Here is a 144179-nt window from a genome sequence, read left to right on the forward strand (position 1 = left end):
TTAGACAGGACTGCCCCTGGGAGAGAGGAACACGGAGTTGTGTTTGGGGTGTATTGTTCACATAGAAAATAACTGCACAGAACCCCCTGTGGCAAGGTATCAGGCCTGTTGAGGGCATGCTTGTTGTTTGTCTTCCTAATGAAAATTAAGGCAAAGTGATAGGAATCATTCCCTTCCCTTCTCTCTGCAAATCCCAGTTGTCCAGGCACCACGGAGGTGCAGATCAGTGGATGCTAGCACCATTACATTGAGAACATTGGTGGCCACAGCCATCAGCAGACTCTGAATGCTCCTTGAAACCCTACCTCAGCTGAGGATGAGGCTAGCACTTAGGCATATTGCTGACTTAGCTGGAATCTTCAGAGGCTGCTGAGCTGGAGACAGCAGTGCCAGTAGCTCTCCAGTGGTGTGTAATGGAACCTTAACATGGTCGAGCTAAGGATGGGCTGGGAGAGGCAGGTCACTAGCAAAGCAACACAGCAACAAATGAACACAGCTTTTTTACGAACACGTGTTAGACCTCCCTTTCCTTTGGGAATCCTAGGCATACCTGGAGGCAGGAGTGGGTGGAGGTTAGAATTATCTGCAAGATGCTAGAGAACATTTGTAAACTGGTCATTTTTTTTTTTACCCAGTTACAATTTAGATTTAATCTGGAAGCTGATGAAATCTGAAAATATTTGGGTTGTTCTATTTATTTATAGTTTACCTTTTGTATAAGAGAGGTTTATATATGTTTATTAGCTGGGGGTTGAGTAGTTAGGAGGAAGAACTTGAATATAAGGAAATATAAGCAAGGAAGAAAATAAACCAATTTGTCAGGGTCCTGATCTCAAGATGAATTGGGGGTGATGGTAGAGAGATAGGGTCAAAAGCAGGGCACCTTCTCTTCTAAGTCAGGAGGGGAGGAGTTGAAGTAAAGGTAGATTTTAAAATATGCGCTGGACTTCCTCAGTACAGTCAGAGGCTGTGTCATCTCCTGAGAGATGAGTAAGTTAAGAATGGATGGGGCTTTTGAGAGCAATGAAGGCTTGACCATCCGCTGGGGGAATTGAGGTGGAGCTGACTAGACAACAGTGAAAGGATTGATGAATGGTGCCAAGGATCCCAGTGAAGTTGAAGGTGATGAATTAGAAGTGGCAAAGATTTCTCTGTCCCGCAAAGTCTCTAATTTGGAAGCCCTCCTTTGGGCTTCCAGGGCACTCTGCTCTTCCATCCTGATAATGCTCATCACACTATGCGGGAATTGATGAACTCCACCCCACCACCCCAGCCCATCAGACTTTACGCTCTGAGAAGGAAGAGAACCTCCCTCTTATTTTCTGTGTATTGCTCTGAGTCTAGCAATTTCTTCTACTGTTTCCAGTGCATGGTGGATGCTCAATAAATACTGGCTGAATAAGCATTAGCATTGTGGTCATTGTGAGATTCTTTCACTGCTCTCAGAAGCCTGGGTAGAGAAGCAAAGGAGGCAGATGGTGTAAATGATCCAAGGTGGTTAGAAGGTTTGCAAGGTGGATGTGGCATAGGGTGAAGGTGTCAAGGGTGCTGGCGAGAGTCTTGCTGACACAGTGCACCATGAGGGCTGGGCTGGGTAGGGTTTGAGAGGTGGCACACATCCAGATGAAGGAAAGGTTTGGGGTGAGGCCATGGGAGTGGAGTGCTTATGAGAAAAATTAGGGTTGAAGCAGGGCTGGGATATGACCTTGGCAGTCCAAATGTCTCCTGGTCTCTAAGCTCTACTTCTCAGTGAATTCCTCAAGATCCAGTGGGAACCTCCCATCATCAAGGGTAAGGAGGGGAAAAGCATTTAAACAACAAATAGATTCTAGTTGAAAATAGATTTGTGAGTGAGAGAAGAAAACAGATATTAGAACTTTACTTCTAAACCACAATATTGACATTAAATTTGTACAGATAATTTTTCTTCAGCATAGTTAAAATGATATTTGCATAATCATGTGGTTAAACTTTGCAACTGTCATAGCTTTTGGTCACTATTATTATCCTGGTTTTCAAAGCAGAGACCATACCCAAGTCATCTTTGTGGGCTCTGAACTGAGCACATGGGGGTACTGCCCAGTTGGCTGGCACAAACCTGGAAACAGTCTCCAAGTCTTGAGTTCTTTATTTTACTGGTAACTAAAACCTATTTCTACTGACATGTCAGTCAGTTAAATTTACATGTCTCTTTTACGGTCTTTTTTTGAGCTACCAAAGACTTCTGCTTTCCATTTTGCAGATATTCTATTTAGATAATACCAGGCAGGGAAACAAGAGAAGATTTGCACAGATTTGAAAACTCCATAAGTTTTCAAATAAGTGGGGAACACTCACAGGTTCAGGAAGACTGCATTAAGAACTATATTTTTTTTCTGGGATAATTGAACTTCACAGCACTCTAACAAATAGGTACTGAACATGTACTCTGTGAAAGACACGGAACAAATGGAAAATATATACTGTTTCTTTGCAGTCAGGTAGAGAAGGATTAGAATGACATAAGTGACTACAAAAGAAAGCAGAACTGTAGGGGAGACAGAAGGACAACTGCCTTGGGTAAGAAGAAAATCTTCAAGAGGTCAAGCATCAAGTCTTTTGTGAAAGTTCATAACCACAATCACCTCATGCCCACAAGATGCTCTGTGGATATTCTCTTGGACAAAAACTGTCATCACCAAGGATACCTTCAGAGACCCCGCTCTTAAATGCAAGGCCAGTAGGAGCCAAGGTCAAGTCCAAAGAGAGGTACCAGATGGGCAAGAACTAGTCTTTCTCTTAGAAACTGTGGTTTTAGATGTTTTTGTTGTTTTCAGTTTTTACAAATAAAAAAAAATAATATACATATGAAATCAGTACTCAAAATGTCATGGTTTAAACAATAAGCATTTATTTGGTACATAAATCCATGGGATGGACTCAGTGATCCTTCTGATCTACGCTGGCTTCTTCAGGCCTCTGGGGTCAGTTAGGTGTTTCTGCCTCTAAAAGGCGGCCAGTTAGTGGCCAGTGCAATAGGGACACTTGCTCTCATCATCTGAAACTCTAGTTCATGCTTGTTCCTATGTGGCATAAGCACAGCCCGAGGGCAAACTCTAATGCCCATGTGCTTTTTCACGTCTCTGCTTGTATCACATTGGATACTATTCCGTGAGCCAAACAAGTCACAGCGCCAATCTCAGACTTGGTGCAAGAGAGCACTGCTACAGTATGTGGAATCAGGGAAGGGGCAGACTTGTACCCATTTTTGTAATCTGACACTCCTTGCTGATTGATAAAGGAGACAGATAGTAGTTAGACAACAAATAGAAGGTCATCACAGTGGGTCATCACACATTCATAGTAGGTCATAGTAGGAAACTTCCTATTATTACTAGTGAATAAAGAAATATACATTAATATGGGCTTCTAGTCCTCATTTTGTAGAAGAGAAAACTAGAGGCTCAAAGTCTGGCTAAAATGATGGGTAGATGACTATGACTACCCAGCCTGCAGACCAAGCAAGATCCCCAGCTCCAAGTTCAGCAGTCAAAGGCAAGTCTCGATTCATACTCTGGCTCTGCCATGTCTTAGTAGTTTAACTTTGTATAACATTTCTATGACTCAATTTCACTTCTGTAAAATGAGATCAATAGGCTGGGTACAGTGGCTCACACTTTGGGAGGCCGAGGCAGCGGATCACAAGGTCAGGAGATCAAGACCATCCTGGCTAACATGGTGGAACCTCGTCTCTACTAAAAAAAAAAAAAATACAAAAAAAATACAAAAAATTAACTGGGCATGGTGGCCGGTGCCTGTAGTCCCTGAGGTGGAGCTTACAGTGAGCTGAGATTGCGCCACTGCACTCCAGCCTAGGTGACAGAGAGAGACTCCATCTCAAAAAAAAAAAAAAGAAGAGAGCAATAATACCTACCTCATAGATTATGAGGACTAAGTGAGATCATATGAAAACCTTCTTTGAAGGTCCTGGTACCTGTTCAGTTCATACCTCCTCTTTTTCTTTCTGATGCAATGTTGTGAAACCAGCTACAAAATAAAGCAAAATCACAAAAGCCCAGATGAAACAAACTAGCAAATAAATAGACAAAACTACAGGGACCAAGAAGAAACTGCAATTTTTGTGTTTAACTGGTGACTGTTCATTCTGTTGTTAATTTACCCAGCAATTACTGAGTGCCTCTTCTGGGCTTGACACTGTACTAGGCATTGGGAATGCAGTGGTAAACAGAAAGAGGCAGATTCCTACCCTCATGAAGCTTAGAATCTAATATCAAAAGCAGACAATAACCAAATGATCACATTAATTAGTGTTGTACAATGCCTTTGGTTAGTTTTAGTAGAAGAGCATATAATTGGAATATGTGATCCAGTTAAGGGTAGGAGGGGGCCAGGAAGGGTCTCCTTGATAATTGGATAAGTGAGTTGAGGTATGAAGGGGACAGTGATTATTTTGTCTAGACCACGGTGGTGTTATAAGAATAGGCCAAGCCATGTCATCTCTGTGGGGAATGACAAGGAGATTTTATTAACCCTTAAGGTAATGGGAAGTCATAGAAGGATATGAGCAAAGTTGGGATTTGGAAAGCTTTCTCTGGGATCAGGGTTAAAAACAGATTACAGCAGGGAAGAAGCGGATCCAGCTAAATTACCAGACTATTGGAAGATTATCGGAATTACAATTCACTGATTATTTACATTTAAAAAAATAAAGTAATGGTAGACCTGTCAATTCTACTTTGCGAAGCATACATCCTAAGGAAATATACCCCAAATACCTGTACATTGATCAGAAGTGGTCACTGACTAACATTAGACCACTAATAGTACATCTTAGAATGAAATTACTGACTAAATAGATTTTAGACAGCTAAGTTATTGCTAAAATCCATGTGTGTTGGTCCTTAGGAACCAACAGGGTCATATTTATTTTATCATTACCAATTTTAAAACCCCGTGTACCTAGCCAAGTTGTCCCCACCCTAGTGTCACATTGCAGGGAGAAATATTAAGTGGGCTGTGATGTTTCAATATGAAGAGATCCTGCACAGCTACAAAGTACAGCAGGAAAACGTAGATGATGTAAAGATGTTAAATGTTAAACAAGCTGAATACAAATTATTAGCAGCATACTGATTATTAGGAAAAACTCATAAGTAAAGTTCAGAAGAGAAACTGAAATATTTCCTCAGCCTTGGTTACTTGGTTTAAAAAGACTTAAGAGTAATACTCGAGTTTAACAGCAATGTTGGGAGTGGAGTCTACTTATTCATCACTGAAGGGGCTCAATCGCATTGCTTCCCAAAGACAGTTGAGAGACTTTGCTGCCCACACCGTGTAATTGTAGCTTGATCCACTAGTCACAGATTCTTAGAAATAAGTAAACACACAGATCTTCAATTGAGACTCTCAACTTCAGCGTCTTCCTGATAATAACTGTACATTCCAAGTTTTTGGTACTTTAGAGCACCTTTTTTTCTACAATTGTAAAGTGCCTGTGGGAAGTGATTGTACTTGAAATATCTCAGCTTAATAAAAAATGCAAGAAGTTAAAGGTATATCTGAGAAACATTCAGATATCTGCAAAGCAATTTTTAAAATATTAGTGAAATTGGTGACTAAAAATGAAATTTCAAGTTGCTGCTGAATCTCCAAGAATAAACCTAGACTGCATTGACATGTAATTGTTTTTCTATTTCAGAGTGACAACTATAGCTTCCATAAGAAAGTTTTGGAGGCTCCTAAAAATGACAGATAAACAAACTAACCTAATCTGCAAAATTAAACTATAGGAAAGAGTATGGACTTTGAAAAGATGGGTATGGTTCAAATTCCTTCCCTCAGTTGGGAAAATCCCATTACCCTTTGAAATAGCAGCTTCCTTGTAGGAAAAACAGGGATAAAAGTAACTATCTTTCAGTGTTGATAGGAAATTTAAATGAGGTATTGTATATGCAAGAAGCTGAAGAACACTCAATTAGAATATTAGAGCCCCTTCCTTATCTTTCAGACTTGGATGAGTTTCTTGGTGCATTTTTTTCCTCTTTCCCAGCTTGACGATTAAAGCAACACCTTTCCAAGTAACATTGGAAATTTGAACTCCTCATCAGAAAAATGTGTATAGACACCTCTGGAGTCGAGCTATCCCATTTAAACTTGGATTTTGGCTTCACTGTGGCTGCAGGTATTTGAGGATGCAATTAGCTGAACTAATCTCACTCAAACTCCTAAGTGGGACTTCTTACTTGGTTTTCATCTAGCCATTCTATTTATCCCAACAAGAATCTGTTGCTAGACCTCCAAAACACTGAATGCTGTCAGGAAAAAATGTTCAAGGCACCACAAAGATTATGGGGCATCTACTACGGAAAACCTAGATATTGTCTAGAGCATTGTTTGTGGTTATCTCTGTCTTTCATTGTCTTTGACTTATTTTTCAACTCTCCACATTGCAGAAAATGACTGATAATTCAAATGATTCTTTTCCCTAAAAATGCAAGTGAACAATGTTTGGTGGAATGCAATGGACTACTTTTGTAGGTATTTGTAAATTTATGTTAACATTTTGTATTACCAATGTATATATGTGATTCTCTGAATTCTCTTTTGAACTGATTGTAACATCTTACTGGATCTCATTAATTAATGCATTAAATAACGTCTTTGACCCATGTTCATTTTATGTGAGAGTCTTGATTTTATATTAAAAAATGATCATTTGAGAGTGGCTAATCCTGACAAGGGGGATTCTCTCAGCACAGTGCACCAGCTCTTCAGCTGATCCTGACAAGAGGGATTCTCCCAGGACAGCACACCAGCTCTGCTAAGTGACAGACTGCCTCCTCAAGCAAGTCCCTGATGCTGTGCCTCCTGACTGGGTGAGACCTCCCAACAGGGGTCAACAGACACCTCATACAGGAGAGCTCCAGCTGGCATCAAGCCAGTGCCCCTCTGGGGCAAAGCTTCCAGAGGAAGGAGCAGGCTGCAATCTTTGCTGTTCTGCAGCCTCCACTGGTCATACCCAGGTGAACAGGGTCTGGAGTGGACCTCCAGCAAACTGCAGCAGACCTTCAGAAGAGGGGCCTGACTCTTAGAAGAAAAACTGACAAACAGAAAGCAACAATAACATCAACAGAAAAGACCACCCCCCACAAAAATCCCATCCAAATGTCATCAGCCTCAAAGATCAAAGGTAGATAAATCCATGAAGATGAGCAAAAACCAACGCAAAAACGCTGAAAATTCCAAAAGCCAGAAAGCCTCTTCTCCTACAGATGATCACAACACTTCTCCAGCAAGGACGCAGAATAGGGCTGAAGCTGAGATGGATGAACTGATAGAAGTAGGCTTCAGAAAGTAGGTAATAAAAAATTTCGCTGAGCTAAAGGATTATGTTCTAACCCAATGCAAAGAAGGTAAGAACCAGGATAAAAGATTACAGGAGCTGTTAACTGGAATAACCAGTTTAGAGAATGACATGATGGAGCTGAAAAACACAGAACGAGAACTTTGTGATGCAAAGACAACTATCAATAGCTGAATTGACCAAGCAGAAGAGAGAATATCAGAGCTTGAAGACTATCTTCCTAAAATAAGGCAAACAGGCAAGATTAGAGAAAAAATAATGAAATGGAATGAACAAAACCTCTGGGAACTATGGGACTATGTGAAAAGACCAAACCTACGACTAATTGGAGTAGCTGAAAGAGGTGGGGAGAATGGAATCAAGTTGGAAAACACACTGCAGGATATCATCCAGGAGAACTGCCCCAATCTAGCAAGACAGGCCAATACTCAAATTCAGGAAATCCAGAGAACCCCAATAAGATACTCCATGAAAAGATCTACCCCAAGACACATAATCATCAGATTCTCCAAGGTCAAAATGAAGGAAAAAATGTTAAGGGCAGCCAGAGAAAAAGGCCAGGTCACCTACAAAGGGAAGCCCATCAAACTAACAGCTGACCTGTCAGCAGAAATCCTACAAGCCAGAAGACATTGGGGGCCAATATTCAACATTCTTTTTTTTTTTTTTTTTTGAGACTGAGTCTTACTCTGTTGCCCAGGATGGAGTGCAGTGGCACGATCTCAGCTCACTGCAAGCTCCGCCTCGCAGGTTCACGCCATTCTCCTGCCTCAGCCTCCTGAGTAGCTGGGAGTACAGGTGCCCGCCACCATACTTGGCTAATTTTTTTTTGTATTTTTAGTAGAGACGGCGTTTCACTGTGTTAGCCAGGATGGTCTTGATCTCTTGACCTTGTGATCTGCCTGCCTCAGCCTCCCAAAGTGCTGGTATGACAGGAGTGAGCCCCTGCGCCTGGCCTCAATATTCTTGAAAAAAAGAAATTCCAACCCAGAATTTCATATCTGGCCAAACTAAGCTTCATAAGCAAAGCAGAAATAAAATCTTTTCCAGACAAGCAAATGCTGAGGGATTTTGTCACCACCAGGCCTGCATTGCAAGAGCTCCTGAAAGAAGCACTAAACATGGATAAGAAAACCACTACAAAAACACATTGAACTACACAGACCAATAACACTATGAAGCAACTATATTAACAAGTATGCAAAATAAACCAGGCAGCATCATGATGACAGGATCAAATTCACACACAACATTAACCTTAAATGTAAATGGGCTAAATGCCCCAATTAAAAGACACAGAATGGCAAGCTGGATATAAAGACAAGACTCATCATGGTGCTATATTTCAAGAGGCGCATCTCATGTGCAAAGACGCACATAGACTCAAAATAAAGGGATGGAGGAAAATTTGCCAAGCAAATGGAAAGCAGAAAAAAGCTGGGGTTGCAATCCTAGTTTCTGACACAATAGACTTTAAACCAACAAAGGTCAGAAAAAGACAAAGAAGGGCGTTACATAATACTAAAGGGTTCAATTCATCAAGAAGAGCTAACTATCCTAAATATATATGTACCCAATACAGGAGTACCCAGATTCATAAAACAAGTTCTTAGAGACTGATGAAGAGACTTAGACCCCCACAAAATAATAGTGGAAGACTTTAATACCCCACTGTCAGTATTACACAGATCATCAAGACAGAAAATTAACAAAGATATTCAGGATTTGAACTCAGTTCTAGACCAAGTGGACCTGACAGATATCTACAGAACTCTTCACCCCAAAACAACATAATGTACATTTTTTCTCAGCACCACATGGCACTTACTCTAAAATTGATCACATAATTGGAAGTAAAGCACTCCTCAGCAAATGCAAAAGAACTGAAATAATAACAAACAGCCTCTCAGACCACAGTGCAATCAAATTAGAACTCAAGATTAAAAAACCCACCCAAAACCACACAATTACATGGAAATTGAACAGCCTGCTCCTGAATGACTCCTGGGTAAATAATAAAATTAAGGCAGAAATTAAGAAGTTCTTTGAAACCAATGAGAACAAAGAGACAATGTATCAGAATCTCTGGGATGCAGCTAAAGCAGTGTTAAAAGGGAAATTTATAGCACTAAATGCCCACATCAAAAATGTAGAAAGATCTTAAATCAACACACTAAGATCACAGCTAAAAGAACTAGAGAACGAAGAGGAAACAAATCCCAGAGCTAGCAGAAGACAAGAAATAACTAAGCTTAGAGCAGAACTGAAGGAGATAGAGACACACAAAAAAAACCTTCAAAAAAATCAACGAGTCCAGGAGTTGGTTTTTGAAAAAAATCAGTAAAATGGGCAGACCACTAGTGAGACTAATAACGAAGAAAAGAGAGAAGATTCAAATAAACACAATCAAAAATGATAAGGGGGATACCACCACTGATCCCACATAAATACAAACAACCATCAGATAATACTATAAACACATCTATGTGAACAAACTAGAAAATCTAGAAGAAATAGATGAATTCCTGGACACATACACTCTCCCAGGACTGAATCCCTATATAGACCAATAACAAGTTCTGAAATTGAGGCAGTAATAAATAACCTACCAACCAAAAAAAAAAAAGAGTCCAGGTCCAAATGGATTTACAGTTGAATTCTACCAGAGGTACAAAAAGGAACTGGTACCATTTCTTCTGAAACTATTCCAAACAATGGAAAAGGAAGGACTCCTCCCTAACTCTTTTTACAAAGCCAGAGTCATCCTGATAACAAAACCTGCCAGAGATACAACAACAACAAAAAAAACTTCAGGCCAATATCTCTGATGAATATCGATGCAAAAATCCTCAATAAAATACTGGCAAAGCAAATCCAGTAGCACATCAAAACACTTACCAACCACAATCAAGTTGGCTTCATCCCTGGGATGCAAGGCTGGTTCAACATACACAAATCAATAAACATAATTCATCACATAAACAGAACTAAAGACAAAAACCACGTGATTATCTCAATACACGGAGAAAAGTCTTTGATAAAATTTAACATCCCTTCATGTTAAAAACTCTCAGTAAACTAGATATTGAAGGAACGTATCTCAAAATAATAAGAGCCATTTATGACAAACCCACAGACAATATCATACTGAATTGACAAAACCTGAAAGCATTCCCCTTAAAAACTGCCACAAGACAAGGATTCCCTCTCTCACCACTCTTATTCAACATTGTGTTGGAAGTTCTGACCAGAGCAACTAGGCAAGAGAAAGAAATAAAGGGTATTCAAATAGAAAGAAAGGAAGTCAAAGTGTCTTTTTTGCAGATGGTGTGATCCTGTATCTAGAAAATCCCATCATTTCAGCCCAAAAGCTTCTTAAGCTGGTAATCAACTTTAGCAAAGTCTCAGGATACAAAATTAATGTGCAGAAATCACAAGTATTCCTATACACCAACAACAGACAAGCAGAAACCCAAATCATGAATGAACTCCCATTCACAATTGCCACAAAAAGAATAAAATATCTAGGAATACAGCTAACAAGGGAAGTGAAGGACCTCTTCAAGGAGAACTATAAAGCACTGCTCAAGGAAATCAAAGAGGGCACAAGCAGATGGAAAAACATTCCATGCTCATGGATAGGAAGAATTAATATCATGAAAATGGCCACAGTGCCCAAAGCAATTTATAGATTCAGTGCTATTGCCATTAAACTATCACTGACATTCTTCACAGGATCAGAAAAAAGCTGGCTGGGTGCGGTGGCTCATGTCTGTAATCCCAGCACTTTGGGAGGTCGAGATGTGTAGATCACGAGGTCAGGAGATCAAGACCATCCTGGCTAACATGGTGAAACCCTGTCTCTACTAAAAGTACAAAAAATTAGCCGGATGTGGTGGCGGGCGCCTGTAGTCCCAGCTACTCGGGAGGCTAAGGCAGGAGAATGGTGTGAACCCGGGAGGCAGAGCTTGCAGTGAGCTGAGATTACGCCACTATACTCCAGCCTGGGTGACAGAGCAAGACTCCATCTCAAAAAAGAAAAAAAAGAAAAACACTATTTTAAAATTTATATGGAACCAAAAAAGAGCTCACATAGCCAAGGCAATCCTAAGCAAAAAAAAAAAAAAAAAAAAAAAAAAAAAAAAAACAAAGCTGGAGGCATCACACTACCCAACTTCAAATTATACTACAAGGCCATAGTAACCAAAACAGCATGATACTTGTACAAAAACAGGAACATAGACAAATGGAACAGATAGAGAACTCAGAAACAAAACTGCACATCTACAACCATCTGATGTTTAACAAAAACAAGCAATGGGAATAGGATTCTCTACTTAATAAATGGTGCTGGGAGAGCTGGCTAGCCATATGCAGAAAACTGAAACTGGATCCCTTCCTTACACCTTATACAAAAATTAACTCAAGATGGATTAAAGACTTAAATGTAAAACCCAAAACTATAAAAACCCTAGAAGAAAATGTAGGCAATACCGTTCAGAACACAGGCATGGGCAAAGATTTTATGATGAAATTGCCGAAAGCAATTGCAGTGAAAACAAAAATTGACAAATGGGATCCAATTAAACTAAGGAGCTTCTGCACAGCAAATGAAACTATCCTCAGAGTGAACAGACAACCTACAGAGTAGGAGAATTTTTTTGCAATCTATTCATCTGACAAAGGGCTAATATCCGGAATCTATAAGGATCTTAAGCAAATTTACAAGAAAAAAACAACCCCATTAAAATGTAGGCAAAGGATATGAACAGACACTTCTCAAAAAAAAGACTTACATGCAGCCAACAAACATATGAAAAATAGTTCAACATCACTGATCATTAGAGAAATGAAAATTAAAACCACAATGAGATACCATCTCACACCAGTCAGAATGGCAATTATTAAAAGGTGAAGAAACACAAATGCTGGCAAAGTTGCAGAGAAATAAGAGTGCTTTTACACTGTTGATGGGAATGTAAATTAGTTCAACCATTGTGAAGGAGAGTGGGGCAATTCCTCAAAGATTTAGAATTAGAAATGCCATTTGATCCAGCAATCCCATTACTGGATATATACCCAAAGGAATATAAATCATTCTATTTTAAAGATACATGCATGCATAGGTTCATTGCAACACTATTCGCAATAGCAAAGACATGGAATCAACCTAAAGGCCCATCAGTGATAGACTGGATAAAGAAAATGCGGTACCTATACACCATGGAATACTATGCAGCCATAAAAAGGAACATGTCCTTTGCAGGGCCATAGATAAAACTGGAAACCGTCATTCTAGGAAACAGGACCTATAATAAACAATGAGTACAAAGATTTTAAAATGTGAATCACCTGGGGATCTTGTTAAAATGGAGGCTGAGATTCTACCTTTCTAACAGTGCCTAGGGTCATACTGATGTGGCTGGTCTTGAGCCCACGTTTTAATTTCATTTTAGATTTTAGGTTTTAGATAGTGTCTTAGTCCATTTGGGCTATGATTTAAAAAAAAATACCTTAGTCTGTTCAGGCTACTATAACAAAGTTATAAACAACAGAAACGTATGGCTCACACTTCCAGAGGCTGGGAAGTCCAAGAAAGGTGCAAGCGGATTCAGTGTTTGGTGAGGGCTCTGCTTTACAGCTGCTGCCTTTTTGCAGCATCCTCACATGGACATTCTCACATGGAGGAAGGTGCAAACAAGTTCTCTTGGGCTTCTTTTAAAAAAGCATGAATCTTCATCCAAGAGGGCTCCACCCTCATAACCTAATCACCTCCCAGATGCCCCACCCCTCCACACAACTGCACTGGGGATTAAGTTTTCACAAACGAATTGGGGGAGGACACAGACATTTAGACCACAGCAAATAGCATGGTCAATGAAGATCTCTCTGTGGCTCAGCCTCCTTTTCTGTAATTGGGGTCAATAATTGATCATACTACATAGGTGTTTGTACATTAAAGTACAGTATCTTGGACATAGTAATAATTCTATACCCTCTTTTATAACTCTATCACTTAATTTAATGTTTAAAAGACTTCCCTGCAGAATAGCCTGGCATCCTTCTAAGGAGTTAATAAAATGATAATAGAAGCAAGAAGGAGATAGGAAAGTTAAGGTGAATGACATCCACCCTCCATTGACAATATTATTTCCAGGAATGGTAATAACAAGTAGAAATCTTGTGAAATCTGGGAGGTCTCAGTGTATAAATGTGGAATTGGACTTCTGAATATACAGTATTTGGGTTTATTAAACCCCATAATAATTTTAGTAGCAATTACTTCTCTGAGTATAAAATTAATCTCAATTTATAAAATAAAGTAGAAATTTCATGTCTATCCTTTTATAGAAATTATTTTAGAGATATAGGGTAAACCCACAGGAACAGGAATATACAAATTGCATTAAATTATGTATATTTTATTTAAAAAGCCAATTATGCTGGAAAATGTTATTATTTTATAAACAGAGAGCTAGGATTATGTAGATTATATTCAGTTGGTTTTAGAAGCTAAGATATAGCTTATTTTAAACAGATGCTGTATTTCAGAAATGCATTTCAGAAATCTGTTTTTTCAATATATATAAAGCTGAGAAACTTCACCCACCCCCCTTTTTTAGGAAAATCCTCTGATGAACTTTACATTAAGATATTTCACAGTAAAAGAAAAAAAAAAAAAAAACAGTTTCATATTATGCTCTTTGGAGAGTTTGGTTTTTCTCTTTTGTATTGTGTGGTCTTATGTTAGAGTAATCCGGCATAGCACTGTAATCTAGACACAGATCATTGTTATTAGTGTCAATGATAATTATATCATACATTTTGATGGCATCACAGTCTTCAGAGGGCTTTTCCATACATTACTTCAGTTAATGTGCTCCACAACCCAAGAGGCAGGCAGAACAGGTATAATTTTTTTCTTTTTTTTTTTTTTTTTACAAAGGAAGACAAGTGAGATTTGCTGAAAATCGCACGGTTGAGAAATGGAGAAACACAAATCAGAACCCAAGGCTTCGGAATTCTGACTCATTACTCTGCACCCAGACCATCTAACGTTGCACTGAGACTCTGACAAGGAAGGCGATGATCTGTGATGACCCTGCTGAATATATTAAGCAGAAATGAGAAGATGTAGGACAACAACCTGGGGCAAAATGTAGATAAGGAAAGGAAACCTGTCCTAATTGGGTTGTCTTTCGTTTAAGTACCTGAGCAACGGATGGAAGCAGAGACTCAGAATGGTAACCCTCTTGATCAAGTTTTTCAGGATGATGATTCAGGATGATGGTTTGGAAGCATTCTTTTTGAAAACTAGTTGGTAGTTGATGCAGAATGAAATACTGTTCAACTGAGAAAGAGATGAAGAAGTATCCAGTGGCTAATGCCCAAACTGATGGCCCTACCCCACCCCAGTTCTATCACCACCTCATGCCCTGCAGATTGCTGGGGTTTCTTGTGGAAATCCAACTCCTCTTTAAAACTTCCTCCATTTCCTCACCCTCCACCTCTACTCTTAGCACTTGAGAGCATACATTTCATCTTTGCTCCTCTTCCTTCCCCAGATGATCCAAATAGAAAATACATCAGCACATGGGAAAGAGCAACGTTGATCATCTTCACGGAAAGGCTGAGGACCCTGCACCTGCCACACATTAGCCAGGGTGAGCAAGCAGTGAGAGAGAAAATACTTTTTTCAAAAAGCCAACTGATAAGGAATGTTACTAAGTTACCATGTAATTTTCTGTAGCTTTCTGGCTGTGTGTCGCAAGGCTGTTAAGGCCTGGCCATGTAGGATTATCCCTGTTACTTCCAAATTTCAGTTTTGTTTCTGCATTTAATTATCCACAAAGTTTCAGGAAGATCCACATAACTCAAGATCAACTACATTCACTTATTTTCATGTTTTCTGGGATCTGGCTGGTGTATTGGCTGGATCATCTGAAAAGCAGATACCAAGATGGAGTTGAAAATAGAAGAGATTTTAGGGGCATAATTCTTGTGAAAGATAAAGGGGAGAAAAAGCAAGAGAAAGCAAGGAGAGCCTTACGCCCAGATCTGACACCTGTAAAAAGATAGAGGGAGGAAAGAAAGATTGGCCAGAAAGGGCCTCAGACTGTGGGACAACCACAAGAAGATTGCTCCTAGAGTCACCTTGCATTGGTTCAATGGTGAGCACTTATGCCAGTTCTATGCTCAGTCATTGGTTAGGGGATGTCCAGGTAGCACATAGTCCCAGCTTGAATACAGAGTCAGATTCTGAAGCTACTCATAGCCAGAAATTGACAGCAGTTTCTCTCTTGAAGGTAGAGCTGACTTGCACACTTCCACAGCTGGGCAAAGGAAAGAAGATGGTCACAGCAAGCTAAGTCCCTACCTGTGTATGTGAAAGGCTTCATCTAGTCAGTGGATTTATGCCATATGACCAGAGCATAGATACAGATTTATCCATGCATCCTTGCATCTGTGGACCCATGTATGCATGCATGTATCCATCCATCCATCCATCCATCCACTCATTTCTTGCTTTAGATGATGGCAGCAATCTGTGGAAGCTTCTATCAGAAGAAGAACCTCTCCTTGGTGCTGCCTCAGAAATCAAATCTAGATTTTGCCTCTTCTGCTAGTAAGGCTGTAAGTTCTGAATGTCAACTAGCTTATATCTCCACCCAACCTGCCTCCAGCTCTCCTTGTGACCATAAGTCAATGTATTATCCATCTGAGACCAAGCCCTTAACCACACCTTAATTGCTGCCAGTCTGATATACCAATTATTTGAATCCCGCTGGTACTTTGTTCCACTGGATGGATCGTAATTCATGTTATAGTCGCTTTGATTCAGTGTTCCAGGCACAAACAATGCACACCAAGCAAGTGATGAAGTTTACAGCAATGTCCTTGGGTTCAGGGTCAACGAGAGCAACTGACAAGCAGCAGAGGTGGCGAGCTGACTTGGCTGTGTGCCTTCCAGTTCTTAAGTCATTGAAGCTGTTCACCTTCAACGTGACCCTGGCTTTTGGTAATAATATTTCATAGCAGCCTCTATCCAACTAATGTGGCAACACGCCATGCAATTTTGAGCCCAGAGAAATCATGGGCCTTTTGAGAGCACATTATTTTGGAGGATGAAGTCGGTGGAAATGTGTAGGGCTTGGCAGGTAATAAAAAGAGGCTGATTTTTTAAACAAATAATTCTACCAATTAGAATATAATTCTCTTTGAAATCAGCTATCTCTAAGGTCCTTTCATTTCTTTCATCCCATTACTTACTCTATCAAAGAACACAAGTTTCACCATAATAGAAACCAATTCCCCCCCGCTTTTTCCCCCTAGAACAATGTTTATGTTTTGGCAGGCTTTCTCTTGTGTGGCTTAAAGTATCACATGTGTTCGCAGGCATTCTATCAAGTAGTTTAAAGAGCATAAAACTTGCAGTAATATTTTTGGGAGTAAATTTTATTGTTATGGCTTTAAAACACGATCAAATAAAAATAAGAATTCCATTAGTAGTCGAATATTGTAATAATAGAGTTGAGAATAAATTTTACTGTTATAGGAACTATAAAACAGCAATAATAAAACACTATTATTGTGAATAAATTGTGTTGAGATGACTAACTAGAAAGCTATAAAACACAACGATAAGAAATAATCTAATCACCAGGAAAGATGTGATAATAATTCACCCTTGTTAGTGAGGAGCCCATGGTTCCACTTCATTGGCCCTGAGTTCCCTGGGTTACTGCTTGCATTCCATAAGGTCACAGAAAGCTAATCTTTGGCCAGTGGGGTTGGCAGGAGACCACATATTACAGTGAAATTGGACATGGGGATTGAGGAAAATCCAATTATCAGTGACAGTTAAGAAAATCCTGTGTAGTAATACCAAATGTCTTCACAACACATTTTAAAAATTATTTGCAGGTTTTTACTCACAATTTGTATGTATTATTTGACTGCATTTTTATGTGTTTTTAAACTTTTATTTATATTCTTTTGTTTCAGAATAACTGTATGGAACTACATATTGGTGGGTGGGGGGAAGCCTACAAAAGTCCTTACAAAAAGTCCCTACAAAAGGGACTACCCATACGTCCCTCTGCCATGAATCCATCTCAGTCCATTCCAATTAGCAAGAGTATGGAAGGAAGACACCCTTAACTTCCAGGTCCCCCTCTCTTTCTGTGGAACTGACAGTGCCATTAGAATCCTTGCCCCAAAATTAGTACTGGCAAGGTGCCTGCCAGTCCCCTCACTTGGGTGAGGAAGAGAGTGACATGGGTGTTGCATTTTACCCCTCATTCTGAACAGCAAAATTCAAATTCAGGATTTTTGAATTAACTATATACCAAGGGAAGGATGCAAAATGCTAACAATGCAGTTTTCTTTAAGGTGCCATTATCGTAGGCAAGCTATGCTGAGTTTTCTGTACTCACCGCCTCCACTTTCTCACTTCCCTTTCCTTCTTTAACCAGCTCCAGGCAGGCGTTTGTCCCCACCACATATCTCACCACATATCTACTGAAATTGCTCTTTTCAAGATCTCTGGGAGCCTCTATCCTGCTGGTTGATTGGTTAGTTCTTCGTCCTCGTTTGACCAGTGGGTAACTCCCAGTTTTTTGTTTTTAATGCTCTCCTCACTTGGCTTCTGGGACAAAATAGTCACCCATTTCTTAACTACCTCACTGGCTGTTCTTCACAATTCCCTCGCTGGATTCTTCTCTTCTACCAAGTCCTCTAAATGTTAGATCAGCCCAGGGCTCAGTCTTTGTCTTTCTCTGTCTATACCCACGCCCCAGATGAACTCCTCTGCCCCACTGTCTTTAAACACCATCGTGATATTGTGATATAATAGGAAATACATATTTTGTCTTTGTCCCTGGTTCCTGACACAGAGCTCCTAAAACTCTTGGAATTTCCTCAGTGATAAGATCAATAAAGGTGAAACTGCCATTTTTGTTATTCATGACGTCCCTTTTGACTATGTCTAAGTTTAAGTGAACAGGTAACTTTTAGAAAGTTTCTAAGTTTCTGGTTGCCAGGAGAATCAGCCATGTGATTAGAAAGTTGGAACTTTCAGTAATCCCTTCCTATCTCTGGGGAAGAAAGAGGGACTGTAGTTGTATTTAATCACCAATGACCAATGATATGATCAACCATGCCCATGTAATGAAGTCTTCATAAAAACACAAGGGAACAGAGTTTGGAGAGCCTCTGGGTTGCTAAACACATGGAGGGACTGGGTGGATGGCATGCCTGGAGAGAGCATGGAAGCCCTCTATTTTTTTAACTGCATTCTCTTTACTTGAAATTGTAACATTTGTTTGTGTACTTGTTTATTTTTCTCTCAACTCTACTGTGAGTTCCATAAAAGAAGGGACTCTGCCTTGTTCACCTTTGTATCCTAGGTATCTAGCGTAGTGTCTTGTAACAGTGGTGCTCATGAGATTTTTGTAGAATGAATGCATGAATACAGGGCAAAAGATTTAAACTGGGTCCCTAAATGCCAGGGACTCCATTTAAATACTCTACCTGCTCTGCACTAAAGTTTGCCTTGCTCAATTAGACTATTAGCAGAGGTCTTAACGTGAGTCTTTACTTTTACTGGTCAATGAGACTCAAGCATAAGTTGGCTATGTCTGAAAACATGGTGGAGTACCTGACAGAGTCCTTCATGTAAGAGGGGCATGGGGATAAAATCCACTTGGGAAAGGATTGACACTGTTTTCACTGCTCAGATTTGGAAAGATTTGGGTTTGTTTAAGAAGCTGGGCGGAGCTTGCAGTGAGCTGAGATCCGGCCACTGCACTCCAGCCTGGGCGGCAGAGCCAGACTCCGTCTCAAAAAAAAAAAAAAAAGAAGCTGGTGATGTGGTTCATCAGAAAAAGAGAAGGCATTTGACCCCAATCAAAGCCTTAGATTGAAAGAGGAAGAGGAAATTCTGAATAATGACCATGTCCATTATGACCAGAGCAGAGTATTCTTTCTGGTCTCATGAAGAGGCTCATGATTCAGAAAGACTAGCCTACTATTCCCATCCAACCTGTGTGAGGGGACGAGCAGGAATGACTGCTCTTGAGTATGAGTGATGGGGATTCCTAGAAATACTCCGAGGTGACTTTACATAGGGAGGAAATTTATTTCAGGATCTGGTGAAGTTGAGAGCTCACATAAATTTGGTTTTAGAGAAGAAATGAAATATCAAATGGTACAGCATTTCCCCCATTGGAAAAGGTGGTTTGAGGACATGATAGAGTTAATAAAGCAATTGCCCGAGTCTCTTTCTGCTGAGACATCCACTAAATGACTTATCTCATCTTGATTGTGGGAGCCACAGTCTTGATGCATTCATTCTCAAGGACACTTGATCCTCTGCCAGAGAGGCCCAGAATTTTCTAACTTACTCTGTGGCAGAATGAAGCCTCTGCTTGAAACCCTTTATCTTTTGGGGATGCTGGTTCCTGGAGGGCTGGGATATGATAGGTGAGTGTAAAGTGGGAAGAGGGACTGATTATTATGATTTAGATTGTCTAAATTGAATGCTTTTTTATTAAGACCAAGGCAGCTGGCTTCTCCTTCCTTGCTACTCATGTATACCGCCACGAGACGAGAATAAAAAAGACCACTGAAATTTATCACTGAATAATAATAGTCCTCTAATAATCCTTGAATAAATGAATAAATATCTAACAAACATTTCCTAACACAATGCATGACATATACCAATAGACATGTCATGTTTTGTGATTGGAAAAAGAAAATTGTAATGCAAATTCTATATCCCTCATTTTCATAGTATCTCAACTGGTAAATCACATTATCCTAATTATTAAGAAAAATGTTAAAATGACCAAATAATTTCATCTAGAGATAAGTACTATTAATGTTTTCAGATAGCTAGCTAATTATGTATGCAGCACTATTTCTGAAATATTTCAGTTACATTGTATTACAGAAATTTTCCTATGGCATTAGCAATTTATTTAAAACATAGTTGAAATTGCTAATAATATTCTGTCATTTAGTCAATTCTTGCTCTGACATTTTTACAAATAATGCTGTGATGAGCAACCAGCTACACAATTTTTTGTGCTTTTTCAAATCTTTGATTATTCCTCTAAGAAGTGGAATTATTGGGTCAGTAGCTGAGGAAAATCTAAGAATCTTGCTATACATTGCCCAATTATCCTCTAGAAAGATTACATCAATCTACACTTCCAATAACAGTGTATGAAAGCACTTTTTAAGTGTTTGGCAAATTGACAAGTAAAAAATACACATTGTTGACTTCCTTTGAATTTTTTGATTTATAATAAGAGTAAATATTTTGTCTTGCTTATTACTAATTTTATCATTTTATAAATTGCCCATTAATGTCATTTGCCCATTTTTGTGGTCTCTCCCTATTCTTAATGAATCATAAGTTCTCTAAATACATTCTATTGAAATATGTGTCTGTGTGTGTGTGTATAGTTTCCACAGAAAGTGTGTTTTTCCCTTGTTCATACACAAATAATTATTTTGTTGATTTAGCATATCTCATGAAGTATATGTGGTTATAACTGGTATTTCCTCTTTTGCTTCACAGTTAAAGAAATCTTGCAATGAACTTGCTCTCACATAACATAGAAACTCATTCCAATTTTTGTCCAACAGTATTTGTGTGACCTCAGCTTGTTCCTTATCTTTATAGACAGTTCAATTTCAGATATGTACAGAGTCCAGGATCTCTGTAATATCAAAAACCTGTTCGAATATTTCTTTCTCATTTTTCCATTAGTTTACTTCGTTTCATATACATAGTGCATTTATTTTCCTTTCTGAAATTCCTCATCCATAAATTGGAAACGAAGACTCTTACATATTTTACAGGAAAATATGAAAAAAAAAATTAGGCTGCTTAAAAATATCAAGAGCCTTAAAACATAAATCTTTTGGCCTAGTGTTCCTGCCTCTGGACATCTATAGTGAGGAAATAAACTAAAGTCTGAAAGAGTTTTATGCAGCTCTGAGATGCAGCTTTATTTATAATATATATATTCTAATATTTGGAAACAATTGAAATGTCTATGTTAGGTTACATAAATGCTGATATGTAATATAGGACAATGGGATATTATTCATACAATAGAAAAATAAGTATAAAACTTTTTAATGGCATAGGAAAATATGTGTTTTATGCTAAAGAAAAGAGGCTGCATATAAATCTAATGGAGTACTTTAAAAAATAAAATAAAAATATGTACTAAAATGGTAATTGTTATCTTTGGTTGGTGATATTTTTCCCTTCCCTCAACTATTATTCATTTTGCAAACATTGTGCAATGAATGTGACATAAAACTTTTATTTAAAAAATTAGATTCCAAGCCCAGGTTAAATTATGGAAGTGATTAGGCTCAGGCAGTGGGACTCAGATAAGACAGTTTCCATTGGACAGTTCCTCATGACTGCACTTGACCGTGCTTGTCTTTATTGGCCGTTTTTATTTAAATTATTAGTTATTGATATAAAATAATGGTCCCTTTTATGTAACTCTTGCCAACTCAAAACATATGTTAGCTGCAATTTTTGATGGTCTTTATTCACCATGCACGGTAGTAGTCTAGAAAATTTAAAATTAATAAAAATTACAAGCTTTTAATATTTCTCTTGAACATTTAGGAAAGTAGTCTCCCATATATTATACATTGCATACATCCTGAAAAAGTGCAACTCTGTATAATCATGTGGGATTCAGCAATATCAATCAAATGGCTTGAAAATGTTCATCCTCTTTGATCTACTAATTCTTCTTTCTGGAATGTAGCTTAAGGAAACAATAGAAAATTAGAACAAAGATTTACACAAAAAGCTATTATCTCTAGAATTATTTACAATAGCATAAAACCAAAAAGGGACATAGCTTTAATATCCAGCATAGAAGAAAATATTTAAATAAATGATACTATGTAACATATGCTTACTGTCAAATAGTGTGCAACCATTAAAGAGGTTTCACTGGTTTGAGGAAATGTCTTTGGTAGAATACAGAATACAAAGAAATGAATACAAAATTATATATAGATATAGATATAATCTGTACGGCATTTAAGAAAAATAAATGCACAGATTAAAGTCTGGAAGGAAATATGCCAAAATATCAGTAGTTGTTACTCAACAAAATGTAATTATTGATAATTCTTCCTTCTCTTTTCTATTTTTCTCTTCTTTTTTCACCTCTCCATACTTTCTACATTTTCCATGTTAGGCATATGTTAATTTTGTAAGCAGAAAAATAAAGTCTGAAAATACAGAACTATCATGAAATATTTATGTAACTATTTCTTCACCAAGTATTTAAAATACAAAATTTGCCTCAATATTCATTAAGATTTTTTTGCCTCTTTATACATTCCAGTCAAAATGCTATCAGACCATCATCTTTGATCTGCAGACTTTATTAATAATGTACCCCAAAGGATCATTTTCTCTATTAAACATTTTATGAATTCCCGTTCAAAAAGAATACACAAAGTACAATAATCTTTTCATTTGATCGGTGAGATGAGACCGGTGATAATTTGGGAGATAGCCAACTTTTTCCCTCCTTTCTACATGTATTATGCATCACCCAAGAAATTGCCTAGAAACAGAGAATAGCCTTTTCTAAGTATACGGTTTAAGCATTCATTTGAACAAAGTATTCAAGTTTCTGAGGCTTAAGTATTGTGTTTTAGTTCCATATACAAGTGATAAGCATTTTTAATATCAGGGGCTTTCACTTAAATCCCAGACCATTCACTTTTTTTGCATATGAAATGGACCCAGTTGTTTAGTGCTGGGCTTAGGGAGTAACAGACTCACACAATTTGTAGACATTAGCCAAGAGTGAGGCAAATGCCTGAGGATGTTAGGTTATCTTTATTTAATTTATTCCCCTCAGTGCTATGGCATTGCCAGGGAATCCCAGCCCAACTGAAACAGGAATTCACCAGGTGCAAACCCCACTTTTTAGTGTACTCACTTTCCTAGACCACTGAGTAGATAACTGTGATAAGGGAAAACCCAAACATTTGCTAAACTATGTGAAGGAAGGAAGAGCAGCCATCATCCTTGTTCTCAACACCATTGCAGAACCATCGTCAATGATCTCATTTCCTGGCAGGATAGGTTGGGCCAAACAGCCAGTGTGAGGAATGAGAGACAGGGAGTGGGGGGTTGGGGGAAGTTAAAAGAATATCCTCTTCATTTGCTTCATTCCCTCTCCTCTTCCCATTCTGAGAAGGGATTAAAATGATTTTCTAGTGACTTTATAATACTTATTTTTACTATCTTTATAGTCCCAATCAGAGATAGACAATTTGGATGATTTTTTAGCCCCTAAAAGTGGACTAATTAATACTTCACCCTTATTTTCTAGGATGTAATAAAAGAATAGTTAAGCATATGTCACAAAGTCTTCAGGAAAAAAAAAAGCCTGGGATAGTAGTATATACCTTAAGAATTATTGTTACTATCAAATGAAGATAGATAGATAGATAGATAGATAGATAGATAGATAGATAGATAGATAGATAGATTATAAACAGATAGATGGACAGACATGATACAGATATCTATCGAGTTTTTAGAACAGTTTCTAGCATACACAATTGCTAGTAAAATATTGGTTGTTATTATTGGCTATGCTTGAGTTTGGAATTCTGCCTCTCCTGACCTTAATATACTTTGTGCACCATTTAATGGGTAGTTAATCAGACACTAGCTTATACCTTATGTCTTGTTATTTAATGGCTAAGTTATTTTGCTTTTGATGTGTTTATGTCATACTGTCTTAAGCAGGTTTTTAATTCTGCAAGAAAGAAATCTTCTTTTCAATTACTGCTACCTATTACTACTTTTGCATAGAGTAGTAAGAGTATATAGCCACTGGGTTGTTGAGTGAGTTAAATAAGATAATAATATAAAGTGCTTTGACCAGTGCCTAGCATATAGTGCTCAGTAAGGGTTAACTATTGTTAGTATAAAATATACATATTTGCTGATTAGTTTATAAAGACATGAAATGTGCTCCTGAAAATGTATGTTAAGAATGAATTTTTATGAATTTTAAATACAATAGAAAATACATGTATTTTCTTTACAAAATGATAATCTTTTGTAAAGCAAGCAGCCTCAACATATTACTTCCACTAGTATATATTTTTGTATTAAAATTTCTCACTCCAAAGCACCCTCGTTTATTAAAAAATCAAATGAATGGTAAATATTAGAAATACATTTGTGAATAACATGAAGAAGATAAGTGTTTCTCAACTATTACAATATAAATAACATTTATTTCTTTTAATCTTCTTTTAAAATTCATTTTTATTGTTTTAACCAATTATTTAGACAATCCTATCTCATGAAGACATTGAGAGTGTCTTTTCATTTGGACAAGCTAATAGGGCAAACTTCATTCAACAATGTAATAAAACATTTTTAATTTTGAGGACAAAGAGCTTCTGTTAAGTTCAAATTATTATTAATATTACTAACAATTAATAATAAATCTAACTCTAAGTTTAAAGTAGTGGAATTGTGTGGAGAAATTGATTTCCATTCAACTAGCTTAATGTGGTACATGATGCTAAGTGAACCAGAAAAAAAATAAAATTAGGACTTACATAGATATAACTGGAACTTGTGTTTTAATTAATTCTATCAAAATATTTTGTAGTTTGGCATTATTTGAGGATAATACTAGTTGGATGGCTAAATTATTCTTTGTACAATTTTTATTTTTAATATCATGAAGCAAAATAGGGCTGCTGCTTTGTTTTGAATTGTATTTTAACACTTACTAGGAATTGACTATGTGTCAGAAATTGTGCTCATTGTTAAACACAGATTATCTTATTTAATCCTCATAAAAATCCCTTGGGAAAGTACTATTATTATTCCCATTTTACAAATAAAGAAATGAAGACTTAGAGAAAGAGAAGATACAATACTATTTTGAGCATTTTTTGAATGCTCAAGAAAATATAGAATAGGTAAAAGTCATAGAAATGTTAGCTAATTAGATCTCTAACACACTTCATTGCAACTCAGTATCACTATACAAAAGTTTGTACCCCAGCAGCTCCACAAGTTCATGCTCCAATGCCATTAACATAGTAGTCATTCTGTACATATTTGCTGGGTAAATGAATTACCACTTAATATGCCCTGACAATAAAAATATAACCCCATTCCTTGCTTACATAAAGCATTTAAACTAGGAAACTAAGTAATTCAACAAATGTTTGTATGGCTTAGAGATAGAATATTAGCTGTATAACTTACTAGCTCTGTGACTCTTTGCAAATTACCTAATTTCTCTTGGTCTCATTTTCCTCATTTGTAACATACGGAGAAAAACAATTTACAGAGTTGTAGTGAGCATAAAATTATACACTGTGTATGAATGTTTCTCTTAGGTGTGAGCACAGTATCTGGTAAAGAGGCGGCACTGAGTAGCTCTATTAAGCAGTCTGTTAAAAAATAAAGCATAAATAGACATTAGGAATAAGCCCATATCTATTAAAAAATTGAATAGATAGTTAATTAGCCAGGCATGGTGGCACATGCCTGTAATTCCAGCTACTCGGGAGTCTGAGGCAGGAAGATCGCTTGAACCTGGGAGGCGGAGGTTGCAGTGAGCCGAGATCACACCATTGCACCCCAGCCTGGGCAACAAGAGCAAAACTCCGACTCAAAATAAATAAATATTTTAAAAATTAAAAAAAAATTTTTTTAAAGATAATTAATAATCTTGTAAAACAGAAAGCACCAGGCCAGGATAGGTTCACTGGTGAATTCTGCCAACATTTAAGGAAGAAATTATACCAATTCTCTGCAGTCTCTTCTAGAAATAGAAGCAGAGAGAATACTTTGTAACTCATTTTATGAGATCAGTATTATCTTAACACCAAAATCAAAGAATTAAAGGAAAAGAAAATTAAAGATCAATATCTCTCATAAACACAGATAGAAAAATCCTCAATAAAATATTGGCAAATCAAATTTGGCAATGTATAAAAAGAATTAGACACCATAACCAAGTGCAATTTGTCCCAGGTATGCAAGGCTGGTTTGACATTCAAAAAATCAATTAATACTATCTGTTCTACCCACAGGCTGAAGAAGAAACATAACATGATTATATAAATAGATGTAGAAAAAGCATTTGACAAAATCTAACACACATTTGTGATGAAAAAGGTGGTAGGGAACTTCCTCAACTTGATAAACAACATCTCCAAAAAATCTACAGTTAACATTATACTTAATGATGAGAAACTAGAAGCTTTCCTACTAAGGTAAAGGCAAGGATGTTCCCTCTCAGCACTCTTTTTCAACATTGTACTGAAAGTCCTAGCTAATGTAGTAAGACAAGAGAAGAAAATAAAAAGTATACAGATTGGGAAGAAAGAAATAATACTGTCTTTGTTTGAAGATGACATGATTGTCAATGCAGAAATCAGAAAGAATCAACAATACAAAAGTCTCCTGGAATAAGCAATTAGAGCAAAGTTGTAGGATACAAAGTTAATATTAGAAAGTCAATTGATTTCCTATGTAACATCAATGGACAAGTAAAATATCAAATTAAAAACAAGTTACCATTTACATTAGCATACCTCAAAATAAAATACTTAGATATAAATCTAACAAAATTTGTACAAGATCTGTATGAGGAAAACTAAAAAACTCTAATGAAAGAGATCAAAGAAGAACTAAACAAATGGAAAGTCCACGTTCATAGACAGGAAGACTGAATACTGTTAAGATGTCAGTTCTTCCCAACTTGATAGCAAGTTATTTAGTGGTTATTGACAAACTGATTATAAAGTTTTTATGGAAAAGTGAAAGACCCAAAATATTCAACTCAATATTGAAAGAGAAGAATAAAGTCAAAGGACTGACAGTACCCAACCTCAAGACTTAATATAAAGCCACAGTAATCAAGATAGGTGTTATTGGCAACAAAATTAACAAACGAATCAAAGGGAGAAAACAGAGATCCCATAAATAAACCTACATAAATATAGTCAAAAGATCTTTGACAAAGGAACAAAATAGTCTTTTCAGCAAATAGTGCTGGAACAGCTAGACGTCCAAATGCAAAATAAGTGAATATAGACATAGACATTGCACCTTCACAAATATTAACTCAAAATGTATAACAGACCTAAATAGAAAATGCAAAACTATAAAACTCTAGAAGATAACATAAGAGAAAACCTAGATGACTTTGGTTATGGTGATGAGTTTTTAGATACAATACGCATGGCACAACCCATGAAAGTAAGAATTGATAAGCTAGACTTCATTAAAATTGGAAACTTCTACTTTGCAAAAGACAATGTTAAGAAACAAGAAGACGTCGGCCGGGCGCGGTGGCTCACGCCTGTAATCCCAGCACTTTGGGAGGCCGAGGCGGGCGGATCACAAGGTCAGGAGATCGAGACCATGGTGAAACCCCGTCTCTACTAAAAAATAGAAAAAAATTAGCCGGGCGCAGTGGCGGGCGCCTGTAGTCCCAGCTACTCGGGAGGCTGAGGTAGGAGAATGGCGTGAACCCGGGAGGCGGAGCTTGCAGTGAGCCGAGATTGCGCCACTGTACTCCAGCCTGGGCGACAGAGCGAGACTCCGTCTCAAAAAAAAAAAAAAAAAAAAAAAAAAAAGAAACAAGAAGACAAGCCACAAACTGACAGAGTGTATTTGCAAAACACACATCCAATAAAGGACTGTTATCCAAAATATATAAAGAACACTTAAAACTCAGCAACAAGAAAAGGAACAACTTGATTAAAAAATCGGCAAAAGACTTGAACAGACATCTCACCAAAGAAAATATAGAGATAGCAAGTAAACACAAAAAAAGATATTCCACATCATATGTCACTAGGGAATCACAAATTAAAACAAGATAATAATATTTGTTAATAAAACAAGAAGATAATACTTTGCACCTATTAGAATGACCAAAATCCAAAACACTATAAAACAAATGACAACACTAAATGCTGACAAGGATGTGGAGCAACAGGAACTCTCATTCGTTGCTGGTGAGAATTCAAAACGGTACAGCCACTTTGCAAGACAGTTTGGCAATTTCTTACAAGACTAAACAAACTCTTACCATATGATCCAACTATTGCACTCTTTAGTATTTATCCAAATGAACTGAAAACATGTCAACACCAAAACCTGTACAGGGATGACTATAGCAGCCTTATTCATAATTGCCATATCTTAGAAGCAGCCAAGGTGTTCTTCAGTAGACGAGTAAGGATAAATAAACTGTGGTATATCCAAACAATGGAATATCACACAGTGCTAATAAAGAAATTAGCTTATTAAGCCATGACAAGACATGGAGGAAACCTAAATGCATATTATTTAGTGAAAGAAGTCAACCTGAAAAAGCTGCATACTGTATGAGTCCAACTATGTTACATTCTGAAAAGACAAAACTATGGAGAAGTAAACAGAGCAGTAGTTGCCAGGGGTTAGGGAAAGGGAGGGATAAATTGGAAGAATACAGAGGATTTCTAAGGCATTAAAACTATTTTGTGCCTGGCTCAGTGGCTCACACTTATAATTCCAGCACTTTGAGAGGCTGCAGCAGGAGGATTGCTTGAAGTCAGGAGTTTGAGACCAGCCTGAGAAACACAGTGAAACCTTGTCTCTACAAAAATTAAAAATTAGCAGAGTGTAGTGGCTTGCACCTGCAGTGCCAATTAATCGAGAGGCTGAGGTAGGAGGATATTCTGAGTCCAGAGCCCAAGGCTGCAGTGAGCTATAATCATGCCTTGCAGTCCAGCTTGGGTGACAAAGTGAGACCTTGTTTCAAAAACAAAACAAAACAATTTAGTATTATATTATAATGGTAAATATGTGTCACCAAACGTCTGTCAGAATCCATTCAATGTACAAAGAACGAGCCTTAATATAAACAATGGATGATGTTGGGTGATAATGATGTGTCAAAGTAAGTTCATTGATTCTGACCAATGTATCACTGTAGTGTGGGATGTCTATAGTGGGGAGGATTCTGCATGTGTGAGAATAGCGGGTAAATGGGAACTATCTGTATTTTCTGCTTAATTTTTATGTGAACCTAAAAGTGTGCTAAATAATAAAGTTTATTTTTAAAAAGATATACCATTGCAGAAAAAGATTACTTCTCACCATTATATGCAGTACAGTAGTTAATATTGCAGGGTCTTCAGTCAGACTGTCAGGGTTTAAATCCCTAATAACACTTTCCCTGTGATTCAGTTTCTTCATCTCTGAAACAGAGATAACAAGAGTACCTATCTCAGAGTTTTAGAGAGAAGTAAATGAGATTTAAATTGCTTAGAACAGTGCATGTCTTATAAGTTTCACTTCAATAAATCTTAGTTATTATTTCATACACAAATTTTATTTTTATCTACAATGTTCTGTTGAATCATCCTAGCCTCCCTGCAAGGTTGGAATAATTGTCCTCACTCTACAGATGAAGAAACTTCAGCTCAGAGTGGCTCAATGGCTGCCTAAGGTGTCACAATTAGTAAGTCACAGACCCAAAGACTCCAACACAGGCCTTTGTCCTCCAAATCCTGTGCACACTGATTCTACTACCTTTTTCATCAACCCACCAACCCTCAGGATATCCCAGTTTCATCACTGCTTTTCCTCTTACTTTCTTCCCTTTGCAGATCCTTAGCACAACACAGACAAGAGCTTGTGGACAAGCCAGTCAGTCCACGGAGCCTGGAGACGTATTCCTATAACATATACCACCCCATGGAAGAGGTAAGGAAGGACACATGGCAGGAGGTTGGTGGTTGTCACAACCCACTTTCGAACAGGCAAAGAATGGTTCACTATTAATATCCATGCATTAGAGAGGCTGAAAATGTGGTGTTAAGATCTGTCAATACATTGAGTTCAAGGGATTCCTGAACATCTCCCCACCCACCACCACCACTGAAGCTGTGAAAACTGGTGATATGAAATTTTAAAAAATTAATAACAAAAAGAAAATGGTCAAGAACATCCCAATGAGCCAGTTTTGCTGCTGTGAACATGAACCAGAATTAAATTTTATTTTTGTTTGTCAAGTTCTTAGCAAGTTTAAGCTGGCCAGCATTGCTGTTTACATGAGTGTGAGGTAGAGAAGCCTTCTGATTGAATCATATTTAGCTGAAAATGTGTTTTTTGTAGGATTTACAGGACACATGCAGTAGTTCTTAAGAGGGGAAAACTTTAAAAAATTTTTTATAATCTATGCATCTGACAAAGGGCTAATATCCAGAATCTACAAAGAACTTAAACAAATTTACAAGAAAAAAAATACCCATCAAAAAGTGGGCAAAGCATATAAACAGACACTCCTTAAAAGAAGACATTTATGCAGCCAACAGACATATGAAAAAATGCTCATCATCACTGGTCATTAGAGAAATGCAAATTAAAACCACGATGAGATACCATCTCATGCCAGTTAGAATGGCAATCATTAAAAAGTCAGGAAACAACAGATGCTGGAGAGGTTGTGGAAAAATACGAATGATTTTACACTGTTGGTGGGAGTGTAAATTAGTCCAACCATTGTGGAAGAGAGTGTGGCGATTCCTCAAGGATCTAGAACTAGAAATACCATTTGACCTGCAATCCCATTACTGGGCATATACCCAAAGGATTATAAATCATTCTATGATAAAGACACAGGCACACGTATGTTTATTGCGGCACTATTCACAACAGCAAAGACTTGGAACCAACCCAAATGTCCATCAATAATAGACTGGATTAAGAAAATGTGGCACCTATACACCATGGAATGCTACGCAGCCATAAAAAAGGACGAATTCATGTCCTTTGCAGGGACATGGATAAAGCTGGAAACCATCATTCTAAGCATACTATCACAAGGACAGAAAACTAAACACCACATGTTTTCACTCATAAGTGGGATTTGAATAGTGAGAACACAGGGACACAGAGAGGGGAACATCACACACCGGGGCCAATAGGGGGGTGGGAGTCTGGGGGAGGGATAGCATTAGGAGATATACCTAATATAAATGACGAGTTGATGGGTGAAGCAAACCAACATGGCACATGTATACCTATGTAACAAACCTGCATGTTGTGAACATGTATCCTAGAGCTTAATTTTTAAAAAAAGGGGATAGAACCAAAAAAATTATGTTGAATGTACCTTTTAAGTATAAATAGACAAGACCATGTAAATTATACCTTACAACCACACCCTCTGTAATCTCCATACAGTAAAACTGGAAAGGTCAAAATATTATTTAATGTTTTACAATGTATATGAAAATAAACTGAATCACAGCTTCTCTCCCCAAAAAAGAAATATTTGTATTGCTACTAAGATAAGTTTGGTGGTTTCCAAAATTGGATACAGTGAAAAATTAGCTTCTACTTATGTACATGTGTGTATGTATGTGACATTATACAAATCTTTTTTGAGGTATAAATTTCTAAATAGAGTTACTGGGTCACATTGCATGCCTACATTTTTATATAAATGCACAATTTGCCCTTCAAATGACCTTTACCAATTTATTCTCTCAGCATTTGGGAATATATTCATATTTTCCAAAATTTTTTTCAACAAGTACAAGAAAAGACTTACACTTTCTTATATAGTAGTCACCCCAAAGTACTGAAAGTTCTACAGTTTTGAAAAGGTCCAGTATGGCCCATGGACGCTTTATGACCTGGTATCAGAGATGTGTTCACACCTGGCTTGAGCACTTGCTGGCAGTGTGACTTTCACAAAGACACTAAACTTTTTAATCCTCAGCTTCCTCATCTGTGAAACAGAAATAGTAGTATCTATCTTGTAGCATTGTTGTGAGAGTAAATGAAATAAACAATACTACTATGTACTGAACAAGCAATAAATAAAAAATATTTGTTGCTGCTACTGGCTGCTATTTGTAGCTCTCTCAAGACTTAAGGCATCTGCATCTGACCTAGTCCCATCACAGATATAAACGCAACTACGCATGTGGTAAGCTGTTATTCTTTTCAGTGAATAGACTGAAATGAAAATACCCTCACTCGAGTAAGTATTATTACTGTTATAATAAATTTTATCTATACCTATCCCATGCTAAAACGAATGTCAATTGAGATATAACAGTTTTCAAATAGGATATTTGTTATCCCTCAATTAACTTTTTTTTTTTTTTTTGAGACGGAGTCTTGCTCTGTCGCCCAGGCTGGAGTGCAGTGGGCAATCTCAGCTCACTGCAACCTCCACCTCCTGGGTTCAAGCAGTTCTGTGCCTCAGTCTCCTGAGTAGCTGAGATTACAGGCACCAGCCACCATGCCCAGCTAATTTTTTTTTGTATTTTTAGTAGAGATAGGGTTTCACCATCTTTGCCAGGTTGGTCTTGAACTCCTGATCTCTTGATCCACCCACCTTGGCCTCCCAAAGTGCTGGGATTACAGGTGTGAGCCACCATGCCTGGCCAATTAACTATATATAATAACTGTATATTATTTATTATATTTACTATAACTCTTGGTTGTTGTCTGTCAGAGACATCAACTACATAGAAATTGATTGTAAGAGGTGTGAAATGCTGATGATTGTCTGAATATGTCTTATGTTTGTGAATTTTCTTATTGCATTCACTGTTACGGAACCCCAAGTTATGGACTTCCAGACCAAGGTGTAAGAACTCTTTCTAAGCACAACATAAGACTTGTAAGTAAATCAGCCACTATTCAGGTCTACTCAATTGAATCAAAACAACTAGCTTAGGACTTGATACAGAAACTTCTGTTAGCATGTGAGAACATGTGAGAAAGCCATACTCGGGTCTTCTCTAATCTTGGAACCATGGTGTATTAGTCTGTTCTCATGCTGCTATAAGGACATACCCAAGACTGGGTAATTTATAAAGGAAAGAGGTTTAATGGACTCATAGTTCCACATGGCTGGGGAGGCCTCACAATCATGGTGGAATGTGAAGGAGGAGCAAAGGTATGTCTTACGTGGGGGCAGCAGGCAAGAGAGTGTGTGCAAGGGAACTGCCCTTTATAAAAGCATCAGGTCTCCTGAGACTTATTCACTATCATGAGAACAGCTCAGGAAAGCTTGTCTCCCACCCCATGATCCAATCACCTCCCACCAGGTTCCTCCCATGACATATGGGGATTATGGAAACTACAATTCAAGATGAGTTTTGAGAGGGGACACAACCAAACCAATGTATTCCACCACTGGCCCTTCCCAAATCTCATGCTGTCACATTTCAAAACCAATCATGTCTTTTCAACAGTCCTGCAAAGTCTTAACTCATTTCAGCATTAACTCAAAAGTCCACAGTCCAAAGTCTCATCTGAGACGAGGCAAGCCCCTTCCACCTATGAGCCTTTAAAATCAAAAGCAAGTCAGTTACTTCCTAGATACAATGGGGGTACAGGCATTGGGTAAATACAACCATTCCAAATGGAAAAAAAAATTGGCCAAAACAAAGGGGCCACAGGCCCCAAGCAAGTCTGAAATCCAATAGAGCAGTAATTAAATCTTAAAGCTCCAAAATAATCTCCCTTGACTCCATGTCTCACATCCAGGTCACGCTGATGCAAGAGGTGGGCTCCTACAACCTTGGACTGTTCTGTCCCTGTGCCTTTGCAAGGTACAGCCCCACTCCTGGCTGCTTTCATGGGCTGGCATTGAGTGTCTGCAGTTTTTACAGGTGCATGGTGCAAGCTGTCAGTGGATCTACCATTCTGGGGTCCAGAGGATGGTGACCCTCTTCTCACAGCTCTACTAGGCAGTGCCCCAGTGGGGACTCTGTGTGGGGTTCCAACCCCACATTTCCCTTCTGAACTGCCCTAGCAGTTCTTCATGAGGTTCTTCATGAGGGCTCTGCCCTTGCAGCACACTTCTGCCTGGACATCCAGGCATTTACATGCATCCTCTGAAATCTAGGTGGAGGTTCCCAAACCTCAGTTCTTGACTTCTGTACACCTGCAGGCTCAATACCATGTGGCAGCTGCCAAGGCTTTGGGCTTTCACCCTCTGAAGTCATGGCCTGAGCTGTACCTTGGCCCCTTTTAGCCATGGCTGAAGCAGCTAGGACACAGAGCACCAAGTTCCTATGCTGCACAGAACAGGGGGGCCCTGAATCTGGCCCATGATACCAATTCTTCCTCCTAGGCCTCCAGGCCTGTGATGGGAGGGGATGCTGTGAAGGTCTCTCACATGCCCTGGAGACATTTTCCCATTCTCTTGGTGATTAACAATTGGTCCTGATTACTTATGCAAATTTCTGCAGCAGGCTTGAATTTCTCCCCGGAAAATTAGTTTTTCTTTTCTATTGCATTGTCAGGCTGTAAATTTTCCAAACCTTTATGCTCTGTCACCTCTTGAATGCTTTACTCCCTAGAAATTTCTTCCTCCAGATACCCTAAATCATCTCTCTCAAGTTCAAAGTTCCACAGATCTCTAGGGCAGGGGCAAAATGCCTCCTGTCTCTTTGCTAAAGCATAACAAGAGTCACCTTTGCTTAAATTCTCAGCAAGTTCCTTATCTCCATCTGAGACCACCTCAGCCTGGACCTTATTGTCCATATCACTATCAGTATTTTGGTCAAAGCCATTCAACAAGTCTCTAGGAAGTTCCAAACTTTTCCACATTTTTCTTTCTTCTACTGGGCCCTCCAAACTGTTCCCAACCTCTGCCTTTCACCCAGTTCCAAAGTCGTGTCCACATTTTCAGGTATCCTTATAGAAGGACCCTACTCTACTAGTACTAATATACTGTATTAGTCCATTTTCACAATGCTGTGAAGACATACAAGAGACTGGGTAATTCATAAAGGAAAGAGATTTAATTGACTTACAGTTCAGCAGGGCTGGGGAGGCCTCAGGAAACTACAATCATGGTGGAAGGGGAAACAAACAAGTCCTTCTTCACATGGCAGCAGCAAGGAGAAGTGCAGAGCAAAGGGGGTTGGGGGTAGCACCTTCTAAATCCATCAGATCTTATGAGACTTATTGACTATCGTGAGAACAGCATGGGAAAAGCCCACACCCATGATTCAATTACCTCCCACAGGGTCCCTCCCATGACATGTGGGGATTACAGAATTCAAGATGAGATTTGGGTAGAGACACAGTCAAACCATATCGCATGGATATCAGCAAAAGATATCACTGGGATCCATAAAGATGGAAGAAAATCTCACAAAATAAGCCTGACCTGAAATTTCTGGCATGATTGTGTGCCACATGAAAGCTAAGGCTGGTGGTCAATTGAAGGATGTACTGTTACACAATGTTTCTGAAGTGTTACTGGTGGGTTATTCAAGCTGTTAATTCTTAATAACTTATTTGAAAGTGCAATGGTAGATCCTAAGACTTGGTGAGAGAACAGATTGTAAAAGAAAGGGAAACATGGGAGGTTTACTTTTCTGTTTCTTTTACCACACGGCTGTTGCAGTCTAGAGCAAAGATAACAGAGTTCAATGTGTCAGTGAAAGAAGCAGTTATCTTAATCAGAGGCATGCAAACAATCTTCCTGCTGATAGCCACAGTCCTCCCTTGCTGTTTCAGATCTATCAGTGGATGAGAGAGATCAGTGAGAAGTACAAGGAAGTGGTGACACAGCATTTCCTAGGAGTGACCTATGAGACCCACCCCATGTATTATTTGAAGGTGAGTGAGAAGTCTGAGAATTACCTTACCGGGAGAATTATCCAATCTGTGGATATGTGTTTACTATTCAGAGACTCTAATCAGAAGTGTGGAAAAGAGGCTATGCAGAATCACTTTGCTTTTTCCACCCCAAACTGGGCTGTTAAAGTTCAAAACTCGTAGATGTTCTTGCCTTAATCATCTGGGTGAAATCAAGTTCAGGAGTGAAGAGAATTTGGGAGAATTGAGTGGGACCATGGGGTTAGGGCTGAAAAACAGCAGGGCCCAGAAGTGGACAATGTCCACTGGTGCTTCAACCAGAGCCGTTCACTTCTCATGTGTATTTTAAGTTGTTATTTTGTTTATATTTTTAAATTTTAAAATTTTCTTTTAAAAAAAGAAACATGTTTGAAAACCACAGATAACCTTCATTTTTAGCTTCTTCCTTTTATGGTTAAGGGAACAAAGATCCAGAGAAGTGAGGTGACTTGTGAAAGGCCACACAGCCAGATGTCAGTATAGCCAGGGGTATAACCAGGTCTCCAGCGTCTCCTACCCCTTTTGCATGCAACATGACCAAAAGTATTTGGGACCAAAAAGCCATTTTTCCACAGGGCCAGGACCCCTGGGCTCCTGGTTCTAGACCAGTGATTTTTCAATTCGGGCTGGAAATTAAAATCACCTGGGAGCTGCCAATAATCCTTATGCCTAGACTCCACCTAAGTTAGTTAGAGATTTTGACCCAGTTGTTTCAGGATGGGACCGGGCGTACTTCGAACACTCTCTAGGTGATTCTAATGTGTAGCCAGAGTTGACAATCTCTGCACCAAACCAGTGGTTTTCAAAAGGCAGCACTTAAATCATCATCAGCAGCAGCAGCACCACCACCACCACCACCTGAGGGCTTGTTACAAATGCACACTCTCAGGTCCCTGCAAAGGTTTACTAAATCAGAAACTCAGAGGTTGGAGCCCAACAATCTGTTTTAACAAGCCTTCCTCCAGGTGATTATGATACACACTCAAGTTTCAGAACCACAGTGCATTTTTACACTTGATCATAGCCAAAAGGCTGAGAAGCGATACCACAGTGCATTTCTAACAAGTTCCTAGGTGACGCTGATACCACTGGTCCAGGACCACTGTTTCAGAACCACTACTAAAGTAGTACGACATTAAGAACCGGCGTTACTTAGTTCACTGCTCTCTTACTACTTAGTGTAGGTGTGTTAATTTACAAAGCACAGCCCTAAATTTGAAAGTTAACTACAACTCTTAAAAAATTATTGGCTCTGAAATAGAATTTACCCACGGATTATGTGAGCAACTGGTTGATATGTTAAGCATGGAGCACCTGCCTACCTGATTTTCTATAGGCCATCCAAGTCTATGCTAAAGCAGCCAAACAGACATCTAAATATCCTCTGCCTGGGGCATATTATAAAGAATAGAACATGCACATAATAAAGAGTTGATAAAGATAAACATGTAGTTAGCATACATGTACTAATAAAAAGGCTAATTATAAGAGAACAATTATAAGAGAATTATAAGAGGGTGCAGTGGCTCACGCCTGTAATCCCAGCACTTTGGGAGGCCGAGGCGGGTGGATCACGAGGTCAGGAGATCAAGACCATCCTAGCTAACATGGTAAAACCTCATCTCTACTAAAAATACAAAAATTAGCTGGGCGTGGTAGCACGTGCCTGTAGTCCCAGCTACTTGGGAGGCTGAGGCAGGAGAATCGCTTGAACCCGGGAGGTGGAGGTCACAGTGAGCCGAGATCACACCACAGCACAATAGCCTGGGTGACAGAGCGAGACTCTGTCTCAAAAAAAAAAAAAAAAAATTAAGGTAAGAGGTGGATTAGGAATTGTCCTGACAATTTGGAAAATAGATGAGGCTAAAAGGAGAAAATTCCTTGAATATGATAGATCCAGTCATGTGTTTATTTAATTTTGTAAGTTTCTCATAGAGAGGAAGGGAGCCTTCATCACCCCAGCTCCCAGCGGTTTTCAACAAATAGCCATGGTCTAGGCTATTTACAAATCCAAAACAGACGTGACTGTTCTAAGCATGGGAGTGTTAACAGCCTCTTCACCAAAGGGAATCCACAGTTAGCAGATTAATTCCCACCCACCCACCCCTCTGAAAGAGGGGAATCTTCCTTAGAGTGAGGCTGCACTGATGTACGAGAATAGCAAATGGGGAGAAGGAAAGAAGATTGGGCTGGCAGGGAGTCAGGGAGTCTCTCAGGGGAAGGGGAATTTGTGTAATTGAATCCATTTCAAATTTCAAGAATTTTGAGTGGAGATTGGGATTCATTTTAAAGACCTATAATTCTTGAATATTACCTCTTGTGCACTTCACCACTCTAAGTGAACTCTAAGTGCAAAGGTTTTATAAAGTTTATCCATATTTAGCCTCTTAGCTTGTGGATTAGAGGTTATGCTTTTATCTATAGTTAGGGAATAATTTAAGGTATAGGCAAGATCATTTTGGGGGTGGGTACCATGGGGAGTCAGTGCATGGTCCTGAGAACAACCATCAGGGTAACTGGCAGGAGAACAAGAGTAGCAGAGGAAAGAATCATATTGATGGCTGTCTCATTAGCATCCTTGCCTCCCTCTTGAAACAACAGAGTGGATTTTAAAAAGGGACCTCTAGGGTAATTAAAAATCTCATAACTTTGCACAGTGGCTTACAATAATCAGCAATTGTTTGGTAATGGGGCATGGATGTCTTCTCCAGATCAGCCAACCATCTGGTAATACCAAAAAGATCATTTGGATGGACTGTGGAATTCACGCCAGAGAATGGATTGCTCCTGCTTTTTGCCAATGGTTTGTCAAAGAAGTAAGTATCTTTAGCTTCCTCATACTGGTAAATCACCCCCATAAAATACCTGTCACTTCTTGGCTACTTACAAACCATGCTTCTTTCACATGTCAGTGATGCAACTCTTTACTGTGCTAATCCTTCACCTCAAGTGAAATAAAATTAATGAGTAACTTCACTGAAAACTGAATATTCTGATCTCTTTCCAGTGCATCCAAAATAATTTTTATTGGAGAGTAAACATATCTAAATGTAGAAGAACAAATGTCTATGGAGTCAGAGATGAGTTTGAATCCTGTCTGTGCCTCTTTCTAATAGTATTTGGCAAATTTTCTAGGTTTTGTTTTTGTTTTTGTTTTTTTGAGATGGAGTTTTGCTCTTGTTGCCCAGGATGGAGTTTAATAGGCTATCTCAGCTCAATGCAACCTCTGCCTCCTGGGTTCAAGCGATTCTCCTGCCTTAGCCTCTTGAGTAGCTGGTATTACAGGCATGCACCACTATGTCCAGCTAATTTTGTGTTTTTAGTAGACATGGGGTTTCTCCATGTTGGTCAGGCTGGTCTGGAACCCCTGATCTCAGGCAATCCACCCGCCCTGGCCTCCCAAAGTGCTGAGATTACAGGTGTGAGCCACCATGCCCAGCCAATTTTCTAGTTTTTCATCTGTAAAAAGAGTATGAAATAACTGCTTCATGGGTCTGTAGTGTGGATTAAGAGATTAGCATACAGAAAATACCCAGCATAGTGAATTTTTGTGTATTACTTATAATCTTCCCTTGAGGGAATAAGAAACCTTTAAAAGTAATACAGAATACTTTCTTGATCAGTTTTCTCAGAAACCCAAACACAGAGAAACCCATCAAGAGTAGTTCTCAGAGTGTTGTCCCCAGATCAACAGTATCAATACCAACTGTAAACTTACTAGAAATGCAAAGTATTGGGCTCCATTTCAAACCTAGTGAATTAGAAACATGTGGAGACAGGGATGGTGGGAGGTGAATGGGGTAAGGGAGAGCAGAGGCCAGCAATCTGTGTCTTAACAGGTCCCTCAGTGATTCTGATGTGTGATAAAATTTGGGAACAACTACCATAATAAGACAACGGAGGAGGGCTTGGGGGCTGGAGGGTGGAGGTTTGATGTGCAGTCACCTCTTATAATTAAGTTGAAATTGGTAGGAAATTAAGAGAGAAAAGATCTCTTCTCAAAATAATTCTGAACATTTCTTTCTTAAATTTCCAGATTCTACAAAACTATAAAGACAACTCAAGGATACGCAAGCTCCTTAGGAACCTGGACTTCTATGTCCTTCCAGTTCTTAACATAGATGGTTATATCTACACTTGGACAACTGTGAGTACAGCATGTTTGGTCTTGGGATGCATTCATGAACTAAAGCTCAATTCAGGTTAATTTTTCAGTGTTAGCCATTCCAGCTCTAAAAATGTTTTATACCTATGTAAAGAAAGAAACCCCATTTGATAAAAATCAGCTTAACATCTTTAATCAAACCATCTACATTAAGTCTAGGCCTGAGGAAGCCTAAGGCCTTTTTAGAGTTGAAGTCCATTACAGGTTTTTTCTTTGTTTCTTCCTCTCCTCTTCCATCTTCTTAATGTTTGTGGATTGCCTGCCACCCAATTAGGATTATATTGATAAAAATTCATGTACCAACTTGCATCCATGTCAAATCAGTTCTAGAAGCATAAAGGGAATGAATAATGTATCAACACAAAACCAGCCTACATTTTTCAATGCAATCATTCACACAGAGGGCAAACATCACATAAAGGCTTTTTATGCAGCAGACGACTGTCTCTTTAAAATGTCCCTGAAGTCTATCACTCCTCAACTAAGAGCCCCTATTTCTAGAGAGTATTCATTGCCTCCTCTTTTCCATTGCTCCCCTAAGGACTTCAGGGGCCCCTTTCTCTGGAACAGCCTTTCTGGCCTGGTGTGTGAATCGAGTCCTCCCTCTGAGCTTGTCTGACGACACTTGTCTTTATTCCCATCTCCATTCATCAGTCTTCAGCTTCCAGAAATGTGCAGAGACCATCTCTGACACACCTGGAACAGCCTTTTTCCATCTGTCAAGCTATTTCCCTTTCATCCCGTATCACTTGGACGTAAAAAATGACTCCAAAGCAAACGTTCCCTGAGTAAGCAGATCACGTCCACAGGCACTGCTAATCTGCTCATGAGGAAAAGGCCAAACTACTTCCTCCAATTTAATTGTTTACATGTATGTATACTTTTGGTTGTACAGATGTTCCTATTATTGGGGGCTACTAGCCCATCTGTAAGACTAAAAATTACACACACACGCTGCCTAATGTTAAAGGGAAGTTCTTCCAGATAATCCCAGGAAACATTTTTCATGTTCAAGGACCACCTATCATCACCAACACTGTGATTTATGAAACCTTAGAACAGCAACATCCCTATGCTCCTCTGCTACAGGATCGTCTTTGGAGGAAATCCCGTTCACCCCATAATAATGGCACATGTTTTGGGACGGATCTCAATCGAAATTTCAATGCATCTTGGTGCAGTAAGTACCTGCTTAGTAGATGAATTATGAACAAATATAAAGCTGAGAAGTAAGAAAAGAGATGAATTACTAAATGTATAATTTTTGAAAATAAACATCTAATATGGTACAGCTTTCTGGGCTTCCTAATGAGTTTTATTCCCTCTAACAGGATAATATTATCTAGATAGTAAGAGCTATCAGCATTCCAGTACAGGACTCTCTTCAAGTGAGGCTGGCTAAACAAGAACAAAGTAGAGCTAGACCAGTGTGGATATATTTCAAATCCATCCCTTTGTTTTTAAATATATGAATTATCATAAAGAAAAGAAAAATCAGAGACTTATCCTTGCAGATTATTTCATAGCAGGGGGTGGGCAGTAAACAAACCAAACATTTTTCTCTCCTTATGGCATTTTCATGTTTCCAAATCTCAATATGCCCAGTGAATTGGAAGCAAATAAAGAAGGAGGAATGGCTGAGAACGTTGCCATTAACCAGATGGGAAGGGTTAAAATTGAGACTTGGCAGCTGTGTGGTCTTGAAAACATTGCTTCATCTCTCTGCTTTAGTTTTCTTTTATGTAAAATGTGGGTCACAGTAACCCTACCTTATCAGTAGGTTGTTGTGGGGATTAAATGGGATGCTACTTAGGAAGTGTTGGGTACAGTACCTGGCAGATAAGAGGTGCTCAACTGATCATTCTTATTATTATTAATGAGTATTACAGACCACTTATGTCCTTGCTAAATAGCTCTAATGAGACTCAAGCTAGTAAGACATGAAGGAGAGACTTAAATCAAAAAGACAACGTCAGAACCTTACCCAGGAACCCAAGAACTGCTTTCCAGGCATTTGTTTCAGGACCCACCACAGGTTTAAGTAAAAGTATACTAAAATGCCATTTCATTTTGTGGCCCCTTTCCTGGGTCATGGAAGCATGGAATTTGTTTCTAAATCCTAACGTTATCCCTTTCTGCCATTCTGAGTTCCTTCTAGAATGGTTATCCTTCAGTGACTATACCAGTTGACTAATCTAGCCAGGACTAACTCAACCAAGGGCAGGCGCTGATTCTACTCACAGATGCCCCGAGTATGGATGACTCCTTGCCATTGGTCATTTCCAAACTGAGATCATGCAGCCTTCTTTGTGGTTTCTTCCATATTCTAGGCATTGGCGCATCTAGAAACTGCCAAGATCAAACATTCTGTGGGACAGGGCCAGTGTCTGAACCAGAGACTAAAGCCGTTGCCAGCTTTGTAGAGAGCAAGAAGGACGATATTTTGTGCTTCCTGACCATTCACTCTTATGGGCAGTTAATTCTCACACCTTATGGCTACACCAAAAATAAATCAAGTAACCACCCAGAAATGGTGAGTCCACAGCACCAAGACCTCCATAAAAACCTCAGCAAGACCTCTGCCTTCCTTTTTCTGATTTCCATTTCCAAGATTTTGGCTCCAGTTGCCCTTTTGTTCTCTCTGCTTATCCCTATATTCTTTTTCCTGCTTTTGCACCTTGCCAGGCGCCTGCTGGGAAGGCTTTGGGTTAAATGCTGCTTTACCTACGTTAATTAACTACCTGTTTCATAAAGTGTCAAGTTGGGAGACATCTTAGGTATTCATCTATAATATAAATGAGATGATTATGTTAATAATCTGCAGGAATGCACTTTCATTTCTGTAAATTCTCTTGAAGCTCCGTTCAGCAATTACAGCTTTTGAACCATGCTTTCAAGAACTTGCCAGCTGTTAGTGGAATATGGCATATCTAAAATAACATGGCTAAATAATATCTGCTCTCTTCTCTGCTAAACACAATGCTCTATTTTCTTCTAAACTCTTCCTTCAGTATTTGCTTAGGATTATTTGTAAGGGGAAGTGCCAGCAAAATGCAAGCTGGAGCAGGGAAACTGTTTTTGGTCTTATCCGGGTCCTTCTCTGAAGCTGTGTTTACCCAAGCACTGTTGGGCAGAATTACTGAGAAGGACTGGGCTCTTTGCCCTTTTGTGAACCAGAGGACAACAGACACAACTCAAAGAGAGGGTAAATTTAGAATTGCAAATTGCAATATTTGCTTTCCTTTTATTTTTTTTTCATTTTTAATTGTAGTAAAATAAACATAAAATTTACTATCTTAACCATTTTTAAAGTATAGAGTTTGGTAGTGTTAAGTATATTCACATTGTTATGCAGCCAATCACCAGAACTTCTTCATCCTGCATAATTGAAACTATGCCCATTAAACAACTTTCCATTTCTTCCTATAGGAGTCCCTGGCAACCATCACTCTACTGTCTGTTTCCATGAATCTGACTACTCTATAGATACCTCATATAATAGAATTGTGCAGTATTTGTCTTTTTATGACTGGCTTTCACTAAGCATATTATCCCAAGTTTCCCCATGTTGTAGGGTGTATCCTAATTTTCTTCCTTTGTAAAGCCAAATAACATTCCACTGTGTGGATACACTCCATTTTGTTCATCCTATCCACTTATCTGCCAATGGACACACTTGGGTTGCTTCCACCTTTTGGCTAGTGTGAACAATGCTGCTCTGAATATGCGTGTGTGAATCTCAATTAAGACTCTGCTTTCGGCCGGGCGCGGTGGCTCAAGCCTGTAATCCCAGCACTTTGGGAGGCCGAGATGGGCGGATCACCAGGTCAGGAGATCGAGACCATCCTGGCTAACACGGTGAAACCCCGTCTCTACTAAAAAAAATACAAAAAACTAGCCAGACGAGGTGGCAGGCGCCTGTAGTCCCAGCTACTCGGGAGGCTGAGGCAGGAGAATGGTGTGAACCCAGGAGGCCGAGCTTGCAGGGAGCCGAGATCTGGCCACTGCACTCCGGCCTGGGCGACAGAGCCAGATTCCACCTCAAAAAAAAAAAAAAAAAAAAAGACTCTGCTTTCAATTTTTGTGGATTCATATCCAACATGTAATTGCTGGATCACATGGCAATGCTATTTTTAATTTTGGGGGGAACCACCATACTGTTTTTTATAGAGGCTGCTCCATTTGATATTCCCACCAACAGTACATAAGGGTTTCTCCACATTCTTGCCAACACTTGTTATTTTCTGTTTATCATTTTATTTTTTTAAAAAACATGCTCCTCTTTATATGCAAATGCTGAGAAGGAGTGGGGCTAAGCTTGCTCTGTTCTTAATATCGCAGAGGCCTGATGACCTCTTGGTTAGGTTACACCTCTTGCACATCTCCCTCTGGAGCACAACCCAGAAGACACAAGGCCTGAACACTAAAAGAAAAACTACTATAGACCTATGTTGGAGGGAGCCCTTCTCCCAACAGTCAAAAATATCCAACAATACTCAAGTACCTTTCTTGCAATTATTCTTTCTTTTCTTGGTCCAGGAACACTTGTACTGTATCATCATTTTGTAACACGTGGAAATAACTAACATCTGCCTAGATCTTTACAATTTACGAGAGATTTATAGCCATTATCTCCTTTGACCCTCATGATAATATATTACATTCACTTTGGAGTATAGAAATTGAAACTCTGAGTTAACTTTATCTTCAGAACTCTATAAATAGAAAGTGGTGGGGCCCAGGCTGGAACTCATGTCTTTAGACTCCAGAGGACACATTCATCATCCCACTACCTCACACTGCCTCTCTCTGCTCAGAAAGTGTGTGCAACTTCTAGGAGTCTATCAGCTAGATTCCCAGTCAACTATGCACTATTTCCTTCTCATTTGTGAGAAATGGAAGTTCTATTTCTTCAATAAAGAAGTATACAGAAGCAGATATTTCAGTCAAGAAGCCCAGAATGCTCCCTTTTTCCCAGTTTTGGGGATATTAGTTGTAGATTCCTACTTTCTGCTTAAAGGGATCTGTGACAAACACAAATGAATCTCCAAAGACAGGTAATTAGAGATGTTTGATGGAAAGGGGTCTTCCACCAACAGAAAAAGGAGGCTAGTATATTCCAGTATTTTTCTTGGGTACTTCATTCTCTAATTGGTTCAGGAAAACAGATACTATGTGACCATTTTTCAAAGTTTGTATTCAAAGGTTAGAGGGTCTTGTACTGCTGATTGGCTGTCTGGTTAGAGCCCTGTACTGGGGCCAGAGGCTAAAAGGAGCAAGACAGCAGGAGGGACCTAAGGCAATGGCACCACCACTGCTGGACAGTAACTCTGAGAAGGGAATAACTAGCAACTTCATAGCACTATATACAGAAAACAGTAAAAAATTGAGAAAGATGGCTTCAATTCTGTGTCTTACAGTCTCAGGTGCTGAAGAGTTCACATAAACAGTCATCTCCAAGCCTTTTCAATAAAAAGACTGTGAATATTTTACTACCACGTGTCTACCTTATTGAAGCTACTTAGCAGTGTTTTTAGGTTCTTGGGGGCAAGCTTTGATAGAGTGCACAAAGACACAGAATCAAGCCAACTGCTCCAAGGAGATTTCCATTTCTAGCACTATTTACAAGCAACAGAGACTAGTAATTAATCTTTATTATTTACAAAACCAAAAGTTTATAGAAATCATGGTAAATATTATACTACGTGATAGACAGCTTGGCAATCACTATGTAGGAGAAACATAACTATATATAGACTCTTTCTAAACTGCTCTGGAAATTAGAAGAGCTATAAGAATTCTAATGTTTTACATGCTTACATTCTTTCCATTTGAATTCTCTTCGTATCAGCCTCTGTACTCCATCCCAAGCTCTGTTGCCGCCACCCCCACCAGGCCAGGGCTTTATTCAACCATTCTGTGGGCCTGCCTCCGAATATATGCTTACAGGAAATTCTCTGGGCCCAGAGAAGGAGTTGTTAAGCAGGCCAGAGGTTTTTAGAAATGTATATTATGTACTATTGGCAAATGAGTTTTTATTATTTTTATTAGGAAGTACCTGTAAGCTGAGGAAAAAAGGGCAGCAAAGAAATTGTCTCTATCATAGCCTTGCAATGTAGTGTCAGAAGGAGAGAGAAGTACAATCAGGAGTTCCACCTCCAGAGACGGAAGTTGAATTCAGAAGTCTAGGGGATTTCCATTTTATCTTCTCAGAAAGGCCCAAATAGCTAAGCTGAGGATCACAACTGAATGCCTCTCATATCTATCTCTTACTCCTCTCCGCTTCTCCATAGTAATTCCTCATGGAATTATTAAAATAGAACTCAAAAGTTCTTTTATCAACAAAGAAGGGTAAACTGGAAAGACTATTTCCTACCCCACAGCCAGGATTTGAGGAAAGGGAATGATGTCGGATAAAATAAATGATGGCTGGCAATGAGAAAAAAAAATTTGTTGTCGAGGGTGAGCTGCAGGAAAGAGAAAAAAAAAGCAAGAAACCATTTGGTTGGCAAGTATAGTCTGGGTCTGATGCATATATCTCAAATGAAAGGTAAGGCCTCACATGGACCAGTTAGTATGGTGTTCCATTAAAACACACACACATACACACACACATACACACACACACACACAAAAAAAACACATGGGAATTAAAAATAATTAAAAGCAATTCGTATCTCTGCTAGAGACTCTTAAAGAACTTCAGAAGGGAATGTGGTTGGTAAATCACAATGCTTTTCCCAGGCCCCTTCTCTCAACTTCATTACATACAGCAGCTACCCTGAATCCTGCCCACCCCTCACTCTCATTTCCTTACCAGAATTTCTCTCTCCAGCAGACCGTTCTTGGACCTCCTCCCAGTGTAAATGATTAAACCAGCTTTTTTAGCCTCTCCTACCCATTATCTCAATTCTGGATAACACAAACCCAGGAACTGAGGCAGACTCAGAATCCCTTTTTAGGAAGTGAGGGAGAAGGTGAATGGCCAAAATGGCATTCTTAGTGAGTGGAGAGAGAGCAAGTGACTTGCAAGTATGTCTGACAGAGTGTTTTTTCTCTGATCTTAGTCATACACAGAAAGCCTCAAGTGCCTAAGAACACTGCCCACAACCGTCCAGTATGATCCCCCCAACATCCTTATTGCCTTTTTGCCAACAGAAATGTTGTTCCTTTTGAATTTCGCTGGGCCAGTTTCCTCTCTAGACAAGCACTACTCTGCAACATCTCAGGATTCAGCTGGACAATACAGAGCTGGGAGAAAGAGAATCTAAAATGAGACCTGTCCCTAGTCAGGTATCCAGGGAGCTGGTGCACCTGGAGTGCAGTCAGTCAGCCCTGAGGGGTAAAGCTATGGTGGATCACAGTACAGGCAGGGAGGGAGACTGTCACGGGAAGCAGTGGGATATTCCATCTGACGGGTAGAACACATATGTCTAGGCTGGGGAATACCTAGAGGGTCTGTCGGCAAACCTAGAAGAGATGCATCAGAAGGTCAGTAAGCCCAGCCAGTAGACTTGGGCCTCACTAACGTGACTCTGATCTCAGGAAAGGGGCTGCAGAGGTGAAGTGGTGGTAGGTGTGGGGACAGGTATGACTTCCAGCTCTGAAATGCTATGAGAGATAAACACTATAAGGAAAACAAAGAGGGGAGTCAGAGAGAGATATGAAGAAAGGGCTATGGGGGTTCAAAGTGGGAAGAGATAGAATCCAGTTGTAGGGATCAGTAAGGCCTCTTGGAGAAGTTGGCATTTGAAAAAGTCCTTTGAGGCTGGGCAGAATTTCAATAGCAGAGATAAGAGGTAGGGATTCCATGTGGAGGAAACATCCTGAGGAAAGATAGAGGCTGAGGAATATGGGGCAAGGCTGAGGAATGGTAGGAAAACGAGTTTTTGACTATCATCTGGAGGGATGACAAAATGTGGTGTTGGGAAGGTGGGGTAGAGTCATATTGAAGAGGATCTCAAAAACTAGGCTGAGAAGTTTGTACTTAATTCAGTGAGCAACCAGGAGCTCTTGAAGACTTTTCCACAGGATCATGATCATAGCTGTATGCTACAAAATTTCATCTAGAAGCCAGGTGGGAGAACTTGAAAGAAGGATTGGTGAGAGGAATGGAAATTTATTAGAAGATGCCACAGACAGCCAGGCGCGATGGCTCACGCCTGTAATCCCAGCACTTTGGGAGGCCGAGGCTGGTGGATCATGAGGTCAGGAGTTCAAGACTAGCCTGGACAAGATGGTAAAACCCTGTCTCTACTAAAAAACCACAAAAATTAGCTGGGTGCGGTGGCAGGCACTTGTAATCCCGGCTACTTGGGAGGCTGAGGCAGGAGAATCGCTTGAACCCGGGTGGAAGAGGTTGCAGTGAGCCAAGATTGTGCCACTGTACTCCAGCCTGGGCGACAGAATGAGACTCCGTCTCAAAAAAAAAAAAAAAAAAAAAGATGCCACAGACCATTTCAGAGGTAGAGTCTGACATAGAATGATGACACTGGAAATGCAACTTGGCAACTGTTTTAGAGATGGAATATCAGAGATGTCTGCAGAATTCTACATGTGTGTTTGGTAGAGCATGCAAGCCCAGAAATATGAAAGTCAGAGCAGCCTTATTAGCGGGATAGATGGTGAAAACGGATTTGAGCGTGTTGAATCTGAGGTACCAGCAGGCTACCTAGATGTAGACGTCCAATGGGAAGTTGGAAAGGTGGCCTAAAACTCTGGAGATGAATCTGGACAAAACACCAAACGCTTGGATTGTTGGATTTATTTTAAACACCAGATATCTGTCTCTGCATTTCCCACCTACAGATTCAAGTTGGACAGAAGGCAGCAAATGCATTGAAAGCAAAGTATGGAACCAATTATAGAGTTGGATCGAGTGCAGATATTTTATGTAAGTATCTTTTTTTGCCTCTTCAATAGTATCTAAGGCACAAAAGAAGTCAGTGGACTTTGGGTGGCGAGATAGGCGGGAGAGGAACAGAAGAGTTCCTGGGATCAACAGGGAGTTGTACAAATCAAAATGACCAAGGATAAAAGGGAGTCTGTACAAATCCAGAATTATACTCCCTAGGGATAAGGTATGAACTAAAAGAAAAAGAATTAATGCGCTGGCTCAGACCAGAACTTCCCCTGGCTTCAGTTAAAAAGAGCTGGCAAGCTAGAAGGCACAGGAGTTAACAGGAAGGACATTGTCCACTGACCTTTGGTCAGTCAATTCAGTTCCCAGAGGACCCATCAAGCTAAGAAAGCCCTGGAGAAAAATATCTAAAGACAAGAATTTAGTTGAAAGGAGAGTGCGCTGTTTCTCCCAACCCCAACCTCCACCTTCTCCACCCTCCATAAGCCCCCCTCTAAATACTTGTATAATATTTTTCTTGTGGGTCATTTTGTTTCTGTTCCTTTCTTTATATGACTCAGTTCACTCTTGCCAGGCAATATTAGGTTGCCAAGTCAGTGACTCAGCTGAGAAACTTTAGCCAAACCTCCCCATGTGCCAGACACAATGTCAGGTATGATGGGGGACAGAGACACTAAATAAGATGTGGTTCCCGCCCTGCAGAGGCTTACAACCAAGGAGAAAGAGAAGACAGCTATTCCTGAGACTCTGATCTAAAACAGCTTCTTTATTTTGCTAAGTGAACCTTTAGTTCCTGAAATGGCTATAGAAATCTGTTCTTTCAAAGTACGACTTCTACCTCTGCCTTCATGTTTTCACCTGTAGATGCTTCATCAGGGTCTTCAAGAGACTGGGCCCGAGACATTGGGATTCCCTTCTCATATACATTTGAGCTGAGGGACAGTGGAACATACGGGTTTGTTCTGCCAGAAGCTCAGATCCAGCCCACTTGTGAGGAGACCATGGAGGCTGTGCTGTCGGTCCTGGATGATGTATATGCGAAACATTGGGACTCGGACAGTGCTGGAAGGGTGACATCTGCCACTGTGCTGCTGGGTCTGCTGGTGTCCTGCATGTCTCTTCTCTAAGTGCATCCTGCCCAGGCCTGCTCAACCCCAGTGGCTTGGGTATGGCTGGAGGAACAGTGTGCTGTGGTTGTAGAGAAACCAAATCATTTAACTAAAAATACTTCCTATTTCAATAAGGAAAAATCGTGTCTGCGTTTTAATATTTGTTTTTCTGTGAGTTGAGCTTTATTCCTTTATACGAGGAATTAGTTAGGTATTAGTTAGGAATTAGGTATTAGTTAGTACAATAATGCTACAAACCAAACCTCTCTAAAACCAAGTGGTGCAAATCTACAGGTCATGATGCAGTGATCTTGGTTGTGCTCGCTTAGGCATCCGTGGTCAGTTTCAGGGCAGCTGGTAGATCTCGGATGAACTCACTCTGGGGGTTGGCTACTGTAGGCTAGTAGAGGATAGCCTCAGCTGCAATGAGGAATGGGGTCTCTGCTCCCTGTATCTTCTCCTCCAGCACATTGGTACCATGCACTCATGGCCATGGTGAAGGAGCAAAAGCAGCAGGAGAGCAAGTCTCAATGTGCAGGCACTTTTCAAACCTCTGCTTGCATCCTATTTGCTAACATCCCATTTGCCAGAGGAAGTCACATGGCTGAGCTCTGCATCAAGGGGTGGAACAGAGCAGAAGGTGGTGAGTGAAGAATTGGGGCCATCCGTGAAATGACTCTATCTGGTGTTTATATCGTACCCTTGACCTTCACTGGCTTAGCTTCAGAGTCGGTAGCTCAGCTACAATTCGAGGCAACGCAACTAGATGGCTATTATCCTATTTAGCTTTAAATGCAGAGAAACCTGTGAGTTCCAGTGGAACCCCACTGCTCTTGAAATCTAATTAAAAGTCACATGATGAGATTCTGATAGGGCCATTTGTGTTCTACTAATTTTTGTGATTTATGATCTTAACATTCACTAAGGAAAATGAAGTAGGAATAGGTCTTCAACCCTGGTGTCTGGGAATTTTTTCTTATCTGTATTCTTCAAAAATTTTGCTTCTGCTTTTGAACCAGGTTCTTGCTTTCTTAATTTTGTGTTAATGAGTTAGTAGCAGCATTCAGAGGATAAGTAATACAATCTCTCTTGATGACTGTTGTTGGTTTTATTTACTTATTTATTCATTAAAAACATTTAAGGATCTACTAGGTGCATTTTGATAGGTTCTGGGATTACAATGGTGAACAAGATAGACGTGGGCCCTGTCTATTTGAAATTTATATTCCAGTGGGTGAGATCAGGAGTAGCAGCCATAAATAATTGGAATGGACATGCTATTTCATACCAGGTGAATCCCAGCTCTAGGGGAATACAATAAGCAAGAACACAAATAAATAAACTAAATATTGCAGTTTGTGACACATACTATGAAAGAAATGAAAAGTCAATAGAGAGGAGAGGAAGGCCCACATTGTGCGTGTACAGATATCTAGGCATTTAATTGTGCTATCTCATCTATTAAATTGTAAGTGCTGTTAAAGTAGCAGCCATGACTGTCATTTCCTATGTATCTCTATGTGACACCTTGAAATGGTGCTAAGCAGTTGTCAGGCTTCGAATAAATGCAGTTGTGACCAGCTGACAGGGCATCCTTGGGTGTTCAGTCACCCATTGCCAAATGTCCTTGTTGGTCACAGTCACAATACACTTCTTGGTTGTAACCCTTTTATTGCCTTTCTTTGTAGTCTTTATTTCTTCATGTTTTGCTAGTGTGTGGCTGATAAGGGTCAGAAAGGAAAATGTCAGAGGCAATAGGGTTTAATGAATCAGAGAACAGCTATTTACATAAAAATGCCAACTCCACAATTGTGGCATTGTCAGGAGGAAATGGTTTGGTTTCATCAATGGTCAGCCTAGAAAGGAAGAAAACCAGTGTGACCACCCAATGCTATATTCAAGAAGAAAGCAGGGGATCTGTGCTTACAGACACTGGTTATCAGTGTTCATCTAGCCTGGGTTTTAGTCTCCAAGGCTATTTTAAAAATAACTCAAACCTCTGAATACTATGGGAGCTCTGATCTACAAAGTTTAATTTATGTCTAGAGATGGAGCTCATGGGCAAATAAAGTCAGAAGAGAATAGAGAGAAACTCAGTTAATCGATCAGCTTGCCTGAAACTTCCCACATGGATTTTTCCAGATTCCAGGATGCGATCATAGTTTCCTTGAGGGGACTTCACCTGTCTCTGGGGGAATAAGGTACTGGGAAACATGACACATTTTTTACTGCTTCTGGAAGTTTTTTATTTCCTGTGGAAGGATCCTAAGAACAGGGATAGAAAGATGGTGAATGACCACACTGATCTTTCTAAGAAGGTTTTCAACTTCGTGGTGGAAAATGATATTTGTCTGGGAAAACTTCACAGCTGATGCTACTAATGCAATCTTGAGAGTATCCTGGTTGTAGTTTGGTTGGGTCTGGGATTTAATTTTATCATGCTTTAAAGCTAAGAAGTTAGCTTGTTAATACTTCATGTATGTTAGTAGAAGACTTGAAACTCCCAGTCAGAGTCAAAGGACACTATTTCCCAAAGCACATGAAGCAGCATGAGCATCAGCATATTTACAGGGATTCCTCCTTCTCCCAAGCTCCAAGAGGATGATGCAAAGAGCCCAGATGCCACGTGCACATGCAGCGAGTTGTGCAACCGAGAGAAACACTAAGCTTTGGAATTCACTGCTTTTACAGCAAGCAGTAAGAAGCTTGATCTTATCCCAGAAGAAGACATGTCCCCATCACTCAAGGTTGCTTGCTTACTGCAAATAAAACTGAGAAATGGCCCAGGTAAAAGTGGTCAGGGCCTTGCATCCTTGGCCTAGCCAGGAAGATGTGCAGGAGAAAAAGAGGCTCTAAAGGACTGTCTCCCACTAAGTTTTATGTGTCAGGTTGAATCCTATGAAATTGCTGCTTTTGTGGGTCAACAAAGTTCAAGTATTGGTGATTTTTACATGGTTCAATTTAAGTTTATCTCAGTACTAATCAAAGTACTTTTATAATGCCTCCTCTTTTATTTTTAGGAAGTTTGACTATTCTGCCTTTTCCGTTACTATTTCTGTCTTTCCACCAAACTCTATCAGTGCTTTTTCCATAACTATTCCTACAAAGGATCTAGATCTTCTTGACTTACAGGTGAATTTAGAGTTTAAAATGATGCAAAATAATAAATGCAGATGATATACAAGCTTCTAGCTCTAGGGTTTTTTTTTTTACAGCACTATCAAAGTGAGTTATATTTTTATTTTCACTATGTATGACAAAGCTCCTATTTCTCTTCCTTATGCAGTTTATCAGTCTCCTGATGTTATTAAAAATATATTCTTTATATCACCCCAGTATTATTCATATCTTATATATGTAATTTGAATCTGGTATAAATTTATTATGGCACTAAGAGAAGCCCACTGCTCAAGAACATAAAATTGCAGTACTAAATACAGAGTTTTTTAAACATCTAAAATTAATAATTATTTATTTTATGATGTGCAACAATTGAAATATTTTATGTGTATTATCTTGTGTGAAGATGTTACCAGAAAGGGGTCCCAATCCAGAATCCAAGAGAGGGTTCCTGGATCTCATGCAAGAAAGAATTTAGGGCAAGTCCACTGAGTAAAGTGAAAGTCAGTTTAAAGAATTTAGGGCAAGTCCACTGAGTAAAGTGAAAGCCAGTTTATCAAGAAGGTGAAGGAACAAAAGAATGGCTACTCTATAGACAGAGCAGCCCCAAAGGCTGCTGGTTGCCCATTTTTACGGTTATTTCTTGATGACATGCTGAACACGGGGTGGATTATTCGTGCCTCCCCTTTTTAGACCATATAGGGTAACTTCCTGATGTTGCTATGGCATTTGTAAACTGTCATGGCGCTGGTGGGAGGATAGCAGTGAGGACAACCAGTGGTCACTCTCATCACTATCTTGGTTTTGGTGGATTTTGGCCGGCTTCTTTACTGCAACCTGTTTTATCAGCAAGGTCTTTATGACCTGTATCTTGTGCCAACCTCCTATCTCATCCTGTGACTTAGAATGCCTTAACGGTCTGGGAATGCAGCCCAGTAGATCTCAGCCTTATTTGACTCAGACCCTATTCAAGATGGAGTTGCTCTGGTTCACATGCCTCTGACAATACTCATAAGAATCTTGAGTTAGATATTTTTATTTATTTGATGAAGAAACTGAGACAGACAGGTTTAGAAATACGCCCAGTCATGGGCACACGTTTGCTTGTTTGTTTGTTTGTTTGTTTGCTTGTTTGTTTTTAGAGACAGGATCTCACTCTATTGCCCCAGGCCAGAGTGCAGTAGCACAATCATAGCCCGTTGCAGCCTCAAACTCTTGGGCTCAAGTGATCCTTCATCCTCAGCCTCCTGAGTAGCTGTGACTATAGGTGCACACCACCACATGTGGCTAATTTTTTATTTTTTTGTAGAGACAGCTATGTTGCCCAGGCTGGTCTTGAACTCCTGGCCTGAAGCAATCCTACCTCAGCCTCCCAAAGTGCTGGGATTATAAGTATGAGCCACCGTACCCGGCTAGCAACACTGTTCTTAATGATTGATTAGTTGTATTGGAATAGGAATTTTCCAGTTTTAGGATGTCTGAAGTGCTCTCTAAGGGATACTGCCAGTGCTTTGCCAAAACTCCTTCAGGTAACTTCTCCTGAATCCCTCTCCATCTATGACATGTTTTTACCTCCAATGGCTCATACTTGCATGACTTTTTCCAGTGGCTACCCTCGAGCTACTGCATGTACTTTGCCTACAGCTACAGAGAGTTAGAAGTGTGTGACAGTGACACCTGTTAAAAGAAAACCCTTAGTCAAATTAAAGTCAACAGATTTTAAGTGAGCAAGGAATGATTCACGAATCAGGCAGACTCCTGAGCTAGAGCAGGCTCAGAGAGACTCTGGCACAGTCACATAATGGAAGAAGATTTATAGACAGAAAAAGGAAAGTGACATATAGAAAACCCAAAGTGAGGTACAGAAACAGTCAGATTGGTTACAGCATGGCATTTGCCTTATTTGAACACAGTTTGAACAGTTGGCCCCCTTTGATTGGCCAAAACTCTGTGATTGGCACAAGAATAGGTTACAGTCTGTTCATACCTCCATTTAGGTTCTAGTTCACTATGTACAGAGAAACCTTTAGGATGAACTTAAAATATGTAAGAAGGCAGCTTTAGGCTAAACTTGATTGAATACATCTACCACCAGAAACCCCCAGCCTCTGCTTGGAGGGTAACAGATGAGTCCAGGGGTATGAAAGCCCAGTTCTCCTGCAGTGGGAAGTGTAACTTGTTCCAGAGATACTGTGGGATAAGGTTAAAGTTACCCTCCAAAGAACTTGCCTTGAGGTTGCAACCTTGCTTGGCTTCCTCCCTTTCTTTGTCTTGCTTCCTCACTCCCTTACTAGTTTCTCTTGGGAGTACCTCCTTAATAAATCACTTATGCATGACTCCTCACATCTGGACCTGCCTGTAGGGAACCCAATGTAATTGTCAGTGTTTTGGAATTATTACCAAAACATCATAAGTTTTTAATTTCCTAAAATAACCTTTAATACAAGTATTACTATTACTCAATATTCAGAATATGCCTGGAGATTACAAATGTTGTATGAAGAGAAATATTTCTATTTTGAATATTTTCTCATTCTAGAACATGAAGACTCTTATTCCAGAAAAGACTTTTATTTCAGGATAACATGCATTTTTAGTTGAACCTCTTATTGAAGGCACAAAAAAAAAAAAAAAAAGATTAGTCTTTATGGACTTGTAAATTTTAAAGTATTTGGTGTTACGATAAGACTTTATGAGAAAATAATAGACACTTATTATAGTTTTCCACTCTACTGTAATCAAGACTGCGTAGTCTTTTCTCAGCTACTCTGAAAAAGGACTTTTATTTCTGTCTCAGGATTTATTCATTTAAAATAATTAAAAAATAAAGCTCCAAAGAACTTTAATGGTGAGTGTATTAACTCTTATCCTGCCAACATGTTCCTTTCCTACAGAGCTCTTATTATGTTTTTGCTGAGGATTTTAAAAAAAGAAAAACATTTTTGAAAGTCAGCTCCAAAATGATGCTTCCAATAAAAGATGAACAGTGTCCTTTTTATTTACATAGATGGTGCAAAAGCAACCACAGAGACACAAAGGAGGCAAAGAGTAACGTGTCTTCACACTATGAGTTTGAACCCACAAAAACCCAGTTGACTAGAGGATCTTGAGAAGGTGAAGTGTAAAGTCAGGTTAGGATCAGGTGGTTGAAGAGCCTGAATGCCAGACCAGTGTGTAAATATTCTCCCTCTAGGCTGTGGGGAGTACTAGCAGAGGTAGTAAAGGAGTAAAGAAGTAGAGGGAGTAAAAAGTAAAGATTACTCTGGAAGGATGATCTAAGGTGAAATTATTAGAGGCAAGAAGTCAGGAAAAACAGTTCGGAAAATATTATACTGGGCATGTAACCACCCAGTGGGTTCATTTTGCCCCCTGCCTAGATAGAGCTCATTTACCAAGACAGGGAAATTGCAATAGAGAAAGAGCTTAATATACGTAGAGCTGGCTAAACGGGAAATAGGAGTTTTATTATTACTCAAATCAGCCTCCCTGAAAATTTGGAGGCTAGAGTTTTTCAAAGACAGTTTGGGAGGAGGCTAGGACAGGGGGAATGCTGATTGGTTGGGCATGCAATCAAAGGGGTATGGAAAATGGCCCTCATTGTGCTGAGTCTGCTTCTGGGTGGGGGCCAGAGAAGAGTCACTAGTCCAGGTGAGGCATCATCACAAATGCAAAAGCTGGAAAAGACATCTCAAAGGGCCAATCTTAAGTTTTACAATAGAGATGATATTTACGGAAGTAATTGGGGAAGTTGAAAACCTTACAATCTTCAAAATAAACGCTGGTCTTACCATAAATCAGGCCCCTCATCCTCCTAACATGGTGGCTGTCCATTAGTTTTACAAAGGTGGTTTAGTTTGGGGAAGGGCTATTATCATTTAAACTATAAACTAAATTTTTCCCAAAGTTAGCTTGACCTATGCCCAGGAATGACCAAGGACATTTTGGAAGTTAAAGGCAAGATGGAGTTGGTTAGATGAGATCCCTTTCACTGTCATAATTTTCTCACTATTATGATTTTTGCAAAGGTGGTTTCATACACACATGAATTGAATAACAACTAAGTTGAGTTGGTGGCCACAGAAATTTCCATTATTTCCCCACAAAGGGACAGAAATCAGAGAGGTTATTCAGAAGGATTCAAGTATTATAAGATCATGAGAACTTGTCTTCAATCATCTTTGTTTCATCCCTGCCTGAGAAAGTATAATAATGCTGAAAATTGACTGATAGACCTACGGAATCCAGAAGGGAAGCAGAATGGAAAAATGAGGAGCCATGTGGTTTCAGATAGGAAATAGGGAATGCAGAATTGTCACGCTGAGGTTTCAGTTGAAATTCAGGATTAGTTTTCAATCTTACAGTCAGGTGTTGAGTCACATGCAACCTTCATTTCAATCTCATATTTCAAACTTCATTCAATATGGAAACTTGAAAAAGTCTTTAAAAAATTAAAAACTGTAATCTCCATCAGTTTCCTCTTACACATACGCTAATTCACCCTATGACATTTACTTTATAATTAGGTTTGCAAGTCTGTCACTTCAAAGGTTGACTATTTTCTCAAAGGCTGTTGCTTCAAAGATGTGTTGTGCAGGAGAATTCTTATTTCAAATAAAAATTTACCTTGAAGCATAAAATATAAGTCAGATAAAAACAGAACTGCTCTGTCTGATTTGGGAAGGCTGGGTAATGGGTCTAAAGATACTCCCCGTCGCCCAATTTCCCTGCAGACCTGAAGCACTTACTACTCAAACTGTGGTCCGTGGACCAATAGCATTAGTTTTAGATGAAAGCTTGTTCAAAATTCAAATGTTTCGACATCAGAGCTTGCGTTTAACAAAATCCCCAGGTAATTTGATGCTCTTGAAAATTTAGTTAGCACAACTTTAGAGTACAGACATCACCTGGACAGCTTGTTAAAACAGATTCTTGTCCACATCAATAGATCACTGGTAGAGCATGAGAGTCTGCATGTTTAACAAGCTCCCAGATGATGCTGATATTGCTGGTCCTCAGACTACTGCACATCAAGTGGCAAGAAGCTAGAGTAGTGATTCTCCAATGTTAGTGGGCATCAAAATCATCTGGAAGACTTGTTAAAACCTGAGCTGGTGGGTCCCATCTCCCCATGAGAATTTCTTATTCAGCAGTGGGACGGAAGGAGGGAATGTGGAGAATCTGCATATCTAACAAGTTCCCAGGCGCTGTTGATGCTGTTTCTCTGGGGAATGCACTAGAGCATTTGGCTCATAATTAGGAAAAGTTGCCACTAGGTAAGCAGAGGTATCTTGATTTAGTTTTTGAGTAAAAAGAAGTAAATACAAAATAAAGACAAAAGTCTCTGCCCTTAAGGATCTTTCAGTCTAGTTCAAAATACAGAAAAGTAAACAAACACCTCACAAAATAAGTACTCAAATGAAGACCACGTGCAGGCAACTAACTGCGAAGAGCCATTAACTCAGCCTCTGTGGGATGGGCGTGGGAGGGGGCTAGGGAAGAGTTCATTCGTTTTCTTAGAATGTGAAAGTAACTTGGAAGTAGTCTGATGGCTTAAATGATCCGCACTCTGTACAAGACAGTCTTTAATTTGAGATCCTGATAATAGCCATGGATATACCAGGTAATTATGCATTTGTAATTAAAACTAATCTCAACATCTTTTATGAGGCAGGATGGGGTAGTTGGGGAGGAGTGTTGAGAATCAGGGATTTGCAGCGGAAGCAATGGAGAAGGGGCTAAACCTGAACACGCCCTCCCTCAGAGTGAGGAAGAAGAGGCTGGAATTAAATCATAGTCAAGAAGTAACCTGGTTGTCTCTGGCTCTTTACTTCTCAGAAAGTCAACCATCTGATGTTAGCTTCTGTTCCCAAATTTATTGGTTCATCTAACTAAAAGATCTGAAGGGAGTGAAAGAATAAAAGGACCCAGGGATTCCAAAGATGTTATCAGAATTTCATGAGTTTCCATATTTTAATTTTGCATCAGACCTTTTTCTGTTGGTTTTATTAAAGCAGGCTCTTTCCATGTGGGAGCAAAATGCAACCCCTGCCCTTGTTGTCCTCCCACCCATTCCCTGCAGCTCTAGTCCTGGATCCTATGCTCTCCACAACCCTGGAAAAAAAGTGTTTCTCTTAATAGCGGTTCCAATACAATTCCCAAAGAGGGACTGAATGGGCCTCCATGAGTCAAGAAGTTGGAATATGCTGTTGTCCCAGCCAAGGTCACATGGTCACTCATAGACCAGCTTCCCAAACTACATAGATTGAGATAGGAAATAAAATCAGGCCGCTTATGTTGGAAGAAGAGTGAGTAGACACTGGTCAGTTAAAAAGCAACAACTGGCCGGGTGTGGGTGGCTCGCACCTGTAATGCCAACACTTTAGGAGGCTGAGGTTGGTGGATCACCTGAGGTCAGGAGTTCGAGACCAGACTGGCTAACATGGTGAAATCCCGTTTCTACTAAAAATACAAAAAATTAGCCGGGCGTGGTGGCACGCACCTGTAATCCCAGCTACTCAGGAGACTGAGGCAGGAGAATCGCTTGAACCGGGGAGGCAGAGGTTGCAGTGAGCTGAGATTGCACCATTGCACTCCAGCCTGGGCAACGAGAGCAAAAATCCATCTCAAGAAAAAAAAAAAAAGCGACAGCTGCCCCCATCCCAGAAAAAGCACAGGGCCTTTCTACAAGTCTCAGAGTTCACCCTAGCAGATTCTAAGTGTCATATTCTCAAAAAGAAGGTAAAACCATTTATTTCTCAGCTATGTGATGGACATACATTCAAAATTAGGTTCAGGATCCCCCAGAGCAAAGTCACAGTGCATTCTACTCACAGTGTCTACTTAATTGTAGCAGCCATGTCTCTGCCCTTACACAAAATCTTCAGGAATCTATTTTCCTGAACCATTCCCAGGATTCAGGTAAGTGAGAGACACTGTAGGGAAGTGTTAACAGCAAAAACTCTGAAGCCATATTGCCCAGGTAAAGCTCCGCCCACTCACTTCATGGCTGTGTACCTGGGGCAAGTCGCAGAACATGTTTGTGTCTCAACTGCCTCACTGATAAAATGCAGATAATAAGAGGACCTACCTTACACCGCTGTTGGGGAGATTAAGTGGGTTAATGTTTGTAAAGTGCTTTGAATGATTTTCCACGACAGAGTGACTTGTCTACCCTAGACCACCTACTCTAACCACAATGTTAGTGCTCCATAAATATTAGGAGTGAAGGCCGGGTGCGGTGGCTCATGCCTGTAATCCCAGCACTTTGGGAGGCCGAGGCGGGTGGATCACCTGAGGTCGGGAGTTCAAGACCAGCCTGACCAACATGGAGAAACCCAGTCTCTACTAAAAATACAAAAATTAGCCAGGCATGGTGTTGTGTGCCTGTAATCCCAGCTACTCGAGAGGCTGAGGCAGGAGAATCGCTTGAGCCCGGGTGGCGGAGGTTGTGGTGAGCTGAGATAGTGCCATTGCACTCCAGCCTGGGCAAAAAGAGCGAAACTCCGTCTCAAAAAAATAAATAAATAAAAATATTAGGAGTGAAGACTATTAATACTAATGATACTGTCAGAAAATGTGGTGTCTGATGCTCCTGCCACAAGGAAGGCTATGTTCCCAAATCACTTTCATTAGGGTTTCTGTCTAGGGGTAAAGACAGAGAACATGTCCAAACAGGTGCTGTGGCAGAACCCTGATTCAGCTTTGTTTTCCTGGAGCCTGGGCTGAAGCAAGGTGTTATCTGAGCTTTTCAGATGTGTGTCTCTGAAGGTCCAGGATTTTCAAACGATGAACATTTAAATCTAGTTTCAGTGTGAGACCAGGGAACAGAAGAGAAGTGGAAATATCCTTGGCCATTTCTTGTAGGTGCCCAACCCAGGGATCTGCTTATTGCAAATATTCCTGTGGCCCCTCCTTTCTCCCCATATTAACCAGGATGCCCAAAACTTGAACCCAGGCTTGCAGAGAAAGCTGGCTACAAGAGGCATTTTTAATTAAGAGCTGTTAAGATCACCTTGGCAGTGGTGATGGGGTTTCACAGACATCATTAAATGATAGAAAAAAATGTATATACATTTTTCTGGAAGAAGCATACAGACATTTTCACGTTTTAAAAATATTTTTCAACGAATCTCTAAACCCCCTTTCAAAAGATAAGAACTGCTGACTCAGAGGGATACTAGTTGAATTTAAGCAATTCAGGTAATTAATTGAAATCAATCAATTTGGTTAACGAGAATATGTTCTTATTTGCCTGATAATCATATTTTTGTTATTTTAAAGGAAAGCTGTTGATAGAGAAATCTGTTATCCCATTCTTTTTCATGATGATGAGGCTGACATGTCCCCAAATGTATTTTTGCTTTTCTAGTCAAAACCTGACAGCTAGCCTCCTCTAGTCAGCAGGGTGTGCCTCGAAGACACAACACAGTTGTGTGTGCTGGCCTTCATTTGCTGTGAGTCTAAATGGAAGCCTATAGGTGCTTTTCTGTGTCTTTGGTGTTTTCTCAAAATATCTCATTACATGTCTCTACATGCTGGTAAGGTGGAATCTCAAACAATCACCACATAGCAATAGGGCCAAATAACTCAGGGTTTCCTCCACTCCAACACTCTGCCTGTGCATGTGACTTCTGCTCCAAGTCCTTGGTCCAGTCCTTAACCCATTTATGCCTGAGGTTGCAATTTTTTGAATTTTTGCGATCAGACCTTGGCAATGACCTTGAGCAGTGGGATATAAATAACTTCCACATGCTTAGCGTTCCAATAATGGAACACTAGGCATAATGGTGTAAATAATGCTGGCAGTTCTTCCAGAGATCCCGAGGGCAGGATCCTACTGGTGCCAGGCACTCATTTATAGTAAGCAGCATCTGTTACCAGCCTCAGGAGCAGAAGGTGAGAGTAATGATCACAGATCTCTGCACCAGTGACTTCCCCAACCTAGTTACTTGTTTTTAATTAAGATTACAATGCAGCCGGGCGCGGTGGCTCACGCCTGTAATCCCAGCTCTTTGGGAGGCTGAGGCGGGCAGATCACTTGAGGTCAGGAATTGGAGACCAGCCTGGCCAACACGGTGAAACCCCGTCTCTACCAAAAATATAAAAAATTAGCCAGGTGTGGTGGTGCACTCCTGTAATCTCAGCTACTTGGGAGGCTGAAGCAGTAGAATCACTTGAACCCAGGAGGTGGAGGTTGCAATGAGCCGAGATCAAGCCACTGGACTCCACTCTGGGCGACAGAGTGAGACTCTGTCTCAAAAAAAAAAAAAAAAAAAAAAGACAATGCAACACCTTTTCATTTCCTTCAGGAATTAGTACATTCCAATTTGAAGGGGCAGGAGAAGATGGCTAGGTGTGCCCACATCTTGGGTTCTAAAGACAGAAGGCCATGAACAAGTGCTTGTTTTCTGGTTGGTGGCATTGGAGGAAGGATATAGCAGGCGCCGCACACTGAGGGTTTCCAGGAGGTGGCAGTGCGCCCTAAGGCTGAATCTTGGCTGTGCCTGCCTTGTGTATCAACCAAAGAATATTGTAATTGAGACATAACATTATAATGCATTCCAGACCACACAGCTACTCGAGTGTCACCTCAAAATGCTTCTTACTAGTTTCAAAGTCACTGTAACCAGGGTAGGGAGCTGGAAGTGAGGTAGAGGGTGGGGAGAAATGGGAGGGAGCTCTTGGAGACAAATCCAGCAGCGACACTTAGCATTGCTGTGAGTGGAGTTTCAATACCATCAGACCAGGAGATACCCTGATGCATATTTACAACTGCTCCCAGGTTCACCTCTGAAGACCAATAAAAGAAACTGAAAGACTCGTATTCTCTGCATTTTAATTCCCAGGTTTACAAGAAATATTTCATTATTCTAATTCACAGGGAAATAAAGCATCTTCCCTTTGGAAATGAAAGGTCTCCTTGTTCAGGGTGAAGAGCAAAGCACATCAGTCTCTCCCCTGAGAGGTAAGGCTGGCCCCAGATACCAGGCAGTGAGGGGAATGGCCACGTGTGGATGATGGTGGTGGGAGGAGGGAGGAGAAAAAACACTGGCTGTTGACCAGATCGTGCATGTGAAACACACATAAGAGATGTATTCACACGGAGTCCACCACAGGCGGGGCAGATTGACTCTGTAATTCCCAATACCTGACAAGGACATCTCGGGACAGACTAAGTGATGGAGGAACAAGAGGGAGGCTACGCAGGTGTCTTTCCCCTGCAACAGGCTGTTGGCTGGGGTGCTGGTTTACGCAGGCACATTGACAGAAATGAAAGAGCTCGATAAGATCAGAGCAAGGAGTGCTACAACGACTCCTTAGTATTGTCACATCATTTACTAGACACGTTTCTCGCTTGGGAGCCTGACTTTGTGTTTACACAGTTCTTATTTGTAGTTTTTTGTTTATGGCTCCTTGGACTTAGCCAGAGACCTCCATATGGATGAGAGGAGAGTAAAGTCAGCCAGGTGGATTGCTTGGGAAATCTGTGCAAACAAAAATGATGCTTAAAGAAAAAAAAGCCCAGCCTTTAAATGCCTTTGAACTCATCCAGAGTCTGTATGTGGTTTCCCTTTAATTTAGAAAACGAGTTGCTTTCTGCTTTCCTCAACACTCTTCCACTGTAACTTTGTTCTATAGTCTCCGCGAATTCTTTCTTCTGCAAAACTCTCTTTACTCAACTCTCTTACCTAATTATAAGAGTGATCCATGTTAAGAATATACAGAAGTAGTGTTTCTATGCCTTGCTGATAGCACTCAAAATATGCCTGTCTTTCCCATGGCCAAGTGATGTTTTTAAAGCTAGAAAACAAAGCAGACAAACAAACAAAACATTTACACACTAAAAAATTGGTTTTCAGCGCTGGGGTGATGTTCTTCCTATGGCCCTCTGCCAAGAGGCCAGGCCTTCCTAGCAGCGACCAGACTGCTTTCTGGACAAGGGAGAAGTGCCTATTTTGCAGAGAATGGGAAACCATTCACCAAGTGCAGAACTGGGTTATTCAATGGGGTGGTGGCAGCTCAAGAAAGCTCATCAATAATCATCAAGTGAGGGGGGCAGAGAGGGGGAGGCTGGAGAACTACTGAAGCAGGTGGGCTTTCAGCATGGGGACTCAGCAGAAGGCAGGAGTGGAATGTAGACTCCTCTGGGCAGTGCAAGACACAGAACGTTCAGATTCCCACAGAAGAGTAATGTGCAAGAGGTGAGATGCAGTACATTCCCTAGAGGCAATGAAATCATCAAGAAAACCTATAAACATTATGGTGAGGCAGCAAGGTCCTATAAACAAAATAAGTAGACATTGGATAGATCACAGAGAAAATGCATGTTAACTCTTTGCAACCTGTACAGTAACAGGAATCCCAAACAGAATACACAGCTAGAACTCTAAGACATGCAACAGTCCTAATGAGATACCAACTACCCACTCTAGTGAGAGGAATGCATGGTCTACCCTCAGCTCATTATGATATTTATGATTCCTGTATTCAATTGTTTTCCAAAGATAGCATTTTGTTTGAGTCCCAATCTAAGAAATCAAGCATTTGCCTGATGCTCAAATATCTAAATCCAGTATTTCCTACATTCTGGCAGGAATGTTATATCATTAGCCATATTTAAACTCAGAAATACCAGCCAGGAAGATTGTAGAGGTGGTACTAGGATGATACAAATTATTCATGGAAAATGGTGTCATTGTTGTGCAGAAAGGGCATGGCTAAAAAGCACCTCATTCAAAGTCAGTAAGTGCAGGAGTGCAGGAGATAATATTCCTATTCTTCATCACAGAGAGAAGTATACAGTGAGATTTACAAGAGAAACCCGTATCACACAGCTCCAGAACGTGCAGCAAGCCTGCAGCTTTTAAATATTTAGAAACATTTAAGAAAAATGTCATTTAAGAAATATTAAGAAAGAGTTAAATTTCACAGGCCAGTGCAGGAAGATTGGTGGGAAAGAGATTGAGACATCTTTTACATGATCATATTACTGACCTAGGTTTCTTTGTGGTTCCTGTTGGTGGTAACATTTGCATTGAGTCAGCTGCCAGATCTGCAAAACGCATTTTCTTCTGTTGTTTTTTAAGCTTAAAAGCATAAGACTAGGAGCAATATCTAAAATCATTTGTTCCAAACTTTAATATTTTAGCATGGAACTCTTTGCAAAAACCAAGAAAGCAAAAACGTACCTTGATAAAACTTTATACCCTTAGGGTTATTTGGTTGCAGGCAAGAGAAAGTAATGAACTAACTAAAGCATAAGGAAATTCACTTGAAAGATACTAATGCTTGCACATGATTGAAGAAAGGATGTAAACATGGGGCTTTGAATATACAGGTAATTCTCTTTGTGATGAAGAGGAAGAACATTGTCTCACACACTTACTGACTTTGAACAAGGTGCTTTTTAGGGTTGCGCCCTTTCTGCGCAACAGCGACACCATTTTCCATGACTAATTTGTATCATCCTAGCACCATCTCCTCCATCTTCATGGCTGATATTTATGAGTTTAAATATGGCTAATGATATAACATTCCTGCCAGATAGTCAATAGGAACTATCTGGATTCAGATATTTGAGCATCAGGCAAATGCTTGATTCCTTAGATTGGGGTTCAAACATAAAGCCAAATTTTGAAAACTAATTTAATACTGAACAACCAAAGTGGCAATGAAAGAACTTTCACGTTTTCTTTTGCCCTTGTAGTTGCTGATGTGAGGGTCAAAATCTAAGGGGAGAGAGTCTGATTAAGCTGGGGTCACATGTTAACAGTACCTAGGCAGTGAGAGCTTCTCATAGAAACCAAAAGCCTGTGTGGTTTGCAGTCAGGACATCTTGAGGCTTTATACAATATGAAGGGTGTAAATTCTTCACGTGGAAATTTGGGAGCTGTTAGAAGACTGGGTGCTGAGAAATCAAAATTCATCAAACACACACACACACACAAACATACACCCACACACCAAATAAAACAGATGAACAAAGTTGAGGAGAGGAAAGAAAAGGAGCCTGGAGCCCCACCCCTTACCCGTTATAAAAGTGTCTGGGACATTCCACGACACAGAATGGAAACCACTAACGTGACTCATCTTCTGAAGATTTGGTATCATGAGATCTAATTTATTATTCCCCACATTTTCAGGGCATGCATTCCACACTATCTTTCCACCAATATTTCCTTCAAACATTCTTAATGATCATAGTTATAATTTAAATATCAACTCAATATTGACTGCTATCAAAATTTGATTGTGGAAATCACTAGTGTAGTCTCAAATCCATATGACTTTCTACTTCTGGTCTCATATGATTGTACTTCTTCAGCTTCTTTGAAGTTAGGTGTGACCAGGTGTTGTCCAAAGAAATGTGAGTGGAAGGGTTGTGCATCACTTCCATGCAAAGTGTTAAGAGACAGTGCATAGTTTGTGATGCTTTCTGTCTGCAGCTGCTGTGATCAGGTAAGCACACGGCAAGATAAAGCCTGTGTCAGCCAGGCTCCCTGACTATGATGGGAAGCCTTCCCTGCCGATCCCTGCAGGAGGTATTGGGTTAAGCCACTGAGATTTAGGGATTGTTTACTTCTGCAGTTTAGCAGATCCTTACTATCTATTTTCTTTTACTCTGACCTCATAGAAGAAGAATATCTTGTTTGTTCTTCCAAAAAAATACTTAGAATTATGAGTATGCTGTACCCATACAGAGATCATGGACTTTACTGGGCAGAATCTGAAGCTCGGTAAGCTGGTAAAATTAGCATACCAGTCCTTACTATTTGTCTTCTCCAACCTCCTTCTGATATGGTTTGGCTGTGGGTCCCCACCCAAATCTCATCTTGAATTGTAGCTCCCATAATTTCCACATGTGGTGGGAGGGACCTGGTGGGAGGTAATTTAATCATGGAGGTGGGTCTTTCCTGTGCTGTTCTCATGACAGTGAATAAGTCTCATGAATGTGATGGTTGTATAAAGGGCAGTTCCCCCTGCACGCACTCTCTTTCCTGTCACCATGTAAGATGTGACTTTGCCCCTCCTCACCTTCTACCACAATTGTGAGGCCTCCCCAACCACATAGAACTGTGAGTCATTAAACCTCTTTCCTTTATAAATTACCCAGTCTTGGGTATGTCTTTATTAGCAGCATGAGAACAGACTAATACACCTTCTAAGGCAGGAATTCACTTGGCTATATCCCTACTTTGAAACTACACAGACATGGGTTTGAATTCAGGCTGTGCCACTTACAAGTAATAAGATATTAAGCAAGTGATGTAACCCCTCTAGACCTCAGGTCCCTCATTTGTAAAATAGGAGCAGTATTTTTTTCTACCTTGACAGATCATTGTAAGGATTTGAGATAGTGTATATAAAGCACGTATCATGGAAACTGGCATATAGCAAGCTAGTATGATGGTTGTTAACCTTCTGTCTCTTCTTGGACACTTCGAAAGGCAGCATAGACTCCTCACTTGGTAACAAACCAGTTTCATCACACAGAACATCTCTAATTGCAGCAAACTCTTTCTTATTCAGCATAAATCTGCCTTAGCTTCTGTCTATTAGGCATTTGGTGTGCTTCTTTTACCTTCTTGAACAACACGGACCAGTCTTAGTCTTTCCTCCACATGACAATCTATCATATATCTGAACACAGCTATCCTGTTCCTTCTAGAGGTCTTCTCTCCTCTCAGAAAAACATTCTCAGTTTCAGGTGTCATAAAATTGAATTTCTAGACAACTCATCTAACCTGGGGACTGTGTTTTAAAATCTCTCCGTAGTACCTAGTAATTAGTAGGTGCTAGTAGAAGCACCTACTAGTAATTAGTAGGTGCTAAATAAATATGCATTCCTCTACTCCTGCGTTCAGATTTCTGAGGCCTTTAATATGGACCCTAGGGCTGAACACACCTTTGATCTAACAAGCACAGAGCACAGAAGGAGCCACCTTCTCCCATAGTCCCTGCTCACTACTCTGATCTGATATGGATACTGTACTTGTAAATGCAGCCCAAGATGGCGAATCTTTTATTTAAAGCCAAGTCATGCCACAACCAGCTCGTGGTCAACTAAAATTCTTAGATTTTAAAAAACTAATCATTGTCAAGTCAAGGCTCTTCCATGCTGTTATTGCCAAGTCAATTGTTAACCTAATTAAAGAGTCTTTATCCCATTATATATGATATTATTGTTTTGGGCACTAGGAAAGTCTACCAAACTTTCAGCGTCCTTTTTCTGTCACCTAACATATTAGCTATTTCTCCCAGTTTAAAGTGTCCCCTGAATCTAGTCAGCATGCTGCCCTCATCATTAATAACTGTTTTGACTAGGGCAAAGATAGAAATCACTTTCAGGGTGGTAGAATTCATAAAGTGACATTCCCTTGGGGCATGTTACTTTCACTAGCATAGTAGGCATCCGTAATGTTATCTGCCAATGGCCTTTCTTGGAGAACCATCTCTTCTCTTTCATGTGGCCACAAAAGTAGGCTTCTGGGATGTGTTTGTACAATGCTATATCTGCCCCAAACCTTTGCTCCTGGTTGCTGTGCCAAACTCCTGTTTACCTCAGTGAGGAAGGCACCAGCTTCAAGAGGCCAAAGAAGAGACCTAGAACCAGCAAACAAGACATAGGGTTTTATTAGAGGCTTACATATAGAGAGTCCAGTGGCAGTGGTTGAGCTGTACAGGATATCTGCCTTACCTATAGCCCAGTAGTGCCAGATAAGATACCCATATGGCCCGGTGGGTAACTCCTTGCAAACAGCGTGCAGTTTATACAGCATTTTCACTTAACACCCTCCCCTAAATGACCTCCACCTGGTAACCTTGATTTAACCCAAAACTCAGGACCTCAGTCTCCATAGAGCTTGTGTCCCAGGGGATGGGTCTGGGGCTCAGATGTTTCTCATAGACAAGGAATGATCTCCATGTTGCCCAGTCTCAAGTTCCCTAGCTTGGAGCACACCTTCAGATGCATCTACCATCCAGGGTCGTTCTAGGGGTGTGCTTAAGTCACTGCCCTCAGGTACGTTTACCCTACACTGGCTAAGACTGATTGGTCCAGGGCTAACTTGACACAGGACCAAGAAACATTCCTTCTACTGGAACCAAAAATTGGGACAATGGAGTCCAGTCCAATCTCCCAAGTGGAAGAGAGGGAAATATTCAGAGCTTTATCATGACTGTGCTTTCCTCCACCAGGCCTGGTGGGCAGTGAAGAAAACAGTGAAGCAGGTGCAGAGGTGACAGAGAGGAGGAGAATGTGGGTGGCCTTCTACTGCGGCTGACCTACAGCCCATAGGTCCTCTGTGGCAACCCAATTCTTTTTTATTTTTATTTTATTTTTTTTTTTAGACAGAGTCTTACTCTGTTGTCCAGGCTGGAGTGCAGGGCCATGATTTTGGCTCACTATAACCTCCACCTCCTGGGTTCAAGCGATTTTTGTGCCTCAGCCTCCCAAGTAACTGGGATTACAGGCGTGCACCACCACACCCAGCTAACTTTTGTATCTTTAGTAGAGACGGGGTTTTACTATGTTGGCCAGGCTGGTCTTGAACTCCCAACCTCAAGTGATCCACCTGCCTCGGCCTCCCAAAGTGCTGGGATTGTAGGTATGAGCCACTATGCCCAGTCTGCACCCTTATGCTTTGAAACACATCATCTTTTTGCATTCAGCCACTTCAGAGGGCTGTCTGTTACTGGGAAACCACAGAGTCCTAATTAATTGAAGCATCTTCTGATTCTTATAACCCATTACTCATCAAACCCACCTTGAACCAAGGTTCTGACTTCTATTCCATTTATTTGTTAGCTTATGTTTTGGTTTTCCTTTCTCTATACCAAGTAGTCCCTGTTTAAAGCCAGATTCTCTAGAACCAGAGCCTGTGGTAGAGATTCAGGTGATCTGATTTATGGAGGGGTGCTCTTCAGGAAATGACTGTATGGGAGTGAGAGGACCAAAAGGAAGGGAAAGGGTTGAGCCAGGAGGTGGTTTCAGGTGAAGTCTAGACTTGGCTTGAGGCCTAGGAGGATCAGAAGACAAATACACCACACAGATCGGCCCCAGCTCAGGGAGAAGGGGCTGGATTTTTGTGCCTTGTCTGTCAGCAACTGACTGGGGGACAGGGAGGGAGGTGGCCAAGGCACTGCCGTCAGTTACTAGCAACTCCCCAGCAGCCCTCTAGCGGCTGGGGAAGGGCCCTGCAGCCTCCTGAAAGGGATGAGGGTGGGGTGCCCGTCAAGCCTACCACAGCTTTCTTCATTCTAACTATTCCATCATCTTCCTTCTTCCAGCATGCCACTTCAGGGACAGGTCCTCTCAGACTGCTCAGGACAAAAAGCACCTGATGAATCCCAGTGGTCCTTTTTTACCTTTTGTTGTTTTATATATATATATATATATTTATTTTATTCTGTAAAATATGTTGTCATTAGTATCAAGAGTAGAAGCCGTTATATGAAGCCCATTAGGGCAGGGGTGGGTGGTGCTGCCCATCATGGTTCTGCATATTGTAGAGGATACCTGGGATTTTATTGCCTATGTCCATTTCCCCCCCTTTCATGATGACAGCACCCCGGATTTCCTTCGGGAAAAAGCCCCACTCCCAATAGAAGTGATCTGACTTTGTTCCAGGGGTGAGTTCCGATTGACGCAAGCTGATCTGCAAACTCCATCTACCCCTTCCCAGGCCTCGCAATTGCCTTTGAGATGAGAACATAATCTGATTTGAACCAACAAAACGCAAGGAGACTTTGAAGCTCCAGAGGGAAAATGCTTCCTAGCTCTTGGTAAGGACTAAGGAAAGATGCTTTCTCATCTTCTGATCAGCATGGGGAAAGGATGTGATGTTTGGAGACATACAGCCATTTCTGGAACCTCAGCCTGGGACCAACCTGAAGAAAAGATCTGACACCCAAAGTCTCTCAAATCCATGGTGCCCCTGAGAATATGGTGAGTCTCTGCCTCAAACCATACCTGAAGCCAAATACCTTGAAGCCATCAGTATGTGAACCAACAAATTCCATTATTTGCTCAAGCTAGTTTCAAATGGGTTTTTGTTTTTTGAAACATAAACTATCCTAAGTGATAGACTGCAGCGAGTGGGAGGAGGAATAGATTACAGTCGGGGAATGTCACCACCCACTTGTTTTTGGCAAACTTTCATGTGTAAACTCTCCTCTTAAGTCTCATAATTTGTTCAGATTTAAAAGCCGGAACAGACGATTCAGCATCCCCGATAACCCTTCATAAAGCATCCTGGCCTGAATGCTGAGTGCCTAGCCTTCCACTGCAGGCATCTGATTTTAGGATCTGGTTTCTGGTATACTAAGCCATTGAAATAACATCAGCTTCATTTGGAAGACCTCCAATTGTTAGCAGAGCTGTGCAGAAACATCTCCTGAAATGAGAAGAAAATGACCTCTCCCGTGGGGGTCTCTTTGAAAGTTTATTAATAAAACATTTGATTGAAACTGTGCATTAATGTCCTTCTGCAACTACTTTGGAAATTATAAAAGTGCTCCAGAAAGCTTAGGAGTTACATGTATCATTTCATACTGTGCCCTGTGCTGTCCTAGAACTGATTCCAGGCCTGGGCTGGGTACAAGAGTCCATGGAGGGCTGCCCAGGGGGGACACAGCAAGTCATGATCTGGTCCATTTCTCTTCATCTTTCTTCCTCTCCGCAGCCCTTCTGGAGCTCTCTCCTTTGAGGGCTGTGGAATTTGCCTCATGCCTGGAGGCTGTAGTGCCCCTAGATGATTTTTAAAAATAATAATCCCAGTTATTATCATAGTTAGATATCTCTTTGTTTCTTTTCTCCATTTACGGTGCCTAATGCCATCTTTGACCAGATGGAGAATGCAATTAAAATAAATATAATGTAATATAAAAATAAAACAGAACATATTGCTTTTGCAGGGCAATCTGGGCCCAAGATTTTCTGCAGTGGAAATTACTGGCTAAATAAACCTATCTTCTCATTGACACAAAGCTGCGAAGAGAGATTGGTTACAACAACAAGAGAAAGAAATGTGATTATTTCCCAAATTGAAGCAAAAGAAGTTTTGTCCAAATGGAAAATTATTGAAGCAGAAAGTTGGAGTTTTTAAAAAATTTCATTTTACATGAACACCATCAGCAAATTCAATAACATCACAGTGCAGGTGTTACAGGGGATGACAAGATGAGTAGGAGAGTCATCTTCCAGAAGAAGATTCTAGCTTAATTGGGGAGAATACATGTACATGGAGGGAAAAACAGAAAAACACCGTGGGTGAACTTAAATAAAGAGATTGTTGTAGCTCTGTTCTGGCCAAGGCCCTGCTTCCTTGTATGGCTGCATAAGAAACTCATCCTTCCCAACAAGATATTTCTAATACAGATTGGCTGAATAATAACCTTGACCACTAAATCATCATAGACCCTATCTCATTAAAGAGATCTCTGATACAAGTAACAGACTCCAAAGCGTGAAAGTGAGAATTTGTTGGAAGGACCCATGCGTATCACACAGAACTCAATAACCCTTCATCTCTAGGAAAGAAGAAATCAGAGCCTGGAGAATCAGTAGGGACCAAGGGAGCTATTGCAAATATTTCTGTGGCACTAGTGCTCCTTGCCTCTACTTCCCTCCATGTGCCTACTTTATTTTTCTCTCTTTTCATACATTTTGCACATGGAGAGACATCTCTATCACAGCCCTAGCATCACACTGCTTCCTGGCATCAAGACCCCCAAGTAACTGATGACCATACTAGATCCAAACTCCTGACAGAGAATCTAATTGGCCCAGATTGGGGCAGGTGTCCATCTCTGCTCCAATCAGCTATGACCAGTAAAGTAACTGTTGGTCAGTACAGAAATAGCTACAAGAGTCCACCCATTTGGGTGAACAGTTCCCAGAAAAGGGGCTGGGAACACATACCAAAAGGTCTTCTACTACAAATTAGGTTCCAATTCATTATATTCATGCTTGGCAATGTATTAAATTATTTCACTTATGATCATTTCTGTGGTTGCAAGCCATAAGAGATATCCTTATTCTTAGGTAGAATTTATGTTTGATCTCTATGTCCCATATCTAAAACTTAAGAGCATGGCTGATATAAGTGTTTCCCAAAGTCTATATCCTTAGAATAAAGGCCTATCTACAATCTTCATTCTTTTCAACTGTTCTCTTTAGAACCATACACATACTAACTTAGCGTATCAAAATTAGTATAGGCAAAATTTTACCCAAAGGATTTCTAATTCTAGATAAACAGAGAGGTTGGGAAAGATTAAAGAGCTATATTCTGTCTATTGTATGCCAATAGGAATATCTGAAAAATCAAAAAAAGAGGCAAACAAATAATTGTTCCAGAGAGAAGTCTGATCAGAAGGCATACTACAGTCATGGTTAGGTATTTCTGTTGATATCTTGATTATGCTTAACCAATTACAGATCTTTTATTTCTGTTACTCTTCAATATTTTGATTATCAATGCAGAGAACAAATCGTAACATTTCTTGAACATTTGCTACATGCAAATCATTTTATTTAGTGTAAGGATAACACTTAATTCTTATATTAGTCCCATGAGGCAGATATTTATGTTATTATTTTGCAGATGAGAAAATGAAAGCCCATTGAAGTTGAGTGGCTGGTCATAGTCACACAGCTAGTGAGCCTGTAATTGTCCATGGGTAAAATAACCCAGCTCTATCCACCACTCAAAATTTGCCTCCCCACACTGATGTCTCCCTTAAATGTGTGTATATATATAACATATATGATATATTATTGCATATCCGCAGAAAGAATAAGAAAATGCACAGAAGTTCTAGGTCTTACCTCTGAAATCAGTAACTCTACAACCTTAGGAAAATCAGTTCACCTTTGCAAACCCATTTTCTTCACTTCACTACACATAAAAGAGTTTCCAGTGGCAGGTGCCATGTCAAAGTACTGAAACGAAATGTTATACAGACCAGACAGTGGGTCTTCCTCAGGATCCCCACAATGTTAATTCCTCTGCTTCCTATCACTAATCATCGGATTAGTACGAGAGGTAACCAATAAAATAAAATAGCATCCTCTGTTTCCCTTGACTTCCAGTTCCTAAAGACAGCTTGGAGATGTCTATGAAAGTTTGGGTGGTAATAGAAGGGAAAAAGTTAGCTCTATTTTTAATAACTTGGTATTTTGGCTCGTGATTGAATCATCGCTGTTCTCCCACTGCCGGTTCCTCCTTTCTGTATGCATTGCTCTTCCCTTCCTCTGCAGCCAGAAGGTGGAGTGGGGTCATATTCTGAGCAGACCTTAAGTTCTTCCCAGCCAAATCACCCTAGTGCTATGCACAGAGCACTATATTGGAGAGTTGCAAGACCTGGGCTGGACTGGAAGTCTCGACTCTGCCATCACCAACTTAGTAGCTGGGGAATCAGATCCTATCTTTGGCCTTCAGTCTCCCTATCTGTAAAATGAGAGAGCTAGAGAAAAACATCTTCCTAGGCCCCTTCCAGCTTTAATGTTTTATCACCTTGTGTGAGAAGAGACAACATTCATCAAAGTTTACCTGGTCTCTGCAGCCAGTCCTTTCCAGGGCTTTTTGGCCCTGAGAACACTTGCGGGGTTTTCTTTCAAGCCCTAGTTCTTCCTGCTTTCTGAGCCTAACAGATGTGAGGTCAATACACAGAGAAGAGCACAGCGGATGATATTCACTTCCCATGTCATTTACACATTTCATTGTGACATTTTGTGGTTCATTCTGCATGTTTTGCTGATGTCTACTCTAAAAAGGCATGTACTTTAAGTGGTTCCTTTTCATAGAGAATACTTGAGTGAGCAGGGCCTCCAGGCTGCACAGCGCCAGGTATAAAAGACACCTGTGGATTGTGCAACCTGAGGACCTACTACAGTGGTGGGGGGCTGGGGAGGAAGAAGTGGTGCAGTCTGTAGCAGACTTTGGCACTGCTGCTCAGGACTGTTATACTCAGAGTGTCAGAGGGGATAACCTGGTTAGCACTTGGTTCAGGTATTTTTAATTCAGATATTTGAAATTCCAGCTTCACTACTTATTTGCCATTTGATCTCAGGCAAGATATTTAACTCTCTGCACTTCCCTTTCTGATCTGTAAAAAGAGAATAACATTCATTCCTACTTCACAGGATTGTTGTTGAAGATAGAAAAAATCTTTCATATAAAATGCTTAGCAGAGTGCCTAGTAATAAAACATGTTAATTAATACCATTATCCCTTCAAACACACATGCACACGTACAGAATAAATTTTTTAAAAGCAAAGTTTTGATTATAAGGCACCAAGACCAATTTCCCTATTGCAAAAGCAATAAGAAAAAACACATTTTTCATTTCTTTGAGTTTTCAAGTAAAACCATGGGTATACAATTCAGAGCTAGGCCAAACTGAATTTCCAGGAAAGCAATACCTGAGAAAGTTTTAAAGAAGAGCAAGATTTGTTGGCTGAAAGGCATAAACACATCTCAACCTCAGAACCAGAATGGGAGCAGACAGCATGGCTGGCCTCTGACCACTTATTAATGAACTGCCACCTGCATGAAGGCCAGGGTACACTGGTCAAATTTAACTCCATTCCATATCTCTACTCCATGTTCCTTTATTTCATTTCCTTACTGAGATATTACATCTCCAGAAGGAGTTTAGGAAAACTGAGTGCTTTCATGCAATAAACTTATCATGGGGAATGTGGCAGTGATGGAATATATCATTTTGGACATTGTGAGCATTCTTCCAGCTATGGTTTGAATGTTTGTCTCCTCTAAGACTCATGTTGAAATCTGATCCCCAGTGTTGGAGGTGGGGTCTAATGGGAGGTGTTTGAATCATGGGGGTGAATTCCTCATGCATATTTTTCCTTTGAGAGTTGGTTGTTAAAAAAAGAACTGGACACCTCTCTGTCTCTCTCTGTCTCTCTCTTGCTTCCTCTCCTATGATGTGATTTCTGCACACATAGGCTCCCCTCACCTTCTGCCATGAGTGGAAGTAGCCTGAAGTCCTCACCAGATACAAATGCCAGTACTATGTTTCTTCTACAGTCTGCAGAACTGTGAGCCAAATAAACCTCTTTCTTTATAAATTACCCAGCCTCAAGTTTTCCTTTATGGCAACACAAAATGGACTAAGACACCATCTATCTGTAAAATTTTCTGCCCACATGCTGAGGTCACACATACAAATAGCTATAGGGATCAGACAGGCAACATAATTGACTAAAATGAACTGGCATGGGACTGTGGGCAGACCAGAAAATACACACCCTGTCTAAAGAAGGGAACTGCTACACTGCTTCAGACTACTATTTCCATGCTCATTGAGTGCCACCTTATCTTTCCATCTTACAAAAAAAGTTAAAACTCTGAATTTTTATGTGAAACTTCTCAAACTTTTAATTGATGGCAACTTGTGCAAAAAATTTAAAATACTGTTGGGGTCTGTCTTGTCCACACAGTCTTAGTGACATTGGAACACCCAACAATAATCAGAGCTCAGAATCTTCAGATGACTGAGAGGGATGAGGGTGGCAGTGAGACAGACTTCAGTTCCTAATGCATTGTTTTTATCAAACCCATTGTGGTTTGTTATAATATCTTAAAGGTACAAATGATTTTCATACTTCTGCTTCCAATCATTAGGGAATAACTAGTAATAACTTGTTCCTTCCCACCATAAACAAGTATAAATACAGTCAAAATATATGAGGCATCTGTTTTCAAGCATTGAACAACAGGTAGTGAAAGATTATGATTTTTGAGAGAAGGGAAACAAACAAGGTTTCCGTAGCTTTTTACTGGGGAAGCACTTTCCTTCCACAATGTAGAAAACTGGGACCCAAGTGGAGCGGCAATCTTGCTAAGCTAAAAAGGCAGAAAATAAGATTTCAGGCTGCAGAAGTAACTGGAATTTGCAGGGCAGGGTACCAGAAAAGAGAGACCTCCAAAAGCAGATGTCTCAGAAGTCTGTGTGAGGATTAACTATAGGTCCGTGACTGAAGAATGTACTGAGATTTTTTCAAGGCAAGACCCAACAAGGTCTAGTAGAGAACAGCTGCTGTGGGGCTGAGAGCTGAATGGAGAAATAGGAAGTTGTGCAGTACTGAGAAACACTGGAGTCCTGACACACCCAGAATGAAGAGAAACTAATGAAAGTTATGGCCCCCCAAAAAAAGAGAACGTAATGAAAGTAATGCCATTGAAAGTAATGGCAAAAACCACAATTACTTTTGCACCAACCTAATAGAAAAAGAACCACAACACAAGATTAAGGTCAAAACCACCACAGAATTGCCCGAAAAATAATTAAATCTAACAACATCTATAGTTATTTAACCGCTTCCCAGAACAAAACTAAACATTCTTTAAAAGAAGATGAAACAATTTAGGTTCCTACAACATATCATCCACAAGGTCCATTATACAACACAAAATTAATAGATATTGGAAGAGGCAGAAAAATATGACCCATAATAAAGAACAAAGGCAATAATATGCCTAGCCAAGACAGAAAAGAACATGAAAAAAGCTACTGTAAATGACTTCAAAGGCTTAAAGGAAAAGATTGTCACTGTAATTGAACAGATAGGAAATCTCAGCCCAGGAATGGAAACTATAAAGAAAAGAATACAATTCTGCAACTGAAAAGTACTATATCTAAAATGAAAAATTCACTGGATAGACTTAACAAGCACGTTGGAGACTACAGAAGAAACAGTGAATGAACACAAAGCTAGATCAAGAGAAATTGTCCAATCTGAAAAGGAGGAGAAAGATGAACACAGATTTATTAATTTGTAGTGCAATATTATGTGGTCTAACATATAATAACATATGTGTAAGTGGAGATCCAAAAAAGAAGAGAGAGAACTGGGCAGAAAAAAATAAATGAAGATATACAAGAATAATTTTTGACAAAAGTTTACTCAATTTGGAGAAAAATATCAATATAGATATCTAAGAAACTTGACAAACTCAAGAATAATGGTAAATTTTATGTGTAAACTTAACAGGGCTAAGGGATGCTCAGATAGCTGGTAAAACATTATTTCTGGGTGTGTTTGTGAGAATGTTTTGGAAGAGATTACATTTGAATCAATTAACTGAGTAAAGAAGATCATTGTTACCAATGAGGATAGACATCATCCAATTCATTGAGGGCCTTAATAGAACAAAAAAGGTGGAAGAAAGGAGGATTTGTTTTCTTTTTCAGCTGAAACATTCATTTGCTCCTGCCCTTGGACATCACCACTCCTGGATATCGCATCTCTGGGCTTGGACTGGGACTTACATCACCTGGCCCTCTGGTTCTTAGGTCTCAGATTTTGACTGAATTACACCACCAGCCTTCCTGGTTCTCTAGCTTGCAGATGGCAGATCATAAGACTTCTGAGCCTCTATAGTTACGTGAGCCAATTTTCATAATAAATATGTCTATACATCTATGTCTATCTATCTATATCCATCTATCTCTCTCTCTACATCTATATCTGTCTCTTGTTCGTTCTGTTTCTCTGTAGAACTCTGACTAATATATCAAGCAGAACTTTTTTTTAAAAATCACATAGATATATCATAGCAAACTACTGAAACCATATATATTAAAAAAAAATTTAAAGGAACCAGAAGAAAAAAGAAGACATCTTAAATCCAAGGGAATAATAAAGTGGAATAAAATAGCTGATTTATCCCTGGAAACAATTGAGGTAAAAAGACAATGTAATGACACCTTTAAAGTGCTAGAAAACAGTAAGAACAACCTCCACTAGAAGTCTATATGCAGGGAAAACGTTCTTTAAAAATTAGGGTGAAATAAAACCTTTTCAGGTAGATGAAGGTTGACAGAACTCCAGCATGTGGGTGCTACAAGAAATACTAAAGGTAGCTTTTCAATTTGAATAAAGTAATATCAGTTAGAAATCTGGATCTATAGGAAGAAAGGAAGGGAATCTAAAATGGTAAATATAGGATTAAATGTAAAATACGTATTTTTTCTCTATTTATTTTGCTGAGTAACAATTCACTTTTTAAAAGAAAAACAATAAAATTGTATTTTTTATTAGTTAGGCACATTATCTATACACACACAGATGGCAACAATATACGGCAATAAAAGATAGTAATTAAATAAAATTTTATTATTGTAACATTCATACATTTTATGTGAACTGGTAGAAAATCAACTCTAAGTGCATTATGATAAGTGAAAAATGCATGTTTTAATAACCAGAAAAGTGGTTCTCAAAGCTTGGCTCACAGATCAAGTGTCAGCATCACCTGAGAACTTGTTCAAAATGAAAATTATTGGCCTCTACTTAGACTTACCGAATTAGGAGCTATGGGTAAGGGTCCATCAATTTTTGTTTTTAATAAGCTTCCCAGATGGTTAGGGAAACACTAGACCTTAGAGTCACAAAAAAGCAAACAGAAAAATGTATAAAAGACATCTTTCTAAGGCAATAGAGAGTAATAAAGATGTCTATAGGAGTAAGTACTTCTCAGCTCATTTTATGATGCCAACATATCCCTGACACAAAAACCTGTCAAAGAACATTAATTACAAGTACAGAGAATTGTAGACTAATATCTCTAATGAATATAGTTACAAAACTTCTTAATAAAATGTGAGCAAATTAAATTCTGTGGAACCTAAAACGAATAATACATCATGGCCAAGTAAGGTTTAGTGCAGGTATATAAGGGAGGTTTAATATTTTTAAGAATCAATCAACATAATTCACCACATTAACAGGAAAACAGAGAATAACTATATGCTCATCTTAATAGAAGCAGTAAAATATTTGACAGAATTGAACACACATTCATGATAAAAGCTTTCAGTAAACTAAAAATGTAAGTGAAAAGTTTTTCAACCTGATAAATGGCATCTACAAAAGGGCTAAAGCTACTATCATACTCAAAGGTGAATCGCTGGACTTTTTCTCTAATATTGGAAGCAAAGCAAATTCTCACCACTTCTATTCAAATTGAACTAGAAATGTTAAGGCAAGAAAAGAAATAAAGGGCACAGCGACTAGAAAGAAAGAAAAGCAAAACTACGTATATTCACATATTCACATGATGATGTATAATATTCTAGGTATATTTTAATATACTAGCAACAATTAAAACTTTTTTAAATAAATATTTTAAATTGCATTTTAAAATGTAATAATAAATCTAATTAAAGATCTGCAAGACTTCTACCTATAAGAAAATTAATAAAACCTATTGAAAATGAAGAAATACGCCATGTTCATGGATTGGAAAAACCTCTATTGTTAAGATGTCAATTCTCCCCAAACAGATTTAAAGATCCTACACAATATCAATCAAAATCTCAATGGGGGAGTTTTCTTTTTTTAATTATTTGAAAAATTTTTAAAAACTTAAAATAACCAAAACAGTTTTGGAAAAGTTGAAGTAGCCGTACTGTTTTCAAAAGTCACTACGAAGGTGTAATAATCAACAGTATGGAATTAGTATCAGGATAGACAAATAGGTCACTAGAGCAGAGCAGAATTTAGAAATAGACACATATAAAATCAACTGATTTTCAACAAAGGCACCAAGGCAATTCAATAGGGAAAGAAAATCTTTTCAGCAAATGGTGCCGGCTATTTATAGGGAAGAAAAATAAACTGTGACCCTTACCTCTCACCCTCCGCAAAATTAAGTTAAAATGGCCTCTAGACCCAAACAAAGGGGCTTAAATTACATAGTTTTCTAGAAGGAAACAGAACAGAAACACTGAATCCAGGCATTGGCAAAAATTTAGACAAGACTCAAAAGCACTGATCATGAAAGAAAATAATTGTATGGTAGCCAACAAAATTCAAATTTTTCTTCTCAAAAAACAATTAAGTAAGTGAAAAGGCGAGTCTGCGAAAATATAATCATATTAATTGTACCTGAAAAATTATCGCCTATAATTTATAAACAACAACAACAAAATTTCTATAAATTCACAAATTAAAGACAACCAAATTTAAAAATAGGTGAAAAACATGAACAGATAATTCACAAAAGCAGATATATAAATAGCCAATATGCATGTGAAAAAGTGCTCAAAATTATTAGTCATTAGGGAAAGGCATAAGGAAATTTCCAGTATAATGGAAATGTTCTATGTCTTGATTGGAGTATTATTTACCTTGGTGTATATTTTCACAAAACTCACTGAAATTTATAGTTAAGATTTATATCTGTGTGTATATTTTACCTCAATTTAAAGGAGTATACACAGTTTGTATTTTTTTTTCTAGGTGATTTGTTGCTATTATTCTATTTGTACTTGATAGTAGATTTCATTCTAAATGGTTCATTTTTGTTTTGTCATTCATTCACTCATCCCTTCTAGGTTTTACAGAAAACAACCTGTCATCAATTTGAATATGAATAGGGAAGCATGGGAGGGTGGAATTCAATGGCCAGTTCAGTTTAGTTTATTGTAGCACTAACATGGCAGAGAAATGACCAGGATATCAACCACGGAGTTGACATTGATAATGAAGAAGAGGGAACGTGTGAGAAAGTTTGGTGGTACATACAATAGGACTGATTAACCACGGTGGGCAGAGTAGGCCAGTACAGTAGAGGGAGAAAAGTAGAAGTACTTCTAGGTTCCTGTCTTGAGTGAGTAAAGATGAATGTCAGTGCCCATTAAATAAGAAGAAAAAAAAAAAAACAGGCAATAAGTTAGAACAGGAAATGAGTAATGGGCTGATAAAAGACGATGAGTTCAGTTGTGCACAGATTGAGTTTAAGTACCTAAGGGAACCCCAAAAGGAGAGGTCAAATAGGCAGCTGGTCATAATATCCAGATCCACTAAATCCTTATTAGGTTGTTACAAAAGTAATTGTAGTTTTTGCCATTAAAAGTAATACTTCCTGCTTTGCCGTAGAAACTTGGGTTGGTCCCTGCATATCCTTTTTCAGTTTCATCTATAAAAATGAATTTAATCCTTCTGACTCTTTTCACCAAAATATTCCAAGGTCAAAGACAAATTTTTGATTTGGTTTGCATTTTGAAAATAATTATCTCCAAAGTTTAGATCAGGCTCTATTATGAGTTATCATGGTAGGAGTAAAAAGCATCTGAGTTTTGGAATCAGGCTGACCTCAATTCCAATCCTTGTTCTGCCATTTAGAAGCCAGTTGATCTTGGATAAGTTAATTTATGCATCTTGGCCTCAATTTCTTCTTCAGCAAAAGGGGATTAGGAATTCTATCTTGCAGGAGTGTTCTGAGATACTGTGTGGGAAAGAACCTAGCATACAATAAATGCTTAATACATATCCATGTATTTGTAGCCTTCCTTTCAGAGGATGAAGGGTTAATGTTTTACAAGCAAAACAGTATTGGGTAAAATTGTAAAGTATGAAAAAATGCTAGACCATTTTCCTCCCCATGCCTCTTCAAAGTCCAAGACTTTCTTTCCTCTTTTCATCATCAAAAATCAGCTCTCAGGAGAGGATGTGACATCAGTCCTTTGCCTCTCTTTGTTAAGTTTACATCATCCTCTCCTTCATGTGCCTGGGGGGACTTCACATTCCGGGCCTTCTATGCAACAACAGAAAGAATGGCTTTGTTTCTGGTTAAAGGCTCAGTGTGCTGGTTAGAAGGAGGCTGTGCCTGGCAGGGTCCCTTCCTGGAACTTCTGAAATCCTCCTGATGAAAGTAGCTAATACCCTCTCTCCTGTGCCTCCAAGTTAGTAGCTTAAAGCAAAGGAAAACATGATTTCACCATATCTAGTATGTACTTGTCTCCAATTAGCCATCTGAAACCTCTCTCTCTACCCTCCCCATTATCTACCCACTTCCCTGGCTGTGTGGTTTTATTTTGGATTTCAATTATTTTGTTATTAGTAGTAGTAATTCTCCATAAGAGACAAATAGGGGGAAGGGGAGTATTTGTCTATTATTTATTGCTGTTTAGGCTAAATGTCTGCAGGTTAATTACATAGAAAAGTGTTCCCCCCGGGAATGTAGCAGGTCCCTGATGGTCCAATAAGGTAATAAAACCATGGTGAAACTGAAAGTATTATTGCATGCTGCTTCACTCTCATCAGCAAAGACTTCCAAATACAAATGTAGTCAATTATTGGGTGATTCAGAACAGGAATTTCTGGAATTTAATTATCAAAGTGGTCTGTGTGGGCACTGCAGTCACTGATGGGCAAATGACTGGGAGCTGTCCAAGGGCCAGTGGCCTGATGTCTTGACTAAGCACATTCACCCAGAAAGGGATGGTTGAACAAAGTTTGCTCTGGCTTTATCAAATAAAGTGTCTACCACTACAACAACCTCTCTTCAGTGTGTGTGTGTGTGTGTGTGTGTGTGTGTCCGTGTACCACCTTATTTTCTTTGTTCCTTCAGCCTCCCTCCATTAATTTGCTAAGTCCTCCTAAGGATCTTAAATTCCTCCAAACAATAGGACAGATATCTTCAGCATCTGAGCAACAATGAAATCAATAAAGACTTTGGAGGGGAACAAGAAGAATGGTGTGTGGTAATGGCAATTATTCACTGAAAGCAATCTAACCCATTTTTAATTTAATTTGGAGTGCCATTATTTCAGGATTCCAAATGCTAAGGTCATTTTAATCATGCAGATCTCATGTCTTATTGAGTTGTGGCAGAGAATTACTCTTTTTTGTGACCCTGAGTTAGCAAGCACATGCTGGGCAAACAGCCAAGGTGCAATACGCTCAATAATAATAATAATCTATACTTAAAGTTAGAGTGATGGTTATTAGCCATTGGATATTCTGATAGGAGGAGTGTCACCTCTTCAGACCCTCTAGCTGTTTGACTTAGCACTTTCTTTAGTGAATGAAAAGCATCATCAAATAAATTATCTTTCTTTCACGGGAGGAAAGAAGGCATAACACACATACTACAGAGAAAAGCTGTAAAGTAACAATTTTTTTATATATAAAAGAGAAGTAGGCATAGGGGAAGGGGTTTGGAGGGAAAAAGGAAAATAATCTGACCTTGGAAAGAAGGGGGAAACAACCTCTTTCCTGGGGGGTTGTCTTAGAGTGCAGGAGGAACCAGAGATTTATTTTGAACCCATTTCCTCTTCACAAAAAGAAAAAGAACTTGGAGATCTACTTCTTGTAAAAGAGCAAACAGATATTAAGTCCCAGGTCATTTTAGTCTGTAAGTAAGGTTTGTATTCTCTTTTCTGATAGCTGTTGTTTGTTGAATTCAAATTGTATACAGGAAAGTTCACAAGTCCTTTGCATACATTAACATTATTTAATTATCACTGCAAAACCTGCGATATATATTGTCCTCATTTTATAGATGAGAAAAATGAAGCTTTAAGAGGAAATATGTAATTTGTCCACAACTAGCAAGAGACAGAGCTGGAATTTTTCATTTAGAATTCCAAGCCTCCCACTTTTTATTCTGCGTCACCAGGCTTTTTTCAACTTACAGAGGTATTTTGTTGTTGCTGCTATTTGTTTTAATGAAGAATTCAAATACAGCCTTCCAAAATATTTTTTCTTGAGTTAAATAGGTTTTAAAGCTCTCAAAAAAGTACTGAAATATCTGATCATGTATTCTCTCCTTTTCAGAGTGCTCTAAATAAGTTTGATTTTAAAGGCGCAATTAGTTAAAACAGGCTTAAAAAGTTGGCGTGCACTTGATTTGGAAGCTAAGATTGGAACCCATGGTCTTAGCAATTAACTATCATGAGAAAGTAGATGCTGAACCAGAGGACACTTGATGTGTCCTATCCTGGGCCAGCTTGTGCTAGAAGATTCTATGAATGGGCTGAAACCAGTTTGCTCTGTGACGTTGAAAGCCACTTACCTTCCCTGTGCCTCACTAGATAGTGATATTAGTAGAAATTTTGGTCACTATCTCATTCTGCAAAAAGCTGCCAGGACAGCTTTTTACTAACAAGTTAGCTACAAGATTAGCAAAATACTATTTGGTATAAAGATGTAAAGGAATTAGTGTGTTTTTTTTTTTTCTTAAACACAACTCCAAAACATTAATTCCTCTAATTCACCTTCTAGGGAATAAAGTCACAAGCTAGTCAATAATTCAAATTCCCCAGTAAAATGAGAAAGTATTATTGACCCTGAAGAGCACAAAGGTTAATTTATTTGCAAAACTCACCTCCTGCCACCTGCTGTGGGTGGAACAAAAATATGTCAAGACTCATGAGAAAGCAATCACCTCCTTCTCCCTGCACCTTAACGTTTCTGTTTGTTTTGTGTGTGAGTTGGTAGGAGACCTAGGTCTCAGGAAGACATGTTGGAGAGATGTTTGAGTATGCTTGCTACATATCTAAAAATTTGTATGTTCTAACTTTGTCCATGAAGCCATAGGGATCAAGAGGAATATTGGCAAATGTGAATGACAGCCAAGCACATTTCGCTGGCCAGGCAGATTTTTTGCAAGCCCCTTTATTTATTTATTTTTTAATGATTTGCAAGCCGGTAAATTGAATTACTCAGTGTTGTTTATAAAGTAGGTTAGTAGGGAAGCCCAGAAGGTCAACTTGTTCACCACTACAACTACTATCTTATCTCTCTACCTGATACTGTTCTTCAGGGAAATCACTCCTATTTTTATTTTTTTATTTTTTATTTTATTTTATTTATTTTTGAGACAGAGTCTCACTCTGTCAGCCAGGCTGGAGTGCAGTGGCATGATCTCGGCACACTGCACCCTCCACCTCCTGGGTTCAAGCGATTCTTCTGCCTCAGCCTCCTAAGTAGCTGGGATTACAAGCATGTGCCACCACACCCAGCTAATTTTTGTATTTTTAGTAGAGATGGGGTTTCACCATGTTGGCCAGGCTGGTCTCGAACTCCTGACCTCAGGTAATCCGCCCAACTCGGCCTCCCAAAGTGCTGGGATTACAGGTGCAAGCCACCGCACCCGGCCATCACTCCTATTTTTAATCTAATCTACAAAAACTATGGCATTTCCTCAAATTAGTCCCAATAATTCAAATAAGAGAACACTAATTTTAAGTCATGACTTGTCGACATTTGACTTTTAAACTTAGTCATGGGCTCATTAAGAGGCTTTTTTATTTAAAATAAACTTGCTTTGACCAGGTGCAGTGGCTCATGCCTGTAATCCCAGTACTTTGGGAGGCCAAGGCTAGTGGATCACTTGAGGTCAGGAGTTCGAGACCAGCCTGGCCAATATGATGAAACCCTTTCTATCAAAAATACAAAAATTAGCTGGGTGTCATGGCACACACCTGTAATCCCAGCTACTCGGGAGGTTGAGGCAAAAGAATTCCTTGAACCTGGGAGGTGGAGGTTGCAGTGAGCTGAGATCGCACCACTGCCCTCCAGCCTAGGCAACAGAATGAGACTCCATCTCAAAAATAAATAAAAATAAAATAAGTAAAATAAAATATTCCTGCTTTAAAATGCATTTGGGAATGATGTATAGTGGATAATTGTTCTTTTTTTTATTATGATATAGAATCCATCCTCCCTTCTTTCAGTAACAGAAACCAAATTCCCTTTAGGGGACATTTATCTCCCACAAGGTGTGTAGTCTGAATAGGACTATAAATGAAGGCTCCTCCCCATCCCCTTGATAAGTGGTGGAAGTGTAACCACCCAACAGGCTCTCCTTGTCCCCTGACTACACAGAGACAATTTCTCAAGACAGGGGAATTTCAATAGAGAATTGAAACTCATACAGAGCCGGCTGTATGGGAGACCAGAGTTTTATTATTGCTCAAATCAATCTCTCCCAGAACTCAGGGATCGGGGTTTTAAGGATAATTTAGTGCATAAGGGGTTGGAAAATGGGGAGTCCTGACTGATAGGGTCAGAGATGAAATCATAGGGAGTGGAGGCTGTCTTTTGTGCTGAGTCATTTCCTGGGTGGGGGTCACAAGACCAGATGAGCTAGTTTATTGTTCTGCCTGGTGCCTGCTGAACCATCGGGTACAGGATCTGCAAAATATCTCAAGCACTGATCTTAGATTTTCCAATAGTGATGTTATCCCCAGGAGCAATTTGGGGAGGGTCAGAATTTTGCAGCCTCCAGCTGCATGACTTCTAAACCGTATCTTCTAATCTTGTAGCTAACTTGTTAGTCCTGTAAAGGCAGTCTAGTCCCAAGGCAGGAAGGGGGTTTGTTTCGGGAAAGGGCTGTTATTGTCTTTGTTTCAAAGTTAAACTATAAACTAATTTCCTCCCAAAGTTAGTTCAGCCTATGCCCAGAAATGAACAAGGACAACTTGGAGGTTAGAAGCAAGGTGAAGTCAGTTATGTCAGATATCTTTCACTCATAATTTTCTCAGTTATCATTTTTGCAAAGGCAGTTTTATACACCTCACTATGTCCAAGGAGTCTCTATCCTATATATCTTGAGAGTGGCACTTGCCCATCCTAGCAGCAGAGCCTGGTGAGATAGGTAAATCTTGAAACTGGGAATTCTTTTTTTTTTTTTTTAAGACAAAGTTTTTCTCTTGTTGCCCAGGCTGGAGTGCAATGGCGCGATTTCAGCTCACCGCAAACTCCGCCTTCTGGGTTCAAGCGATTCTCCTGCCTCAGCCTCCCAAGTAGCTGGGATTACAGGCATGCACCACCACACCTGGCTAATTTTTTGTATTTTTAGTAGAGACGGGTTTCTCCCTGTTGGTCATTCTGGTCTCGAACTCCCTATCTCAGGTGATCCACCGGCCTCGGCCTCCCAAAGTGCTGGGATTACAGGCCTGAGCCACCGGGCCCGGACAAAACTGGGAATTCTAAAACAACTTGCTTCCTTTATTTTCCTTAGTCAGTCCTGTTCCTCAGTTTTCCCTTTAATTTTGTGAGTCCTCTTAAATCATACTTCTCTCCATCCTTTGTAAATTCCCATTTCATGTAAGTTAACCATAATCCATTCCTTTTGCTTGCAACCAAGTATGCTGCTACACTGTCTTTCTGAAAATACTACAATTAGCTGGAAGCAATGATGTGAAAATCAAAGTCTAACTAGACCAGGGATGTGAATGACTTGTCTTAAACAGTTCATGCTTTGATCTTATTTCTCCTTTGTATTGTTTTAAAAGCATCTGTGGGAGAAAAAGAAATACTATAATGAAATCTCTCAATTAACTACCAAGTCTCTTGAAGAAGAAGTAAAAACTTAAGCTTCTCTAGTATTCGCCTTTTTGGATTCTGTACCCTGAAGGGAAAGTCTTGGTATCCAAGCCAATTCTGATATAAAAAATAAACAATATAAATCAGTTAACTAAAAAATAAGACTGGGTCAGATTTCCATCTGACTCTTTTTTTTTTGAGACTGAGTCGCACTCACTCTGTCCCGCCCAGGCTGGAGTGCAGTGGCGCAATCTCAGCTCACTGCACCCTCCGCCTCCTGGGTTCAATCGATTCTCCTGTAGTCCCTGAGTAGCTGGGACTACATGCCCCGCCACCACGCCCAGCTAATTTTTGTATTTTTAGTAGAGACGGGGTTACACCATGTTGGCCAGGCTAGTCTTGAACTCCTGACCTCAGGTGATCCACCCACCTTAGCCTCCCAAAATGCTGGGATCACAGGTGTGAGCCACTGCGCCTGGCCTCCATCTGACATTTTTTATCAGCGTCCCTTCAAAAGGCAACATTGGGAAATCATGAATGAAATAAATTTTGAATTCTGTTTCAGATCATGCCAATTCCTTAGCTTTGCAGATTCCAAAATCTGCTTTCAAATTAGGTATTTCATTAGCTTTAATGTATTTTCTAACCCGATGCAGACTCTAAGCTGCATTTTGTAATTTGGGTTCATTCAAAATTTACTCTTCAGAAAATTATTATATGAGTATAACAGCTGGAGACAATTGTCCTCCCTCTTCTGTTTTGAGCATTGAAGTAATAACAGCAAGTTAGCACAAGTTTCTTTGGCTGCTCACATAATGAGCTACTTAAGTATCATTATGGCTGAAACCACATGAAGGGAAAGACAAGAAAGAGAACCAATATTTATGGAACACATACTCTTCGCCAAGCATTAAGTAGGAATTTATTATTACCATTTTTAAGAGAGGAAAACTGAGGTTTGAAGATGCTAAATAATCTTTGTTGTTTAATATACATTTATTGAGGATTTACCATGTGTCAGGAACTGTGCTAGGCCCTGGAGATACAAAGGTGACTGCTGTAGTAGTAAATGGCAGATCTGTGAACCAAACCTAGGTCCATCTGTCCCTGAAGCCTAGGCCATAACTGATATATCTCCCATGGTACATCCCCTAGGTCAAGATCTCCTCTCCTGATATGAAAGTGAGACCAAGAGCCAGAATAGAGCCTGTTTCTCCAATGTTTTGGCATCAAGACAATAGATTCTTGAAATTTTTATAATTAGAACCACTTCTAAGTACAGTGAATAAATTTCATAATTCTCAATCTTATGATTTCTGTTTTCCCAAGGTTCCTTTAAACTTGAGAACAAGTATTATTACTCTCAATTTACACACGGGGAAGAAAAAAGCTTAATGAGATTAAAATTTAATAAGGGTCCTGGAATTAAAATAAGAAATGGTCATCTGGGCTTGACAGTCTGGGCAAGATAGTGAGTTAACACAGATGATTGGCTACCCCCATTCTACTACAACTTAACCTTGGAGATACTACAGGAGAGGTCAGAAGGTGGAAGGAATACAGAACCTTAATAACTTACTGATAACTGCAAGTAGCCCTTGGGGAGACCAAAAGTAATAAGAAGAACAGACTTGGAAGGAAGAAGGTCAGAAACCAAAGAAAAGGGAAGAATTCAAGGATGACTTTCTTTCTTCCACATTGTCTTGGGGGCATATTTCTGTCCATCTACTGCCTCAAGGCAGGCCAGTGCCAGTCTGAGGTGGCCTTACCTTAGGGCAATAATGGAGCTCAGTAGATTATTGGAGCTGGGAAACAAAACATCCAAAGTTAGAGACATGTTATAGTTCAAAATATCAGGGACCCAATGGGTAGATTAAATAGCAAGTGAATGAACACAGCTAAAGTAAAAAATAGTAAGCTAGAAAATTAGATACAAAGGGTCCCCTAACAGGAACTAGAAAGGGTAAGAGTTGGAAGAAAAAAGGTAAAAATTAAGAAATATAGAAGGTAGAAATAGAAGTAACAGACTCCATCAATTATGAGTCACAAAAGGAGAGAAATCAGTTTCCAGATGAAGAGAAGAAAGTATTTTTAAATGTAATGGTGATGAATTTTCCATAATTAAATAAAAAATATATATCCTTTGTACCCTTTGTTCTGTGCTACTGCCGTATGTGTTCCACGAAAAACAGTCAACTAAGAAAGAAAAAGACACGTGATTCAGGAAACAGGGATTCCATCACGGGAGAGAGGCCAAGGAAATACTTTTGTTAATAGAGGGAGGAGATCCTAGAATGATTGTCAAGTGGCAGACCTAGGGAGCAACCAGTCCGTGTTAGAGGAAAAGGTCAGAGGCTCTGAGAGAAATGCTTTCAAGACAATAAATTCTTAGAATATTTGATATTTAAATGTATTGTGAAGAGACATGCTGGTGACAGAAATTTTAGGGATGAATTGGTATTCAGTGCCTACAAAACTAAGCAAGTAGAAAAGCAAAAACAATTATGAATGCCAACAAAAACAAAAAATTATACAAAAAAGAAAATATATGCTGATAATATATTAAATGCTTACTTTTGAATAATCTCTATTATATATACACTGAGCTCAAAAATAGAAAAATGGAAAGCTGATTGCATGCATTTCTTAGGGCTGCTCTAACAAAGGACCACACACTAGGTGGCTTAAGGAGAGAAATCTATTGTCTCACAGTTCTGGAGGCTACAAATCCAAAAACAAGGTGTTGACAGGATTGGTTCCTTCTGAAGACTGTAAGGAAGGATCTGTTCCTGGTCTCTCTCTCTGCTTGTAGATGACCATCTTTTGTTCACAAGGTGTTGTCTCTGTCTTCAAGTCTAAATTTCCCCTTTTTATGAGAACACCAGTCATACTGGATTAGGGTCCTCACTTTATCTCAATTACCTCTGTAAAGATCCTACCTCCAAATAAGGTAACATTCTGAGGTATTGAGGGTTAGGAAGGTACCATGAATTTTGGAGAAACGTAATTCAACCCATAACACTGCCCAATTCATATCACAAGGCCAGTATATTCTTAATATCAAAATTGAATAATAATTTAATTGAGAAGAGACGTCATCAAGATGGCTAACTAGAAGCAGTCAGCACTCACCTCCTCCACAAAGAACAATTAGAACAACAAACAGACAATCACATGTTCAATAGTATCTGGGGGAGAACACTGAAATTCAGCAAAAAAGTGACGAAGACCCTCCGAGGCCCAGAGACTCAGGATGGCGGCACAGAGAGGAAAGCAAAGCACCAGCTCAGATTGACTCAGAGTCAAGAGAAACTCACACTGTGAGGGAAAAGGTAAGTGGAAGATCCCCAGCCATCCACATTTCTACCACAGTTACCTGCAATCCAAGCTAAAGGAGAGAACTACAGCCCTTGCAGGCCTTGAGACTTGTATGGAAAGCTGTCTTGGGTTCCCACAATTGCATTATTCCAAAGAGGGATTTTATAGTAGATTCTCCTCAAAATGGCAGCACATTGCCATTTTAAGAGTGAAGCCAACATAAGAGTGCATCATGTCCTAGAGCCCAATAGGTCCAGTATCTCCACAACCTGGGACCCCACCAACATCCCACTACATTCATCCAAAGGGCTGCTGTGTCACAATGCCAGCTCAATCCAGCAGTGCAGCCGTGACTCTGGCACTTCCCACATAGCATACTACATACAATACTACAGTGAGGACGATGCCTTTAGGACAGAGAAAGCCAATGCATGTGCTCCCCAGAACTTAAGAGCTGCTTACCTGGGGCCTCACACCCACCACTACCTGTGACTCTGCCCTCCAGTGGTGGAGTTAGTGCCCCCTCCAGGGACCCAAGGACTAGCAAGAACAGGGCCTGCTGCCACTGCTGGCAGTCCTGCCTCCTCCAAAGCAGACCTGTCATAGGTCTTCATGTGCCCCCTAGGGGTCTGAGGACTGGCCTCTCTGGGACCTACTGCTGCTGCTAACAATCTTAACCCCTTCAGCAGCAGAACTACTGAGCATCCACATGTGTCCTCCAGGGGCCTGAGGAGTGGCCCTCTCCAGTGGCAGAGCTGCTGTGCACCTGAGTGTGGCCCCCTGAGGCCAGAGGACCAACCCACTTGGCATCCCCTTTTCCAGCAAAGCCATGCCACAGCCTCTACCACAGGCTAGGCCACTGAGGTACTCACAGACATGCTGACATTGATTAAAACCAAAGAAATCATGTGGAGACTACACTACTGTGTCATTCACAACCAAAGGCAAAGTACACTATCCAACCAACACTACAGGATACAATACACCCAGAGGAAAAAGTCTTTTTCTATGAAAGCTACTCCATAAAACTGGAAGAAGTGGCTGTTCCACAAGATGTGCAGATATCAATGTAGAGATATAAGAAATACGAAAAAGCAAGGAAACATGACACCTTCAAAGTAAAACAATATTTCTCCAGTAACAGTCCCCAAAGACAAGAAAATCTTCAAATGTCTGAAAAGAAATTTGTAATAATAATATTAAGAAAATTCAGTGAAATGTGAGAGAACACAGAAAGGAAATTCAGTGAAATCGGAAAAACAATTCATCATCTGAATTAGAAATTCAACAAAAAGCTAGGAGATAGACATCATAAAATAGAACCAAATAGAAATCTTGGAACTGAAGAATTTAATGAGTGAAATAAAAAATAAAATGAAAAGCTTTAATAATAGACAAGATCAAGCAGAAGAATGAATTTCTGAACTTGAAAACAGGTCTTTTGAAATACCTGGTCAGACAAAGAAGAAAAAAGAACAAGGAAAGTAAGAAAGTCTACAGGACACATAGAACATCACTGAGTTTCAAAAGGAGAGAAAGATGGGAAATAGCATAGAAAACCAGTCCAATGAACTAATAGCTGAAAACTTTCCAAGTCTTGGGATATGGACATCTAGGTACAAAAAGCTCAAAAATCTCCAAATAAATTCACTCAAAAAAGTCCTCTCAGAGGCACTTTATAATCGAACTGTCAAAAGGTCAAAGATAAAGAGATATTTCTACAAACAGCAAGAGAAAAAGCATCAAGTTACATAGAAGGGAAACTTCATCATACTAACAGCAGATTTCCCTGATAGTCCAGGAGAGAATGAGTTTTATATATTCAAAGTGCTGAACGAAAAACATGGCTAGTCAAGAATTCTATGCCCGGAAAACCTATCCTTCGGAGATGAAGGACAAATAAAGTCTTTCCCAGACAAGCAAAAAGTGAAGAAATTAATCACCACTAGACTGGCCCTACAAGAAATGCTTGAGGAAGTCCTACATCTGGACATGAAAGGATGATACCTACCATCATGAAAACATGTGTAAATCCCACAGGTAGAAGAGATATACAGATGGGAAATATAAAGGAATCAAATGTTATTACTAAAGAAAACTACCAAACGGAAAAAATAAACAGAGGAAGAAAGGGACAAAGGATACAAAACAACTAGAAAACAAATAATAAATTGACAAGAATTAAGTCCCCACTTATCAATAACAACTTGAATGTAAATGATTTAAATTCCCAAATTAAAAGATACAGACTGGCTGACTGGATTTTTTTAAGAAAGACCCAACTATTTGCTGCCTACAAGGGATTCACTTCACCTGTAAAGAACACACACAAACTGAAAGCAAAGGGATGGAAAACATAGTACACACAAATGAAGTGGGCAAAAGTAGCCATATTTTTATCAGATAAAATAGACTTGAAATTATAAGAGCCCCAAAGAGACCAAGAAAGTCATTACATAATGATAAAGGAATCAACTCAGCAAGAGGATATAAAAATTAAAAATATATATGCACCCAACACCAGCACACACAGATATATAAAACAATTAGAGCAAAAGGGAGAGATGGACCTTAAAAAAATAATATGTTGGAATTTCAACTCTCAGCATTTCACTGTAAGCATTGGACAGATCATCTACACAGAAAATCAACGAAGAAACTTTGGACTTAAACAGCACTATAGACAAAGTGGACCTGCCAGACTTTTATAGAACATTTTATACAACAGTTTCAGAATGCACATTCTTCTCACTAGTACATGAAACACTAAGATAGACCATATGCTAGGCCATAAAATCAGTCTCAACAAATTTTTGGAAATTGAAATCATATCATGCATCTTTTCAGGTCACAATGGAATAAAACCAAAAGCAAATAACAGAAGGAACTTTGGAAACTGTATCACCAGATGGAAATTAAACAACCTACCTGAAGAAATTAAAGATACGCAAAATTTATTGAAACAAGTGAAAACAGAAATACAACACACCAAAACCTATGAAATATAGCAAAAGCAGTACTGAGAGGGAAGTTTATAAAAATAAATGTTTACATCAAAAAAGTAAGACAATTTCAAATTAACAACCTAATGATGCACCTCAAGGAATTAAAAAAGCAAGAGCAAATAGAACCCAAAATTAGTATGAGGAAAGAAATAGTAGAGATCAGAAAAGAACTAAATAAAATAGAGAATGAAAAAGCAATACAAAAGATCAATGATAAACAATTTTTAAAGATAAAATCAACAAACCATTAGCTAGACTAAGACCAAAAAAAAGAAATCCTAGATAAATAGAATCAGAAGCAAAAAAGGAGACATTAAAACAGATACCACAGAAATAAAAAGGATCATTACAGACTTTTATGAACAGTTATACACCAACAAATTGGAAAACCTAGAAGAAACTGATAAATTACTAGACATATAAAACCTATCAAGATTGAACCTGGAAGAAATAGAAAACCTGAACAGAGGAACAATAGATAACAAGATTTAATCAGTAATAAAAAGCCTCTCAACACACATACAAAAAAGGCAGGACCAGCTGGCTTCACTGTTGAATTCTACCAAACTTACCAAAACAACAACAACAACAACAATAAAATAAAAATAAAAATAAACTAACATAAATTCTTCTCAAAGTATTCCAAAAAATCAAAGAGAAGAAAATTCTTCGAAACTCATCTTACAAGGCTAGTACTACCCTGATATCAAAACAAGACAAGGACACAACAACAAAAAAACTACAGGCCAACAACCCAGATGAACATAGATGCAAAAATTCTTTTTTTTTTTTTTTAATTTATTTATTATTATTAAACTTCAAGTTGTAGGGTACATGTGCACAACGTGCAGGTTTGCTACATATGTATACTTGTGCCATGTTGGTGTGCTGCACCCATCAACTCGTCATTTACATCAGGTATAACTCCCAATGCAATCCCTCCCCCCTCCCCCCTCCCCATGATAGGCCCCGGTGTGTGATGTTCCCCTTCCGGAGTCCAAGTGATCTCATTGTTCAGTTCCCGCCTATGAGTGAGAACATGCGGTGTTTGGTTTCCTGTTCTTGTGATAGTTTGCTGAGAATGATGGTTTCCAGCTGCATCCATGTCCCTACAAAGGACACAAACTCATCCTTTTTTATGGCTGCATAGTATTCCATGGTGTATATGTGCCACATTTTCTTAATCCAATCTGTCACTGATGGACATTTGGGTCGATTCCAAGTCTTTGCTATTGTGAATAGTGCTGCAATAAACATACGTGTGCATGTGTCTTTATAGCAGCATAATTTATAATCCTTTGGGTATATACCTAGTAATGGGATGGCTGGGTCATATGGTACATCTAGTTCTAGATCCTTGAGGAATCGCCATACTGTTTTCCATAATGGTTGAACTAGTTTACAATCCCACCAACAGTGTAAAAGTGTTCCTATTTCTCCACATCCTCTCCAGCACCTATTGTTTCCTGACTTTTTAATGATCGCCATTCTAACTGGTGTGAGATGGTATCTCATTGTGGTTTTGATTTGCATTTCTCTGATGGCCAGTGATGATGAGCATTTTTTCATGTGTCTGTTGGCTGTATGAATGTCTTCTTTTGAGAAATGTCTGTTCATATCCTTTGCCCACTTTTGGATGGGGTTGTTTGTTTTTTTCTTGTAAATTTCTTTGAGTTCTTTGTAGGTTCTGGATATTAGCCCTTTGTCAGATGAGTAGATTGCAAAAATTTTCTCCCATTCTGTAGGTTACCTGTTCACTCTGATGGTAGTTTCTTTTGCTGTGCAGAAGCTCTTTAGTTTAATGAGATCCCATTTGTCAATTTTGGCTTTTGCTGCCGTTGCTTTTGGTGTTTTAGACATGAAGTCTTTGCCCATGCCTATGTCCTGAATGGTACTACCTAGGTTTTCCTCTAGGATTTTTATGGTATTAGGTCTAACATTTAAGTCTCTAATCCATCTTGAATTAATTTTCGTATAAGGAGTAAGGAAAGGATCCAGTTTCAGCTTTCTACTTATGGCTAGCCAATTTTCCCAGCACCATTTATTAAATAGGGAATCCTTTCCCCATTTCTTGTTTCTCTCAGGTTTGTCAAAGATCAGATGGCTGTAGATGTGTGGTATTATTTCTGAGGACTCTGTTCTGTTCCATTGGTCTATATCTCTGTTTTGGTACCAGTACCATGCTGTTTTGGTTACTGTAGTCTTGTAGTATAGTTTGAAGTCAGGTAGCGTGATGCCTCCAGCTTTGTTCTTTTGACTTAGGATTGTCTTGGAGATGCGGGCTCTTTTTTGGTTCCATATGAACTTTAAAGCAGTTTTTTCCAATTCTGTGAAGAAGCTCATTGGTAGCTTGATGGGGATGGCATTGAATCTATAAATTACCTTGGGCAGTATGGCCATTTTCACGATATTGATTCTTCCTATCCATGAGCATGGTATGTTCTTCCATTTGTTTGTGTCCTCTTTGATTTCACTGAGCAGTGGTTTGTAGTTCTCCTTGAAGAGGTCCTTTATATCCCTTGTAAGTTGGATTCCTAGGTATTTTATTCTCTTTGAAGCAATTGTGAATGGAAGTTCATTCCTGATTTGGCTCTCTGTTTGACTGTCACTGGTGTATAAGAATGCTTGTGATTTTTGCACATTAATTTTGTATCCTGAGACTTTGCTGAAGTTGCTTATCAGCTTAAGGAGATTTTGGGCTGAGACAATGGGGTTTTCTAAATATACAATCATGTCGTCTGCAAACAGGGACAATTTGACTTCTTCTTTTCCTAACTGAATCCCCTTGATTTCTTTCTCTTGCCTGATTGCCCTAGCCAGAACTTCCAACACTATGTTGAATAGGAGTGGTGAGAGAGGGCATCCCTGTCTTGTGCCAGTTTTCAAAGGGAATTTTTCCAGTTTTTGCCCATTCAGTATGATATTGGCTGTGGGTTTGTCATAAATAGCTCTTATGATTTTGAGGTACGTTCCATCAATACCGAATTTCTTGAGCGTTTTTAGCATGAAGGGCTGTTGAATTTTGTCAAAAGCCTTTTCTGCATCTATTGAGATAATGATGTGGTTCTTGTCTTTGGTTCTGTTTATATGCTGGATTATGTTTATTGATTTGCAAATGTTGAACCAGCCTTGCATCCCAGGGATGAAGCCCACTTGATCATGGTGGATAAGCTTTTTGATGTGCTGCTGAATCCGGTTTGCCAGTATTTTATTGAGGATTTTTGCATCGATGTTCATCAGGGATATTGGTCTAAAATTCTCTTTTTTTGTTGTGTCTCTGCCAGGCTTTGGTATCAGGATGATGTTGGCCTCATAAAATGAGTTAGGGAGGATTCCCTCTTTTTCTATTGATTGGAATAGTTTCAGAAGGAATGGTACCAGCTCCTCCTTGTACCTCTGGTAGAATTCGGCTGTGAATCCATCTGGTCCTGGACTTTTTTTGGTTGGTAGGCTATTAATTATTGCCTCAATTTCAGAGCCTACTATTGGTCTATTCAGGGATTCAACTTCTTCCTGGTTTAGTCTTGGAAGAGTGTAAGTGTCCAGGAAATTATCCATTTCTTCTAGATTTTCCAGTTTATTTGCGTAGAGGTGTTTATAGTATTCTCTGATGGTAGTTTGTATTTCTGTGGGGTCGGTGGTGATATCCCCTTTATCATTTTTAATTGCGTCGATTTGATTCTTCTCTCTTTTCTTCTTTATTAGTCTTGCTAGTGGTCTGTCAATTTTGTTGATCTTTTCAAAAAACCAACTCCTGGATTCATTGATTTTTTGGAGGGTTTTTTGTGTCTCTATCTCCTTCAGTTCTGCTCTGATCTTAGTTATTTCTTGCCTTCTGCTAGCTTTCGAATGTGTTTGCTCTTGCTTCTCTAGTTCTTTTAATTGCGATGTTAGAGTGTCAATTTTAGATCTTTCCTGCTTTCTCTTGTGGGCATTTAGTGCTATAAATTTCCCTCTACACACTGCTTTAAATGTGTCCCAGAGATTCTGGTATGTTGTATCTTTGTTCTCATTGGTTTCAAAGAACATCTTTATTTCTGCCTTCATTTTGTTATGTACCCAGTAGTCATTCAGGAGCAGGTTGTTCAGTTTCCATGTAGTTGAGCGGTTTTGATTGAGTTTCTTAGTCCTGAGTTCTAATTTGATTGCACTGTGGTCTGAGAGACAGTTTGTTATAATTTCTGTTCTTGTACATTTGCTGAGGAGTGCTTTACTTCCAATTACGTGGTCAATTTTGGAGTAAGTACGATGTGGTGCTGAGAAGAATGTATATTCTGTTGATTTGGGGTGGAGAGTTCTATAGATGTCTATTAGGTCTGCTTGCTGCAGAGATGAGTTCAATTCCTGGATATCCTTGTTAACTTTCTGTCTCGTTGATCTGTCTAATGTTGACAGTGGAGTGTTGAAGTCTCCCATTATTATTGTATGGGAGTCTAAGTCTCTTTGTAAGTCTCTAAGGACTTGCTTTATGAATCTGGGTGCTCCTGTATTGGGTGCATATATATTTAGGATAGTTAGCTCTTCCTGTTGAATTGATCCCTTTACCATTATGTAATGGCCTTCTTTGTCTCTTTTGATCTTTGATGGTTTAAAGTCTGTTTTATCAGAGACTAGTATTGCAACCCCCGCTTTTTTTTGTTCTCCATTTGCTTGGTAAATCTTCCTCCATCCCTTTATTTTGAGCCTATGTATGTCTCTGCGTGTGAGATGGGTCTCCTGAATACAGCAGACTGATGGATCTTGACTCTTTATCCAGTTTGCCAGTCTGTGTCTTTTAATTGGAGCATTTAGTCCATTTACATTTAAGGTTAAGATTGTTATGTGTGAACTTGATCCTGCCATTATGATATTAACTGGTTATTTTGCTCGTTAGTTGATGCAGTTTCTTCCTAGCCTTGATGGTCTTTACATTTTGGCATGTTTTTGCAATGGCTGGTACCGGTTGTTCCTTTCCATGTTTAGTGCTTCCTTCAGGGTCTCTTGTAAGGCAGGCCTAGTGGTGACAAAATCTCTAAGCATTTGCTTATCTGTAAAGGATTTTATTTCTCCTTCACTTATGAAACTTAGTTTGGCTGGATATAAAATTCTGGGTTGAAAATTCTTTTCTTTAAGAATGTTGAATATTGGCCCCCACTCTCTTCTGGCTTGAAGAGTTTCTGCCAAGAGATCTGCTGTTAGTCTGATGGGCTTCCCTTTGTGGGTAACCCAACCTTTCTCTCTGGCTGCCCTTAAGATTTTTTCCTTCATTTCAACTTTGGTGAATCTGGCAATTATGTGTCTTGGAGTTGCTCTTCTCGAGGAGTATCTTTGTGGCGTTCTCTGTATTTCCTGGATTTGAATGTTGGCCTGCCCTACTAGGTTGGGGAAGTTCTCCTGGATGATATCCTGAAGAGTGTTTTCCAACTTGGTTCCATTTTCCCCCTCACTTTCAGGCACCCCAATCAGACGTAGATTTGGTCTTTTTACATAATCCCATACTTCTTGCAGGCTTTGTTCATTTCTTTTTCTTCTTTTTTCTTTTGGTTTCTCTTCTCGCTTCATTTCATTCATTTGATCCTCAATCGCTGACATTCTTTCTTCCAGTTGATCGAGTCAGTTACTGAAGCTTGTGCATTTGTCACGTATTTCTCGTGCCATGGTTTTCGTCTCTTTCATTTCGTTTGTGAGCTTCTCTGCATTACTTACTCTAGCCATCAATTCTTCCACTTTTTTTTTCAAGATTTTTAGTTTCTTTGCGCTGGGTATGTAATTCCTCCTTTAGCTCTGAGAAATTTGATGGACTGAAGCCTTCTTCTCTCATGTCGTCAAAGTCATTCTCCGTCCAGCTTTGATCCGTTGCTGGCGATGAGTTGCGCTCCTTTGCCGGGGGAGATGCGCTCTTATTTTTTGAATTTCCAGCTTTTCTGCCCTGCTTTTTCCCCATCTTTGTGGTTTTATCTGCCTCTGGTCTTTGATGATGGTGATGTACTGATGGGGTTTTGGTGTAGGTGTCCTTCCTGTTTGATAGCTTTCCTTCTAACAGTCAGGATCCTCAGCTGTAGGTTGTAGCTGTAGGAGATTGCTTGAGGTCCACTCCAGACCCTGTTTGCCTGGGTATCAGCAGCAGAGGCTGCAGAAGATAGAATATTTCTGAACAGCGAGTGTACCTGTCTGATTCTTGCTTTGGAAGCTTCCTCTCAGGGGTGTACTCCACCCTGTGAGGTGTGGGGTGTCAGACTGCCCCTAGTGGGGGATGTCTCCCAGTTAGGCTACTCAGGGGTCAGGGACCCACTTGAGCAGGGAGTCTGTCCCTTCTCAGATCTCAACCTCCGTGTTGGGAGATCCACTGCTCTCTTCAAAGCTGTCAGACAGAGTCGTTTGCGTCTGCAGAGCTTTCTGTTGTTATTGTTTACTGTGCCCTGTCCCCAGAGGTGGAGTCTACAGAGACAGGCAGGTTTCCTTGAGCTGCTGTGAGCTCCACCCAGTTCGAGCTTCCCAGCAGCTTTGTTTACCTACTTAAGCCTCAGCAATGGCAGGCGCCCCTCCCCCAGCCTCGCTGCTGCCTTGCCGGTAGATCACAGACTGCTGTGCTAGCAATGAGGGAGGCTCCGTGGGTGTGGGACCCTCCTGGCCAGGTGTGGGATATGATCTCCTGGTGTGCCTGTTTGCTTAAAGCGCAGTATTGGGGTGGGAGTTACCCGATTTTCCAGGTGTTGTGTGTCTCAGTTCCCCTGGCTAGGAAAAGGGATTCCCTTCCCCCTTGCGCTTTCCAGGTGAGGCAATGCCTCGCCCTGCTTCAGCTCTCGCTGGTCGGGCTGCAGCAGCTGACCAGCACCGATCGTCTGGCACTCCCCAGTGAGATGAACCCAGTACCTCAGTTGAAAATGCAGAAATCACCGGTCTTCTGTGTCGCTCGCGCTGGGAGTTGGAGAGTGGAGCTGTTCCTATTCGGCCATCTTGCTCCGCCCCCCCTTCAATATCGATGCAAAAATTCTTAACAGAATACTACCAAACCAAATCCTACAGTACATCAAAAATATGCACCATGATCAAGTGGTGTTTATCCCAGGAATGCAAGAATTGCTCAACATATGTATATCATCAAAAAACACGATATATCAAATTAATATTAACAGAATGAAGGACAAAAGCCATATGATTACCTCAATAGATGCAGAAAAAGCATTTGATAAAATTCAATATCCCTTCGTGATAAAAACTCTCAATAAATGAGTTATAAAAGTAGTGTGCCTCAACACAATAAAAGCAATATATGACAAACCCACAGCTAACATCATACTGAATGGAGAAAAGCTGAAAACTTTTATTTTAGGAACTGGAACAAGGGCCGGGTATGGTGGCTCATGCCTGTAATCCTAACACTTTGGGAGGTCATGGTGGGAGGATCACTTGAGCTCAGGAGTTTGACACCAGCCTGAGCAACACAGTGAGACTTCATCTCTACAAAAAATTTAAAAATTATCCAGGCATGGTGGCACATAGCTGTAGTCTCAGCTGCTCAGGTGGATGAGGTGGGAGGATTGCTCAAGCCCAGGAGGTCAAGGCTGCAGTGAACCATGCTCATGCCACTGTACTCCAGCCTAGGTGACAGAGCAAGACCCTGTCTAAAAAAGAAAAAAAAACAACTTACAACAAGACAAGGATGCCCACTTTCACCACTCTTATTCAACACGGTATCAGAAGTCCTAGCCTGAGCAATCAGGCAAGAGAAAATAATATCCAATTTGGAAAAGAGGGAGTCAAATTATCCTTTTCTGCAGATAAAATGATAGAGTGAAACCTAAAGACTCCACTAAAAACCCCTTAGAACTGATATATGAATTCAATAAAATTTCAGAATACAGAATCAACATACAAAAATCACTAGCATTTCTAAGCACCAATAACAAGCTAGCTAAGAAAAAAAATCAAGAAAATGATTCCATTTACCATAGCTACCAAAAAACCCATATAGGAATACATTTAGCCAAGGAGGTGAAAGAGTTCTACAATGAAAACTACAAAACACTGATGAAAGAAATGGAAAGGGACACACAAAAAAATGGAAAATAAAAAAACCTAACGTTCATGATTGAAAGAATTAATATTGGGGCAGGCGTGGTGGCTCATGCCTGTAATCCCAGCACTTTCGAAAGCCGAGGCAGCTGCCGGATCACCTGAGGTTGGGAGTTCACGACCAGCCTGACCAACGTGGAGAAACCCCATCTCTACTAAAAATGCAAAATTAGCCAGGTGTGATGGCACATGCCTGTAATCCCAGCTACTCAGGAGTCTGAGGCAGGAGAATTGCTTGAACCCAGGAAGCAGAGGTTGCGGTGACCCAAGATTGCACCGTTGCACTCCAGTCTGAGCAACAAGAGTGAAACTCCATCTCAAAAAAAAAAAAAAGAATTAATACTGTTAAAATGACCATACTACCAAAAGCAATTGACAGATTAAATGCAATCCCTATCAAAATACCAATGGCATACTTTACCAAAATGGAAAAAACAATCCCAAAATGTGTACAAAAGATTCCAAGTAGATAATTCTAAACAAAAAGAACAAACTTGGAGGTATCATACAACCTGACTTCAAAATATATTACAAATCTACTGTAATTAAAACAGGATGGTACTAGTATAAAAATAGATACGTGGACCAATGGAACAGAATAGAAAACAAAGAAATAAATTCATTTATTTACAGACAACTGATTTTCAACAAAGGTTCCAGGAACATATATTGGGGAAATGTCAGCCTCTTCAATAAATGGTGCTGGAAAAACTGGATATTCATATGGAGAAGAATGAAACTAGGCTCATATATCTCACCATATACAAAAATCAACTCAAACTAGACTTACAAGATATACGTGTAAGATCTCAAACTAGAAAACTACTAGGAAAAAATACAGGGGAAATGCTTTAGGACATTGGTCTGCGAAAATATTTTATACCCCAAAAGCACACAGGCAGCAAAAGCAAAAATAGGGGAGTCTATCAAATATATAAAATAGTATTATATCAAACTAAAAAACTTTGCCCAGCAAAGGAAACAACCAATGCAGTTAAGGGACAATCTGTAGAATGAAAGAAAATATTTGCAAACTATACATACAAGTGATTAATATCTAGAATATACAAGGAAATCAAACAACTCAACAGGAACAAAATGACTACAACAACAGAACAATGAATAATCTAATTTTAAAGTGGGCAAAGGATCTGAATAGGCATTTCTTTAAAAAAGACATACAGGCTGGGCGCAGTGGCTCATGCCTGTAATACCAGCACTTTGGGAGGCCAAGGTGGGCGGATCACGAGGTCAAGAGATGAGATAGAGAGCATCCTGGCCAACATGGTGAAATTATGTCTCTACTAAAAACACAGAAATTAGCTGGGTGTGGTGGCACACACCTGTTGTCCCAGCTACTTGGGAGGCTGAGGCAAGAGCATCACTTAAACCCAGAAGGCAGAGGTTGCAGTGAGCCGAGATCGTACCACTGCACTCCAGCCTGGCAACAGAGCGAGACTCTGTCTCAAAAAATAAAAAGACATACAAATGGCCAAGTATATGAAAAACTACTCAACATCACTAATCATTAGAGAAATGCAGATTAAAACCACAATGAGATATCATCCCATCCCAGTTAGAATGGCTATTATCAAAAAGACAAAAAATAAAATAAAATAAAAAACAAATGCTGGCAAGGACACAGAGAAAAATGATCTGTTATGCACTATTGGTGGGAATGTAAATTATTACAGTCATTATGGAAAACAGTATGGAGGTTTCTTTAAAAACTAAAAATAGAACCATCACATGATCCAGCAATCCCACTACTGAGTATTTGTTCAAAGGAAAGAAAATAAGTATATTGAAAAAGTATCTGCATTCTCACATTTATTGCAACACTAGTCATGATAGCCAAGATATGGAATCAACCTAAATGTCCATTCACTGATGAATGGATAAAGAAAATGTGGTATATATACACAATGGAATACTACTGAACCATAAAAATGAAATCCCATCATTTGTGACAATGTGGATGAGCCTGAAGGACATAATTTTCAGTGCAGTCAGTCAAAGAAAGAAAGAAAAACATTGCATGTTCTCACTCATGTGTAGAATCCAAAAAAGTTAGGCTCATAGAAGTGGAGAGTGGAATAGTGGTTATTAGGGGATAGGCAGTGTAAGAGGGAGATAGGAAGAGGTTGTTTAATGAATACAAAATTGCAGCTAGATAAGAGAAAAAATATTCTAGTGTTCTAAAGCACTACAGGGTGGCTAGTTAACAATAATTTATGGTATATTTTCAAATAGCTAGAAGAGAGGATTTTGAATGTTCCCAACACAAAAAATGGTAAATATTTAAAGTGATAAATATGCTAATGACCCTGATTTTATCATTACACATTGTATAAGTGTATTGAAATCTCTCTCTGTACCCCATTAATATGCATAGTTATTATGTGTCAATTTCAAATAAAAATGGATTTAATTGAATAAGTACTGATTTATTACAGCATAATGAAGACATAGATGTAATAATTACCTGATCATCCCAGATGCAAAACATTGTTTGATAAAGTTCAGTACTTACATTTATAATTTAGAAAATTTTAGAAACTTGAAAAAATATCTAAATGTGACTGGTGAAGCAATTAAGTTAAAATTACAAAATGTAAGGTAGTATTTTTGTGACAGGGCAGGAAATGACGACTTTTTTTTTTTTTTTTTTGAGACGGAGTCTCGCTCTGTCGCCCAGGCTGGAGTGCAGTGGCCAGATCTCAGCTCACTGCAAGCTCCGCCTCCTGGGTTCACGCCATTCTCCTGCCTCAGCCTCCTGAGCAGCTGGGACTACAGGCGCCCGCCACCTCGCCCAGCTAGTTTTTTTTTTTGTATCTTTTAGTAGAGACGGGGTTTCACCGGGTTAGCCAGGATGGTCTCGATCTCCTGACCTCGTGATCCGCCCGTCTCGGCCTCCCAAAGTGCTGGGATTACAGGTTTGAGCCACCGCGCCCGGCCCGGAAATGACTTCTTAAACAAAACTTGAAAAGCATAAATCATCAGGCCAAAAACATGAACTAATTTACACTGAAATTAAGAATTTTATTTCAATAAAGAGCATCACACATTAATAGATACCTACCAAGATGAAGAAGATATTTGTGGCATCTAAACCAACAAGGGATTTTTTTTAATATACAAAGATGTAAAAATGGATAAGGAAAATATAACTCCAATAGATAAAATGGGCAAGGCAATTTTACAGCAGAGGAAATCTAGAAAGTTAACAAGCATGTATCAGGATGTTTAAACTCACTGGTAATCAGTGAAATACAAACGAAAACAATTAGATTGACAAAAAAAATTGACAGTTGGATAATACCAAGTATCAGAGAGGATGTGGGGATGTAGGAACACTGGGACTTTCAGGTACTGCTGAAGCAAAGGCAGGCTATAGGGCAGTTTTTCACTATGTAGTATTATTAACTAGGCACATGTCCTAAAAGTTAGCAATTCCACTCTGGATATGTATCCTGGAAATCATCCTTGGGGTCTGTAAAGTGACATGTACGACCATGTTCATTGCAACATGGGTTAAGGGAGCAGAGATTTATAGGTAACTTGAGTATATATCACTGTGGGAGTGGATAGGAAAAACGTGATGGAGACACAACATGGAGCATTATGTAGCAGTTGGAAGCAAAGAATTACAAAACATTACATTGTACCCCATTAATATACATAATTATTATGTCAATTAGAAATTAATAAATACACATATGCTTGGTGAAAAAAGTTGGAAACAGGAGATATATAATATTATTTACAAAAATTAGAAATTTATGCACACAAAAAAATACATATATTTCAAGAACATTTTGAATTAAAAGGATACACATAAAACACATTAACCTAGCTGGAGGGAAATGGTAGTGTTATGAGAATAAAATGAGATATGCAAATAGAAGAAAAAAGGAAGAAGGAATGAAGGATGAAAGATGCATTAGTTAGCTATTGTTAAAGTAATACTGCATAATAATTATTAGAATTTCAGTGGTTCACAAAATAAACATTTATTTCACACCATCTGAAGGTCAGTTTGGAGTTGGCTTATCTAGGTTAGGAACTTGATTACAGGCTAAAGGTTGGGTCCAGGTATGTTCCATATGTTTCTCACCATTCTTAGATTAGTTACTACCAAGTTATGTTTTTCTTGTGATGAAGAACAGGTGCTCAAGTGTGCAAGCCTAACCATGGTAATGCAATGGGACTAATATTCTGTTAACCAAAGCAAGTTATTCAGCCAAGCCCAAAGGCCAGTGTCAGGAAAAATGTTCCACCCACCAGGAGGAACATTCCTCCTGGCTACGGCAAGGGTATAGATATATAATAATACTACAGGTAGGCTAAACATTTGGAATCAGTAATTCCATCTACCATAATGGTGCCTAAGTAGATAGGTATGTAGGTAGGTAGGTAGGTAGATAGATTTATGTTAGATATGTAGATTTATGTAGATAGATAATATGTGTGCATATAAATATATTCATACATTCATAAAATAAGAAATAAAGAGGAGACTTGCATCATGGACAAATAACAACAATAAGGCATAAACTGAGGAATATGATAAATAAACTCCATACACTGAAGGCCCAAAAAACCAAAGCAAAACACCAAACCACACTAGGAACAGAAGGGAATGGTAACTGAGTAGGAAGTTCAGGCTGAGTGTCAGAGGTGGCATTGCAAACGATTTCAATTAGTTATTGCCATACTCACTATAGGAAGCAAGAGCACAAGGAAAATGTATTACTCTTTTATATGGAACTTGTTTATATGGAACTTGTAAGTGTGTTGGGTTTGTCGTTGTTGTTGTTCTTTGATAAAGATAAGTGATCCCATACTGTTAAATAGAGCTATAATCTGCTTCTGTTGCAAGCAATGCTGCAATATGGTCAAGAATATCTAAAGTTTTGGAGTTCTAATATAAAGTGAGATGAGGCCCACTTTGACTCTATTCTGAGCTGCTTAATGTACCAAAGTCAGCTCTTTGCTGTTTGATATACATTTAGCATACCAGAAGGAAAATCACACATGGATTTTACATAGGGGCCATTAGTGGAAATCAGCTAATAGAAAAAAAAATGGTGAATATGACTACACTTAAATTTAAAACTTCCATTTATCCATAGACAAATCAGCAAATTATTGGGAAAAGATATTTGCAAAGCAATGTGGAATTGATATCTAGAACATATAAGAAACTTTGCAAACAAGCAAGAAAAGGACAGGAAACATTTTTAAAAAATGGGCAAAGCACATGAACAGGCAATTGACAGGAAAATTGAAATAGCTATTGTGTATATGAATGATATACACACTCATTAGTAATCAGAAATGCAAATTTTGGGGTTTTCTTTCAACAAAATGAGATATGATTTTGCACTCATTAGATTGGCAAAAATTAGAAAGTGCTGGCAAGAATATCAGGAAGTTTTGTCCTTACTGGTGGTGAATTATAAATTGGTAGAAACATTCTGTATCACAACCTGAGAAGTACTTAGTGAAATAAAGTATGGATATAATATCACAACTCAAAACTTCCCTTCCTGGATACACACTCTAGAGACTCTTTTGCTCAGATCCACAAGGAAACATGCTCATATAAGATTATTGCGGCATTATTTATGGTACCATAAAGTTGGAAGCAGTCTAAGAATCCACTAGAGAATCTGGGTAACCCATAGATATCCCCTAAGGAAATGAATAAGTAAAATGCATTACATGCAGGAGTCAGAAATGGTGTATGCCTGTATTGGAAAAATCTTCAGGATTCGGAAAAATGAACTAGATTTATATAGTGGAAGTATATAGAGATCTCAAAAATACTATGTTAGATAAAAATAAGAAAGAAAATGAGATTTATAGCACATTACCATCTATAGAACTTTAAAAAAATATATAAATGACACTATACATATTTGTAGATAAACACTAATATACCAAATAAACATATGGAAGGTGGTTTAAAAGGATCTGTAAAACACACTTGAGAAGGTGCTGATGAAAATGTTGCAGTGGGTGATTGGAGATGGACACGAAAGGGCTAACAAAACAAAACAAAATAGGGCTTTGCAAGGGTGATGGTGTTCAATGAATTGTCTCAACTCCATATACTTAAGCTAATAGATAAACAGCAATGAAGTGCCTCTAACAATTCTATTTCTTTGAAAAGTGCTGTGATCAGAAACTATGTTTTTAAGTTTCTAATGAAGTCCAGCATCAGAAAACACATGAAAATGGAAGAAAATAAGGCCATTTGTTGATTCTCTTAGCCAATCATTCATTTACACATAGCAGTGGGACAGTGCTCATCTAGAGAGATTTTCTGTTGGTTTTGATACAAGTTTGCTGCAGATGAGAGAGTGAACAACGGCATTTGTGTAAGTTAAATTGTTTTCTCTTTATTCACATGCAGTAACTATCATTTAAGGACTAAACACTTTTCAAATAACTCCTCATTTCTGACCAAATAGCTGACTGCCAGGAAATGAAATCTGAAAGCATTCCTACATGAGCCAGCCTGCTCCAAATCTCTCTCTCTCTCTCTCTCTCTCTCTCTCTCTCTCTCTTTTTTTTAAACAAATAGAGACATCAAGAAGGACTTGAACCATAAGCAAGCAGAAAGTCAGACTGAGCATCAAAGGTGGCACCTCAAATAATTTTAATGAGCCATCTTCCTACACATTACAGGAAGCACTAATGTAACGGGAGTGCATTTCTCTCTTATTTGGAATCTGTAAATATGCAATTTATTAATAAAGCTAAGTGGAAACCATGCTACAAAATAGTGCTGCGATGTGATTCTCTTCCTACCAGAGCTCCAACATGGGCAAGAGGATCTAATACTCTGGAGCTCTAATATAAAGTAAGATGCGGCCAGGCACAGTGGCTCTCACCTGTAGTCCCAGCACTTTGGGAGGCTGAGGTGAGCAGATGGCTTGAGGCCAGGAATTCAAAACCAGCCTGGTCAACATAGCAAGGCCTTGTTTCTACAAAAAAAAAATTTCAAAAAAATTAGTTAGGCATAGTGGCCTGTACCTGGAGTTCCAGCTATTCAGGAGGCAGAGGTGGGAGGATCACCTGAGTCCAGGAATTTGAGGTTGCAGTGAGCCTCCAGCCTGGGTGACAGAGCCAGACTCTGCCTCAAAAAAACAAAAATTAAATTTAAAAAATAAAGCGAGATGCGAACCTTTTACATCTGGCTCTACTCTATTCTGGGTTGCTTAATGTACTAGTGCCAGCTCTGTGCCACTAGACATATATTTAGCATATTGGAAGGAAAACCAAAAACAAGAATTTTTACATAGGAGCTAATCTGATAATTATATGGGTATCCAAAAGTCAGACAGTAAGGGATAGTAAAAACAATATAATTAAACAACTTGAATGAGGCAGGGAGACTAGGGGAATCTGTCTCTGAGACTGGATGCTGCATACATTTTATCAAAGAAGAAATTCTAAAGAAAAATTTCATGCAGACGCACATTCACTCCCAGACGATTGATGGGAGCTAATGATCCCAAACATCCCCCTTGACCTAGTGTTCCATTTTCAGGGAGAACTCAAATTGCGATTCTAACTGAAAACAGAACAGTTAGAAGATCAGGAAGATTTAACTTTTGGCAACATTCCAGGTCAATTCTTCCAATTCCTGAGGCTTGGGAATGGAGATGAGCCATAAGAAATTTGGGATCCCTAAGAATGATAATCTACAAATTCCAATTATTTTCGGTTAAATGTTTTGCTGTCAATGTAGCATTTCCTTTTGCCAGAGACTTCCAGGACATTTTTGAAGCCACTCAAATGTTGCCTCCAAAGAGAGGGGCATCTTTAAATCCAGGTCCCAGATGGTGAGGTTGAGGGGTTAAATGAATAGCCCCAGGCCACACACTTCATTTCCAGGAATCAGATGCCAATATGGGATTATCTCTCCAAGTTTCTGACTCTTTGCACAACAAATAAACCTTTCTAGAGTAAGACATATCATATGACATCTGCTGTTTATACAATATGAGAAACTCTCCTGAGCAGTGTACAGCTCTTGGGATGTAACATCTACCCTTAGAAGTACCCAGCACATACTCATCTATGACTCCTCTTCATAACATGGGGTATACATCATGTTTCTGCAGTAGCAAGTAGGGAAGGCTCGTTAAAAGCACTGGCATTGAATGAGCACCGGACCTTCCAAGTCATTAGCAAGACTGAGATATGCAGCAAGCAAGCACGGTGGCTCTTAAAAAGTACCTTGTGTCGGCCGGGCGCGGTGGCTCAAGCCTGTAATCCCAGCACTTTGGGAGGCCGAGACGGGTGGATCACGAGGTCAGGAGATAGAGACCATCCTGGCTAACATGGTGAAACCCCGTCTCTACTAAGAAATACAAAAAATTAACCGGGCGCGGTGGCGGGCGCCTGTAGTCCCAGCTACTCGGGAGGCTGAGGCAGGAGAATGGCGTAAACCCGGGAGGCGGAGCTTGCAGGGAGCTGAGATCCGGCCCCTGCACTCCAGCCTGGGAGACAGAGGGAGACTCGTCTCAAAAAAAAAAAAAAAAAGTGCCTTGTGTCATTTAAAGAGCCAAACAAACTACTTACTATCCTGAGAAGGTAGTATCATGTGGACAGGAAGAGTACAGACTTTTGAATCAGACTTGGTTTGATTCTTGTACTCCACCACTTACTATCTGAGTGAACTTGAGCCTCCTTTCCCTTGTCTGTAAAAGCGAGGAGGGGGTACTAATTGAATAAGGCTTTTGTATAATATGGGTTGAATTTTGCCCCCTGGCCCCAAAGTCCTAACCCCAGTACCTCAGAATGTGACCTCAGATGTAAATAGGATCTTTGCAAATATAGTCACATGAAGATGAGGTCATTGGGATGGGCCCTGATCCAATATGACTGGAGTCCTTATAAAAAGAGGAAATTCGGACACAGACACACACAGGAGGAAGATAGTGTGAAGAGACAGAGAGAATACCACGCAAAGACAGGGGATTGAAATAATGACTCTATAAGCCAAAGAAGTCCAGGACTGCTGGCAAACCATGAGGACGTAGGAAGGGGAATGGGAGGACCCTTCCTCTGGAGTTTCCAGAGATTGCATGGCCCTGCCATCATCTTCATTCCAGACTTCCAGTTTCCAGAATTGTACAATTGTACAACCATCAATTACCACACTGTTTGTGGTACTTTGTTACAGACAGTAGCCTTAGAAATGAATACATTGTAAATATTAAAAGCAATTCCTTATGTAAAGCATATTGTAGAACCTCAATCAATCCAAGTTCTCTTTTCAAAGAGAAAGATTTGTACATTGGTATGCAGACAGATATGCCTCACTTTCTCCCTTGAGCTCCACTATGATCTGGCCACATGGCAGATGAATCTTTGCGTCTGCTTAAATTCTACAGAGTAGTGCCAGAAATTATCTGGTTTCCTGAGGGATCTCTGGGTTAGGACTGAGCCAAAATTCCTAGATCTGAATTAGAACAGAAGAAACTCCTGACTGGAACACAAACTGCCATTTATTGAGAAGAGCTGAGATGCTTTCCTCTAAGGGACACTGTGACACAGTGTCAGGCCTAGCCTGGGGCCTGTCCACACTCACCTGCAGGCTTGTCCCTGGTCAAGGTTCTGGGACTCTGTAACCCTCTAAGGAGTATCTGCTTTGAGAGGCGGTTTGACACAGTAGATGAGAGTGGACTCTGGAGTTCAACTGCCTGTGTTTGATCCCAGCTCTGCTATCTGCTGTGTGTCTTTGGGCAAGTTTCTCTCTAAGCCTGTTTTCTTCTCTGAAAAAATGGGCATATTGATAATCATACCCAGCTCATAAGCTTGTGGTGAGGATTCACTGAATTAACCTACTAAAGCTTAAGGATTGCTGTCAAGTTCCCAGGGTGCCTAATATTGTTTCTGCTGTTGCCATTAAGATCAGGTCCCTGCCTGCCCTCCAGTCCTGACAGCTGGCTTTCTAACCCAAAGCCTGAAGCCTTGTCTTAATGGCGTGCTAGAGAACCAGGGCCTGAATCAGACTCTCTCTGCACCCTTCCACCATTGTCAAAGGAGGGAGTGTGGTGTCTATGACCCTTCTGCTCCCTAAGACATCCCTGATGCTATTCACCTGCCAGGATGTCTGAATGCTTTGAACTCTCTACCCCTGTGCTCACCCCCTCATGGTGTCATCTTAGGACACTCTGTGTTAACTCCTCCAATGGCAGGAAATGATTGGGCTGTCACCTGCTCCTGCTAACCGGAATGGACTTGCTTCACATCTCAGCAGCTGGACAGTCCCTAAAAAATCTGCCCAGACAAGCAGGCTGCAATGCCTCCTATGTACTCTAGCTTCCTGCAGTTAAAGGAGCCCTGTCTAACCATGAGACTGGATGTTTCCACACCCCACCAAAATGGAGTTTGCCTATTTCGACCACAAAGCTGCCAAAACATTACAAATAGTGGGGACTAGATGGGCACTTGACAGTCTCTAGTTAATAATGGCAAACCCATCACTCAATGAATGGTATTGTATTTAATTTACTAAACCATAAGATTAAGCAGAATGGGAAATTCAACATTTGGAAGACTTTATAAAAGATTCATTTTGAAACATTCATTCTCTCTAACTGCCTCAATGGGTGGTATTAATATTTAGAAAAAACATCAATAGAAAAATATAAAGTCAAAAAAGTTTAGGTCCCTCCTTTCCCTATGATGACTTCATAAGGTATTACTTAAGTTCTACAAAATAAGCAGCTGCAAGGGCAACTGAGCTACAGGAACGCTTAGGGAGCAAGGCTTGTTATAAGTGAAGGTTTGTCAAGTACTAATTATGTTCCTAACTATGCTAAATGCTTGATACACATATATAACTGAATCATCATCATAAACTTATAAATTAGGTACTAGTCTTTTTTCTTACAGATAAAGAAACTGAGACACAAAAGAGGTTAAATAACTTGACCGAGATTCGAAATCTATTGTAGGTGAGATTTTAACCTAGACCAAAGTCCAGACCCTGCACACTGAGACATAAAACTCTTCTACACTCTTTCTTCCTTTTCCAGTTGATTTTGGCTGCTACAGCATGACAGTGTCCAACTAAGCGTGCTCCTTCTAAACACATTCAGTGACATTTGCTTGTGAGAGCCACAGCCAGCAAACACTACCCTCATTGTCTCCAGCACAATGCAAAGTCACCATGGCCCGCAGCGAGTTCCTTTTCAAATTCATTAACTAACCTTGGTAGAGGCTGGGATGGGGCAAACACTGGAACTGGTTCTCCCAGCCAGCAGCCAGCTTGGACAGGGGCAGAATGTGATTGGGACTTGCCTTAGCATTAGAGGTGATGGTTCACCTCAAGATGAGATAGGCTCTGAAAAGTGATCCTTGGAGATTTCAAATATGTTGATGAAAATGGGAGTGGTGGAGGAAATGGTGAAAATTTTTAAGAATTGCAGGCAGGAAATTAGTGGCAAAAGCTACTCTCCACCCTCTGCCCCCAAATCAGAGAAAATGGCTTTAGGAAGTTGTGCCTCAACCCCATTCCTGTTTCCTCCCCATAAATCTACCCCCTAAGTAATCCTCAGGGAATTGGAGTGGTTGCTTTCTCGCTGGCAATAACGGGAATTCCAACTACAGGACAATTAGAATACACCCAGAACTGCCAGTAAAATGTTTCAATGACTTGACTTTATTGGTTTTATAAAACAAGTGAAAGAAATCAGAGACAGTCCAAGATCCTCGCCAAGACGTGAAGTCTCTTTATGAAGTAGACTGCAGGGAACCGTGTGGGCTCCGGATCTCTAGTGCTTCCTCCAATGTGCTGCTTTTAACTAATGCCATCTGCGTGGGGCCCTGTGGTCTCAGGAACACCAGCTCGTGACACAGACTTGAGATTTAGTCGCCACTTCCCTGAATATTTGTTCTATGTTTTTGAGAGGATCCACTGTTTTTTCCTGAGCCTCAGTTTCCCCATTTGACACTTTCAGGTGATACTGTGTTTCTACCTGTTTCAGTCATAGGTACAATTTGAGGTCTTAGAGGGCAGCCAAACACTTAGAAATGCGATGGATTTTTCCCCTCCCCACTTTACACTTCTAGGTTGCTGTTTGAAGCCTCAGCATAAATTATCTCTGCTCTTATTGACTCCCTATTGCAAATGGGGGTGTGTGTGAGCGTGCGCACGTGTATTTGTGAATGCGCGTGCCCAGCATGTCTGTCTCCTTTTCATTCTTTCTTTGTTCTTTCCCAAGGCTTCTGTGAGAGTAGCAAATAGAATGGAATGTCCTTGTCCAGCCTGCTCCCCCTCCCCGTTAGGATGAGGGATGGACCACTTCTTACCGCCGCCACCTTTCATGCCCCCTCCCCCATCCTCATCAGTGCAGTTGATGAAATGAAAGCTGAGGAAGAGTGATTCGATTATTGCCTGACCTTTGCTGGTGCTGGAAAGTGTGTAGATCCACGTGCTTTCCTCCAGTCCCCCTTGGGGCTTTTCTGGACGTGTCCCCATAGGAGCCCTCCTGCGGCTGGGTTAAATCAGCCTCAGTGGGCTGAATGTGGTTCAAAGCCTAAGTGGACCCTCCCCCTAGCCCCCACCCCCACCCTGCTTTATCCCATGTGGCGTTCATTACAAACAACAATTACTGACAGTAATTAGCTGTCCGAAATAACAAGGACGTTGTATTTTGCTCAGCTTTAGTGCAAAGGCGCATGAGCAAATCTTATTGTGTTTCAGCACAATAAAGTACATCTGAAAATCCCCTTTTAGAATTTTGGAAAACATGACCCATGCTACTACTTCTTTATAACATGTAGGAACAATTCCTCTCTTCATTAGGTTGGATTTTCCTTTTGGGTAGAGCACAAACAGGTGGAGAGAAAACTAATGTTTAAGAAAACTGTCACTTTGTCCATAATTTTTTGACAATCCTAGTGCTTGATTGGGAATATTTTACCAGACATCCACTGTTGGATTTCTTGGATTATACACCTTCAGGTGGTGTTGAAATTGTCAATAAAAGCAACAATTAAATACGAAGCAAGAGAAGAGAAAGGGTGAGAAGTTACTACTCTATTTAAACCACTGGAGGGGTTGGAAAGCCGACTTACCAAAATAGCAGTAACAAAAAAAAATCTGAAAAACAAATTCACCACCAAACAGTTTCTACTGCTCCATTTATTTCAACTAGTGTGGTATTAATAGAACGCCTAACAGCAGGGAGTAGGAAAATAAATGTATTCTCACTCACAAGGGAATGACTAAATGACTCACAAATGCAAAAATAAATAAATGGCTCCCTATGAAAATCTGAAACTATATTACCCCAACTGAAGCAACTAAGCTTTTTAACTGTAACCTAACATGTTAAATTCAATCAGTTTTATTTGAGGCCATAGATAGATCGAGCAATCAATCTCCATTATCCTGGGCTTTTTTTCATCTTCATAGTGCTATTTTTCTTCCTACGAGACATTTCAGTTCATTTCCTTGAGCCTTCTTCAGTTTAATGGCTGATTTTCAGACAAAAAAAAAAAAAAAAAAAAATCCCCTTCCTCTAGAGGGAATGGAGAAAAATAGAGCAATGAAAAAAAAAATTTTTTTAAGAAGGGCATGTCTTAATTCTATGTAGTAGAGAGAAGGAGGACACAATGTGAAGAAAAGATAACAGGTAGATAAATAATGTGTATTATAGCTGGTTTCAAATGCTATGTTAAATGTTAACAGGTGCTGCCTCCTGACACTATAAAAAGATCAACTTTTTCTCTCCTTTATAATTTGTGAACAGGTAGGCCCTGAGGACCAGAATGAGGTCATGCCAATTAATTCAATCACTCTGATTCCTGCAATCAGAGTGATAATGACATCCTTAGCAACCATCCTATCACTATGGCACCAGCCTACTGCTGTAAAACCCCTCTTCATCTACACTGGTTGTAGGTTGGGTGCCAAAGCTGTGATCCTAAAATACACAGGCTGAGAATTTACGGTAAACCTTCCCCACCACCCCACCTCATCCAGGGGCATGACATCTTTCCTCTCTCAAAAGAGGTGCAGAGAGAAAATAAAATTTTTATTGGCTTCAAAAGTTAAGTTTTGGGGCTTTCCCCAAACCTATATAAATCATTAGTTGGCTCTTTGGAATCATCTTCTATTAAGAGAAGCTAATGAGCTTTATCTTTCAACTTTATCCAGCCTGATTACACTGTACATACCTAGTTTCACATAAAAACTATTTGTTACTGGACTGCTTTTATCAATAGACATTAATAGTTACTTCACAGAATGGGAACTGATACTCCAAAGGCAGTAAAACAAAAACCATCAACGACTTCTAGGGCTTTCTTCCTGAGAGTACTTTAAATAATATTAGTTCCCTAGAAATAGATCAAATATATATAACAAACAAAAGCAGAGCAATCAAGAACATATAGTCCAAAAACATCTAAAAAGTATCTTTGGTGGGCACATTTGCATCAATAAGCTTCTCTGGCTCATAGCGTTTCAGACTGAGCCAACTTTCATTATGCTGAGCCTCTCCTATCTGCCCCTCATTACATTGGACACTTGAGTGTATCCTTATCTTCAAGGAAGCAAAAATCTATATGTTGAGAGAGACAGACATCTGAATAACAACAACACAGATCTAATAGGAAGATAAGTCTTTATGGTGTAGGATCTTCATGGCCATCAACTTCCTTAAAAGACTTTGACAGTATATCTTAAGAAATAATAAAATAAAAGAGAGAGAAGAAGGAAGAAGGTGGGGAGGAAAAAAAGAAGGAAGGAAGGAGCAACCAGTCTAAGAAGCAACCAGAGACCAAAGATCAACCAAACACACCAGCAGTGTCAAGATAAGGCAGTTGACAGATACTTCAGGGCCTTTGCAGTTGATCCCCTGGAGGGAATCCTCTTTACCCAAATCTTCACATGACTTGTTCATTTTCACACAATATATCACTTACTATGTACTTTTTCATTGTTTATATCCTTCCCTCTCCTCCTCTCCCAACCAGGAACTCTAAAATAGTGCTAGCACAAGGTAGGTTGTCAACACATTTGCTGAATCAATGAACAAATGAATGAATGACTAGGAATAGTTAGTTGCATAGCATGGAAACCGCATATTGGAGGAAAGAGTCTGGTAAGCACAGTGGACAGCACAACTGAAGTTAGGGCTGTGTTCTCAGACAGATTCCCTAAGCACCAATGACAGTGTTGGCAGGTCTGGGACTTCAGAAATGATTTGCAGAGGCCACGTTATCGGTAATGTCAGCAGTTACCATATATTTCTCATTGACAGATATCAATTCTCGTTTTTCCTAATTGATTCCAGTAACATAGATACCCTGAGTGCTGTATGCAGCTCACTGATTGCTGGGCAAACATTATTGAAGTGTCAATATTTGCTCTTTTTCCTAGAGCATCATTGTCGAAAAGACTGCAATTCATTTGGGGACATGTCTCTTATATTTAATGCACAGAGAGTGCCGATACAAACTAAATCTTCATTGTATTATTCTTTACCCTTGCTCTGGTCACAGGGATGGCTTCACTCACCAGCCATCGTGGCTGTCCTTAGGCAGCTCCGGATATCTCCCCCACTGGATGCTGCTACTGGCGACTGCTGCACAGTGTTATTGTCACCTCTTCTGATGAGCCCTGAAAAAGAGAATCCAGAGAGGCTTGGGCTCCTGCTAGTCAAGATTCTTAATCCTTCTCTCCTGGACTACCTTAGATATGGCCACTGGCTTTCCTGTCTGACCACGGGGTCCTCAGCATCTTGGGTTAATCTGAACCAAGTTTTGACCAAAAGTTCCATTGTCACGTGGCTACATTATTTCAAGGATAAACACATATAACAGACTTTGGCACATTCTCTTCCATTGTGGCAAAACAAACGTACAGTTCCTTTTTTGGTTTGTTTTTGCCTTAGAGAGAAGGGACTTTGCCTTGGCAGAGTCAGTGACCTGAGGCTAGGTCCCCATTACTCATATGAAGGTGATTTTTCCCACACTGATTTCCAGTTGCAAACAGAGCCATGTTCCAGTGCTTTCTGTCTTCTGGGAAAATTCCTGTAGCTAGCTTCCCTTGGAGCGTGCGCCCTGCTGCCTCATTAAATTAGTGTGTGCTATTCTAGCCCTGAGCAGACCTGTTTTCAGAGTTACTTTCCTCCCACTCCCACTGGGCGAGAATTCCAGACTTAGAATCAGAATAGACCAAATCACTGTTACATACATAGGGGTTTCCAAGACATTTTGTGAGCAGGGTCTTTGTTTCTGATGACCCCAGAAACAGAGGTGTTTTAATTTCTTGATATCTAAGTTGAAGATATTGATAAACCGCTTCACTCCTTCCAGCCATGTTAATGGCAATTGAGGTGCTCCTGAAAACGAAGAAAACCTGTGATGATCCTGAAAATATAATCTGATATGATGTGCTAGGCAGTGATATTTCTGATTAGTCATCACTAGGCCACCTAGATTTTCAGTTTACTTCTAATTGTGTTTCAGATAATGCTATTCCCAGTTAGGCAGATGATCATTGTAATTTCTGGTAATGAAATGGCTAGGGAGCCCTTTCTGTACTGGGAAGAGAGCCAGAGCCCGGCACTTTATAAGAAACAAGTGTTATGGTCTAGGACAGACAGATGAAGCCAAGGTGCTGTTGAACATTACAGCATGTATCAGATTGATTCTCTCTCTCTCATACTTAGGATTGATTTATTTTCAAATGAACATTCCTCAGCTTGAAAGAAACTCTGCAGAAAGCAAAGACACTAATATTTTTTTCTCTCCCCTTTGTACCATTTAACGTGCCAAAGAATCACTGTTGGCCTTCCATGATGGCTAAGCCATTTTCTCTCACCATGGATAATAGTGGTTTGGTCCATAAGTTACACAGCTGGCATCAATAAATAATAATGGATATTTTTGGTGAGTTATTAAAATGATTGTGGATAAGAACTCTCTACATGAAAAAGGAGAAAAGAAGAAGGAAGAGGAGGAGGAGAAGGAGGAGGTAGAAGGAGAAGAAGCAGCAGAAGAAGCAGCAGCAGAAGCAGTTTCCCAAAAAGTATAGGATTGTCAGCACTTCTTTTCCATGCTTCTTATCATTTTACACTCAAGTACCTTTATAACAAAATAATCACCTGGCTTTGAACTTCTGGATCTTTACACCTTCTAGCTAAATGCCAAAACCCTGAATCTAAATGGCTCCTCTTGAATATATCAAGTAGTTCTTTATTCAATTTCATAGGCATGAAGAGTTCATTCTCCTTCCAGGTTGAAATCTATCTCTGTTGAGTCTGTACACATTGATGGCTCTACAATTTGTTCCCAAGGCTTCTTTGTCAACCGGCTACTGGCTAGGTTCAGTCAATGGGAGGCACCAAAGGGCAGGAGGAAGGGAGAACCCTGCATAAGTTCTCTTTCCACTTCAGGTCACAGTTCACAGTAGTGATTCTATCTTCTCTATGGTCGAAGCTGCCCTCCCGCAGCCTCTTTCTCTGAGGTTCCAGCTCCTACCAGGTAGTCCCTAGCGTCTGATTTCTGTAACATCACCTTTTCCCTGCAATTCTTCAGTCCTAAGGGTGGCAGCAGCTTCCTGTTAATCTCTGAGTTGCTTCACCATTTCCTGTTTGGTTTCTCATCTCTTCTGTAGCCTGCATAATTAGGTCGTGTATTTAATTCCCTCTGTCTAAAATACTTAGAGGAGTTACTGTTTTCCTCATTTGATTCTATCACAGCCCATTCCGTTTGTTTTTGGGAATCTTCTTTGGACACCGTTACAGATACAGATTAAACCATCATTCAGATTTCAGGTCATCTCACTAATAATTAAAATTAACAATAAGGGCAAAACAGTAACAGTAGCACTTCTCCCTACTCAACCATAGCTTTTGATGTCCTTACATACAACCCATGTTATGCTAAGCAGGTTACTCACATTAGCTCATCTAATGCTCTCAAAACATTCTGAAGTAACTGTTATTATTATCAAGTTCATTTTACAGATAAGGAGACTGAGGCTGAAAGGGTTTAAGTAACTTGACCAGGGGAAGATAGATAACAAGTGTCAAAACATTGCTTAGAAAGTATGTTCATTTCATGCCCCTAGTTTTTAATCCACTGGTCATACTGGCTCTGAACATTTTTATAACAACCAACTTCATATTGTAAGGCACAGTAACTCCTGAGTGTGGTCACTGAGGAGTCCAAGCAATGTGCCTTTCAATAGCCTTGCCCACTCTCTACCTTAACCTTTGGGGGTTACTTCCTCTGCTTGGAAGCGTTAAAGTGGACGCATGTCTTAAGGACACAAGGGGAAAAAGAAATGTCCAGAGCTGAAAACAACCTTTTTTTTTTTTTTTTTTTTTTTTGAGACGGAGTCTGGCTCTGTCGCCCAGGCTGGAGTGCAGTGGCGGGATCTCTGCTCACTGCAAGCTCAGCCTCCCGGGTTCACGCCATTCTCCTGCCTCAGCCTCCCGTAGCTGAGACTACAGGCGCCCGCCACCTCGCCCGGCTAGTTTTTTTGTATTTTTAGTAGAGACAGAATTTTACGGTGTTAGCCAGGATGGTCTCCATTTCCTGACCTCGTGATCCGCCCGCCTCAGCCTCCCAAAGTGCTGGGATTACTGCGCACTAGGCCGAGGACAACTATTAATGTCTGACAGGGTGCTTGTGAGGGATGAGAAAACCGCCATGTACTCAGGAGGACGGGCTGGGCGCCTGCGGATGCCTGCAGGCCTCTCATTCTCTGAGCTCCCTGCAGGCCTGGGATGCTGAGAATTACAGCTTCTGGAGCAGGTGTGCTCAGGCTCTGATCTTTTCTTACCCAAGGGCTAAAAGATAAGCTGCGGAGAAAAATTAATAAGAGTGAAGGAAGGAACAGTCTTAAGAGGAGGAGGGGAGCCTTCTGCTAACAAAGGGAGATTGTCTAGACACATGCTCCATCCTTTCTGCTGTTTTTTTCCCTCCTTTTTCTCTCCATTTTTTTCCTAAGCTTTGTTTTCAGACTGATTTGCCTTGCACATTCTTTTCTTAGCCTTTCTCCTTCCATGTCTAAATATGGTGGTGGGGGGCCGGGGTCAGGAATAAGAACCAAATTAGCTAAACATTTTACCTTTGGGACTGAGTGATAAAAATAACAGCCCAGTTTCAGCTCTCTGAATCATTTCAATAGTATTAGAAGCATGCAGAGGAGCTCCACAGGAGGCGGAGCTGGGAAGAGAGGGGTTAAGACTGTCGCCCTGTATTAGAACTTGATTTATGGCATGGATCAAGTTCATGTTTCTCTCAGGATCTGGTTTTGAGCAAAAGAAATGACAGTCTGCCAAGTATGGAGTCCAAAATGGTCACGCAGTGTATTAACATGCCACCCTGGCCTCCAGGAAATAGGCATAAGCAAGAACCTGCAAGCCCACAGCTTGCTTTGAAGTGTGCAAAACATATTTGGTCCTTCAGCCCTAGGGTGTCTTCAGAAATAAGAACGGTCAACTTTCTGTGATCCTGGGGCAGTTTACCCAGTTTGTGCTTAATGAAAATCCTTTGATTTTCCTGTTTTCTTTTTCTAGCTACTTGTCTTCGATACTCCTCCCAAAGAGGTAGCAATTAAGAATACTAGCAGATTAGCCAATTACTGCTTGCGTCTAAACAACACTGATACTGTTTGTTTAGCTCCCTTTTTATCTTATTTTGAGTGCACAAAATGCTATTTTAGAATTTCAAAAAAGCAGGAGATATAGTGAACCTTCCAATTAAATTCACGTTTAGATCTCTGTGTCTAACAGATACCATGTTTTCAATTTGACTACTGGAAGGGAAAAAAAGAAAGATATTCTTGTTTACCTTCTTGTACAAACTGGTGAATAATCCGTGTGTTAGCCCTTGAGGAGCCACATGCACACCACATCTCTTTACACCCCAAACCAGCAAATCATGCAATGATTTAACACTGCAATCATAAGAGCTATCAAAAATGCATTTTTTTATGAAAAAGGGGTATTTTCATGTAACTGCAATGATGGTGTGACACACAAAAAGCAAAACAAATGCAAAGGTAAGACCTACAAAAGATAAGTGCCTGCTAGTTTAATTATTATTAAAAAGAAAATGAGAGATAGCAGATGGAGAAAATGGAAGACATGTAAGTGTGGTCTGAAAGACAAAAGAAAGGGGAATAAACGATATCTTAACATTGCGATGTTCACCTCAGCAGCAATTATCACTGGTAAATTCTGCCCTGACAAGGGGAGACATGGGTTGATATAAAAGGGCTTTTTCATTTTTACTTCCTAGAGTTTGTGAATAACTGGCTTCCCAGGTGACAATTACTCTGCTTCTTCCAAACACAATTCCCTACCCCCTTTGACCCCTTGCAGCACAAACACTTCAGAAATAAAAACCCCACTGGGCCCTCTGGTGCTCTTCTTTCTCTAAATTGCAAGTCTGGCCTTGATGGTCTGGATTTTGGAAGATGGAAATAGGAAGAGAAAGGCTGCATTTAAGAGAAAATCTCCTTTTCACAATTGGGCGGCTCTCCAATATCACCTGGAATTAAAATATATTTCCCTGCCACCCTGCTCTGTGAGACTGTCAGTCAAAGACCCAGACAAAGGACCACATGTTTTCTAAATCCACTTCCACCTGCTGGAGTACGTGATTGTCAACATGTGAATGTTCCAGAGGAAAGAAGGAGCTACTCATCTTCAGGAAGGTGCTAGTGCACTGACTTCAGGATATCCATGGAGGCAATGGAGGGTATCTACATCTCCTTTCACTTAAAAATCTCTCCCTGGGGTGCCAGAAATCTCACTAGGATGTGTCTATAGCATTGGGGTGAAGCAATGGACCATATTTGTACTTTGTAACATCCTAAGAAGATATGTTCTCAGAAAGATGGGGCTAAATGTCATGCGCGTCCGTGTGAAGAGACCACCAAACAGCTTTGTGTGAGCAACATGGCTGTATATTTCACCTGGGTGCAGGCGGGCTGAGTCCAAAAAGAGAGTCAGCCAAGGGAGATAAGGGTGGGGCCGTTTTATAGGATTTGGGTAGGTAAAGGAAAATTACAGTCAAAGGGGGGTTGTTCTCTGGCGGGCAGGAGTGGGGAGTCACAAGGTGCTCAGTGGGGGAGCTTTTTGAGCCAGGATGAGCCAGGAAAAGGAATTTCACAAGATAATATCATCGCTTAAGGCAAGGACTGGCCATTTTCACTTCTTTTGTGGTGGAATGTCATCAGTTAAGGTGAGGCAGGGCATTTGCACTTCTTTTGTGATTCTTCAGTTACTTCAGGCCATCTGGGCATATATGTGCAAGTCACAGGGGATGCGATGGCTTGGCTTGGGCTCAGAGGCCTGACATTCCTGCCTTCTTATATTAATAAGAAAAATAAAATAAAATAGTGTGAAGTGTTGGGGCGGCAAAAATTTTTGGGGGGTGGTGTGGAGAGAGAATGGGCGATGTTTCTAAGGACTGCTTCAAGCGGGATTGGGGCAGTGTGGGAACCTAGAGTGGGAGAGATTAAGCTGACGGAAGATGTTGTGGTAAGGGGTGATATTGTGGGGTCAGTAGAAGACTCGGGCATGTGAGTAAAGTCAATTTGCCAGTCCTGGGCAGGGGCAAATCCTCCAGCCTGATGTGTAGGAAAGGGAGGGGGCCTGAACAATCCCTGAGGGGTAGTAGAATAGCAGATGGAACACTGAGAAGTGATCTCCTTGAGGATAGATTTCCATGATGGAAAGGAAATAAGAGGTTCTAAGAGACGGGCTAGCGGCTTGTTACCTACATGGAAGAGGTTATGAAATGACGACAGAATAGAATGGGCCTGTGAGGCTGCAAGGAGATATTTTCCTTGGTCTAAGAACCATTTGCCTTGTATGTGAAGAGACGGATAGGTGGAAGTTTCAGCAGGGGAATAGGTGGGAGTGGCCGATGTGAAGGAGGAAAACTGCCTTGAGGGATAGAAGTTGGAATGCTAGCTGCTTTTTAGCTAACTTATCAGCATAAGCATTGTCCTGAGCGATGGTTGGGGGAAGAAAATAGATTTTGGAAGTTATGAGAACTGTAGAGAGTTGTGCATAGTTTGTGATTTTTAGGGCCTCTAACAGTATTAAAGCAGTGGCAGCCACTGCACGCAGACATGAGGGCTAGACTAAAACAGTAAGGTCAAGTTGTTTGGACAGAAAGGCTACAGGATGCGGTCCCGGCTCTTGTGTAAGACTTCTGACTGCACTAACCATGCCTAGCAAGGAAAGGAGTTGTTGTTTGTAGAAGAGATTGGGGTTTGGGAGATTAGCCGGACAGGATGAGCAGGGAGAGTAAGTGTGTATTTATGAGAATTATGCTGAGATAGGTAACGGATGAGGAAGAAATTTGGGCTTGACTGAAGTAATGGGGGCTGTCTGTGAGGCCTTGCAGCAGTACGGCCTAGGTAATTTGCTGAGCCTGATGGGTGTCAGGGTCAGTCTAAGTGAAAGCGATGAGAGGTTGGGATGAAGGGTGTAAAGGAATAGTAAAGAAAGCATGTTTGAGATCCAGAACAGAATACTGGGTTGTGGAGGGAGGTATTGAGGATAGGAGAGGATATGGGTTTGGCACCACGGGGTGGATAGGCAAGACAATTTGGTTGATAAGGTGCAGATCTTGAACTAACCTGTAAGCCTTGTCTGGTTTTAGGACAGGTAAAATGGGGGAACTGTAAGGGGAGTTTACAGGCTTTAAAAGGCCATGTTGTAGCAGGCGAGTGATAATAGGTTTTAATCCTTTTAAAGCTGCTGCGGGATGGGATATTGGCATTGAGTGGGGTTAAGGGTGATTAGGTTTTAATGAGATGGTAAGGGGTGCATGATCAGTCGCCAAGGAGAGGTATCCTATGCTTATGGGTTTTATTTAATGTCGGGAGCGGATTGGGTAATAAAACAAAATGTATATTGAGAATAAGATGGCCTTCTGACCTTTCAGGGTCTAGGGCTGAAAAGCGTCTCAGGGTTGCTGCTAAACGGGCCACGAACTGGGCTGTTTTTCATATTTGATGTAAAAGAGCCTAAACGCTAACTGATTTGGGAGAGGTCGGATAAAGAAAAAGGAACATTAACCTTGACTATGCCTTTAGCTCTAGCCACTTTATTAAGAGGAAATTTCTGGGCAGGTGGGGGAGGGCTAGTCGTGGAAGGAAACTGTAAGCCAGAAACTGTAAGCCAGACCGGGTGTGAGGAGGGGAGGTGAGAAAAGGATTACAGGGTGGGGGAGCGGAGGCTGAGGAAAAATTGGGACCTAGCTCGGCCTGGTGAGGAGGGGAGAGGTCAGATGGGTCTGTAGAAAGGAAGATTAGAAAGACTCAGCCACGCTTGGGGTTGGGGCTAAGGGGACAGGCGGGGGGGAAAGAAGGAAGATTTGGGATGAGTTGCATTGGGAACAGAGACTAGGGAGGGACCGATGTGTAAAAGAATGCCTGAACGTCAGGCACCTCAGAACGTTTGCCCATTTTATGACAATTATTTAGATCTTGTAGGATGGAAAAATCTAAAGTGCCATTTTCTGGTTATTTAGAGCCATTGTCAAGTTTGTATTGGGACCGAGCGGTGTTGCAGAAGAAAATAAGGCGTTTAGGTTTTAGGTCAGGTGTGAGCTGAAGAGGTTTGAAGTTCTTGAGAACACAGGCTAAGGGAGAAGAAGGAAGAATGGAGGGTGGAAGGTGCCCATAGTGAAGGAGGCAAGCCCAGAGAAAAGAGAGAGTAGAAATACGGAGAGAAGGAGTTTGGGGGTTCTTGCCCTCCAGAGAAGCGGGAAAGGGATCGGAGCGTGGAACTAAGGGATTGGGGCACAAAAATAAGAGGTCAGGGTGCAAAAATAAGAGGGGGCACAAAAAATAAGAGATCGGGGTACTTGCCCCTCCCCCAGAAAAGCGGGACTTGCCGCTTAGGGTGAAGGAGGAAGGCAGGCGTCCCCGCAGCGTGGTCAGACACCCGTGAAATGTGTGTGAGTAATCAGAGGGGCCTCCCTGCAATGATTAAACACCAAGGGAAGGCTGCCTTCCCCAGTCCGTGACCGGCGCCGGCGTTTTGGGTTCCACGGATAAAACGTGTCTCCTTTGTCTCTACCAGAAGATGAAAGGAACTGAAATTAAGAGAAGGGAGAGATTGAAGGGTGGTGCCAAGATTGAAAGGAGAAAGAGGTTAAGAGATAGAAAGGTTGAAGAATAGAGTAAAAAGGGGGCCCCTTACCCGATTTAAAATTGGTGAGATATTCCTTGGGCTGTTGGGTCTGAGGACTAGAGGTCATAGCTGGATCTTTCTCACAGAGCAAAGAGCAGGAGGACAGGGGATTGATCTCCCAAGGGAGGTCCCCTGATCCGAGTCACGGCACCAAAATGTCATGCGCGTCCGTGTGAAGAGACCACCAAACAGCTTTGTGTGAGCAATATGGCTGTTTATTTCACCTGGGTGCAGGCGGGCTGAGTCTGAAAAGAGAGTCAGCCAAGGGAGATAAGGGTGGGGCCGTTTTATAGGATTTGGGTAGGTAAAGGAAAATTACAGTCAAAGGGGGGTTGTTCTCTGGCGGGCAGGAGTGGGGGGTCACAAGGTGCTCAGTGTGGGAGCTTTTTGAGCCAGGATGAGCCAGGAAAAGGAATTTCACAAGATAATATCATCGCTTAAGGCAAGGACCGGCCATTTTCACTTCTTTTGTGGTGGAATGTCATCAGTTAAGGCGAGGCAGGGCATTTGCACTTCTTTTGTGATTCTTCAGTTACTTCAGGCCAGCTGGGCGTATACGTGCAAGTCACAGGGGATGCAATGGCTTGGCTTGGACTCAGAGGCCTGACACTAAACATTTCTCTTTTCCTAAAGAAATTTTTCCTCTTTTGAGATTCCTGTATCATGGGGGAAGTTGTCATAATCACTGACAAATCCTCTAGCATGAATTAGTTTGTTCAAATTACATTTCTACAAGCACACTTTTATAAAATAACAAACAAAAGTCAGTTTTTGAAGATGCTAGAAATCCGTTAGGGGAAGGTTGGGCATAACTGCAAAGGTTACGAAAATTATAGGACAGTGCATTCATGACGAATTATATAAATATAAAATTCTACAGCAGTTTAGAGTAGGGGGAATCATGGAAAGCCTCTAGGAGGAGGTAGGACTTGAACTAGGAAGGATAAAATACAAGTGGAAAAATGTAGTAATCATCCAAAGTTTTGCTACAGTCACCATTAGGACACTTTTCTTTGAGGGGATAATATCATCTGAGCTAATAGTTTTGAAAAGTTGATCTGGAAGGCACCAGACCTCTTCTGGCTCATGCTACCAGGCTGTCTTCCCTGCGTTCTCACAGGTTCCCCAGCCCTCAGCCCTGCCATTTATTCTACGAAGAGCAGTAGAGGGGTCTAAAACTCTAATTGGATCCTAATATGACTCCTCATTGGTTTTAGGAGAAAATTTAAACCGACACACCTGGTTTACAAACAAGGTCTAGCTTCAACTCTCCCCCTCCCCAACACTGAATTTCAGCTATGTTCTCTCTCTTCCTGGTTTTGAATGGTGATTCCTCCCTCCCACCACCAACCTAGTTAGCTTGCGTGCATCTTTCTGTCTTCATGCTACAGATCATTTCTTCCAGAAACCTACTCTGAATCCCCAGACTATATCCCTTTCCTTTTTTTTTTTTTTTTTTTTCTTTTCTTGTTCTTTTGAGACAGAGTCTCTCTCTTTTCCCAGGCTGGAGTCAATAGCGCAATCTTAGCTCACTGCAACCTCCACCTCCTGGGTTCAAGTGATTCCCCCCCACCCCTCAGCCTTCTAAGTAGCTGGGATTACAAGCAGGTGCCACCGTGCCTGGCTAATTTTTCTATTTTTAGTAGATAAAGGGTTTCACCATGTTGGCCAGGCTGGTCTTGAACTCCTGACCTCAGGTGATCCACCCACCTCGGCCTCCCAAGATGCTGGGATTACAGGCGTGAGCCACTGCACCTGGCCCCTAGATCGCTTTCTACTATGTGTCAGCACTGTTCAACCCAGTGAATCTGCTGCTGACAAGTGAGTCACAGTCTCTGCTCTTGGTGGAGTTCCCATTCTGGTTGGACAAGACACAGAATCATCAAGTAAACATAAATATACAGATAACTTCAGATGATGTTAAGGACTGTAATAATAATAAAACAGAATGGCGCGCCAGGGAACAACGAACAATGAAGGGGACATGTCCTGCTTCCATGAAATAATAGGGAGTTTGGGGCCTTCCCACATGTTCCTCTTGTACCCTGCACTTCCCCATTAGCAGTAATAACTTAATGTGATAGCAGCCTTTTTTTTTTTCTTTTTTTTTTGAGACAGAGTCTTGCTCTGTCACCCAGGCTGGAGTGCAGTGGCGTCATCTCGGCTCACTGCAACCTCCATCTCCTGGATTCAAGCAATTCTCCTGCCTCAGCCTCCCAAATAGCTGGGACCACAGGTGCATGCCAGCATGCCCAGCTAACTTTTTGTAGGAGCCATTTTTTTAAACCTATTTTCTATGCGAGATTAAAAATGCAGGGTCAAGGTCTATCCATTTCTTTATTTTCCTCTAGTATATTTTAGTATATTGCCCAGAATATAGTGCTTGATAAATATTTGTGGAATGAATGAGAGATTAGAAAGGAGAAAGACTTGGAATTTGAAGGCCATTATAGTTGTCCACATAGAGCTCATGAGGGCCTGGGCTAAGATGGCGTGACACTCAGGATAGAAAACAGAGGCTGGATGTGAGGAGTGGTATTGTAGAGGAAATAACAGGAGCTGGTGACTAACTGGAAAAGGGAAGGAGATCAGAAGGAGTAAAGGACACCACCTTTAAGTCTTTGAACACAGGTTACAGGGAGGATGGGAGACAGCTAACTACTCACTAAAACCCATCTTCTCCGGGACACATGGTCAGATAATATTACCCGGCCTCCTTAGCAATTACACCATGTGACCAAGTTCTGGTCAATGAAATGTGAGCAAAATGATGTGCATCAATCCCAGGCCTGGTCTGTGTAAATCTCCACACAGAATTCTCTGCCCTTTCTCCTCTTGCCATCTGGATGTCAATGCTTGGGACTTTCTCAGAAGCCATGCACTGAAGATGACTGAACTTACCCTCACCCTGATCCCTGAATGGCAGTAAGAGCAGAGCCCACCCTCCCCTCATCCCTGCCCCCTGGAACTACCTTGAGCTATTTCTAGATCAAGAGATGTCTATAGATCAAGAAATGAATGGAAATAGGAAATTCAGGAGGAAAAGATTAAGAACTAAATTGAGAACACTGACCAATTTAGTTTTAGGAAGTAGAATATGAAGTTTCAAAAATATTCAGTTGAAGGTGTCTCAAAGAAAGGTAGAAAAGCTAGTTCAGAGTTTAGAACCAGGCTGGGGACATGATGAATAGAGATGAGATCATTTGTTTAAAATGGGAGTAAGTGAGGTTAACAAGAGGGAGGGGATAGAGGGAACACATGGGCAGAATCTTTAAAAATCACTGTATTGAAAGATCAGGAAGAGCAGATGCTGCAAGGGACAGAGGAGTGGTCTGAGGAAACCAAAATGGTGGACACTGAGGAACCAGAAACTGAGTGTCCCAAATCCTGGGGCAAGGCCCAGGAGGAAGGGGGCTTGGGTATGATCAGGGAATGTGACACTGCTGGGGCCAGCAGTGGCATCAGGGTCAGTGGTGGCATCAGAGCACAGTGGGAATAGAAACCAAAGTGTACACTGGTGGCATGACCAGTATATGGAAGCCATCACTGTAGAATCCTTTTTTTCTCCCCCAAAATATTGCAATAGATCATTAAAAGCTACGTCTTGAGTACACAGGGGGAATCACAGAGTAAAGAAAAGGCTGTTCTTGGCCGGGCGCGGTGGCTCAAGCCTGTAATCCTAGCACTTTGGGAGGCCGAGACGGGCGGATCACGAGGTCAGGAGATCGAGACCATCCTGGCTAACATGGTGAAACCCCGTCTCTACTAAAAAATACAAAAAACTAGCCGGGCGCGGTGGCGGGCGCCTGTAGTCCCAGCTACTCGGGAGGCTGAGGTAGGAGAATGGCGTGAACCCGGGAGGCGGAGCTTGCAGTGAGCTGAGATCTGGCCACTGCACTCCAGCCTGGGCGACAGAGCCAGACTCCGTCTCAAAAAAAAAAAAAAAAAAAAAGAAAAGGCTGTTCTCACCTTGAATCTTGAGGGTCTTGAGGGTCTTCATTCTACTGAATGAAGCTGTAAGATGGAGAAGGAATAAGGAATGTGAAAGTCTCTGGCAGATAATTCGGGAAGTAATAGTATGAAGGGCCTGGGTTAGGGATACATCTCTGTCAACAGAGGGACCCTTCACTGAAAGAGAACGAGAATATAACTGCTTTGACTCCAAAAAGGGTAAAGAAAGTGGGAAGGGGTTAAGGTGCCTGGCCTAGGAGCAGGTGGCAAAAACCTGGCCCATGAGGACCAGATTCTCCCTGCAGGCTGCATACTTGCAAGATCTCCCCTTACCCTTTTGTTCTCAGTTTATTTTGAAGCACCTGTTCACTTTTGTCTAGAGTCTTACCTCTCCAGCTCTTTGTACTTCTGGTCACCAAATCTTAAGACTATGTTCAGTGTCATTGACTTGGGGCCTGAATGGTGCTTGAGTACACTAAAAAGAGATGACATATAATTATGGGAAAGCCAATATACTGTCTGAAAGAGTAGAAAAGAAAAACCTGTTTTACACTTGTAAGATGGTTACTGTGGAGCCTGCTCTGGAAAACAGACTGCATCTCTTGAATTGTAAACTCTCAGGGACCTGAACCCCTGGGATAGAAAGGAAAATCTATTTTCTTCCCCTAGCGTAGAGCCTGAAACATAGTAAGATCTCAGCAAATGTTAGCAGCTCTTATTAATATTATTATTAACAATTCTCCCCTGGGGGATAACGTAGTCAGTCCAGAAACGTTATTGCAAACATTAGAGCAAAGGGGTCTTCGATCATTTACAGCTGAAGTCCACAACTTCCATGGCAGGGATACCTGGGAGGGGGATGAGAAGAGGAGGCAGGATGACCATGCAGCCTTGGCTTTACATTAATGAAGAGGGTCAAATTTATACTTTAATTATTTCACCAAATGAGATGGTATCTTCAGTCTCAGAGATACCCTGACAGTACTGAAAGAAGTCATTCATCACATAACCTTAAACTTGTGTTCCATTTTTGGATCACACTGCCTATGGTTTCCTAAGCATTAAAATTTTTCATAAATCTTTTAATTATCTTGTGAGATTAAATTGTATTGCAATCTTATATTCAGTGATGTTAGGTTAAATGTAAATACAGGTTATGGGATTAAAAATGTGCTTACCTATTTAAATGATTTTTAAGCCCCATTTTGACTTTTCTTCATTTTTCAATTACGCGAAAGTCCTAATACATCAGAAATGAGGTTGCCTGCCCTCTCTTGACAGATGAGAGTTCCGGCTAGAGATTAGCTAGTTTAGTGATTCTTAACCAGAGGAACATGTCTGATTAATCGGTGGAATTTCTGGAAAAACAATGCCCTGCCCACCCCAAGATTCTGATTCAAGAGATCTGGAGTGTAGCTAGGACCTGCATCTATTCTGAAACATCCTTGGATTTTCTAATCCACAGTTCTGATTAAGATCCACTGATGTGGTCCGGTTGTCTCTCCAGCCTCCCCACCTGGGGCTCCACCCACAGGTTCACAGCCTGCATGTCATTTACAAACATATGCCCTGACTTGGGGCGCCTGGGGCAGGTGCATTTGCACTCTCTCAATATCAGCAAGTGAATCATTTATTTCTTGCCATCCTTATTAAATCAGAGCCCTGAAGCAGGACCATGATGTGGTGCCTCCTAAAAACCATGTGCATCTGGCTTCGGAAAAAATTTAAAAAAAAAAAAAAAAGAGCCAACGTTCTCTCACCCACCCCCTTTCTTTCCCCCCTCCCTCTCCCTCTCTTGAAATTTGCTGTGGGAGGCACATGTCCCAAAACTTAAATTGCTGATTAACCAGGAAACTTGCTTTATGGATGGGACTTTAGTTCCTATGCCACTTGGCATAGAAATGTGATCGATAAATTAGCACTTTCTTAGCATAGCAGCCCTTCAGTCGTGCACTTTCTGCATCCTAGGACTGTGGGTCTTGCCCTCGGGGCACTCTTCCCAAAGAGGATCTGAAGTCAAATGGTCCTGCTCCTCCCCTCCAGGACACAGAGGACACTGGTACAGCTGTGTCTCTGGTGCTCCAGGAAAAGACTGAGCATTTGTTGACGTGCGGCAGACTCCTGAGGGACGGTACAGGACACAGATGCTTCTTATAAAGGGATTGACCATGTGTCATCTTTGTGCTTCCAGAGGGTCACGGCACATTAGCACTGGGCTTGGTGCCTCTCAGAGGGACAGGGCATTCTAACTTCAGATTTCATTCAAATTCTGGACTTAATATCTGCACATTTGACACTAAATAATATCCTGTCTTATGAAATTGATGATCTTGTCTTCCATTGTTCTATAACTTTATATATGAGCGTGTCTCATCCCCCCCCATTGGACTGTAGGCTCCCAGGACAGAATTGTTAAGCTGCCCATCTTTGTGGTTGTACAACCTGGTACACAGTGTGGGTTCAGCGATTTCAGATCAAATAAACAAGAGTTCAGGAAAGTAGCCCAAAACCTAACTTCTAGTTACTGGTGCTATTAATATTAAGTCACATCCAAACATTCATGATCTTTGTCTAGGCTTTGTTACTAACTGTCAGAAAGATAATGGTAATAAAGTAGATCATCACATACATCCCTGTTGTTAAAGGTAGCTCTTTACAAGTAAACAGATCTGGGCTTTGTCGATTATCAGGGAATCATCTACGGACATCATCATGTCAAATTCCCGAAGTCTCTTGAATATGAGAAATGCCAAGACAAAAGACAAGAATAATAGTGAGTGACAAATGAGGTGTATAGCTTTGGACTTTTCTTATTTGAGGTCCAGGTTAGGCGTAAGTAGATATTAATAGTATGGCAATTGCTGAGAGCCTGAGGGACTATGCACCCTGATACAAAACTGGTTGGAATGCAAACCAGTATCATCTGGTGTAAACAGGATTTACGTACTTATTTAATTCATCAACTCTTTTACATTTTTAGCAAAGGAAAGTTATAATTCATTGTAATTTTTTTTTCTACTTTTATTTTAAGTTCAGAGATACATGTGCCAGTTTGTCATATAGATGAACTCATGTCATGGGGCTGTCCTTTGCAGGAACATGGATGGAGCTGGAGGCTGTTATCCTTAGCAAACTAACAAAGGAACAGAAAAGCAAATACAGCAAGTTCTCACTTATAAGGAGCTAAATGATGAGAACACATGGACACAGAGAGGGGAACAACACACACTGGGACCTACTAGAGGGTGGAGGGTGGGAAGAGGGAGAGGATCGGGAAAAATAACTCATGGGTACTAGGCTTAATTCCTGGGTGATAAAATAATCTGTACAATTCTTTTCACTAATTAGTTAATTTTAAATTGACAAAATTTGTATATATCTATCTTGTACAACATGCTGTTTTGAAATGTGTATACATTGTAGAATGGCTACATTGAGCGAACTAACGTGCAATCCATCAATTCTGCTTCTAGGAATTCAGACTGAGGAAGTTAACCTAACAAGTGTGCAAAGATATTCATGAAGGAAATTCATGAAAATATTGGAAACAACACAAATGTGCAATACTGGGGGATTGTTAAGTAATTTATGATATGGCCATACAATGCAATATTATGCAGCTGTCAAAAAGGTGAAGGTAGGTTTTTAATACTGTATTTCATCATTTATAAAATGCTTTTTTATTCTTTTAGCATCTCTGAAATAAGGACATGTCTTTTAGTCAAAGGAGTCTGCCACTTATAAACAGCAGCAACTTTTTCCTTCTTAATGGGCACATAATCTTACAATTACAGGTATTTTTGATTCAATGAAGTATGGCATATTGATGTGGAAATATGACCACTACACATGAAGTTATAAAAGAATCTATATAACATTCCATAGATAACATCACATTTATGTCAGTATATATGTCAATTTCTGGAAACAGATGCATCAAATTCTTGATTGTGATTGTCTCTGGGTAGGATTATAAAAGCTCTAACTTTCTCTGTATTTTTTTCTAAACAATTTATAACACTCATGTATTATCAGGAAAAATAAAGGTATTTTTAAATAAGTGAGTTGCTTTGTCTTTTTCTTTCCACCCCCTGCGAGGCTGTTACTCAGAGTAAGAACAATTCCAGGACTCACTACCCATAAGAGAGTCAGGAGAGCAAAATGTTGCCTTTCTCACCCCCGACCATCGTCAGCAACGTGGTCACAGCCGCAAGTCTGTGGTTCTTGACTTCCAATTCCCAAACTCAGACATCTTTTTGTGAAGTACACTTGCATAGCTGAGCTCCTGGATGACCTATTTTCAGTTTAGCCCAGCAGGATTTATGCCACGCTGTCTTAGGATGAGGGCAAGGAGACATGTTAGGGAACTCTGCTTGGTGAGGGAACAGAGAGGAAAGAGACAAAGCGAGGAGAGAAGCTACCTATTCTGTAATGGAAGAATAAAGGATGGAGACTAATAATAAGGCATTCCGAAGCTAAGTTTGCCATTTATCTTCTAACTCAACAACCTCATATGTTTGGAAAGGTGTGTCTGTCAGGATAATACTACCTCCGCCAGGACTGCAGTGTTGAACATTAAATGCTCAAAAGAAGAATTCAGAATTTGAGAGTGATCATTTAAAAGTACTAGAGCTTTTTTTTAAAGCATTTAATTATATTACATTATTTAAACAACCATAATTAGATGATAACTGTAGTCATTTAAATTTATTTAATGTGTGATTTTTAAATTCCTAAGCATTGTGCTAAGTATAATGTTATTATCAATTAAAGTAGCATTCTTACTACTTTTGCTCTCAATAACTTTTCAGCCTTCCACTGCTATTATCTGAAATTTTATAGTAGCACCTTATCTGTAAAGGATCAGTGTGGCTATCCCATCTGTTCCATTAATAATTTTTTAATTAAATGAGATGACAGCTATCCCTTCTTGTCCTCACTACCTTGTCACTATCGTTCTTTCCAAAGCAATTTTTTTTTCTGGTCTTTCTCATTTTTGCTCCTTTTTTTCCCCCATAGATAAGCTTAGCTCCTGGTGTCTTTCACAAATGAATCTGGAATTTCTTCTCTGATCCTCACGCCGCCTACCCCAATCTGTTCTCTCTCTGTCTTCTTGATTTCAGTACCGTATTCATTTCTCCCTTTCAGAAGATTTTCTTACTTCTCTCCATCTCTCGTCTTTAGTGCTTTCAATTGTCTTGGGGTTCCATTCTTTTGAGTTCCCACTTTTTCCCCAAACAATTCAATCATGTTGCCTTCCATTTCTTTCTATTTTTGAAAATTAGATTGCACCTTAGGTTCTAAATATTCAGTTTAGGAACACAATTCTTATATAAAGAGACAAAATTAGTGCCAGCTTCATCATGGAAGCCCTGTGACCTCACAACTGACAGCATCATATAAACAACCCCCATGGCAGCCATTCGTTTATTTATTCAATTCCAAATATTTTTTCTCTAGTGATCTTTCTTGATGAAAAATGAAGGATGTTCACTTTGGAACAAACAATCTACTTGATACCCAAATATAACTCCCAGGAGAATGTGTTTCTTAAGTAGTTCATCTTCCAGGATTACCTTTTACTTAAGACTGTTGCCATTGTTTTAAAGTCTTCCCTCTTGTTGATAAATAAATAAGCTATCAAATAAAAAAAAAAAGTCTAGTGTTATATTACACTTGAGAATTTAAAAAAGAAAGCGACTCAGGATTCAACCCTTATTCTATCCAAATTGGCTTATCTATTTCAAAACTGTGCATATAGAAGCATAGATAGAACTAGAAAAGATTTTACTGGATTCTTGTTTTACGGATAAGGACCCAAGAAAGTAGAGCATTTGGACTTGTACTCTTCAATACAATAGCCATTAGCCATACCCGGGAATTGAGGTTTAAATTAATTAAAATTTAAAAATGAAAAATAATATTTATTAGTCACACTAGCCATATTTCAAGTTCTCAATATCCACAATGGCTAGTGGCAGCCCTATTGGACAGTGCAGACATACCATGTTTCCATTTTAGCAGAATGGTCTTTTGGACAGTGCTGGCTTGGGCCATATAAGGCTGAGATTGAAGAATCTGGCACTCCCTAGCTGGGCATGGCGATGGGCACCTGTAGTCCCAGCTACTCGGGAGGCTGAAGCAAGATAATCTCTTGAACCCAGGAGGTGGAGATTGCAGTAAGCCGAGATTGCACCACTGCACTCCAGGTTGGGTGACACAGACCCCACCTCAAAAAAAAAAAAAAAAAAGAATCTGGGACTCCGGTAAACTAAAGACCCCAGTACCCTATAATAAAATGTATTTTATAATGTTTCCATACAGTATAGGAACCTGAGAGGTCATATACACAGGGAAAGTGAATTACATATAATTTCATACAGTTGACCGCTCATGAAAAGCTGCTTTTCAGCTTACAAAGCATTTTAACATCTATCATCCTATTTGAAGCCCACAAGAGCCCTATATAATAGGAAGAACAAGTGTTCAGCATCTTCATTTCACAGACGAGGAAATAGTGGCTCAGGGAAATTAGGACTTCTCCAAGCCATGTTTCTTTTAAACTAAGACATGAACCCAAATCTTCTGCTCTAAATCCCTTGATCTTTTTATCATGTCAAAATGCACTGGGAGAATGGATGTTACTTAAAAAAAAACAACAAAAACAAAAACAAACAAACAAAACCATGTGTATTAAGAACATTCTAGAAACCAGGTGCTTTGACAGGTATTTTATATGTGTTATCTTATGTAACCCAGCCTGAGCTTTAGTTTTAAATGTCCAACTGCCTACTTCACCTCAGCCCTTGAAAATCTAATAAGTTTTCAAACTTACAGAGTCTAAGGTAGCATCACAGATAGCCTAGATAAGAGATGGTAGCTCAGATGGAGGTGATTTTAGTAGAGGTGGAGAAAAATTAAGATGCTTAGGGTATATTTTAGAGAGCAGGTTCGCCGAGTTTGCTGATGGCAGGGAGAGGGAAATGAGGAACCAAGAGGGACTCAAGTTTTTCACATAATCACTTTGATGGATGCTGATTCTCTTTACTGAGACAGAGTGTTTGCTTAAAAATGTAAATCAGATAAGGCTGCTCCTCTGTTTAAATCCCTCAGTGGCTCCTTATTGCTCTTAGAGCAATCCCTCACCTTGCCCTACAAGGCACTCCATGATTTGGCCACTCTCCAGCCTCCCTTCCGCCAAGTACCCATTTGTTCTGTGTGCTCGGTCCCCAGCAGCCTCCTCTCTGTCCTCCAGCTCTGCACTCCTGTCTCCTCCCTGGGCTTTGCTTTTGCTCCCTCTGCCCAGAAAACTCTACTGTTTATGCTCCTTCTCCTCTCCTCAGTTCTCAGTTCAGATGTCACCTCCTTAGGGAAGCCTTTTCTGATCGTTCTATCTCAAGTGCTCCCATGTTCACTGTCAAGTTTGTGTTACCCTGTTTATTTCCTTTGCAGCACTGCATCACAATTTTAATTAACTTGTTCACAGATTCTTTTTCTTATTTATTGTCTAGGAACCCTGTCACCTCTGCTTTCTGAAATACATACGCCTTAACTTTGAACAGTGCATATTAGCTTCATAGATGCTCAATAACTATTTACGTGATGAATATTTATTCAACAAATAAGCAATGCTGAAATTAAGTACCATTATTATTTCCATATTACAGCTAAGGAGACAATTACTTCACATTTAGTAGGTGGTACAGCCAAAAATTGATCCCAAGCATATCTGACTCTTGCTTTTAATCGAATATCTATATTGTGACCTTATTTTTTTAAAAAACAAATTCCTTGTGTTTGTTCATTAAACATTTATTGAGCACTTACGATGTACCAGGCACAGCAGACCACACTGGACAAATTCTAGCTCTTCAAAAATGTGATACAATCCCTGTCTTCATGTGGCTTACAAAGCAAGCAGGCAATCCTTTTGTACGGTGAAAAAATGATCACCCACTCATTTTACACATCATGTGACTCACTGAAACCTGCACCTACTTGTTCTAATGAAAGAATCATAGGAATAAGCTAGTTCTTGAAAGGGCATTTTTGTCCCCCTTCCCTCTCATTCCAGATGACAAGAATTCCTTCTTTTAGATAATTTTCTCTAATGAATGTTTTAGAAGATTTTTTAAATAGCTGACCAAAATAAAATATATACAACTTATTTGGGACCATCCAAATGGTTTTTCATAACAGACTGAATTATTAGTGACGCAGATGTGATCCCTTAAATTGGCATTAAAGGAAAACCTGGAGGAGGGAGTTGAAATAAGTGAGTTATATATTCAAAACCTGCGTTCAGCCAGGCACAGTGGCTCACACCTGTAATCCCAGCACTTTGGGAGGCTGAGGCGGACGCATCACGAGGTCAGGAGTTCAAGACCAGCCTGGCCAATATGGTGAAACCCTGTCTCTACTAAAAATACAAAAAGTATCTGGGCATGGTGGCGCGTGTCTGTAGTCCCAGCTACTCGGGAGGCTGAGGCAGAAGAATCGCTTGATCCTAGCAGACAGAGGTTGCAGTGAGCCGAGATCATGCCACCACACTCCAGCCTAGGCAACAGAGCAAGACTCCATCTCAAAAAAAAAAAAAAAAAAAAAAAAAGAATCTGGGTTCTAGTTCCAGCTCTAACCCTAAACTAATGACAGCCAAATCACAACCTTTTAAAAATTTCTTTTCTCTTCAATAAAATGAAAAAAAAAAAAAAAAAGAGTTTGTACTACCTACATCATGACAAAATTGTGTGAAACTAATGAATTCATAAAAATGCTCTGAAAAGCCAATGGTTCCATGAAACATGTTTCTGTTATTTTAGGGCCTCATTTGCTCCTTAAAGGATGGGGAAAGTGGATGGGTCACAGGTACAAAGGGAAAGGCAGTTCTGTTTTCTTTCCCAGCCTTATTCTTTCACTCATGACGGGATTCCATACCTCTGGGCTTCCAGACACACGGTTCCTTCTGCCTGCAATGTCCTTTCCTCACTGATTATTTTCTTGTTCTATTTCAAGACTCAGGTTGAACCTCACTTTCCCTATACAGCCTCCCTGACTCCTCTCTCTAAGCAGAGTAATTGTTCCTTTTTCAGTGTTTTTTGAGCAATGTGATACACTTCTTGAGTCCAGCTTATGTTAACATTATAGTGTCATCTGTTTATAGATCACTAGATTGGGAGCTTCAGGAGGGTAGGGACTATCCAGTGTTAATGGGATTGTCTTCCCCACATTCACCATCTAGTAACAGCTCCTGTTCACCTACACCCATGTGGTTATCATAGGATCCACCATCCTAGTCCAGTGCGTCCCCACACCTTGCCCCTGCTAATGGGTTGGAAGTGGGCACTTGACAGAAGCAGAGAATCCCACCCCACAGGGTAGAGTCATTTGGTGTAGGGTGAGCTCCTGGCCCAGAGTTAATCGGTGGCTTTCCTTGGGAATTCTGAAATTGGAACTGAGAAAAGGAATTTAGTCTCTGCTTTTGAAGCAAGAAATTTCAGAGCAATTGGTAGGCCTATTTTCTGACAATAAGGGCAAAATCAATGGAAGTCTTTAGAAAGAGAAGAATGAAATAAATGAACTGAGGGGAACAGAGCTGAGATGGAGAGTCCTGAGCTCTTGAACCCCCTGTTCTAGAAGTCATGTTTCACTGCTAGGGTTTGCACAAAGACACCCTAGTATCCCTATAATAAATTATACCCTGGAGTCCTTATAATGAACTCCCCATTGTGCATAGACCACTTTGAGTTTTTGTCACCACCAAAAATAAATAAGTAAACATAAATGTTCAGTTCTAACTAATAGAAATTGCCTTGTGCATCTCTGGAATCTCCAATGTTTGACACAATCTTTAGCTCATTGTCTACTCACTAGTTAAATTAGTGAATTAATTAATCCTAATCCCAATTCCTGTGTCATACAGTTTTCACAATGCTAAACAGAAATGGATGACCTTATAAATGACCAAATACAAAAATGTAGTTGTGTTTTTAGCTTTAAAAATGGACTTAAACAATATATTTCAACTTACCCTCTGAACAAACCTTCAGAATATTGATAACTCAATTATAAATATAAGCATCTATTAAGTGAACCAAATATTTGGATATCCCATCACAGTAGGGTAAAATTAGCTTAATGAAATGCTCGTAGTGTACAGTGGGTGAGAAAGAGAATGGACAGAAGAGTGATGCTTTGACCTTAGCTCTATAGCTTAGGACTGCCGGGACTGAACCTCCCTGGGCTTCAGTTTCCTCATTCAAAAAACAAAGAACAGATAGGATAGGGAGTTGGGTTTAGAGAAAATCTACCTTCCTGACCTCACAGATTTATTATGACTCTTAAATGAGATAAGACGTTAAAGATCTTGGAGAGCTGTAACATAACAACCAAAATGGGTACAGCTTTCACTATAATAGTTCACCATTATTGTCCTAGCTTTGCTAGTAATTACTTTGATAAATTGTTTTCTGTTTATTTTATATCTGTTAGAGCTGTTTTTAAAAAATCTAAATAACCAAGCCGAATTAACAGAATCAGCTTTACTATTACAGTACTAGAAGTACTACCACCCGTGATTGGTTTGTGATAACCAATATAAAGTTCCCTTTAGAGAGAGATGGGGAACGGGTGGAAGAATGGCTCAGAACATTCTTCTGAAACACTCTTCGCTACCTTTCCCTTTTCTCTTAGCTTCTCTCTCTTTTCTTCACCTCGCACTGAGTGCTACTTCCCAAGACAGAAGCCTTTTATTATAATAGCAGTATGTTAGACTTTCTTGACATTTTATTTTGAAGGAAATCCAAGTCATTGAACAAGCAAGTGTTGTCTCCTTTTAAGGGCTGAAGAATCTGGCCCAGGGAGGCGATGCCCCCGGAAAGTCACACGGCTGGTGAGAGACAGAACCGAGGGGAAAGAGCTGAATCTTCTGCTCAGACCATCTAGAATACATGAACAATGCCATTGTTCTCTCTATACCAAAATAACTGAGGCAGGGACGCCTAAATGCTCTTTGTTGCTGTTGGGAAGGAAAGGGGACAGAAATGAATGGGCACTGAATCACTGCGCCCCTGACCCAGTTTCCTCACCCTTCTTCCTCCCAGTGCTCTCCAAGAATTGCAGGAAATCAGACCTCTAATATGGAGGAAAAAAAAAAAAAAAAAACACTTAGCAAAGAAAATGGCAAACATTCCCACTGGGGTTCTGTTTTCTGAGAATGCATTGATTAGCTTTTCAAGGACGAAGTCCCCGGACAAAGAGCAGGATGGAACCTGGGAAACACGTGCTCCAGGCTCGCTGAGGGTCCCCCTGTTAAGGGGCACCTTGGCTCCGTACGGAGTGGGGGACAGGATACGCGGGGGGCTGCAGAAGAGGAGGAGAAAGAGAGGGGCCATGTGCCACAAATGGAGATCCCCATCATTGTTTATCCTGTCCTGAACCCCAAAGCCGAGGCCACCGTCCAAGCTTCGGGCTGAGCGTGAGCAGTGTGCGCATTTCTCCAACAACCATGATTACCTTCAGATCCAGAAAACCCGCCCCCAGAATGATGAGAATTTCTATTAGTAACGATAATGACAGCCCGCACTTATCAAGCATGTTACATGTGCCAGACCTGACTCCCCTCATTCTCCATGAATTAAATCGTGTAATTCTTAACATCATCTCCAGGAGCTAATAGAGCTTGGACGGAAGACATGGCGGATAATTCATAATTAGTATCTGGCTGTGCTTCACCATGTTTTTACATTTATCTTGCAATATAGGGCTTCTGATGTTTTTGGAAGTTATTCTAAACCAGAAGAGAAAGTCCTGTTGGAAAGATCTGACACAGGAGGATATGGAAAAGAGGCCCAGTGTCTCCCTCCAGCCATGTCCGTGTTTCTCTGCAGCAGTTAGGGTGTCGGGGTTTCCAAGGGCTTCCCAGGAGAATGAAGCCTGCAGTCACTTAGGGCAAGAAAAAAGAAGCCACATGTCATCAGTTTTGCAGGTGAAAACAGCATTTAATGTAAAAGGAAGGCTTACCTCGGAGATACTACAATGTAGATGATAAAGATTTTCCCTCATGAGCTCAATTGTGCATTCAGTGGAAGATTGTATCTGTTGTCATTTGTGTACTCAGAGCCTAGCACAGAGATTGCCAGCATGTAAAACAGTCCTAATAAATATTTGTTGAATGAATGAAAAGAACGATGGAAAAGATAAACAGCTCTCTAGGACCATTCAAATTATTTTGCTGTTCTATAATGTTTACATCAAATATTTCTTGAAATTATATTATCACAGAATTTATGAAGAGAAGAGAACTTTAAAATTCATTTAATCCATTCTTTTTATTTTTTAGGAAAGAAAGAATGGGGCCCAGAAAGGCTAAGCAATCTGCCTCAGGTCACAAAGCTCACCAGAGATATAAGCTTCCTGACTCCTCATCCACTATCATTTCTGCCTGTACACCATGTTGCCTCACACCTGGCAATAAGAAAACTCATCTTTGTCCTTACTGTAATGGGATTTATGTGGTTTTTTTTCTTCATTATGCAGCTTTCCTCTTGATTCTCCTCTTGATTCTCTCTTGATTCACTGTCTTGAAAAGTGCTGATTTTTACCTCTTAAGACTTTTGCAAGAGGATGCAGCAGAAGTATGGATGATGAACAACTGGTAGTTCTGGAAAAGTGAGTAGGTCAATGCAAGAGTTGGCATACACTGTAAATTATGAACACACAAAATAGAACTATTTGCAAGGCTGTGTTGAATATTCTGAGAGTTGACCCCAAAATAAAGAGGAAGGCTCTTGCACTGTGCTGAGGAAGCACACCTGAGCTGTCCATGTTTTCCTTCTTGCCTATGATTCAGCCTTGGTTCTGGAAGGATAAACGCATGTGCCTTGGCCTTGTCCCAGGGCAACAGCTGATTCAGCCACTGAGGAGCATGGCCAATTAAATTCTTTCTCATGGGAAATTGGAATTGGGACCCAGAGACTGTGTCAGTAAGGAGCTAGGTAACAGGTTCTATAGAGCCTGGAACTCAGGAAGTTTAGAGGCAGCTATGATAGAAGTGACATTGGGCCATATGCAATGGGTGAGGAGGCAAGGAAGTTTGTTTGTGGAAGGAAGGACAGAGAAAATATACAAAGAAAAGGAGAAATGAAATGAAATGAGAGAGAGGGAGAGGCCCTGATAACTCTCAAATTTCCACAGAGATGATTTTTCCA

General features: G+C 40.1%; 1 protein-coding gene across 1 annotated transcript; it reads left to right on the forward strand.

Annotated features, from left to right (window-relative positions):
- The first annotated feature begins 19730 nt into the window (after nucleotides 1-19730).
- CPO (carboxypeptidase O) lies at nucleotides 19731-50364 on the forward strand. The gene is made up of 9 exons (XM_007966017.3): nucleotides 19731-19846; nucleotides 30080-30176; nucleotides 35970-36071; nucleotides 38801-38905; nucleotides 40126-40236; nucleotides 41344-41434; nucleotides 42585-42787; nucleotides 49063-49147; nucleotides 49979-50364. Exons 1-9 carry the CDS (start codon nucleotides 19779-19781, stop codon nucleotides 50239-50241), a joined length of 1125 nt encoding a protein of 374 aa, XP_007964208.3. The 5' UTR covers nucleotides 19731-19778; the 3' UTR covers nucleotides 50242-50364.
- The last annotated feature ends 93815 nt before the right edge of the window (nucleotides 50365-144179 follow it).

The sequence above is a fragment of the Chlorocebus sabaeus genome, chromosome 10 (genome assembly GCF_047675955.1).
Source record: "Chlorocebus sabaeus isolate Y175 chromosome 10, mChlSab1.0.hap1, whole genome shotgun sequence".
NCBI lineage: Eukaryota > Metazoa > Chordata > Mammalia > Primates > Cercopithecidae > Chlorocebus > Chlorocebus sabaeus.

Excerpts from the sequence above, each read along its gene's own strand:
- CPO (XM_007966017.3), top strand. The coding sequence starts at position 19,779 with ATGAAGCCTCTGCTTGAAACCCTTTATCTTTTGGGGATGCTGGTTCCT. Across the intron at positions 19,847-30,079 it reads GGAGGGCTGGGATATGATAG|ATCCTTAGCACAACACAGAC; the intron begins GTGAGTGTAAAG and ends TTCCCTTTGCAG. Across the intron at positions 38,906-40,125 it reads GCCAATGGTTTGTCAAAGAA|ATTCTACAAAACTATAAAGA; the intron begins GTAAGTATCTTT and ends TTAAATTTCCAG.